Below are 121,896 nucleotides of genomic sequence, written 5' to 3'. Positions count from 1 at the left end.
GAGGTGTAGTGGTAAACTATTCTTGGCCCAGGGATCAACATTAGGTGTCTTAAATGGATTCCATCCACCTCTTCAAGGAAATTTGAACCCTGAATTTTTTGACCAGCTTAACTCAGCATCTTCTCATCCTTTGTCAGCAAGTCAGGAGTGCCGTGAAACTTCCTTCCATCTTCTCTTCCTCTGACGTTTCATCTTTCCCAGCTATCTTATTTCCCTGACCCCTCGACTTTCTAACAGGGCCCTTCTGGGCGCTCTCCTATTTCACTTCTCCAACTTCCCTCCCCCAACCCTTTCCACTCTGCAGTCCTTGACATTCAGTCGCCCTTCAAAGTCAGAAAGAACCAGCCAGGTTAGTACTGAGGATATTAGCAACCCAAAAAGGTCTCACCAACCTTGCCCCATTAGATCAGAACAATAGCTTATCCAACACCCATATTTAGGTTGTTCCGCCACAACTACTCCGGGGGATGCCTTTATTTGTGGGTGCTCCCTCCGTCCACAGCCATCGTGGGGAAGGGCACTGTAAATGTTCCCGTCACGAGTCCCGGCCATCTCTTCTTCCTCTCCGTCCCTCCCCCCAGCCCAGGCCCTCCTCCAGTCCCGCGGGTAACGCTGCAGTCGCGAGGGCGCTTCAGGGACTGGGGCTGGGCCTCCGCGCCGGGGAGAGGAGGAACCCGCGGGCTGAGGGCTGCACGGCGACCGGGCCGGGCGCCGGAAGGCGTGCGGGAGGTGGGCAGGCGGCGGGAGGGGGCGGGTACTCAGGCGAGGCCTGAGCCGCATGCCTGTAGGGCTGGCGGAAGACGCGGGCGGAAAGCGGCTGGCCGAGAGGGCGGGGCGCCGGGGGGCGGGGCCGCGCTCGCCGGGGGCGGAGCTCCGGCGGCGGTCACGTGACGGGCCCGGAGGCAGCGGCGGCGGCAGCGGCCGCGGCGTCTTTAGCGGCTCCCAGTGCAGGATGGTGCTGGAGGCGGCGGCGGCGGCCGTGGTGGCGGCGGTGTCGTTGGCGGCAGCGGGAGGGGGTGCTGTGGTGGCAGCGGCGGCGGCGCCCGCGGGTGGTATAAAATGGCGGATTTCGAGGAGTTGAGGGTAAGCGGGGGCGTGGGAGTGGAGAGCGGAGGCCGCGGGGGAGGGGAGGGGAGGGGAGGCGAGGCGGGGGAGCCGCAACGTCGCCGGCCGCCACCTTCTTGTTTCGCGGGGACAGGTTGGCGGAGCCCCGAGCCCCGGCCCGCGTCCCAACGGGCGCCCGGACGGGCGGGGGAGGGGAGCGAGGCGGCGGAGGAAGCCCGTGCCACCCGGTGGTGGCGGGCCTGGGGACCAGGTGAGCCGGTTGGTGGGTCCCCATACCTGGCGCGGGACGCCGGGGCCGCTCTCGGGAGGGGCTCGTGGGGACCCAACTTCCCCGTTTATTTTAAGGGGTGAGGTGGGAAGCAGGATTTGCTTTTCCACCTTCGCGAGGGGTGTACGTGTCTGGCGATTCCTAAGTCTACGGGCTACTCACTTGGTGGGAAGCTGTCTACTGAAACGTGAAGTTGCTTTTAGGAATTCTCTCTCTTCTGTGTGTGATGCTACCGCTTAGGTCTGTCACGAGAAAGGCCCCTTCCTCCCACCAGTGCTTCCTCAACATCTTGGGGAGAAGCGTGGTCTTTTGGGAACCCTACCTTCAATGATCGGCCTTAAACCTTGGTATTTTCTTAGTGCCATGGTAAGAACTCCGCAAAGTCCGTGTTGTCATGAGGTTTGTGAACTCCTTTTGCACTTGAAAATTTTCTCTCCTTAGCCTTTCGAACAAGATCATAACTTTATTGTTGTTAACCTTTGTATAGTAGAGGTTTGAAATGCGCTGTGTTGGGGTTAGAACGGAAAAGATATTTTTCCCGTGGGTGATAACCTTCAAAGCCCTCAACTGAGACAAAATTGTGATAAACGAGCCAGATTTTTTTATGGATCGCTGAATTACTGGCGGCATAAATGGGATACTTAAGGACGGAAACGCTGATTTAAAAAAAATAGTCTTTCAAAAAAGGGATGAAGAGGAACTTGAAATTAAGTTAACTGCAATCAGTTTGCACAACCATGGACGTGTTGTTAGCATTACTGTTTCCGAATAAGAATGAAGAGAAATCTGGTAAAAGATTCAGTTTGTATATTTATCATTGTTTTTTGGAGAGGGATGGGATGCGGGGGAGGCATGTTGTCTGGTTACCTGGCTGGTTTGGTGAACATCAGCAAAAGAACGTATTCATGGTTCTGATCTAAAGGTAAATTGTTTCAGTTGGAATAATGCCTGCCATTTTCTCTCTGGCTGTTTCAAAAATTATTTAATTCCCAGTAAAGAGAAAAGTATATTCATGCATTTTATGCCCTATGCTAGTTTATACAGAGAACCGTGATAGTAGGTAAAGGGTGTTCATATTGACCAGTGTAAGGGTGTTAGTGTCAGAGCCTCAGCTGTAGAGGTAATAACACCTGTAGAGCTTTTGAAACAGCCAGGCCTGAGCCTCCCCTGTGTAAATTCATGCATTAGGTTTAGGATGGGTTGAGAATACTGAAGTTTGTAGTTATTTATATCTGCAGTATTGTCTTGGGTTTTGTGTAGTAACGGATTATATAACTTTACCTCTTCGAAGATTTTTTTGTTGTTGATGAAAAGTTTTCCACGGCTTGTGTTAGACTTTTCTGTTGTTTGTCAAAGCTTAATAAAAAGTGAAGAATTTATTTATTGGTATAGGGCAGAAAGGGCAGTCAGTGCTTAGGTTGGAGTGGAATCAGGAACTGGAAAGTGGTTGGAAACCAAGATTCTCTCTTTCTTTGTCTCCCTTCCTTCCCCCGTCCCTCCTCACTCCCTCCATCCTCTGTCTCCATCCCATATCCCTCTCTCTTCCCTCCCATTTTGTTTTGTGGGTCTGCTTCATCATCTTTTTCTGTAAATCAGCTGTCTTTTCTTCTCCCTGCACTTGCTAGAAGATAGCTCCTCTGCCATAGTTCACGTTAGGAGACTAACTGGGGAGAGTTTTCAGAGGAGGGAAGGGTATGGGCTGTGCAAATGCTGAAAGAGTTATCCACCCCAGTTTTTGCCTTACCTGCTCAGTAGCATCCTCTGCACTTAAAGATGTGCTGTAGCTCTCCCCACTCCCCGTTGCAGATCGTGACGATGATGATGATGGCAGATATCCATTATAAGAAAGTGCTTATTACATGCCTGGCCCTGGTTTAAGCACTTTACATACATACTTATTTAGTTCTCACAACAATTCTGTGGAAAATTGAGGCACAGAGAGGTTGAATAACCTGACCTAGATCACACAGCTCAATACTGGAAGACCTGGGATTTTATTTATTTATTTATTTATTTCCTCGGTACGCGGGCTTCTCACTGTTGAGCCTCTCCCGTTGCGGAGCACAGGCTCCGGGCGCGCAGGCTCAGCGGCCATGGCTCACGGGCCCAGCCGCTCCGTGGCATGTGGGATCCTCCCGGACCGGGGCACGAACCCGTGTCCCCTGCATCGGCAGGCGGACTCTCAACCACTGCGCCACCAGGCAAGCCCAGACCTGGGATTTTTAACCTCGGAGGTCTAGCTTTAGAGTGAATGCTCCTTAGAGTCTAAGCTCTACGGCTCTGTTCAGTTTCCTTTGGGTCCACGTGGCGCTCCTAGCTACCATCCTGCACCTTATGAACTAAATTGAATGATAAACAATACCCTGCTTATATGATATATAATATTGTAGGGAAAACTGGACAGCTGAAGAAAAATCTAATTAGAAAGGAGGAAAAGGGGAAGAAACATCGAGGGTTTTCTAAATGGTCTCTGCTACAGAATATATTCTGAAGTAAATTGAAGGACCAGGAAAAAATCACGGGCATTGGTTTGTTGGCTAACTTCTTGGCAGTAGAAGAAATGGCCAGCGACCTGAATGCCACATATTTGGCTGCTGATAATGCCGCTGAGAGGATTCCTTTATCTTTGTCCGTTATCATTCAGGGCCACTTCCTAGAAGCCCGTAGAACCAGAGCAGGTCACTGCTGGCTAGTGCTGGCGTCTCCTGTACTGGAGGTCCGGAATTTTGGGAAAGGTCATCCTCACTGTGCTTCAGTGACTCCTGTGCCTTTGCTTTGCTCGGGGGAGGGGAGTTATTTGACGAGGGAACTCCTGTAGAACCTTAAGAGGCTGCCTGACAATTTCAGTTTTTGAGACTGTCCTGTGGGCCAGTACCAGAGATCTTGTCCAGTCACAGCAGAATATGGCATCCCCACACTTCACTGCTTTCAGTTCAAGTGACCAGTAGAATACCAGCACACCTCTCTTCATTTCTTCTGGGAGAGAGGATCAGTGAGGGTCCACTTCTGTTCTAATTATCTGTAGCCAGGAGGTTAGAGTCACATCATACAAACCTGACTCACAGGATCATCCTGATGGGTTGAGGGAAAGGAAGGGTAAGTTCTCTGTGAAGGGAAATTGTGGGCTGTATAGTCAAAGGTGATTATAATAGTGCATCAGGTATTAGAAGCTTTCAAGGTGCTAGAGAAGAAATTATTCCGTTCAGTGGTGGCTTGTTTAAAACATTTATGTTGTTAGGAGTTTGTGAATTAACTGATTATTGAATTAACCTGGGACAAGCTCATGCAGTCTGGTGGCCTAGGCCTCTGTCACTGTTGCCCTGCTTTCTTCCTCCAAAATATTCTCTAGCAGTGCCAAGCACAGTGGTGGAAGAGAGGCGGAGTAGTTGGAGTCTGAAGTCTCTCACCTCTTCTTCAACCAGGGCGGCTTTTCTACCCTTGTCTCCTCCAGTTGCATAATTTCAATACTCCTACTGGTGCAGTCCTTAAAAGGGTCCCTGCTACAGTTTAACCTGCTTAATCCACTCTTCCTTCTTCTCTCAAGTGTGGGAGTGGAGGGGGGATCTACTGTATTAAGTTTTTTTTTAAGGCTCTCTCTCCTGTACTCCTCATCCTCTTTCTCTTGTGCACTGAGAGTTTATTATCTCTGTGCTTGTCAGAGAATGAAAGTCAATGTGTGTGCAGGAATCTAGTGGAAGAGCCAGTGATAGTAACTTAATAGGTACTGGTACGCCAGACACGGAAGATCTAATAAGAGGCTTAAATAATTCTATAACAGAAGATTTTCTGCCTAGAAGGCTTGAGGGTTTGGTTCCTTACTTGCCATCCTGGTACCTTCGGGTGCTGTTGGGATACAGAGGGAGAATAGGAAGTTAATGGGGAAGAGGAGTGTTGAAGTTAGAGGTACTCATCCCTCCAAGCTGCCAACTATTGGGCAAAGGAATAGACTAATACATACGATAGATGCTAACAGAATTCACCGTGTAATTCAAAGCTGTTATTAGTGGATACAACTAAACTTCCAGGAGGACTTCATTTAAGATCACGTCTATGAAAGCACATTCAAAACCAAATATTTAATTTAAAATGAAATAGATAATTTTGTATAGCCAGTAAACCAAGATACTCTTAGCTGTGGTGACATTTTTGTGTTTGTTTGCTCCTTAGGTCTGCACCCTCCCTCTGGTAAACATGAATATCTTTTCTGATAAAGGTGGCATTTTTCTAGCAAATTCTCCAAATGTTTCTCTTTTCTCAGCATTTTTGCCTTCGTTTTTCTGGATTGGATCTTAGCTAGTCTATTAAAAAAATTTCTTTTGAGATATAATTCTCATACCATAAAATTCAGCTTTTTAAAGCGTGCAATTCTGTGGTTTTAGTCTATTCACAAAGTTATACAACCATCACCACTATTGAATTTCAGAACATTTTCATCACCCCAAAAGAAACCCATGCTCATTAGCAGTCACTCCCTATGCCCTCTTTCCCCCAGCTCTCAGCATCTGCTAATCTACTTTGTCTCTATGGATTTGCCTACTCTGGACATTTCATAGAAATAAAATCTTACATGTGCCCTTTTGTGTCTGGTTTCTCTCATTTAACATAATCTTTTCAGGTTCATTCTTGTAGATGTATCAGTACTTCATTCTTTTTTATATTCGAATAATATTCCATTGTATGGAATATACCACATTTTGTTTATCCGTTTATGAATTTATGTACATTTGGGTGATTTCTGCTTTTTGACTGGTGTGAATATTTATCTACAAGTGTATAAGTATTGTGTGGACATATGTTTTCGATTGTCTTGGATATATAACTAGGAGTGGAATTGCTGGGTCATGTGGTAACTCTGTTTAAGTTTTTGAGGAACTGCCCAACTCTTTTCCAACTGCTACACCATTTTTCATTCCCACCAGTGGTGTATAAGGATTCTGCTTTCTCCACATCCTTGTCCCTCGTGGGTGTGAAGCGATATCTCATTGCGGTTTTGGTTTGCATTTTCCTGATGACTAATGATGTTGGGCATATTTTCATGTGCTTATTGGCCATTTGTATATCTTCTTTGGAGAAATATCTATTCAGACCTTTTGCCCATTTTTTAAATTGGGTTGTTTGCTTTTTTATTACTGTTTATGTTCTTTATATATTCCAGTTAAAGTTCTTAGATATATGGTTTCAAATATTTTCTTCCTTTTTATGGACTATCTTTTCACTTTTTTGATCGTGTACTTTGAAGCACAAATGTTTTAAATTTTATGTTTTTTCTTTTGTTGCTTATGCCTTTGTTGTGAAATCTAAGAAACCATTGCCTTATCCAGTGTCAAAGATTTATTCCTGTTTTCATCTAAGAGCTTATATTTATAGTTTTAACTTTTATATTTAGATTGTTTATCCATTTTGAGGTAATTTTTGTTTATGGTGTGAAGTAGAGATACAGCTTCCTTTGCATGTGGATATCCAGTTTTTGCAGAACTATTTGTTGAAAAGACAGTCCTTTCCCCATTGAGTTTTCTTGACAGCTTGTCTGTTTTTATTCAGGAATCTGAATTTAAGAAATTCACAGTTGAATTGAAGTTGAAGTAAAAGTGATGTGGAATCAATTGGTATCATAGTCCAAACTATCCTCTATGAATGTTCATTTTGAACCCACTAGTAACATGGTCATTTCCCTAGACTTTTTGGAAAAATGGTGTGAAACGAATAAGATTTTTTTTTGTGTGACTTTGCAGAGAACAATATAAACTTAACACAGACATTCGGAGTTCTCCATTTGGTTATTCATACAAGTCAGTAAAAAAGCAGATCTAGATTATGCCACAGAAGGTATGTTTTTTTTGTTTGTTCTTTGGGGTTTTTTTGATATTAGCATTGGAGATGCATGGTTTTCAACTGTACCACCTTAGACAAATTATTTGACCTTTCCCCCCCCCATCTGAGAATGGCTTTAATAACATATTTAAAATTTCTTATTCTTTTCTTCATCTTTTTCTTTCTTTCATTCTTTATTTTTAATAAAAATGCAGAAAAATCCAAAAAGAAAAGTAAAAGTTCTTTCTTAAATCTTTATATAACTGCCTTTAATGGGGATTTTTTTCCTTAGTATTTCTTTTTCTTTTTTTTTTTTTAGGTTAATTCCAAAACTCAAAAATAAAGCATGTTTTTCTATGTCTAGATTTTTCTTTCAACTCTATAAACAGTATCTGTTGCTTGACTCTGTAGTAGATAAGAAATTTAGGTCATTTCATTTTCCACCTGCCCTAGCACTTTGATTTCTACCAGTTACATTTTTGTTCCTAATTCTGCTGTTGATTATTTTCATCTTTTTGTAACAGTTACATTTCTTTCTTGACCTATCAGTTTTAGACACTATCTCTTTAGTTCCCAATCTTAAAGAGGATTTAGCACCCATCTTTTTCCCTTTGTTTCTCCCACCCTCCACCTTTCTTCCCCATTCTAGCCTTAATTTTCTATTGATACTACGTTGTCAAGATTTATAGCATTTATATTGTGGTTTATAACTCTTCTAAACTTCTCTGTGCTTCTACAGGAAGATTCTAGAAATTGAATGCTAATAACCAGCCTTTGTTATATGTGTGCTGATATAAGTATTAGTTACTATAGAGCCAAGTAGTGTGGAGCTGTTGAGGAACTTCTGTGTTGTTAAACCTGGGCTCCTTAAAGGAGAAATATAATAAAGCCCTGCATGATTGTGGAGAGCTCATGGAAATCATTTTTAAACTTTAATATTATTGGGGTCACCAAAAGGTTCTTTCCTTTTTTCCATAAGATGGCTCTGGTAGCACTTAGTTATCTTTAACTTCCTTCGAAACAGTTGTGTTAGCTTGTATGTGACAGCTGTCATATCAGCGTGCATTTAAAAAAAGACTTATCAAAATTGGTGAATTTTTGTGTAGCCATTTTAATATTGAAGATGGAAGAAAAAAAGCAACATTTTCACCATATTATGCTTTATTATTTCAAGAAAGGTAAAAACGCAACTGAAACAAAAAAAGATTTGTGCAGTGTATGGAGAAGGTGCTGTGACTGATCGAACATGTCAAAAGTGGTTTGCGAAGTTTCATGCTGGAGATTTCTCACTGGACAATGCTCCACGGTCGGGTAGACCAGTTGAAGTTGATAGTGATCAAATCGAGACATTAATAGAGAACAGTCAATGTTATACCACGCGAGAGATAACCGACATACTTAAAATATCCAAATCAAGCACTGAAAATCATTTGCACCAGCTTGATTATGTTAATCACTTGGATGTTTGTGTTCCACATAAGTTAAGCGACAAAAACCTTCTTGACCGTATTTCTGCATGCAATTCGCAACTTAAACGTAATGAAAACGTTCTGTTTTTATTTTATTTTATTTTTTTGCGGTACGCGGGCCTCTCACTGTTGTGGCCTCTCCCGTTGTGGAGCACAGGCTCCGGACGTGCAGGCTCAGCGGCCATGGCTCACGGACCTAGCCACTCCGCGGCATGTGGGATCTTCCCGGACCCGGGCACGAACCCGTGTCCCCTGCATCGGCAGGTGGACTCTCAACCACTGTGCCTCCAGGGAAGCCCAACGTTCTGTTTTTAAAACAAATTGTGATGGGCGATGAAAAGTGGATACTGTACAATAGTGTGGAATGGAAGAGATTGTGGGGCAAGGGAGATGAACCATCACCAACCACACCAAAGGCCGGTCTTCATCCAGAGAAGGTGATGTGTATACGGTGGGATTGGAAGGGAGTCCTCTATTATGAGCTCCTTCTGGAAAACCAAACGATTAATTCCAACAAGTACTGCTCCCAGTTAGACCAACTGAAAGCAGCACTCCACCAAAAGCATCCAGAATCAGTCAACAGAAAACGCATCATCTTCCATCAGGATAGCGGCAAGACCGTGTGTTTCTTTGATGACCAGGCAAAAAAACTGTTACAGCTTGGCTGGGAGGTTCTGATTCATCCGCCGTATTCACCAGACATTGCACCTTCGGATTTCCATTTATTTAGGTCTTTACAAAATTCTCTTAACGGAAAAAATTTCAGTTCCCTGGAAGACTGTAAAAGGCATCTGGAACAGTTCTTTGCTTAAAAAGATAAAAAGTTTTGGGAAGATGGAATTATGAAGTTGCCTGAAGAATGGCAGAAGGTAGTGGAACAAAAGGGTGAATACGTTGTTCAATAAAGTGCTTGGTGGGACTTCCCTGGTGGCACAGTGGTTAAGAATCCGCCTGCCAAGGCAGGGGACATGGGTTCGAGCCCTGGTCTGGGATGATCCCACATGCCACAGAGCAGCTAAGCCCCGTGTGCCACAACTGCTGAGCCTGAGCTCTAGAGCCTGCAAACCACAACTGCTGAGCCCTGGTGCCATATCTACTGAAGCCCGCGTGCCTACAGCCCACGCACCGCAACTAAGAGTAGCCCCCACCGCTTGCCGCAACTGGAGGAAGCCCGTGTGTGGCAACGAAGACCCAATGCAGGCAAAAAGAAAGAAAGAAAGAAAGAGAGAGAGAGAGAGGGAGAGAGGAGGGGGGGGGAGAGAGAGAGAGAGAGAGAGAGAGAAAGAAAGAAACAAAGGAAGAAAGTGCTGGTGAAAATGAAAAATGTGTCTTTTATTTTTACTTAAAACCTGAAGGCAGTTTTTGGCAACCCAGTACAATGTGTTTTCATCTTGTAGCCATTGAACTTTTCTTGAAGATGGGCTTTCTGGAGCTCTCAACCTTTTTTTGTAATTTGGGCAGCTTGCTTTCTGGATCTTGCTATACATCTGTCATCCTGAGATTACATTGCACTCCTGGGTTAGGTGTGTTATTTGGATCTCATGTCTTTCTCTTTTTTAGACTTCTTTTTGATTTTACTGGAATATAATCTTGAGTAGTTTTTTTAAAATTTTATTGAAGTATAGTTGACTTACAAGGTTGTGTTAACTTCTGCTATACAGCAAAGTGACTCAATTATACGTATATATTCTTTTTCATGTTCTTTTCCATTCTGGTTTGTCACCGGGTATTGAGTATAGTTCCCTGAGTTATGCAGTAGGACCTTGTTTATCCATCCTATATATACTAGTTGGTATCTGCTAATCCCAAACTCCCAGTCCTTTCCTCCCCCCACCCCCTCTTGAGTAGTTGTTTTAGAAAGGATATGCTGGTGATAAACTTTCTAATTTCTTGAATGTTTGAAAATGGCTTGCATTTGTTCCTGATTGAAAGTTTAGATACAGAATTATAAGTTGGTAATACAGTTTTTCCTTTTGAATGTTGAAAGCTTTGCTTTAGGAATTTAAAACACTCAATATTGCTGATAGAGATCCATTGCAAATCTGATGGTTATCTTTTGTGGTAATCTTATTTACAGTCTCGATGGTGATCTTATCTTTGGTGTTGTGAAATGTGTCTAGTTGTGGGCCTTTTTCATTCCTTCTGGTGGAACCTTTTCAGTTGTAAGGCTCTTCAGGTCTGGGGAATTATCTTCTATTTTTTTTCCTATTTTCTCTGAGGCTCTTGACAGGTGAATATCGGATTTCCAAGATTGACATTTTATTTGTTTACATTCTGGAAGGTTTCCTTAGAACTCTTCCATAGAATTTATTTTAGTAATTATATTTTTGATTTATAAGAGTTTTATCCTCTTTTTCTTTATTTCTTCCCTTTTTTTTAAAAATAGCAACCTGTCCTTGAACTCTCTTAGGATACTAATTCCTTCAAAAAGTTCTCTTGAGTCATTTCTCAGAATTGGTAATGGTTAATAGTGGTTTATGTATTTGGGTATATCATGCTAATTTAAAAATTTTAAATATTTAAATTAGTTAATAGGTACAAAAGGTTGTTTATAACAGGTAAGATGTAGGTAAATAAACATGCATGTGCTCACCACCCAAGTTAAGAAATAGTTCATTAGGTCAGCAGGGTGCCCTTCCCTGATCACATCCACATTATATAGATATATAAAATTATATATATATATATATAAATCACATTTTATATATACAAATTTTTTGTTTTTGTGTGTTTTTAAATTTTATACAAATTGAATAAAGCTGTATATATTTGGGGTGTTTTGGTTTATCATTGTTTTTGAGTTTCCATTGTATAAATACCAATTTATCCATTCTCGTTGGAAATTTGTCTAGTTTCCTTTTTTTCCTTATCTACACTTCTGAAATCCAGAAAGCTCTGAAATGCAAAATAAATAAATAAAACTTTGTGAACAAATTTAATCTGCATTGATATGATGTTATTTGTAGTCTTTATTGATCTCATTTAATGTGAATATTTGATACAGTATGTTTCACTGTAGAAACTCTAGGAATAACATTGCATTGCTGGGACTTAAGGATATTCGCATCTTCAACAGTACTAGATAATGCCAGATTATTTTCCAAAGAGGATTGTATCAGTATTTGCTCCCTCCAGGAATAGAGAGGTTTTCATTCCTTAGCTTTCTTGCTAATACTTACTTTTCTCAGGCTTTAAAAGTTTTTGCCAGTGAGTATGAAGTATCACCTTTTAGTTTTCAATTTTTTCCTTTTACTAACGAGTTTGAGCATCTTTTACTGTGCTGATTAACATGTTCTTCCCTCTTCTGAGATTCTATTCATTTCTTTTGCCCATGATTGTACTAGGTTTTTTTTTAAAAAAATTATTTCTTACAGATTTTGTTATACAGTTGGATCTGTCTGTACTTTCTGGACTCTAGCCTCTTAGTCTAAACGCACCATCACATTGTTTTAATTACTGTAACTTTGTACAGCTTCTGTAAAAACAAACTTATATTGCTATAGGGCATACATATGTATAGAAAGAAAGTACACAGATCATGAGAGTACAGCTAGATGAATTTTCTCAATATAACCATATGCAGGTCAGGAAATAGAATATTACTGGCACCCTAGAGATTTCCCTTGAGTCCTCTCCCAGTGACTAACCTCTTCCTTCTTAAAGATACCTACTGGCCAGACTTTAACATCTTAGACTAGTTTTGCCTATTTTTTTTTAAGTGTAAAATATTATATTTCATTAGACTGAAGGTGCTGACAATTTAAAATGCATCCTGATTTGAGAGATTAAACTGAAAAAATGACCAACAGCAACTGTGAGATGCCATTAATTGTAAGACACAGTCCTATCTCAGAGATATTAGAATATAGAAAAAATGCACATCTTAAACTTGATGAAATATCATGTTATATTCAATTTAGAGAAAGTCTTATAAATATGTTTTTTGTTTACACTTTGCAAAAAAATCATCTGGAAATACAGATAGGAGTAAAAAAGAAATAAGTACACATATGTAATTACCTTTAGTGTTTCTTTCTGATTTGATATATGTGTATATTGTGAAATGATTACCACAGTAAGTCTAGTTAACATCCATCACCACACATATATACTTTTTTTTTCTTATAATGAAAACTTTAAAAATCTACTCTCTTAGCAACTTTCAGACATACAGTATTGTTAACTATAGTCACTATGAGGTACATTACATCCCCAGGGCTTACTTATCTTATAACTGGAAGTTTGAGCCTTTTGACCATCTTCACTCATTTTGTCCACCCCCAACCTCTGGCAACTGCCAATCTCTATGGTATCAATTTATCTATGAGTTGGTTTTTTTTTTTTTTTCCAGATTCCACATGTAAGTGATATCATATAGTATTTGTCTTTCTCTGACTTACTTTACTTAGCAGAATGTCTTTTTTCGTGGCTGAATAATGTTCCACTGTATACCTATACCACAATTTCTTTATCCATTCATCCATTGATGGACACTTAGGTGGTTTCCATGTCTTGGCTCTTGTAAATAATTCTACATTGAACATGGGGGTGCAGATATCTTTTTGAGACAGTGATTTCATTTCCTACTCTTACTATACTGATGTCTATCTTCCTAGGCATTTTTCTACTAGAACATTTTTCATTGTAATATTTTTAATATCAACGGTAGCTTAAAAGATAATTAACACGTGATTTCAATTCTGAAGGCAGAAACATAGTAATAATTCCAAATAAGACCACTAGACTCACGTCCCTAAAATTATAAGATTTGTACATGATCAAACTTATTCTATATGCCCCATTTTCTCTTGTTAGAAGAGTTTATATAGAAAAGCAAACAGATATAAACGTGTACCTTTCTCACTAAATTTTAAGCACTAACAATCATTATTAATCTGATTTTATTCAGGTTTATTTAGAAAACTTTTGAACCCTACTCAGATATTTTCTTCCTATCAGAGTTGTATTTGAAGATTCAGTACATCTTGGTTTCAGATGCTCCTGCAGGTAGCTTTTCTCTAGCCTTTTAGGACATGTCTTTAATTGCCAGCTCATGACGTGCCACAAAGGAGTTAACCGTCTCAGCATTTCAAGTTAGTTATTCAAGCCCTCCCTCTGGATGTCTTGCATATTCCCTTGTGAAAGAATGAAGGAAAGAAAAACAATATATTTTTTAAAGTCTCTCTAGACCTTGTGATAATCTTGATCCAATCCAAGGTTTGCTTGGTTGGTAGCTTAATAAAGTCTGCTGTTGATGTCCTTAGTATTCTTTCAGCTCACTCCCAAACCTGCTTCTCCTTTTTAAAGAATCCTCTTTAAAGAGTACATTTTTTAGGGAATTCCCTGGTGGTCCAGTGGTTGGGACTCCACGCTTTCACTGCCGAGGGCCTGGGTTCAACCTCTGGTCAGGGAGCTGGGATCCCACAAGCTTTCGTGCTTCTTTCCGGCGTTGTCTGCATCTTTTCCCTCCGGCGACCCTCTCCCCACCAGACCAAGCAGCGCCGGGTTCCAAGGGAAACACCTAGCCTATTTTTGAACCTTATATAAATGGAACTATATTATGTGTATATTTTTTGTGTCTCACCTCTTCCTCTCAATTTTGTTTGTGAGATTCATCCTTATTGTTGTATGTAATTGTAGTTTTTTGTTCATTCCCTTCCAATAGCAAAATAATAGAGTTCTAGTTGCTCCTTGTCCTTTCTCATCCACCCTTTTAATTTTAGACATTTTGGTGGATGTTTAATGGTTTTAATTTGAGTTCCCCTAATGAGAAATGGTGTTAAGCCCCTTTTAATATACTTACTGGCCATTTGGATGTCTTTTGTGAGGTGGCTTGCTAAGTCTTTTGTCCATTTTTTGTTTTTTACATCTTTATTGGAGTATAATTGCTTTACAATGGTGTGTTAGTTTCTGCTTTATAGCAAAGTGAGTCAGTTATACATACACATATGTTCCCATATCTCTTCCCTCTTGTGTCTCCCTTCCTCCCACCCTCCCTATCCCACCCCTCTAGGTGGTCACAAAGCACAGAGCTGATCTCCAAGTGCTATGCGGCTGCTTCCCACTAGCTATCTATTTTACGTTTGGTAGTGTATATATGTCCATGCCACTCTCTCACTTTGTCACAGCTTACCCTTCCCCCTCCCCATATCCTCAAGTCCATTCTCTAGTAGGTCTGTGTCTTTATTCCTGTCTTACCCCTAGGTTCTTCATGACATTTTTTTCCTTAAATTCCACATAGATGTGTTAGCATATGGTATTTGTCTTTCTCTTTCTGACTTACTTCACTCTGTACGGCAGACTCTAGGTCCATCCACCTCATTACAAATAGCTCAATTTCGTTTCTTTTTATGGCTGAGTAATATTCCATTGTATATATGTTGTCCATTTTTATATTGGGTCTTTTTCATACTGATTTGTAGGAGTTTATTATATATCACAGATACCAGGACTTGCAGGTTATATTTTGCAAATATCTTCTGGTTTTCCCAGCCCTATAAGTCTATTCAAAGTTCTGCTGGATTTCTTAACTTATCAATTGCCCTTTTTCCATTGGCAGTTATCTCCAGGGGAAAAGAGGCATCAAATGTTAGACTCCATTTTCTAGGCTTCCCTTCTTTCCACAGTCTTGGCCTCCCAGGTTCTTGCTGCCTTTTGTAGTGCTTCTTGTCTTCAAACAGATGTTTTTTATATTATGTTCAGTTTTTAAAGTTTTCATAGGGAGGGTTGCTGTGAAACCGTCTAGTCAGTCATAGAGGGACACAGAAGTAGGCCAGGTCCTCCTGCCTTGTACTTCTTCAAGGAATTTCTTGCTGGTTTGCTCCTCCATAAAATTTTAGTATTGTTTTTTAAAGTTATATAGATACACACATGCAACCTGTTGGGATTTTGATGGGAAATGCATTGGATTTGTAAACCAGTTTGGAGGGAACTACAAGCATTTTGTTATTACGTTTCTTAACCATGAACATTGTAGTGTCCATTTATTTAGGTCTTTTACAGTCACTTTCAATAAAGTTTTATAATTTTCTTCAACTAAACTTTTGCAAGTATTTTGTTAGATTTATTTCTAGGTACCTTATTTTTGTGTCAAATCATTAATGGTACCTTTTAAAATTATATTTTCTACCTTGCTAGTGTATAGAAGTACAATTTGACTTCATATAACAACCTTGCTATCCTTCTAATTGTGATAAATTGTGTATAGAATTCTTGAGGATTTTCTGTGTGGACAGATCTGTCTGTGAATAATGACCTCTTTGTTTCCTCCTTTCCAATTCTTATGCTTTTTTTTTTCTTTCTTTTTCTTGTCTTAATGTGCTGGCTAGGATCTCCAGTACAATGTTGAATAGAAGCGGTGATGGGGGCATCCTGATCTTGTTCCTGATTTTAAAGGGAATGCTATCAGAGTTTCACAGTTAAGTATGCTGCTTGCTGTAGGTTTATTGTAGATAATCTTTTCAGGTTAAGGGTGTTCCTTTCTGTTATTAGCTTTTTAATTAAAAAGAAAAAGAATGGATTTTGAAGTTTATCAAAAGCTTTTTCTGCATCTTTTTAAAGGATCATGTTTTTCTTCTGTAACCTGTTAACATGATGAAATACATTGATTGATTTTCTAATATTTAAACCAACCTTGTGTTCCAAGTATAAAGTCAGCCCTGGTCTGTCCCTTTTTTCCATTATTGGACTCAGTTTGAATATAGTTAATGTAGGATTTTTGTTTCTAATAATGAGTAATATTGACCTATAATTTAAAAGATATATATACTTTTCCTCTTTCTTCTGGAGGAGTTTATGTAAGATTAGAATAATTTGTTTCTTGAGTGTTTGGTAGAACCCCCTTGTAGAATTGTTACTGTTTTCTTTGTGGGACACATCTTAATCACTGATTCAATTGCTTTGGTTATATGATTGCTCATATTTTCAATTTTCAAACTGGTTTTGGTAGGTTATACTTTTATAGAAAGTTGTCCATTTCATTCACGTTCTTGAATTTATGGCATTAAATTGTTAGTCTCTTATTTTGTAGTTACTGTCCTTTTTATCTTTTTTTTTTTAAATGCTACCCTTTTCTTGATGAGTTTTAAAAGCTAAAAGTGCCAATTTTAAAAAGCTTTTCAAAGAATCAAATTTTTGTCCTTTTTATGCTCTTTAATGTATCCTCCCCCTACTTAATTTCTGCTTGCTTTCTTTTATACTTCCTTTGGGTTTATTTCTATTTTCTAATTTCTTAAGTTGGACACCTTGCTTATTAACTTTTAGCACTTTGACAGGCTTAAATGATCATGAATTTCTATGTATTTGCTTTCCCTGCATCACACAAGGGATGAATTCTTTAATTTATGAGATACTTAAAAGTTGTATTTCCAAACATATGGGTGATCCTTTAGTTAATTTGGTTATTGATTTGTAATTGTGTTGTGGTTAGGCAGCATGATCTGTATGATACAGTCCTTTGAAATCTGTTGTGACTGTGGTCAGTTTTTTGAATTTGAAGAGAATGTGTATTTTCTATTTGTTGGTGCAAAGTTTTATATATGTCCAGTAGTTAGGCTTGTTAATTCTGTTGTTCAAATCTTATATCTTTGTTTTTTAGAGAGCAGGTGTATGTTACTCTTTTACTAGAATTATTTTTTCAGTTTCCTTGTAGTTTCTTTCAATTTTTAAAATACATTTTAAAATTGTTATTAGTACATGAAAATTTAAATTTATCATATATTGCTGTTGAATTGAAACTTTTACTCTGTGTAGTGACTCCTTATGTCTAGTAATGCTTTTTGTATTATATACTACTGTTTGATATTAACATACCTATTATTATTACTATTTTTTTTGGTCAGCTAGTTTTGCCTGATTTTTTAAATTCCCCCTTCCCCTACATTTTTGTGTTCTTTTATTTTAATCTCTTGTGAATGTCATGCTATTGAATTAAGAAATTAATCTGCTGTAATAGTGTTGGTCTTTGTAATTTTAAATTAAACTTTTTATTAAAATAATTGTCAATTCACTGACAGTTTTAAGAAGTAATACAGAGACATCTGTGTACTCTTTACCCAGTTTCCCCCATTGATAATGTCTTGCAAAACTGTAATACAATATCACAACCAGGGTATTGATACTGACACAATATACAGGCCATTTCCATCACCACAAGGATCCCTCATATTATTATTTTTATAGCCACACCCATTTCCTTTCCATCCCCTTAATCTCTGGGACCCACTCATTTGTTCTTCATTTCTATGATTTTGTCTTTTCAAGAATGTTATATAAATGGGCTCATACAGTTTGTCACCTTTTGGATTCAGTTTTTTTCACTCAGCATAATTCTCTAGAAATTCATCCATGTTGTTAAATGTATTGGTAGGTCATCCTTTTTTACTGTGAGTAGTAGTCCATGGTATGGATTTGTTTAACCATATACCTGTTGAAAGACATCTGAGTTGTTTACAGATTTTGGCTGTTATGAATAAAAGTGCTATGAAGATTTGTGCATAGGGTTTTTTTTTTTTTTTTGACATAAGTTTTCATTTCTCTGGGATAAATGCCAGGAGTGCAGTTGCTGGGTTGTATGATTATTGTGCATATAGTTTTTTAAGAACTTGCCAAACTGTTTTCCAGAGTGGCTGTACCATTTTACATCCCTACCAGCAATGTATGGAGTGATCCAGTTTTTCTGCATCCTTGCCAGCATTTGGTGTTACCACTGTTTTTGATTTTAGCCATTCTGGTATGTACCTAGTGATATCTTAGTAAGGTTTTTTTTTTTTTTTTTTTTGCGGTACGCGGGCCTCTCACTGTTGTGGCCTCTCCCGTTGCTGAGCACAGGCTCCGGACGCGCAGGCTCAGCGGCCATGGCTCACGGGCCCAGCCGCTCCACAGCATGTGGGATCTTCCCGGACCGGGGCACGAACCCGTGTCCCCTGCATCGGCAGGCGGACTCTCAACCACTGCGCCACCAGGGAAGCCCTTTCTGAGAATTTTTATCATGAGTGGGCATTGAATTTGTCAAATGCTTTTTTCTTCATTGCTGTATATATAAAAGATTATGTATATATAATCATGTCATTTTCTTTTTTAGTTGTTAATATGGTTTACTTCATTGATTTCAAACATTGACCCAACCTTGTATCCCTGGAATAAACACTTCACTTGGTCTTGTTGTTAATTCTTTTTATATTGCTGAATTCTATTTGCTAATACTTTAAATATTTTAGCATCTGTGTTTGTGAAGGATGTTGGTTTGTAGTTTTATTGTTTGAACTGTCTTTGGTTTTGGTATCAGGATAATACTAGCATCATAAAATGAATTTGGAAGTCTTCTCTCATATTCTATTTTCCAGAAGAAATTATGTAGAATTGGTGTTAATTCTTATTTAAATGTTGGGTAGAATTCTCCAATAAAGTGATCTGGGTGTGTGGTAATTTCTTTTTTTTTTTTTTTTGGAGTTTTAAAATTAAGAATTAAATTTCCTGAATAGCTAGAGGGGGTATTCAAATTATGCTTCACATTTTTTTAAAAAGATTTTATTTATTTACTTATTTATTTTTTACTATGTCATCTTATTTATTTATTTATTTAGCCTATGTTGGGTCTTCGTTTCTGTGCATGGGCTTTCTAGGGTTGCGGCAAGTGGGGGCCACTCTTCATCGCGGTGCGTGGGCCTCTCATTATCGCAGCCTCTCTTGTTGCGGAGCACAGGCTCCAGACGCGCAGGCTCAGTAGTTGTGGCTCACGGGCCTAGTTGCTCCGTGGCATGTGGGATCTTCCCTGACCAGGGCTCGAACCCGTGTCCCCTGCATTGGCAGGCAGATTCTCAACCACTGCGCCACCAGGGAAGCCCTATGCTTCATATTGAGTAAGTTTTGGTGGTTTGTGTTTTTCAAGGAATCGATCCATTTCAACCATGTTGCCAAATTCATGTGTGGAGAGTTGTTCTTAGTATTCCCATATTATCTTTTTGATGCTGTGGTTTCTGTAATGATATCCCCTAATCTTGCTATTTTAATTGGGAAGTTTATTTCATTGTTTTTTGTTGGGATTATTGATATATTTGCATTTATTTCTACCCCTTCATTTTGAGCATCTTGCTTTTGCTGGGGTTTGTCTCCCTATCTGTTTTCTTGCTGTCTTTTGGGTTGTTCATTTTCCTTCCCTCTTTTTCATGTTTTCCCCATTTTACTAGTTGTGAAATTAGTACTTTTTTTTTTTTGCTTTCTCACAGACTCTTGAAGTTTTCTTGAATTTTCTCTTGAGACTTTAATATATGTATGTAAATCTAAAATTACTTTCTTTTCCTTCCTTGCCTGTAGAATACTTTAAACTGCTTACCACTCTTCATGCATGCCATTTTGCCCAGCACTTCTGTTCTACCTTTTCTTAGCCTCACAAATTTGATATTATAATTTTATCCAGTTAATTATCTCCCTCCCCAGGTTTGTCATTTTCTTTGCTCATCATTCTGCTATCTGAATACTCATTCCTTTAGATTACTCTGGTTCAACAGTGATGGGCTTTTACTTTCCCTTCAATGTGTTAGGTATGCTTTCCTCCTCAGGATTTTTGCACCTGCTGTGTCCTGTGCCTTGGAATGCTTTTCCTCTGATATACATTGGGTGCTTCATTACTTTTTCAGTTACTTACTCAGTTACCTTATCAGGGAGCTCTACTTTCTTTAAAATTGCAAATCCTCTATCTCTTCCCTTCACTTCCCTTTCCTCCTCTATTTTTGTCCATTGTGTTCATCATCACATGTCATATTATGTATTTTATTTAATTCTTTGTTGTAAGTTTGATCTGTCAAAATTCACTGGAATTTTATTATATTTATAACTTAAGTTGGGGAGAATTGACATCTTTTCAGCATTTACTACTTTTGCCTAGTAACATAATATATTCCTTAATTTATTCAAGGTTTTTTAAAAACTGTACTGTCAGGTTTTTTTTAATGTAGGTCTTGCAGATTTTTAAAATTTATACCTTTGCATTTCATATCCTTATGTTACCTAGATTCATTTTAAAAAATACTGTTTTCCCTGATGAGTCATTTGAAAACCTATTTGATGTACAGATAATTCAAAAAATTTTGTTGACTGATTATTATTGGGTCTGATTTTTCAGTGGATTTTCTTTTATTTCCAATATAAAAAGTTCTATCATTTGTAAATTGTTAGTGTTACTTTTAAGTTTTTTACTGTCTAGGTTCTTTGGAATTCTTTTAAATGACAAAATATAATGTGTATTTTATAGGTCTTTATGATCCAGTGTTTCATCTTTAAGTATATTTGTTATTGATTTCTGATAGGTATCCTTTATCATGTTAAGAATTCCTTTCTATTCCTGTTTATTGAGAGGCTTTGTCAGGAAGGGATATAATCAAATGCTTTTCTAGCATTTATCCACATAATCATATGGCTTTTTTGTGAACCAATAAATCTTTTTGTATTGTTTTCATTCTTTATCAATTTTCAGAATACTAATGAGTTGGTTTCCCAATATTTTCTAAAGGAGATCAGTGAGTTGTTTTTTTAAGTATCATTATGTGCAAATGATATTTAATATATTTGATGTGTTTGAATCTGATGGCAGTTATTAGTCTTTTTGCTGCTCAAATTGGCTTGTCTTGGGCTACTGGGTTGTTTTCTGTGTCCTTCTGACAAGATTCCAGTAGTCTTTGATAATTTCTTTGCTTTCTGGATAGGATGTTGTAGGCTTATCTTGTGCATTTTCTACCCCAGACTTGCCAGTTTCTCAAGGAGCCTGGGTTCTTTTTGTGGGAAATGGTATTTAGACCACAATCTTTTTATCCTAGCTTTAAACAAACTGACATTTTTTGTTTAGTTAAATCTAATATACTTTCAGATTAATAGTGAAGTTGGGAAGATAGTGCAGTGCCATATACCCCACAACCAGTTTCCCATTCAAGCAAACTTTTTACTATGGAAACATTCTAACTTACAAAGGTAGAGAATTCCCCGTGTACCCAATACCCAACAGTTATCACCTCTGGTCTTTTTTTCATGTATGTCCTCACCTACTCCCCACGAATGATTTTAGAGGAAATTCCATATATTTTATATAAGTTTTATTCATAAATATTTCAGTATGTGACTATAAGGACAGAAATTATCTTAACCAAGTAATTTACTAAATTTATGTTAAACCATTTTTATTTTCGTAGATTAAACTTTATTTGGGTACTTTGAGGGCTTTTGTGTCTGTACTCATAGGAAACATTGATGTGTTACAAAAAGACTCATTATCATCTATCTTGGGAAATGAGAAAGAATAGGTGGTATACTAGGCGTTTCGTCAGGCTTTTGCCTAAACTTTTGGTTGGATGAGTGGATTCCCCTGCTGAAGTTTGAAAAACAATAATTTGCATATTTTAAAAACTTGTGTTTTGTGTTCAACCATTTTTTCCATGTTTGTCTTCTATCTTGTATTTGATTTTCTGACTCTTACTTATGCTCTTGAACAGTTTAAGGAGCAGAATTCCATCTTTTCCTTGAAGAGTTAGTAGAATTTATTTACAAAGCTATCTTGTCTGAACAGATACTTTTGGAAGTGGAGGGGGACAAAGATAATATACTTTTTCTTAAATCAGATTGAGTAATTTATATTTTTCTAGGAAATAACTTACATCTATATCTTTAAGTTATTAGAATATAACAGCATGTGCTGTTCTCTTTGTTTAAAGAAATTTGCTTAGTATTTGTGGTCTTTATGTTTCTTTTCTCATTCTCAGGACCGTATTCATTTTCTTACCCTTTTTTTGGCCTGACTTTACAGACTTCTTGCATTTTGCTTTCTAAGTCATGTTTTTTTGCTTTTATCCTTTAATTCTTCACTCTTTTTGAGGGTGTGTGTTTGTTGTTACTTTTTTGCTTCTCGAATTGACTACTCGATTTATTTTAAATCTTGTATAAAATGGAAGCATTTAGGGAGATGGTCTCCCAAGCTTTGGCTAATTTTATAGGTTTTTAAAATGTGGTTTTTTTATTGTTTCTTTTAATAGATGATTTCCAATTTTGATTTTTTTAAGCTGAGTAGTTATTTTTATCAGTGCGTTGTGAGGAAGAGATCCACATCAAGTATCTCAAGTAAAAAGGGATTTAATTATAGGGACTACATGATTTCACAAGAGTACAGGGCCAGGAACTGGGGCCTCCTGTGACTTCTGGAATTGCAGTATCTTTCTAACTGGCCACATAGTTTTTCTTATGGCGTCAGCTCAAACATGCCTTTGATGTATTGATTATGTACCTGATTTTTTTCTTTTTTCAATCCATTCTTACTTAAAAGTGAAGGTGTAGATTATTTTAATATTGTAGTTGGGATAGGCGATATTAATAATGTGATTTGTCAGTTTCCCTCAGGAGCTCCTCTCCCCCATATTATACATCATAGCAGGTGGAGGATTTACAAAGCTGTATTGTTCTTTACCATGACTTTTTATTTTAATGGATCTTTATTAGAGTATAATTGCTTCACGGTATAAATACTGTGTTAGTTTCTGTTGTACACCAAAGTGAATCAGCCACATGCATACATATGTCTCCATATCCCCTCCCTCTTGAGCCTCCCTCCCACCCTCCCTATCCCACCCCTCTAGGTTATCACAAAGCATCAAGCTGATCTCCCTGTGCTATGCTGCTGCTTCCCACTAGCTAATTACTTTGCATTCAGTAGTGTATATATGTCGATGCTACTCTCACTTCGCCCCAGCTTCCCCCTCCCACCCTGTGTCTTCAAGTCCATTCTCTATGTCTACATCTTTCTTCCTGCCCTGCAATTAGGTTCATCAGTACCTTTTTTTTTTTAAGATTCCATATATATGTGTTAGCCGACCCACTAGAGCTTCCCCAAATTCTGTGCTATTTTTGACAATTTTATAGCACCTTCAAGTGGCCTTCACTCCTATATGTAATGTTTCAGTTATATAAAGTCCCAGCTTTAAAATTTTTTAATAATTTTGTGCTATTTAAATTTGACAAAGAAAAAGATTGATTTAAATTTCTAGTCTTAATTTATTTAGCTTTTCTTTAGAAATCAGATTGCTTATGTATCTTTTTAAAAATCAGTTATGCCGGGCCTCCCTGGTGGCGCAGTGGTTGAGAGTCCGCCTGCCGATGCAGGGGATACGGGTTCGTGCCCCGGTCTGGGAGGATCCCATATGCCGTGGAGCGGCTGGGCCCGTGAGCCATGGCCGCTGGGCCTGCGCATCCGGAGCCTGTGCTCCGCAACGGGGGAGGCCACAACAGTGAGAGGCCCGCATACCGCAAAAAGAAAAAAAAAAAAAAAAAAAAATCAGTTATGCCAACATAGTTCTCTGTAGTTCATGAATTTCCTTAAAGTCAGTCAGCAAACATTTATTGAGGAATTTCTCTGTATAGAGCACATAGCAGTTGTAACTGAGGTATTAGAGGGCAGAGTTTGGGAGGCAGCAGGATGAACTGGATAAAATCCAGTTGAAAAAAATTAGACTAGAAATGTAGACATCAGAGATTGGTGGAAAGTAACAGCTGAAATCCATTCTTGGTAGTATTCATAGCAGGCTCACCTTAGCTGGTGGCTGCTGAAATTGGTTGAAGACAGAGTTTTAAAAAAAAAAAAAAAAAAAAAAAAAGGCATCACTTTAAGGAGAAGTGGGATCCAGCAAAGTTTGCCGAGAGAAACATATTCATAGAATTTGACTTAGTAATCTCCTTAGAGAATATCAGAGAATATCTTAATAGTGAATGCTAAATAAAGGAGAGGTTTTTTGTTGTTGTTGTTTTAAAATAGAAATGGATGACCAGAAAGATAGTGTGACTTTGCCAAAGTCCTAAGTCTTGATGCCAGGACTTGACCTTCAACTAGTGATTGCTGGTGTGAAGTTTTCCACAGGGTACCATTGACTCTCAACACCATCATCTTTGAGCACGTGCCTGGCAATACTTTATTTTGGCAACGTTTTGCAGTGCAAAGACTGTCCTGTCTCCTGTTGTTTCCTTTGCCCTTCCCTAAACTGGGGGATTTCTGTTTTGCTTCAGAATCCTGTGATTCTTCATTCATAGTTGTAAGCCTTTCTTTCTTTCTTCCTTTTCATTCGTATGTTTACAATAGCTATTAGAGCAATTACTTCAGCATTCTTTGCCAAATAAAGTTACCATTGGAAATAAGTATTATGAGACCTCCCAGAAATTCCTTTTTGAGAGTCAAGCTTTAGGGTGCCTTGTACTCTATTTTGTCATTTCTGTAAAACAAGTTTCCTTAAAGTGAAGAATACCTGAAAATAAGTGTCAGGAGAGAAGCAGTGTATTCTGAGTTAGTTTGATTTCTTTAGAAAGAATCACAGATAGCGTGATTGTTGTTAGCGTTCTCCATGATTTAATGTTATTTATGCTACTGTAATATAAGCAGATTTCAATTGAAGTGTTTTTTTAGGATTGAGGACTTTGGGAAAGATGCATTGCATTTCTTGCTTGGGAGGAAACTTCCAAAAGCTATCATAGTCCTTATTATGCATGAAACCTCGACTGTTACTGGTGTGCCATGAGATAGGCCAAAAATTTTCTTGTTTTCCATCTTTGTTGTTCATAGCATAAGGGGTAAGATAAAGTCTTCCTTTTACACACGGGGGAAATGAAGCGAGTTAAAGTATAACGATCGTGGTATTTGTGATATATGTTGCTATTAGAGTATGATTTAGAGCCGTACTGTCCAGTGTGGTAGCTACTAGCCACATGTGGCTCCCTAAGCACTTGAAGTGGTGTTAGTCCGAATTGAGATGTGCTCCAAGTGTGAAATACATACTGGATATTGAAGACCTAGTATGAAAAAGATCTCATTGACACTTAAAAAATGACTTTTTTTGTTTTTTGTGGTACGCGGGCCTCTCACTGCTGTGGCCTCTCCCGTTGCGGAGTACAGGCTCCGGACGCGCAGGCTCAACGGCCATGGCTCACGGGCCCAGCCGCTCTGCGGCATGTGGGATCCTCCCGGACCGGGGCACGAACCCATGTCCCCTGCATTGGCAGGCAGATTCTCAACCACTGCGCCACCAGGGAAGCCCCCCAAATGACTATTTTTAAACCACAAAAACTGATTTCATCTTGAAATAATACTTTTTGATATATTGGGTTAAATAAAGCATATTATCAAAATTAATTTAAAATTTATTTTAATGTGGCTACTAGAAAATTTAGAATTATATATGTGGTTCCTATTTCTATTGGACAGCACTGATCAAGAGTATAAAATGGTTGCTAGGATTATAACTTAGTATTCTCTGACTTGTACAATATGAAATTTGGAGACATAGTATATGAAGTAGAATTATGATACAGCATGTACATGCAGATTACTTTGATATATTGAAATTTGTTTGCATTTTGGAAAACTAGCAAGTATTGCCAACAATTATTTTAAAAACCAGAGTTATAGCAGTTGTTCCTGGGCTGTCAATGAGACTTAAAAGTGCAGAACGGAGGAATTATGAATCACTGCCAACTGTAGGTATGGCCACTGCATACTCACCAGGTTGAGAAGGAATCCCAGGCAGCTGCAGAGTGTGCAGCACTGAGGAGGAGGGCTGGGGAAAGTTTCCTTAAGGTCGGTTTCTGAAAGGGCTTTTGCTCAGCTCCAGGTCTTACTCCTCTTTCTGGCCAGATGGTGCATGTGTGGTACGGATAAATCTGACCCAAGTGTGGTTTTACCCCTAAGTTCAGAATTGGCTGAAAATGACTTAAGGTGGGTTTATGAGGCAGTAAGTGGTTAGAATTTACTAGGTTTTGTTCAATTAAATAGAAGGTTCCTGTGAAACAGGAACTACTTATAATCTTCATTTTACACCCAAGAACAAGTAGGTAGAGTGGCAAGGAGGGTATCTTGCCTTTTAAGATTTATGACCACTCATATCCTTCCTCTTCAAAGCGATTTTTCACATTGGATACTTAGCTGAGAATTTCAATCATTTTAGAAGTTTGACTGCTAAATAAGATGTATATGGTTTTTAGCTTTAATATTTAAAAATATTCTTATTTTCTTATGTTGTGTGTTCCTTAATATTTGAGCTGGGGTGAAAAAATTCATTGGATCTTGTATTACAGTTCTGTCTTGATTTTGTAGATTTCTTGCTTAATCTCAGAAGTTTTACAGGTACGTTGTTGCAGAAACCTAAATTTTTTTGGTTAATTGGTGATAATACTGTAACGGACATTACATTGTGTATTGGTAGGGCTTAGTTTTGAAGAGGAACATTTTCATTGGTTTAGATTTCATAGTGATAAAGCAAATATGGGTTTACACTTGGGCATAATCAGATAATGAAGTGGTTAGCAGAAACCAGTAGACCATAGATTACCAAAATTGAGTACAACAAAGCATAATTAACACTATAACTTGACTGTAATTGGTGGGGGAGGGGTGGTGGCTATAGAAACAATAACAGTTCTAAGTGATATGTGAAAATGCTGGTTACTAGCACATGCCAGTTGATAGAAAAATCAGATTTTACAGTAGATTTTAGATAGGATTTTTATATGCTTGAGGCTGCCTATTGGCTTATATCCTTTTTTTTTTCTTTCCTTTTAGAATATGGTTTCTAGTTTTAGGGTTTCTGAACTCCAAGTGTTACTAGGCTTTGCCGGAAGGAATAAAAGTGGACGCAAGCATGACCTCCTGATGAGGGCGTTGCATTTATTGAAGAGCGGCTGCAGCCCTGCGGTTCAGATTAAAATCCGAGAATTGTATAGACGCCGATACCCACGGACTCTTGAAGGCCTTTCTGATTTATCCACAATCAAATCATCAGTTTTCAGTTTGGATGGTAGCTCCTCACCTGTAGAACCTGACTTGTCTGTGGCTGGAATCCACTCGTTGCCTTCCACTTCAGTTACACCTCACTCGCCGTCCTCTCCTGTTGGTTCTGTGCTGCTTCAAGATACTAAACCCACGTTTGAGATGCAGCAGCCATCTCCCCCAATCCCTCCTGTTCATCCTGATGTGCAGTTAAAAAACTTACCCTTTTATGATGTCCTTGATGTTCTCATCAAGCCCACGAGTTTAGGTAAGTGTTAGAGAAATCTGTTTCTTCTGGACAAGAGAGTAAGTAAAGCAAGAGGCCGTCAACTGTTCATTAATGATTTGCTGTTAATATTATAAAACTGAGGCATTAAAATACCAAGTGTTTAAATGTACAAATAAAAAGAAATATTGGCAACCATGACAGAAATCTAGTATAAAACTCTTCATTTGTCAGACTTTCTTCTTATAGCTTAGAACTCAAATTGCTTCTGTGTGTATACGAAAAGACACAAATCTCATTTATTGCCGTGGTTCCACCTTTTGATGCTTTTGATATTTTTACAGAGACTTAGTTTCTGTTTAACATAGCTTTTTAAACTGTTTTCCTAAGGAATAAATCTTTTATACTTAATTTTTTCCTAACGTGGCAGAGTTTGACACACGTTTTTTAGCTTTTTGTTTAATAACCGTTGACTGCTTAGAAAATGTAATAAATTTTATATTATTAAACGTTGATACATGTGACTTTAACAAATTTATACCTAGGTTCATGACTTCTGTGCCGTAATGGCATAATTTCTTACTGGCTAATGAAATTATTTACAGAGGTATTTGAATTTATTGATAAAATAAATTGTTTGGGAAATAGCATTTCATAGTTAGTCCGGGAGGTCATTTTCCTTTCCATCCTAGGAAGAACCCTTTTTGTCTCAAGTCATTTGAAAACTCTCTTAAATATATCAGTGTGCTTTTTTAGTTTTGTATAGGACTATACTTGTACATCTTGGTTGAACTAGAAGGAAATTTTGAGGGGCAGGGCTGGTTAATGGGCTCAGTATGGCCTGATGGTGGCAGGCCAAGGTGGACTTTTCCCAGGCCCTTTCTCCTTGCTTTGTTTTTGTTTAACAAAACTGAGCCAGGGAGGTAGAGTAACGCGTTTTATCCCTTCATTACATTCATCCTGAAATAAGGATTCTGTGTTTGTTCGCATTTGTGCAAAGTCCTTTGAGTAGAATTATTACATCAAAGAGTAAGAACTCTTGATAACATATTACTAAATTAGTTTCCAGAATAGCTGTGCCAGTTTAAATTCCACAAAGTGAGAGAATGTCTCTCGTTGCACTTTTTACTTCCTGCCTTTATTGATCTTTGCAATTTCGGTAGATGAAAACTTGTATCTTGTTTAGATTTTTCATTTTTAAAATTAATAACAGGAACAAACATTTAAAATGTTTATTACCCAGCTGTGTTTCTTTTATGATTTTACTTTCATTTTTAACTTTTTTTTAACCAGGTTCATTTATCTGCTTAAAATGTTTCCATAATTTATTTTTTTATTTCTCCTTTTTTCATGGTTTTTGGTTCACACCAATGTACATAGAGTGTCATGGCTCATTCACATGTTTCTTAGGAATTATTGCAAATTTATTTCTTTGTGTTTTGAGAAAGATTCAGATGAGTAATGTGCTTAGGTGACCCTACCTCATGGAACTCCTCAGGAATATGGCTAAGGCAGGACTGAGCATAAGAGGCCATGTGGGGTCCTGGTTACAGGGGAAGGTGTTTCACAGCCGGATCGAATGCCTGGAAGGAAGATGACTGGAGATGGAGAGAAGATGCAGCAGCATGTCTTCCCTGCTCCTAGCGTCAGCGGTGTGCCAAGAAGCGAGCTCTTAAGAGGCTTTGTGCCTTGCTTTCCATACTTTCCTTTGTTCAGAAACAGAAATAGGAATTTTCTTACTTTTCTGTATTCTTCAGAGTTTCTCTTTCATTAACCTCAATTAAAGGAAGGTAATAGGCTTTTTATAAATTTACTAAAATAAAATTTTTGTATCTCATGTGGCTTAGATAAAATAATGCCAGAGGCATTTTTTGTTGAAGAGTGGGTAAGAAGAAAACCTGCCTTTTGCTCATAGCTTACATTAGAATGTAAGAAATACATAAAACCTCAGAGCTTATAAAACAACTTTTTGCTCCTGAGCTAAAAAATTGTTGACTCATGTATTTTTCAGGAGTTCTGCCTATCATTGTTTCTATAAACTTTATAAACAGATTTTTGTTTTAAAACGAGGCTTAAACATTTCCTTATCCTGCCTTCCCTAAAAAGAAAAAGAAAAAAGAATTTTCTTAATGTATATAGTCTTATTATTTCAGGTTGATAAAACAGTGATCTAAAAAAAGGCTGTTTTAGACTTTGAAGTAGAAAGTTAAAAAAATCGGCATAATACCATATAGTCTGCCAAATAAAAGTGGAAAAATTTAATCATTTCCAGTAACGACCTTCATATGAAAATTTTTAGTGTCATGATGTCTAAAGCAATGCAGTGACATTTAGAAATTGCCTTAAGTTTTAATGATTTGGTTATATAATGTTGAAAATACTTGTAAAAATAAAAATTTGGGGTAAATCCATTTATTTGGAACACTGTTATGGAGAAACCTATTTACATTCGGGAACTGAGAATTAGCCTCAGGAATTGAAAGAGATAACAAATCCGTATTTCAAAGCACATATTCTTTACATCTGTGGGCCAGTCTGTGTATTCTCGATTTAATATATAGTCGATTAGATGATTTCTAAGCCATCAACATCCTGTTGAGCAGGAATTAATTAACAACATGGGAAAGATTGGAAGAGCCCTGGTAGAAAAAAACCAACAAAATCAAAAAATGTCGTTCCAAAACCTCTTGGGAATATTGAAACCAATAGTCCTTTAGTATTGAGGGAATCGCTGTTACAGCAAGGCGCATGTATTGATGCCAAATAAAACACCCAAACAACCACGATGAGTATATTCTATTTAAGAAGATACATTATTACATAGTTTTGCAGTTTGGTTTTATTAAAATTGTTTAAATAAAATTATTTTAGCATTTAAAATGACAAACTGTGGCATCTAGAAAGCATGAGTGTACACAATAATGCTAAGTGAGGTTCTCTATAGCTGAGGTTTTACTGTAACAGATGCATAATCCCCTAATCTGAAAACAGGCTAACAAAATCTCTCTTCTCTTCCCTTAAATAGCTCTTCTAATTTGCTCTCACAGGCAGTATTTTTGTCTTTTTTTTCAGTTTTCTGTTTTCTTCTCTTCTTTTTTTTTAAGATTTCTTTTGATGATGAAACCCTTTCTCTTTAAAAAGTTTGTCTATATTCAGTCTGTACAAAAGAATACATAAAAAACATTGTTATAAAGAATATCCATGAATGAACACCTGTGAAACCACTGCACAGTTTTTAAGAAAGGAGCATTGCCAGTATCTTTGAAGCCATTTCCTTGCCTTTTCCTTTTTGAGTTAAATCGCTCTTCTGGATTTTGTGTTTCTCTCTTTTGCTTGTTTTACCATATGTGTATAAAAAATGTAATGTTTAATTGGTTTTTGAAATTTATATGATGGTATACTGTGTATATATTCTTCTGTGACTAGCTCTTTTTGTTCGCTCTGTTTATAAACATCTACATGTCGATATGTCTAACTGTTTAGTATTTTGTGAAATACCGTCAAAGTATTATGAGTCTTTGATTCCTTAAAATTTCTTCATTGTGCTTTTCAGATTACAAAAGTAATTTATGCTAGTAATTGAAAATTCAAACATAGAAGTATAGCAAAAAGGGAAAGTCGCTCATAACCTCATTTATTACTCAGCTTGAGTCATATCAAGAATTAACTGTTTCTCTGCGTGTTATGTCATCTTTTTTCTCTTCCCCTTCATTAAACAAGGCTCTTCTAACCACAGAGCCACTGTTCCACTTTTCTGGTGGAGGTAGTAGGCATTATTCTACTTGTACCACTGTGAAAAGTGCCCTCTGGAGTTCTGCGCCTTGACAGTCTTTCTTAACTGTATTTCTTAGAAATATGTTGTACATCTGTAGATTATAGTAGGTCTGTTATCTTGTAGATGTACCATAACTGAACCAATATTCTGTTGATGTACATTTTCAGTTGTTTTCAGTTTTTATTATTTATTCAGAAGTATTTTAGTGTATAACATGTCTTGGGCACTATTCTTGCAGTCTTAGAAACATTGCTGCTGTGAGCATTTTTGCATATGTGTTTCTGAATACTTGCGTTGCATATTCATGAAATGTAAATGCCTAGATGTGAATATTTTGGGTCAAAGAGTATGATTATTTAATATTTTGATATTGAACTTTTGTAGAGAAATTTTGGTTGCTTCAGAAGCATCGTAGCAATTTATACTCCCAATAATGTATGAATGTATTATTTTCCCTACACCTCATCAGCATTGTGTTGTTGGTCTTTTCATCTTTGTAATCTGATAGGTGACAAATTAATGAGCATCAACATCTTTTCTTATTCTTAAATTTCTGAATATTAGGAAATACTCATTAAGCCTCTGGGTGCAGTTAAACAGGTTTAAAGTGATATGCACATTAATGTAAAGCCATTAAAATACAATCTCACTTCTAAAGAATTTGGATAATTTCGTTTCTGTTAACTCAGTTAACAAGTATATAATGAGGATTTAATTTGGATATGGTCATGTAGCCTAATTGTGGAGAAGTCAGAAGTATGGAGTGGGCTTTAGGAATTTTGCTGTTTAGTTGGAGAGAGACTATTACCATGAGAGAAAAGTAGCAAGCAGTTATATGCTTGTATGACGAAGCCCTATAACTTGTGAACCTAAAGCTCAAATATTGTATTGGCCTAATGAATGAAGAAGTTAATCAAGACTTTTTGGAGTAGGAGTGACACTTGAGGGAGCTTTGAAGGATGAATGTGCCTGCTTTGAATTGATGGAGTGTATAGGGGAGTAGGCGTCAGGAAGGATGAGAACTGTGAGTAGTCACAGGAGTAGAAATAAAAATGACACAGTTGTGAGACCTGACAGTGAATAGAGCAGGACTTCGGGAGACACTGGAAATGTAGATTTGTTAGGAAAGAGTTGAGGCCATTGTTATGGAGGTTCTCATAGATAAAGGAGTTTAGACATGGTTCATTCACAGATAAGTTCTGCTTAGCATTTTTCAGCAGAGGAATGGTGATGAAAAAGTGGTGCTAAGGATTACCAGCTCTGCACTTGGGTTCTGATGAGGGACTGGCAGAGAGGCAGGGTTGCTTCTTCATTTGTACAAAGTAATAATAGGTTTTGAGTAGGATGGTGGTAGTGAAAATAGAGAGGAGGCAGCCAATCAGAAAATTAAAAAACAAAACAAAACAGGACTTAATGACTAACTGGATATAGGGGATGAAGACGGAGAACTGAGGTAAAGGAAATGAATGATTTCTGTGATTGAACAATTGGCAACAGTTCTCCTCTTTTCATAATTCTGAATTAAAGCCACTGTTTTACAGGAGCGTGAAACCTCAGTACTCTGCCCTCCCCAAATGATCTTTGCAGCTGTGGTATAGGGAGAAAAGTATTTTAGTATTAAACATCACTGATGATTATTAATATAGTGATTGTTTCTATATAGATAAAATTCTTCCAGGTGATTCAAGTTTTCTATATTCTATTTAAATCTCATAAAATTAGAAAACTTTTGCTGTGTATAGGAGGATTATCATTTTAAAATGTTCTCATAAAGCAGTGTTTAATAATAACTGTAAACAATTGATTATTGAAATATAGATGCGTATTCAGTCAAGTGTTCATTGAAAGCATTCATTGTTTTAATGAGTACTAGAACATCATTGAATCTGTTAAAGTTCTTTGAGAAGAAAATACACTTCCGTTTTTAATAATACACTTCTGAAGGATGACTTCATTAGATAATCTTTTTTAACTAGCTAATCATCTGTATGCCGATAATTATTTTGTGTCTTAATAAGTCTCCCAACTTAGAAGTTTTAAAATTTAAATTTTTCTCTTATATGAATGCTCTGTGTAATTGAATATAAAGTATTGAAAACAAAACACAACAACAAAAGAAACAAAACAAACAAGAACAGAAGAGACCTGAATCTTGGATAGAATTCTCCTGGGGGGTGTTTTTGACTTCCTCAGTCTTTTCATTAGATGATACTGTAGTCAAGGATGAAATGTAATTTTGAAGGTTGTGTTATATTTTGATTAAAATTAGTATGTTAGAATAAAGAATGATAAATGTTTAACATTGAACCTGCTTTAGAGTGACTTTACTTTCATGAGTCCAAGATGAATGTAGCTTAGTACTTTATATTGGTGTATTTTAACCATAAAAGTTTCAGAATTCGGCAGACTCTTTATCAGAAGTGCCTGGTTATTGCAAATTCTTCTGTTATTGGATTTGTTATTGGAATATTATCTATCTTTCTTTTTTCTTCCCCAGTTCAAAGCAGTATTCAACGGTTTCAAGAGAAGTTTTTTATTTTTGCTCTGACACCTCAACAAGTTAGAGAGATATGCATATCCAGGTAAGAGGAGTTTGGAATATATTCTCCAGGATGTTGGTGTATTAGTCTGCTAGGCCTGCCGTAACAAAGTACCACAGACTGGGTGGCTTAAACAACAGAAATTTGTCTTCTCACATTTCAGGAGGCTTGAAGTCCAAGACTAAGGTGTTGACAGATTTGGTTTCTACTGAGGCCTCCCTCCTTGGCTCGCAGATGTCTTCCTTCTTGCTGTGTGTACTCACATGGCCTTTCCTCTGTGTGCCTGTGTATTCCTGGTGTCTCTTCTTCTTCTTATAAGGACACCAGTCCTAGTGGATTAAGGCCTCACCCTTATGACTTCATTTAATCTTAGTGACCTCTTTAAAGTCCCCAATTCCACAGACAGTCACATTGGGGGTTAGGGCTTCAGCATATGAATTTTGGGGGAACACAGTTCAGTCCATAACAGTTGGGCCATTTCTCCTTAAGTAAGCATAGTATATTTTGACTAAGTTTAGCCAAATATTTAATAAATACTTTGTTAGAAAAAAAATTTAACTTTTGAATAAAACCCCTTTGAATTACTTTTTGTCACATTTGGCAGTAACTTTTTATTTTTTTAATTTTTTAAATTAATTATTTATTTGCGGTACACGGACCTCTCACTGTTGTGGCCTCTCCCGTTGCGGAGCACAGGCTCCGGCTGCACAGGCTCAGCGGCCATGGCTCACGGGCCTAGCTGCTCCGTGGCATATGGGATCTTCCCGGACCGGGGCACGAACCCGTGTCCCCTGCATCGGCAGGCGGACTGGCAGTAACTCTTTTTTTTAATTAAACTTTTATTCTAAATATAGCAACATAAAGAATTTGTGGTAACAGAACAAAGATAGAGTGACCATAAACTTCATCATCCAAACGTAGGCATTTTTAGAGTGAAAATGGATATTATTAATAATTTTTTCTGGGATAAGAACATAAACTGGGACCATTCTGAGCTATATGGTCACCTAGACCAAAAAATTAGCAGAAATCGGAAAACAATTATGAAAAATACTCTTAGCTTTTCCATTTCAAAAAATAGGTAAACTTAAACACATTTATAAAGAGCAAATGAACTAGGAGATAGGAGGAAAGAAAAGGAAATCTGTAGTATATACTTTCCCAGTTAAAAATAGTCATACTTGGTGTTAATATTATATTATTTATAAGACTTTAGAAAGATTTAGCATAAGAAAACTGAGACTGAGACTCCCGGAGGTCACATGATTTTCTGGGATTGTAGAGTTAAAAGTTGGAACAAAGAGTTGAGCAAATTAGAGGTTTTTTGCATCCTTTCAGCTCTTCATTAGAACACTCACCTTTGAGATGTTAATAGGAGTTTTTAAAAGTAAAGATTCTGCAGTTAAGTTTTGGAAATTCTGTATTCAACGTAGGTACATAGTTCTTAAAGCCAGATTTTTCAGAGTCTTTAATATGTTAATGTGTATTGTCAAGTCTCCCAGGATGGTGGATCCAAATTTATGGGCCTCTCTCTTTTAAATATCCTGACATCTTGAAGATGCACTGTTGTTATGTGGAAGAGTATGGGACACACACAGCTTTAGATTCTTTCATTAATCACATCACCGCTCTCAACAAAGTCTCAGAATGATTTTATAACTTGACCTGGTAAAATTTGAGCTCCCAAAAAGTAGCGCTTAGATAGTCTGGCTCTCCCACAAAAGGGAAAAAGACAAAGTGTTGAAAAATAAGATTAAAAAAAAAAAAAGACAGTACTAAGGATTAGTCCAAAAGACCCAATATCCAAATATCCAAATAATAGGAGTTTTAAGAAAAGTAGAGAAAATTTAGAGGAGGAAATTATCAAAGAAGTAAAATGAATGTAGCTTGATGCAGTTCATGTCCACCAGGGGCAAGACATTGCAGGCAGTTTTTATAAATTGGAAGTACTTTCAATCTTGGGGATAGTAATAAACCAACTAAAAAATTAATAGTATAAATGAAAAATTATATTTTATATCCAAGCCATATCATTATTATTAAGTTTCATGTGTTATTCATTGATGATTCCTTGCTTGAGAACATTTACTAAGTGTTTATTAGGTACAAAACACTGTATTATGTGACATGCCTCTTTTCTACAAGTTGCTTGCAGTCTCGTTAGTGAACTAGCTCATATACATAAAATGATTGTTGGCATTGCAAGAGCCAGTATGGAAAGAGCCAATTCAGTAATGACAAGTAAGAGCTGATTTATAGGAGAAGATTACTATTAACATTGGTGGTCTGGGAAAGCTTCTTTAGGGTGTTGGATGGGCCTTTGAAGGAAGGAGATTATTTACTCAGCATGGAATTGTGAATAATATGTACCATTTGCCTTAAAAAGGTATGTGTGTGTAATTTGCCTAGTGCATAAAGTATGTCTGGACAAATATGATAAGCTGCCTCTGGAGGAGGGAATCAGGTGGCCGGGGTCGGAATTGGGGGAGTCTCTTCACTTTATATCCTTTTTTGTATCTTTTTGAAGTTTAAACTCTATGAATGTATTAACTAGTCAAAAAAAATGAATGACTAAAATTTAAATTATTTTCAATTAAAAATTTTAATCATGTTCTGGAGATGGATGGTGGTGATGGTATAATGTGAGTGTACTTAAAGCCATAGAACTATACACTTTAAGATGTTTAACATGATAAATTTTATCTTACGAATATTTAACCACAATAAAAATTAAAAAAAAAATTAACCATAAAAGTAAGGCTATTTGTGATCCTACCAGCAAAGAAGACAAAACACGTATACACATGTGCATGCAAACTCCAACCTTTTCAGAGTTGGGTAATCAAATAGTAAAAAATCTCCTTCTTCCTAAGAAGCAGAAATAACAGTTTGGTACCCATTACCTAGGTTTAATAATTATCAACATTTTGGAATCTGTATGTGACCACTCCTCAACTTTTTTTCCTGAAATTTTTTTTTTTTTTTTTTTGCGGTACACGGGCCTCTCACTGTTGTGGCGTCTCCCGTTGCGGAGCGCAGGGTCAGCGGCCATGGCTCACGGGCCCAGCCGCTCCGTGGCATGTGGGATGTTCCCGGACCAGGGCACGAACCCGTGTCCCCTGCATTGCCAGGCGGAATCTCAACCACTGCGCCACCAGGGAAGCCCTTTCCTGAAATATTTTAAAGGAAATTGCAGACATCGTATAATTTCACCCAGAAATACCTCAAGATACAGCTCTAATTTTTAATGTAATCACACTAAAAAATTAATAATTCTTTAATATAAAAGTGTCTACCCTATATTGAAATTTTCTCAGTTCTTCAGTATTCAGACATGTATTATTTTGACTTTTATGTCTCCCAAGATATAAAAAAACTTTTTACTTTGAAGTAATCTTAGGTTTGTAGAAAAGATGTGAAAGTAGTAGATAATACTCTTCAGCCAGTTCCTTTAATATTACCATGTTGCATAATTGTAAGTGCAATTATCAAAACCAAGAAATTAACCTTGGTGTAATACTATTAACTAAACTACAGTCTTTATTCAGGTTTCATCAGTTTTTCTGCTAATTAATTTCTGTTCCTGGATCCAATCCAAGATCCCAAATCACATTTAATAGTTGTGTCATTAGTCTCTTTCAGTCTGTGATGGTTTCTTAGTGTTTTCTTCTCTTTCTTAACTTTTGATATTTTTGTGGAGTATTGATCAGGTATTTTGAGAACGTTCCTCAGTTTGGGTTTGTCTTATGTTTTCTCATGATTAGATTGAGATTATGCATTTTTAGCAAGAGTACCTCAAGTTATATGCCCTTCTCAGTGTATCATAACAGTGCTCCATAATATTGATACATCTTATATTTGGTGATGTTAATTTTGATCACTTGGGTAAAGTACTGTTCACCAGACTTCTGCACTGTAAAGTTGCTGTTTTTTTCCTTTATTAATAATAAATATCTTGGGGGAGATATTTTGAGACTAGGCACATATTCTGTTTATCTTCAAATTTTTCCCACCGATTTAGCGTTCACTCGTGGATCTTGCCTTCAGTAATTACTTCATCATAAATACTCTTGTGCTCCAATGATGTGATTTTTCTGTTGTTATTATTCTTTTTCACATTGGAATTATTCTTTTGTAAGGAAGAGCTGTCCCTTGCCCCCCATTTATTTATTCAATTACTTGCTTGTATCTGTGTGGGCCCTGGAGTACTCTGGGTTGTAATCCAGTGCTATATAATTCATATTGTTGCTCAAACTTTTCTACCTTTGGCTATTGGCCATTCTTTCAGGTTGGCTCCTATGCCCTTTTGATATGTCTCCATGCATTTCTGAGGACTACTTTACTGCTCCAGGCTCATCTTTTATTTTCTCTGCCCCAGTTCTGGAAAGATAACTTCTCCAAGGAGCTCTGGTTCCGCTCTTGCAGTACTTCCTACCACTTTCTTTGGAAAAAAGTGGTTCATTTGACTCTGTTAGCATATTACACATTCTGGATTTGGATAACTGTGCTTCTTGTGGTATCATTTGACTTCTATCCCTATGGTTCTCAAATTTTGCTGCATATTAGAATCAACTGGGGAGCCTTTAAGACTCCAGATACCCAGATTTCATTCATACCAATTAAATTAGAATCTCTGAGGATGGAACCCAAACAGCAGTAGTTTTTAAAGCTCCCCAGGTGTTTCCAGTGTGCAAATTTAAAAACTACTGCTGGGCATCCAGCTCCTCCCCTTTGCCTGTAATGGTGATAAGGTCTAAACCAGAGGCGTGAATACATTCAGGTTTGGGTTGTTGTTTTTTTTCTATTACATCTTATAACGATTGATCAGTGAGTTCAGCTCTGTTCTTGGCTATAGCACCGCTCCTTCCATTGGGTACCATTGCCTCTGTAATCATGCTCTCTCAGTTTCTTACACTGACATCTCTTGCATGTTCCCAAAATCAGTGTGTGATTCTCTTCTCACTGCCCTGTGATAGTATCCGTGAATGTGCTTTTTTTTTTATTAACTGGCTTCAAAGAGATTTTTGCTTAGTATATATTTCAGTCTATTGCCTATTTCATTAATGGCATGGGATCTGCCTGGACAGGCCTCTTTGTATTATCCCATACATCATCTGCCACATCCCCTCAGTTTGCTACACTCTGTTGATCCTTCTTTTATGTCTCTTTCAAGATTTAAAACTTGAATTAACTCTACCTTTGAGGGCGTTAGCATGGTCTTTAGAATAGTATCAATTGGAATGTGAATTCTGGCTCAATCACTTAAGTCTGTATGCCCCTAGGTAAGTTCCTGAAGCCTATTGAGTCTTATTTACCCAGTGTGTAAAATTGGAAAAATAATCACCACCTCACTCAGTGGTTGGGGGTTGAATGCCACAGCTGGCTCTACCTCTGCTCATCCTGGTGAGTAGCATCACCATCTATCTAGTTACACCATTCCAAAACCTGGGTACCATCCTAGGTCCCCTTATCCTACCTTTCTGTATCTAGGCAGTCATTGAGTCCTATCAGTTTTTATCCCTAAATATCATTCAGTGATATTTATGTTTAAATAACTTTCAAGCCCTCATCTTTTGCCTATACAGTTGTAATGACCTCCTAACTCTCCCAACTGACCAAGTCATCTTTCTAAAGCCTATTCAGTTTTTTCTTTCTTGTGCTCAAAAACCCTGTAGTTTTTTCTTTCTTGTTTTTTCTTTCTTGTGCTTAAAAGCCTTATGAAGTCCATACTCCACTGCTTGACAGTTCTCTTCAACATCCTACTCTACTCGTCTTCTTTTTTTTAAATTTAATTTTTTAAATTGAAGTATAGTTGATTTACAGTATTGCATCAGTTTTGGGGGAGGTGCAGCTATGTTATTCAGATATATATGTATCTTTTTTAGATTCTTTTCCATTATAGGTTGTTACAAGATATTGAATATAGTTCCATGTGCTATACTGTAAATCCTTGTTATTTATTTTATATATATGGTGGTATCTTTCAATCCCACACTCTTAATTTATCCCTACCCCTAGCCCCATTTCCCTTTTGGTAACCATAAGTCTGTTTTCTATGTCTGTGAGTTTGTTTTCTGTTTTGTAAATAAGTTCATTTGTGGTTTTTTTTTTTAGATTCCGCATATAAGTGGTATATAATATTTGTCTTTCTGTGTCTGACTTACTTTACTTAGTATGATAATCTCTTGGTCCACCCATGTTGCTGCAAATGACAATATTTTATTCTTTTTTATGGCTGAGTAATATTCCACAGTGTGTGTTTGTGTGTGTGTGTGTGTGTGTGTGTGTGTGTGTGTGTCTATGTGTATGTGTATCTTCTTTATCCATTCATCTGTTGATGGACACTTAGGTTGCTTCCATGTCTTGACTATTGTAGTGCTGCTGTGAACGTTGGGGTGCACGTATCTTTTTGAATTAAGAGTGTTTGTCTTTTCTGGATATATGCCTGGGAGTGGGATTGCTGAGTCATATGGTAACTCTAGTTTTTTAGGGAACTTCCACACTGTACTCCATAGTGGCTGCACCAATTTGCATTCCCACCAACAGTGTAGGAGGGTTCCTTTTCCTCCACATCTTCTCCAGCATTTATTATTTGTAGACTTTTTGATGATAGCCCTTCTGACTCATGTGAGGTGATACCTCATTGTAGTTTTGATTTACATTTCTCTGATAATTAACAATGTTGTTGGCCATCTGCATTTCCTTTTTGGAAAAATGTCTGTTCTGTTCATTTTTTAATCAGGTTTTTTTCTTGATGTTGAGTTGTATGAGCTGTTTATAAATGTTGGATATTGATTCCTTATCAGTCATATCATCTGCAAATATTTTCTGCCATTCAGTACATTGTCTTTTTGTTTTGTGGATGGTTTACTTTGCTTTGTAAAAGATTTTATATTTGATTAGGTCCCATTTGTTTATTTTTCCTTCCTTTTCCACGTTAAGGAAGTTTTCAGCTGTTATGTCTTCAAATATGTTCTCAGGCCCTTTCTCTTTCTCTTCTCCTTTTGGGGGCCCCTGTAATGTGAATTATTAGTGCTTTTTGATGTCCCAGAGGTCTCTTAAACTATCCTCATTTGTTTTCGTTCTTTTTTGTTTTTTCTGTTCAGTGGCAGTGGTTTCTGCTACTGTCTTCCAGCCCACTGATCCATTCCTCTGTATCATTTAGTCTGTTGTTGATTCCTTCTCGTATATTTTTCATTTCAGTTATTATATTCTTCATCTCTGGTTGTTCGTTATATTTTCTAACTCTGTTAAAAACTTCTAACTTCTCACCCTGTGCATCCATTCTTCTCCCACATTCTTTGATCATCTTGTGATCATTACTCTTTCTCGGGTAGATTGCCTATCTCTGCTTCACTTAGTTTTTCTTCTGGAGTTTTATCTCGTTCCTTCATCTGGAAAATGTTCCTCTGCCACCTCATTTTATCTCAGTTGCTCTTTGTATTTTTATGTATGTGGGAGGTTAGTTTTGTTTCTCGACTTCGGAGAAGTGGCCTCTGTAGGATCTACTACACTTTTTTTTTTTTTTTTGGTGGTATGTGGGCCTCTCACTGCTGTGGCCTCTCCCACTGCGGAGCACAGGCTCCGGACGCACAGGCCAAGCAGCCATGGCTCACGGGCCCAGCTGCTCCGCGGCATGTGGGATCCTCCCGGGCCGGGGCACGAACCCGCATCCCCTGCATCGGCAGGCGGACCCCCAACCACTGTGCCACCAGGGAAGCCCTACTAAACTTTTTTTAATCATCTCATCTCCTGTCACTCTTCTTTAGCAGCCTATACTCTAGCTAGACTTTCATAGCTGTGCATCTTTGCATATCCTCTTCCTCCCTACTCTGCTTGGCAAACCTGAGTCATGTTTTGTTTTGTTTGTTTTCTTTGCGGTACATGGGCCTCTCACTGTTGTGGCCTCTCCCGTTGGGGAGCACAGGCTCCGGACGCGCAGGCTCAGCGGCCATGGCTCACGGGCCTAGCCGCTCCGCGGCTTGTGGCATCTTCCCGGACCGGGGCACGAACCCGTGTCCCCTGCATTGGCAGGCAGACTCTCAACCGCTGCGCCACCAGGGAAGCCCCCTGAGTCATGTTTTAAGGGCCAGTTCAAGTCTTCCCTCTTCTGTGATGCCTTTTCACATTTCCCCAACTTCATCATTTGTCTCTCTGTGTACTACTCTCATGAACTTATTTTCTATTAGAGCATTTATTTGACTACTTGGTTTCACTAAGAAGTTTGTAAATTCAACATCTCTTACTCATTTTTATATTCTCAGAGCCTGTCATAGTGCCTGGCATATAGTAAATGCCTTTATATCTGATAAATGAGTTCAACATGTGAAAGTTCCTAGAGCAGTGACTGGCAGAAAATGAATGTCAGAAGATGCTTAGCCATTACTCGTCACGTTTGTGAAGATCTGTAACACATTGCACTTCCCAGTTTATGTTAATTTCCCTTACTGGAATAAAGTACAAATCCTTAGTGAACCATTCAAAACCCTTTATAACATTCTCCTATTTATCTTTCTAGGTTCGTCTTTTCTCTTTTTAAAAATTCCGCTCCCAACCTCACAAGTTTCTGCCATGTATCTCTGGTTGATACTCACCTTTCCTTCTATTGAGAATCACCCTACTAGTGAAGCCACTGTTACTGATGGAAGTGTGTCTCTCTACATGGAAATAGAACCACTGCTGTACAAACCCTGTTTTCTAATTTGTTTGGACTGATTGTGGTAACTGCCTTGAACTTTCAAGACAAAATTGAATTTCCCTCTTTTCTGTAACACTTATTTTTCATAATGTACTATAACACCACATATTATTTTAGTTGTATATATTTGTTACTTACTAGCATATGAGACCTTTGAGAGCAAATACTATGTCTTATTTATCTTTGATGCTCCAGCACCCAGACTTTGCAGTGTTTCTTGATTTTAATGAGCAGAATGATATGAGTTACTCTCAAGAGGTCAGTGTTGTCTAGGATATTTTGAATAGGCATTTGAGAAATGTGGAAGCTACTACTGGCAAGAGAAACAGTTTACAATAATAGCAGCCAGCTGCTCACACTTGTTGAGCACTTCTTATATCCAGGCACTTCACATGTAGTATTAACACGTTTGTCACAACAACTTCATGAAGTAGATGCAGTAATTTTCAGTCTTTAACAGATGTAACTGAGGCACAGAAAGGTTAGGTAATTTGCCCAGGGTCATACAGTTTGGGACTATAGAACTCAGGCTGGTCACTACTGTGCTTTACTGCCTTCCAGTGAACATAGAGAATTGGAAGCAGTAAGAAGCAAGTTGGAACAAGATGGAGGGCTATATGTACTCTCAAGACAGGACTAATCTCTAATGATCTTCTCTCTGACACAGTCCAGGATTTATGATAATGGCTAAGGAGAAGATTTCTTAAACTGTAAAGTGAATACATGTCACTTTTGGAATCTTTCTAAAATTCAGATCTAATTCTGTAGTTTTGGAATGGAGCCTGAGATTCTGCATTTCTAACTAAGAAGCTCCCAAGCAGTTACAATGCTCTTCACTGTGGACTCCATTTTGAGTGGCAAGTGTTTAGGAGGTTCCATCCCAGAGATATTTCACATGGGACTCTGTTAGGTTCTCATCTAGAAATTCTAGGAGATTCTGTTTCCTTATTCGGGTACATAGTTATGAAGTTGCTGTGGTATAGAGGTTTTGAGACTCTAGACACCAGTTCTGTCTCCTAGTTCTTTATTAGAATCACCTGAGTAGTTGTAAAAACGACTAATGCTCAGACTGTGTTTCAGAACCAATAAGAATATCTGATGAGTGGGTCTGTATATTAAAACAAAATTTGCAAGTGATTAGAATGCTCAGCCAAGGCTTCAGAACCACTGTAAGTAAACAAATTAATTTATTAATCTCTTTTAGAACCATGCTCCTTTTCCTGTTAACCAAGTCTGTTGTCTGTTGAAATAAAAATTTATTGTGCAAGTTCCCATGAATTGAAAATACTTTAAAATTGCCATAAAGACAAGACTAAATGTTAAGCAAATGAGGGCTTTCATCACTACAGTGTTTTAATTAAGCCTTGTGCTATTGGTAAGGTAGTGTTCATTTTTTAAGGACTAAGAGTAAAAATACCAATAATGCTTTTTTCTGTTGAGAATGTTTCTGTGAATTCTAGTTGTGTTTTCTTAACCCAATTTTTTTCTCTTTCCAACAGGGATTTTTTGCCAGGTGGTAGGAGAGATTATACAGTCCAAGTTCAGTTGAGGTGAGTTTGAAATTTTCTAGTTACTTTAATTTTATACTTGTAACTATATGTATATAGTCCTGAATTTGTAAATACATAAGCGTGTTTGAGTACATTATTTAAGAGTATTTCTTTTTTTCCTTTAATGCAGACTTTGCCTGGCAGAGACGAGTTGTCCTCAAGAAGATAACTATCCCAATAGTCTCTGTATAAAAGTAAATGGGAAGCTGTTTCCTTTGCCTGTAAGTTGCTTTTTATTCACAGACTTTTGTATGTAAGTTTATTATAAATACTAACAAGGCCTAGAAATAGTGATCACTTAGTACCAATGAACAGTCCCAGCATTAAATACTGTTTTCCACTAAAGAGATTCATGGCTCCTTGGGGAAGTGGCTGATTCCAGGTTTGGGGGAGATGGAAAAGATGAGCTTGAAGCATCTTGTGCCAGGAAGCGAGGAAGCTGTGAAAGACTCTTAAGATCATATCAAATGGCATAGTAGCAGGGCAGGACCTGCATATCTAGGGCAGCATGTTGTAGTGGATGTCTGAATGAGCTGGGCCTCAGCCATGGATAAGATGATGAAAGTTAGAGGCTGCTGAGAGCAACTGGACATGGAGATTAAGAATTCTGAGCTTGAGCCTTGATGGTGCACACACTTGGGGGATGGATGCAGTGGTATTTGATTGACAACCTATTGTTTAAGCAGTGAAGTAGTATATGGGCTTCAGCACCTGGGAGATAAACACACACATTCTCTCTTTCAGTGTGTATAGCCTGTTTCTGACCTGTTAGACAGCTCCAGACTCTTCAAATCCTGTTAGTCAAATCTTAATATAACAGTTTATTGTTGAACTGGACTATGTATCTGTCTCCACTGAGGTTTGGACTAAGTTACTAATTTGGTACAGCTGTGTGGAAGTAAAGCCTTAATCACAATAGTAGTAGAGCATGGCCTGTTTTTCAAGCCCTACAGAGTGGATATGTATCTTAACTGAAGAAGTGCTGTGAGAACAGTGATTCCACCATTATGTTAAGCTGCCATTTCAGCAAAGCAGATACCATGTGACTGTTGAGATAGAGATGGGGCAGCTGTTTAGCATCCCTGCTGGGCACAAGTCTTGTCTCTGGAATAAGTATATGCGCAACAACTGTGAGCAGGCTGTACCAGGACCAAGTGGTTGTAGTTGAAGCCCAAAGTGAAGATGGCCCATGGCCAAGGCCGACCCTGCCAGTCAAAGATGTGACTTCTTGGTTGTCACGAGTCTGATTTCTCTCATACGTAGCCTGTGGATTTAGAGACCTGAGAAATAACGTGTTTCATGCATTTTATAGGGCTTGAGCAATACTGCACCACTGCCTACTCTTTTTGAAAGATGTCTGTGAGGCTGAAATCATGAGAGAGAGTTTTCTGGGGATGAAAGGGGAAATTTCAGAGGCTGAGCAGATATGGTGGGGAGGAATGCTTACATGGCCTTGTGCATGTTCAAACCCCGGTTGGACATTTTGTCTCTTGGATTTCTGACTATAAGCAACAACAGATCTCAGGAGCTGTCTTTTATCTGGATGGATCATATAATGATCTAAACCAAGGGAAGAAGCAGCCTTACTTGGAGCTGAAGGATGCCACTGGGCGGCCAGATGTGTAGCAAAGGAAACCTGGGATTTTGGAATGATAGCACATTTTCCATTGCTTTTCATATCCAATTTTCTTTGTCCACGATGGGCTAAGATTTCTTTTGACCTTTGACTTTTACTGCTATTTAACTCTCATTCTCCTTGAAGAAATATCTAATTATGATGATCTTCTTGGTGTCTATAGACCCACCTTGAAGATCTATCCAGTATTATATGTGCCAGTGCTGGGGGGTCATGTCTGAAATGTGTGAGGCTCTACCTAAACTCTGGCATTGCTTCAGAAAATATGATAGTGACAGATGTGTATACACACGTTCCACACAATTTTCCAGGTGCACCAGTATTTTTGCTATAATATTTTCATCCATGAGATCTGCAGCACCACTATGGATAGCTCTGAATTTGTCATTCTTCCAGGACTTTTGAGAGAGAAGAAATCAGACAGTTGAGCACTTCCTCTGGGACATTGTTACTCAGTCACTGCTGTTTTCTTACCAAAAGCACTAACTAACCGTTGAGCACTTATACTAAGCTGTTTGTGAACACATCAGCTACTGCGTGAAACACCCTTTGTCTGATGAGTCTTGCACTCACCTCTGGAGCCAGAGTCCTGCAGTGGCTCCAGGAGCACTTGTGAGGGAGGAGAAGAAAGGTGAGCATTAGGACAAAGGATTTCAAAACAGATTTCACAAACAGAAGGCAATGGGGTGATGGTGGGGGCAAGGGTGAGCTTGCCTAACCCTAATAGGACCACCCCAAAGACTAGATGCCAGTCTTTCCCAGGTTTTTCGTCTTCAGCCCTGTGAACGCCTATGGAACAGTTGACATAAATTGACATGCAACTGATGAAAAACTGCTGAGACCTCCCCTTGATCCACAATTGCTGTTGTTTGGGGTAATGTAATACGGAGCCTTTACTAGCATGAAGCAGATTTATGAGAATCATGTGAGTGTACTGCTGCCTGAGAAGAAGAAGTGAGCTCTTCACCACCATGGAGATCTTCAGGGACTTTGTTCTAATTGTAAGAAGCATCAACAGGCCACAAAGAAGTTCGACATGTGTCCTTGCCCATGATCCTGGTTTATCATACAACAGATCCTGGAGGAGTAAGTCATGGGATTTCCCACTAGAGCTCTGAATAAATTCGAATTTGTGTCTGGGAACAAGTGTCTATGTGTATGACCTTATTGCAGTATGTAGTCATTATGGATCCACGATGAACAAAGAGTAAACTGAATGGGAACTGGTGTTACCTTGATAATAGCAATGTGTCCCTGGATTCTTAAGGGTCAAATAGTGATGAAAGCAGTTTATGTGCTGTTTTACCCATATCAACATGCTGAGTTTTATAAGACATCTTTATCCCTTGATTTTTCCAGTCCCTTGATACAGGGATGACAGTAAGCAGTTCATAGCAGGACTTGTAGAACGATAAGTGCGGAGTGGACAGACACAAGTGAAACTGCCTCTGAGAATCTTCCCCACACCTCCACCTTTGACTCAAGCAGTGTGAGCATACACACTGACAGCCAGATGAGAAAATTACACGGTTTTAAGGGCAGAAGAGAAAAATTCTTTGCTTGGAGAGTTATTTTGAGAGGCTGAATTATTTTTCCTTTTAAACGGATTTTGAGAAATTTATGTAAACCTGTGGACCTGTAAGGTTGGGGTGTGGAGGTGGGTTGACATGGGGTGGTATTTCTTGGAAAGATTCCAAAGAGTGGAGCGAATGTGTGCTTACAGTTCAGCTGACAAAGATCTCCTAAGTATTTCCTCTCGGTGCAGCGGGAGGCTTATTAGTACTAGTGCCGTCATCTCAATGTATTCTCTTTCTGAGTTTGTGGATTTCTTTTTGCTGATATATTATTTTTTTCCTGCATATATTAGTTACACCGATGGTCTGCCTCACAGCAAATCTGGCCTGAAGTAAATCAATATTTTTTCTTTTGAAACACACACACACACACACCAATTTGAAGAGATCCCCTTGGCCTAAGATGGGATAATATTGGCATCTAAAAAAATAATACTTCAGTGGACTCAAAATTATCAAATATATAAATGAGTTTATAATTATGCTAAAATAAACCATTGGAGGTTACATCAACTCATTACTCTTAAAAACTGGTTAAGGGAGAGAATCATTGATTTCAGAGTAACCAAATGTTGATGTGGTCAAGTTCTTTATGGAAAAAGATTTCAACTAATATAAGCAAAAGGAAGACTGGATTTAAAAACTTTTTTTGTAATCCGTAATCATATAATGGATCTAGGTAACCATCATCAATGGATATTAAAACCATTAGGTCAAAGCTGGATGCGGAACTTTATAGTGGAAGGATCAGGCCTACATCAGCTGAACTGATCAACTTTTACATTTCTGAAAATGGGGCAGACAGACATTCTGTGCCTCATGATGTGGTACAATAGGAAGAACATAACATTCCTTATGTAGTTTTTGTGCCTGAAAATTTGAACCTGAATTTGGTCAAACCTGTACAACTAATTACCAGCTTAAAACATGGGAGTATCACACTTTCATACTGTGAGGAAGCAGTCTGTCTAATACAGAAGAAGAGGTCATTCTTCAGGTCAGAAGCCCTGGGGTCTCCAATGACAGCACTGGAAAAGGAGTAGAATTGGAGGCAGCGGGTGGGAGAGAATAAAAATTATTCTTTAATATAGAATAAAGGAGACTTCAGAAACAACACTGTGAGGGTCAAGTTTGGATTGCGATTCAAACTGTAAAGGACATCATATATACCAAACTATGTATGGATAAAGTAATGTGTCTGCGATACCTTATATAATAATCTGAGATGGGGGTAAAGACTGCTTATAAGTAAATTATTGAATTGGATGATAGGTATATGGGAATTTGTTATACTTTTTTCCCTATTTTTGTATAGGTTTGAAACTTTCAGTAATAAAAAGATAAAAGACATCTCTGAAGCGGTTGAGAAATTGGAATATAAAGATATTAGACAGTTTTTTGTTTGTTTGTTTGTTTGTTTTGTGGTATGCTGGCCTCTCACTGCTGTGGCCTCTCCCGTTGCGGAGCACAGGCTCCAGACGCGCAGGCTCAGCAGCCATGGCTCACGGGCCCAGCCGCTCCGCGGCATGTGGGATCTTCACAGACCGGGGCAGGAACCCGTGTCCCCTGCATCGGCAGGCGGACTCTCAACCACTGCGCCACCAGGGAAGCCCTAGACAGTTTTTTTAAGTTATGATTAAATTAAGGTCATGATACTGTTTTTTTTTAAGGTCTTTTAAAGATGCATATAAAAGTATGGGTCAAATGGCATGTCTAGAACTTGCATTTAAATACTCGGGCAAAAATAAATGTGTATATGTGTGGGGTATGTATTTTGGGAGGGGGGTATGTATTTTGGGGTGGGCTCGGGTTGGGCCAGAGGCAAATGAAACAAGATTGGCAACATGTTGGTTATTGAAGTGGTTTGGTGGGTACTTTACTGTTCTTTCTACTCTTGTGTATGTTTGAAAATTTTTATAATACAAAGTAAAATAGTAAATATGTTGGTAGTATTATAGTAGTAATGGTAATTAGAAAATTAGGGGGAAAATGTTAAAGGAGCAACACTCATCTTTTGTCAGAATTACAAGTAGATGGGATGTTGTCAGAGCATGTAACAGAAAAGTTTCTTTAGGTATATCTTTTATTGAAATGTTAGGTTGAGACTGATGAAAAAATCTTTCAATGGCTCTCCAGCAGCCTTTATTTAGAAAGCTTTAGATTTACTCCAAAGGTCTCCTGTCAGATGAACTTAATTGTATTTTTGCTTTAGATATGGAAAATTGTTAGAAATATGTGAAGGCTCAGCTTTTAGGGTTGACCCTTGAACAACATGGGTTTGAACTGCTCGGGTCCAAATACTGCATATTCAGAGGGCTGACTGTAAGTTATACTTGGATTTTCAACTGTGTGGAGGGTGAGTGCCCCAGACCCCGCATTGTGTAAGGGTCAACGGTATATCCTGTTCTCAATAATCAGGTGACTGATGGTTGACTGGAGGTGATACTGTTGGTCAGAGGGAGAATATAAGTATACAGATAACTCAGAATTACCAATGAAATTAAACTAGTCATGTGGGTAGAGAATAGATTTAAAATATTTCGGTGAATAATACTAGTACTGTATTTGGTTTTGAATTTGCTAACACCTCATTCTTATGTGCTCATTTATTCTCTTCCCCTCTATTGCTCTCTTCTGTCAAATTAACTAACAACATTGTTGCTGGGTGTCTCAAATTCCAATTTACAGAGTTTATTGTCTAACTAGTTCATGAGTTTTTATCATTTTGGCACACCCTGTGCCATTATTTTTATTTGGTTAACGTACTAGTGGACATACCAGAAGACAGAATTGTCTTTCAAGCCCAAAACAGGCAAAACAAAGGTTTCATTCACAATTACCCAGATATTGGTGTTGATATTCCTTGTGTGTGTTGCTCGTTGAACCAATTCCTAGTCTTGATAAGAGGACTTTCTTATGAGTTTGCTTCTTTGTTTTATTTCACTTGAACAACTTTAGATGGGCATAATCCTCCTCTACACACACACGCGCACACACAATTTCCCTTTTCCATAGTGTAATGAAAGTTATTTACGTTCTTCTCTTTGTCTTCTATTCCTCTGCTCAGATAGTTCTCAATGATTTTCAAAGTCTTGTTGTAAGTTATAGATTACAAGTTATCATGGGAATTCACACTTAATAATTACTATCCTACATCCTACAAGGCAGCGAAAGGTGTTCCCTAGTGTGATAGACTGTTTTCCTAGGCTCTGCTGTGTGATACCACCAAAACTGTATCTCATAGTTACCAAGGTGCATATTTTTGACATCTTTAAAATCTAGAGGTGTCTTAACAGTTTCTGATGATCAGGTGGCAGCTGTAATGTATTGTTGTTGCCCGCACTTGTACAACCCTGATGTTATTATTCCCATGGCATGACTGGTTAACTCCCCTTCATCGGTTTTTCTGTCAACAAATGACTTGAGAACATTTCGAGGAAGGTTCGTGAATCCTGGCTGTTATTTGAAATTTTTGTTCTCTTGATATCCAGGGCGTGTCAACATTAACACTTGCAGTTAGTCTAAGGGTGTCAGTGACTTGTGAGGAAATCTGAGAGATATTTGTGGAGTAGAATATAATTTTAAGAAGTATTTTTATCTTGAGCTCTTGGGGGCATATAGGAGAGTATCATGTGGAAAACATGCATTGATGACAGTGAAAAAAATGATTCAAAAGATTCTTCTGTATATCCTAAAGGAATATGTTAGCCAGTTCATTTTGCTTATGTTTTCTTGATATGTTTGCAGGAAAAAAAGTACATTAGGTTGTATCATTAACTTACTGTTTTTTCCTTCTCAGTGGTACATAAATTGCATCATTGGCATCTTAGATTCAATGAAATATGGTGTGTGCTTTTTAATACGTAGATGTTTTCGCAGTTAAGAAATTTTAATTTTCTAAAAACTATATTGGTTTTGAAAACCAGAAACTGAAAAGTCCTGTGGTAATTGAGAATTGGATGTACTGTGAAATCAAAAGTGAGACTGTTTACTATTTAAAACAAATACTTAATGAGTAGAAAAAAATAGAAAAATATGTAAGTAGCGATTTTATTATAGCCATCAAGCTAATTCAATGTCAAATGAAATATTGGTTATTCTTTTTTGTTAACGTGACCTGGTTTTAAAGATGGCAATCTCTGTTCTACTCGGAGAGAAGACAGTGGAGAGCTTTTATATCACTCAGAAGATTTTAATAATTCCTTTGAAATTCACCGATTTTCTTTTTTTTTTTAATTTCCAGAGTTCGTTTTCCCTCTCTCACCCCTAGTATTTGAATGAATGAGAGCTCCTAAGATGAATCAGTGTAAAGAGATGCAACTTTATTGTTTAAAAAAAGGAAAAAAATTCATATGTCAATATGGCAAGATCTCAGCATCTTTAATTTTAATGGAACATGGATTTTTTTGTATTTTTCTGTATTTGTGAAATATTTTGTAACATTTTTAAAAGGTCATTTTCCTCTTTTGGATTGGTGACCTTAGGGTGAGGACTATGTGATTTCCAGGATAAAATAAAAGTAATTAAGTGTGACTGAAATTAGGCAAGATACTGTACTCGTCTTGGAGAAAATGTTTGCTCCTCTACAGAGAATTTAATATTGTTTTTCTTTCTTGGTTATAGGGCTATGCACCACCACCTAAAAATGGGATTGAACAGAAGCGCCCTGGACGCCCTTTGAATATTACATCTTTAGTTAGATTATCCTCAGCTGTGCCAAACCAGATTTCCATTTCTTGGGCATCAGAAATTGGAAAGGTAAAGATTCTTTTCTCTGGGTAGCATGAAAGTGTTCCCACTAGGTGTTGATTTACTTTGTTTTTTCTTAGGCTACTAGCTCCAGCTCATTCAGTTTTCTGTTTGTAACCCCAAAAAGCAGTAATTTTCAGTTCAGGGTAGAGATGTAGAGATTTTCAAGGTTAAAACTTTAAGGTTTCCTGAGTATCATCTCTTTATTTTCTTAGAAGGGAAATAAGTATCATTACAGTATTTCTTAAGTTAATGGTTAATCACAATTGTGTTTATGTGTGTTTAAGTAGTATTTTAAGAAACTGGGAATTTGGGGTAATGTTATATATCTTTGAAGAGGAACAAAGAAAGCTTTCTCAGGCTTTGAAGAAGATTAACATTTGGTTAAATGTACTCATGTTGTGATTAGAAATAATCTGTTCCAGCCTTTATATGAACAGCTGATACTTCAAATAACATGTGGGCATCCATATGAAAATATTTACTTAGACTTATATTATTTCCTCTGTATTTTTAGGTTGATGAACCTGGGTTTCTGCTGATGCTTAGTCTCAAAATGCATTTTGTCAATTATGAGATACTGATTAATACAACAAGGGATTTCCGTTTTAGAACTGCTTGTTTATATAACTGAAATAATAGAATGGCAAGAGATTTCAGTTAACTTCTGAACATCAACTTTAATGTTGCTGTTTCATAGAAATAAAGGATAGTATTCCTATTTGTGGATGGAGAAGTTGAGTCATGTTTGTAGCCAGAATTATTTGGTTTTATCACCAAGGTAATTGCAGAGCTGGATATAAAGAATATTTTTGTATTGACTGTACAGACATTAGGATCTCTTTAATGATTGTTCTCTTGAGCTCTCATTTCTGAATTTTTACTCTAACTTTTTTATCATAAGACACTGATCCCTAATATTTTTTATTTGTGTGAACTGAATGTACAGTGGTAAAGCACTGGATAAGGATTTGGGAAATCTTGGCTTAGTCCCAAGTTGGCAAATTGTTTGATTTTGGCCAAATTGCTTAATTCCCTGAGGACTGCTTATTATAAAGAATAAATAAAATCTCGAGAATGGGTGTTATATGCAAATATAAGGGACATTGTTAACTGAGCAAGTATTAATGCTTTAAAGCTTAGTGAGAGGAATTTGAACAGAAGTTAGTATATCTTTTTGAAATGATTATGAATTTACAGATTTTTTTGAGTAAAAGATTGCAGACATCGAAGGCCTGACAGGTGTGGGGGTTTTTTGGCCACATAATGGGAATAATATTCTTTCCTTGTAATTATAATGATTAATTGACTTAAATTTTCACACTATAGTGGGTATTCAGAAATTTGAAAGGACTGTTACAGGACATTAAAAATGATATTTAAAGTATTTGGTTTGGCAACTATTAAAAGTATTTTGTTTATTATAGAATTGATTGAATGAATGAATGTAATGAAAGTAGGTTTTTAGCATTTAGGTAAAATTGTATATCATCTCTTCATAGCTTTATAAATAGCTAATGAAAGTTCCTTTGTGCCAGATCTAAGAGAGTATGGGATTGGATGCTATTATTTTCTGGCCTTGTCTTTTTTATTTTTATAGTTTCTTCATGTGTCTTATATACTGTAGTAGCTTCCCCTTCCCTAGTAAAATGCCCGTTTGGGAACAGGAATTAATTGTCAAATTTTTTCTCAAAAGAAAGCTGATTTTGGGTTCATATGAGTGATTTGCCTAAGGCCATGTAGCAAGTGTCTGCCAGAATTAGAACTGTGGAACTCTGGATGTGAAGTGTTAATTTAGACCACAGGTGTTTGAACTTTGTTTTTGCAGTGGAACGTATTTTTCAATGAATATATTATGAGAGCCCCATTGCATAAAAACAGAAAATTCTAGTTAAAAGTGGGCATGGGAGAATGCATTCTCATTTATACCATGGTGACCCCTAAAGCACCAGTTTTGCTAAGTTAGAAACACAGTTTGAAAACCACTGATCTGAGCCATTTTATCTTTCACATAGATGTTTTAAAGTTATAAGTGATTGAGAAATATCTCAATCACTGAGATGATGAAGCGTTCATCTTCCCTAAAGTAGCTGAGTTGATTTTGTTCCCTTCCCAGTCATTGACCGTCTTGTGGAAGTTATTTTGAATGTTATTTTTAGAAACCAGAGCTTCTTAGACAAGTGTTTTATGTAAATAGACTATTATCTCTCATCTTTAATACAGATTATCTTTCTTTGTAGAATTACTCCATGTCTGTATATCTTGTACGACAGCTCACATCAGCCATGTTATTACAGAGATTAAAAATGAAAGGTATTAGAAACCCTGATCATTCCAGAGCACTAAGTAAGTAATGTTTGTAAGACTGAGCATATGAGATGCTTTAAATGGAAATTTAAAAAGCTTCACATATACATCCGTACAGGAACAATTTGGGAACAATTATTAGAAACCTAAAATGAATTATGAATTAAAAACACTCTAAGAATGGAGCCCTATGAATTGAAAAGCCCTTCTCTTAGAAACCACTCCCAAGAGGATTAATTTTAAATCTCAACTAATCTGATTTTTCACCTTTTCATAAGAAGTTATTTAGGTAAATATCAGGTTGATGGCAGTTTTGATGCCTACGTTGACCTGAGAATAGGAATGCAAGTCTTCAAAACCTGCGGTGTGTAGTGTGATGTACATTTAAAAACTTCTAAGTAAAAAAGGTCTTTTTGCAAAAGAAATGTTGATATCCATCAACAATAATATTTGCCTTCTGAGATGTTTTATTTTGTACTTTGCTTTCATACTGTATAATAATAGGTAGAGAAAAAAAAGTCTTAACCCAAAGTGTAAGTAATTCAGTTCAGTAATTGAAGTTAATGGAGCAGGACATTTTTTTGGGGGGAAAGAGAATGTTTTTCTCCCAGTTACCTCCCATATCACTGAATGAACCAGAAAGGAGGAGAGGATCTCTAGGTTGAAAAGGGAACCAAGTAGGTTGAAATGGTATTTTGTTTCTTATACTCAAGCCATTTCTCATTTCAGACAGTACAGTATTGATCTTCCTGCCTAGAGCTGAAAGCCACGGAAGCTCTTCCATAGTTTTTTTTTTACCCCACTCAGGTTCCACTGTCTCTACTTCCAGTCCTGTTCTCCCTATCGTGGTGTTGAGAATTAGGCATCTGAAGGTGGTGTATGTCTTCATTAGCTTGTATAGACAATAACTTGTATACATTACGTGATGATTAAGATCACAGACATTCCCACATCCATAGTAGTTTTCAATAGTTAAAGGAAGTATAAGAATATTTTACCTTTTCTGTTTACAGATTTAACAATTGTTGGAAATTACCAGTACTCCCAAATTAAAACAGTCATGAATGTGTTTTAGAAAAGCACTGAAGCTCAGAGGATAGCTGCCTTCCAAGTTCCTTTCCTAGTTGTTGTATTGTTCTTAAGTCTTAAACAGCTTTCTGCTTTGAAACTCTTCCTCACCTGCAATTTTACTTTTAAAAAGAAATTTTAAAAATTCAATTAAACGTGTCATCTAGAGTTTGTAAGTTTGTAATTCTTTAACCTAATAACTGGAAGTATGGTTAATACTTAACATTTTGTTTTGTTTTTGTAGTTTCTTGATCTATTTGAAGTGTTTGGGAAACTATATAAGATGATATATATATTTCTATAATTCTGTTCATATGTCACAATTAATTTTTTAAACTGTGTTTTTATTATTGATTTTCCCTCCTAAAGTTAAAGAAAAACTTACTGCGGATCCTGATAGTGAAATTGCTACCACTAGCCTTCGGGTGTCCTTGATGTGCCCTGTAAGTAAAGCAACAAAACATTCTGGGGCATCTTACTTTTTATAAGTTACTAATTTTCCTATAAAAGTAAGTATGTGAATGAATGGTATATTATAGAATTTTGAACTTTTTTCGTTTTCCCATTCCGGGATCTTCATGGTTAAGCATTATAATTCCAAAGAATGCAAACGTTCTTCAGGCAATGACTAAGCAAGAAGAGGTGTAAAGGGATATTGCATCAAAGAGGGAAGAGAGTTTTAGGTTCAGAATAATCTGTCACTGTTAATTATCGATAATCCACAGCTAATACTGAACATATCTAGAGAGTTGGCTGCTTTTATCAGAATATAAACGGTATTGAAAAATAGCAGTAAAGTTATTAGGACCTAATAAATGCTAATTGATAGGCGAGATCAGGAAGAGTGGATGAAGGCTTCTATAAAATCACTACTCTTGGAAGGGACCCTTTCCAGATGAGAGGAACTTTATGAGAAAAGTATGGAATTAGGAATTTATAATATAGTTGCTGGGGGGAGGCATTTGGTGACCAGCTACCATTGTGAGAAACATACAGTTTTTTAAATGGAAAGAGAATTGTCAGAGAAGGGAATAATTTGTTGAGTTCCTATTGTGTGCTCCTTATATTGTCTTATTAGCAAGCCTGTATGGAAGTGTTCCCATTTTGCAGATGAGGAACCTGAGACTGAAAGGAGTTGGCTAACCCAAATCACACAGTTAGTTTGTAGTAGAACAAGGATTTAAATTTTGGTCTTCTGACATTATTCCAGTTCTCCTATAAGACAATGTACCATATTGCCACATGGGGCCAAAAATATAAATATCCTGATTATAAGTCTCTACCTCTCTATTTGGGAAAGCAGATATCTTTCTTTCTAAAGCTTTATTATCTATTATCATTAACTTTAAGTTACCTTTATTGGGAAGGGATAGACTTAACATGAAATTGGGATTGCTTCGAAATTGGAAACGTGTGTTTATGAAACACAGAGAAGGTCTGCAGGAGGACATTAATGCCCTGAGGTGGTGGCAGGGGCCCTAGAGGGGCTTGGGACCTCCTCTACTCACAAGCTGGTCATGAGTTCATTTGAGTTCATTTCTTCACAATACCTTTTCCTCCTTCTTATGTTAAGATTGATATTAAATTGGAACACATGAAATTGCCATTTTGATGGTCAAAAACAGTTTGGATATTGGAAGTTTCTTATGATTTAACTCTAGTATATTCAGCAAATGTTCATTGCCAGCTGTATTCTATTGCCAGCTGTATTCTAAGCACAACCACTATTTGGGAAGGGAACTCACGTCACCTTTTTGTTTTAGTATGTCCAGGAAGAAAGTGCTCCTACACAATTTACGTAAGGAGTTGTACAGTTTGCACAGTTCCATTTTCTGTAAGTCTTACTGTCTTGGAACTGGTTTTTAAATTTTTTTCCACTTTTTCCTTCAAACACTGTGCTGTTCTACATGACAACAACCAAAACAAAACAATAACCAAACTATTGGATTCTTGGACATTCAAAATAGTGAGAGTGGTATATTGGCATGGTTAGGATTTCTTCTATATAAGAATAGGGAATAGTTCCTTTCACATGTGTCAATTTTAATAAAACTGACAGTTTTAAGAAAATTAACATTTCAATTATTTGAAGAAATGAAGTAACAAGATTCTGTTTTAAGTTCATTAAATGTTTTCTTTCTCTGCTTACAAGTGAAAACAGATCTGTTTCTGAGACTATCTTTTGAGCTTTCCTCAGTATTCATCCTACCTGATTTTTTCAGAGCACTTTCTAAGAAAAGAGTGAATGGTACTCTTCCAACTATACTAGTGTTAACCTAACGTTGGGTTGCTAACTATAGGATGTGATCTATGTTATCAGAAAACCAAACAGGTGTTTTGATCAAATTTAACAGATAGATGACAGAAGTTAGATGATGAAAGTAGTTTTAGAGGTAGAGATAATACTAGTATCAGTTGAAGATAGCAGAATGGAGGGGGTATAGCCAGCTGACTGTGGAAATAACACAGGATCTGGGGTGGTGATGAGAAATGGTGAAGAAAAAAGGATCATAGGCGTTTGGAAGGATAAGTGGTGAACCATGGGTTAATTAGGCAAAAATGAGAGAAAATGATAGCTTAAGGTTGTGGGAGAAATGTTCTATTTCACAATATGGTTTGTAAAGTGATTTGAAGTAGACATGAATCTGGATAGTGAGAGCACAGTTCAAAACCTCTGTCCTTAGGACCTAAGGAAGGTCATTTTACAACACCTGTTAAAGAGGGATCTGATTGAGTGTGTATAATTAAATTTTTGAACACAGTATCTGAATTTTACATAGGAGTTCCATCTTAGTGATATTAGCTAGTGATTTTTGGACTGTCCTGCAGAGGTGGGCTAGGTGGGTGCCCCAGGATAGAAAAGAAAAATAGGTTTGATTTTATGTCCTGTTTGATTCTGACTCAAGTTTTTTTTTAAAAAGGTACCGCTTCTACAAATAGTTTGGAACCACTGATTTGAGCCATTTTTGCTTATACCTACTCTTTCTTTAGACAGATACTAATTAGTCTATAATGAAGTAAAAATCAATTTAGATACTACCTGCTTAATATTTGATTAATAAAAAAGCTGCATTACAGTGTTAGATACCATTTTATTCATAAAATCAATACATTTCAAAACAGTGCCGTCATCTGACTAAATAGAATTCAGCACATTCAAATCTTTTTTTATTAACATTCCGTAATCAGTATTAGGAAATCGGTCAGATTTTGCCAGTTAGTAATAAATGCTTTTTTAACTTGGGAAATGTTCATTAGCTCTTGGAAGACACTAGAGTAGCATTAAATTTAGGATCAGCAACTTTTGTAGTCCTGAATGTTTTTGTTTCTTTATGCTATGGAAATTCTAAGGCAGTTACAGGAGAGATGAGAATGGCGTAGAAGAGGAAGAAAAAGAAAAAAGCAGCAGATTGTAGATTGTGGCCCAAGGGTACCTGGGGATCCCTGAGACTCTTGGAAGAAGTCCAGAAAGTCAAAACTATTTTTATAATAATACTAGGACACAGTTTGTCCCTTTCTTGCTCTCATTCTCTCATGAGTAGACAGTGATATTTGATAGGGGTTACCTGACAGGGGCTGCTGTCATTGCTCTGATGGCTGATGGAATCTGTACTTGTGTATTCTTGTGTTTTAAAAATGTCTCTTAATTTCTAATACAATAAACATTGGTAAATACAACTTACATACATATAAGCTCTTGGAGGTTCTCAATTTTGAAGAGTGTAAAGGGATTCTGAAGCCAAAAGTTTGAGAACTGGTTGCCTAAAAAAACCATAGTAGGTTGAGTTAGATAGAGCATTATTTTAAAGAAACAAATCCAAAAAATTGACAAATAATACCTACTTTATTATACAGTTGTTCAAATAAACAAAAGAGAAAATTTTAAATTGCTAAAACCTATTCAGAAGTAACATTTTAAATAATATGATATCTTTCTTTCTAGATTTAACTCTGTTTATAATCATGTGTATGTTTATTGGAAAAAACTATATTGTGCTGTATATACTGTTCAGTGGTTTACTGTTTTTAAATTAATGGTATATCTTAAATATATTAATATGTCTAGATCTAATTTTAACCACTCTAGGTATTTTGTTGAATTGGTATGGTACAGCTTATTTTTTTTCAACCGTTTTTAGTGATTATTTGGGTTGTTTCCAAACATGGATTATGTAAAAAAACAATGATGGAAAATTCCTAAATAAAACACTAGCCAGTAGAATCCAGTACTCTTTTTCAAGGATAATATGTGATAACAAAGGGATGCCTCTTAGGAATGCAAGTATAGTTTTATATTAGAAAATCTGTTGAAATTATCTATAATAATAATTGAAAAAGAAAAAATAATCCTCTGATCATCTCATTAGGTGCTAAATAGATATTTAGTCAACATCCATTCCTATAGAACAAAAACTCTTAGCAAAGTAGGAAAAGGTAGATAAGTAAAACCAAAAACTACCACCATGTATAATGTAAAACTAGGAATGTCTTTATGAAAGTGAAAAACATTTGGATTTGTGTTATAGCTCTAGCAACTGCATCTTAGTGATTGTATTGTTTTTAGCCTCTTGTAGCCTCAGCATCTTCATTTCAGAAGTAGAAATATAGATACTAGTCCTTTTGGAGTCATGGGGTTATTATGAGAATTATATGAAATTTACATAAAAGTCTTTAGCATGCTGTAAGGTTCTACATTACTTAAGGGATAATTCGTTATTAAAGGAAGGGAAAATATAGAGGCAAATATCATAGAAGAGAAATTACCTCACATTCTTTTCTCACTTTTTTTCCACCTTAAATAAATTGTGCTACGTACTTGCATGAATCACTATAACTTCCAAAATCTCTTTTAGAATCCTAGACACTTAGAGGTACTATGGACTCTGGAGTTAGAGCATCTGTGTTCAAATATTGACTCTGCCACTTTCTAACTTTGTAATGTTAGTCAATTTAGTTAGCTTCTTTTTGCCTATTTCCTCATTATAAAATGGGGATGATAATATATATCAACTGTTTAGTGTAGTTGTTAGGTTAAAATGTAAAGTATCACGAAGATTAAAGTATTCAACGTGATACCTTACATGTAGGTACAACTGTATAAGCATTAGTTACTGCTATAATGATGAGTTGGATAATTATTTTCTTTTTAAATTATAAAATAACCAATGTTCATTTTAGCAGAAAGAAACTACAGATAAACCAAAAGAAAAAAAAAAAGGAACATTCTAAAAATCCTACCCCTCAGGCAGAGTTAACAGTGTTATAGTTTAGCTGTGACTTCTTCTAGACTTTATAGTACAAATAAAGAAGTCTTTCCTTCTTCCTTTTCTTTCTCTTTGCCCCTTACCCACTCTCTCCATTCATTCTATCATCTGGCTGACAAATACTGAGCATAGGCTGCATGCTTGGTACTGTGTTGTGACACTTGGATTACACTGGTGAACAGTGACATAGACCTTGTGGGGCTTAGAGTGTAATGGGAGAAACAGATTTTCTATCAGAATAAGAAAGCTGGTTATAAACTGAGATCTTTTCTGTAAAGGGAGTATACAGGGAGATTCAAAAGGCTCTACAGAAAAACTTGATCTGATCTAATCTGGATGCTATATATGTCTTGATGTTGGTATTCCTCTACCAATTGGAATAAGAATTGAACAGAGTACTAGGTTATATGAGTATGTTGAAACATCAACATATGCGCTTATACAAAAGTGAAGAAAAGTATATAAAAATGTATTTGCAATTCATATCACATACAGGAGGCTGATTAATACAGGTAACCAAAGATAAATAACCAAGTGGAAAATGAGAAAAGGTTATGAATAGACAGTTCTTGGAAACACAAATGACCCTTAGAAGTAAAAAAAAAAAAGCAGCCGCAGTTCAACTTCACTTATAATAAGAGAAGTGTATTCCAAAACTACAATGGGGTACTTTTCACCTATCAGGTTGGCAGAGGTCAAAGGATTCAATAGTGCTATATTGACAAGGTCGAGGGGAACCAAGCACATTAATACATGTATATGCGTAAATCAGTAGGTAACCTCTGTAGAAGATAGTTTGTCATTGTGACAAAAATCACACATACACTTTTTCTTTGACTTAAAAAGTTTGCTTTTAGGAATTTATCCCATAGCTATTTATTGCAGCATTATTTGTAGTGATGAGATTGGAGACAGTTTAAATGTAAGTACAGAATTGTGTGAATTTCATGCCACCATATCTGGGAAAATGTTTTTTAAAATACACATTTGATTATGCATAGAACATCTGTGAAAGGACATGCAAGAGATGGATAACAGTGGTTCTCTCTAAATAGGGGAAGAGATGAGAAAGAGACATGTTTTCATTGTATATATATCTTTTCCTACCTGTGAATTTACAAGTTTTACCTACTTTCAAAAAGTGAGATAGTCTTTTAAAAATTATAGGTCCTTTAGTGAATACAAATAAAATATATAGCAATCTTGATGGAAATAAATTCTGGTTTTAGTTTCTTTTTCATTTTGTTAGTCTCGTATGACTTCTTCACATTTTTATGACTTTTGAGGCTTTGTTCTCTTTTCTGAAATGATTTCCCATGTTGTCTTCCCTGTCCTATAGTTAGGAAAAATGAGACTGACAATCCCATGCCGTGCAGTGACTTGTACACATCTACAGTGCTTTGACGCTGCCCTTTATCTGCAAATGAATGAGAAGAAGCCCACCTGGATTTGTCCTGTGTGTGACAAAAAAGCTGCCTATGAAAGTCTAATTTTAGACGGGTAAGTATATCCCAACATAATACTTAATTATACTTAATCTTATTTCTAAATTGTAGTTAGTGGCCCTTTTATCTTTATAATATTATTTGTGTTGGGGACAAGAGGGTGAGTAGTTTGCTTTTCTTTTTGCTTTTCATGATCATATTTAATTGTCCATAGGAAAGGGTAAAATCCACTTAGTGATGTCATTTTGCTTACCTAGAACTTCTTGAAGAGCAACCAGGTCTGTGTAAAACCGCAGAGCAAGTGATAGGGTAGCTAGAGTTGTGTTTCGCAGCTGTTAAGTTTAAAACTAGAATTCACTTCCAGGTTTTTCTGACTCTGGAGCCCAAACTTTTTTAAGCATTATCTTTCATGTCATATTGCGTATGTCAGAATTAAGGAAAATGATATAAACTAATTATTGGTAAATGAGGTACCCTTCTTTTCCTGTAACACTGTTTAAAAAAAATTTCATATATCATCCATGCACCCCTATTAACATTTAGGAAATACAGTTAATGAAAAGATTAAAATAAAATCATCAACATCCCACCCTATGGTGATGATTTTGTTATTGATGTATTAAAAAGATTGAAATCACTCTTTGCATAATGATGTGTATATACATCATGATTTTCACTCTACAGAGTGAAAAATATCCTAGATCTTTAAAGATACTTCGGCATTTTTTCAGTTTGAAAAGAGTATTACTGTAGAAAGGAATGAGACAATGAAGAGTGATGGGACTTTTTTCTCTGTAAACTTTTACTTTTTAACTTACTTTGAAATAATCTCAGATTTAGCAAGAAGTTGCACAGTAGCATAATGTGTTAGTTGTTAACATTCTGCCATATTTGTTTTGTCACATTCCCTCTTAATGTGTAGGTATTTTTGGTGTGTGTATGTGTGTATATAGAGAGAAAGAGATAACTATTTTCAGAAACCTTTTGAACCATTTGAGAATTAAGTTGCATATGTCATGTCCCTTTGTCCATTAATATTTTAGGGTGTGTTTCCTAAATACTTGATGTTCTATTGTGGGTACACTACTAATCATTTAAGCGTTTTGTTTGTTTGTTTGTTTTCTTTCCTATTGGGTTGGCCAAAAAGTTCCATAAGATCTTACGGAAAAACCCAAACAAACTTTTTGGCCAACCCAATATTATTGCCTATGTCGTTGCCACTCTATTTTACCTTGTGATATGAACATTTTTGAAGCTTTTGTTTGCTCGTTTATGTCTATGGGTTTTTCCTTAAGCTCTCAGAAATTGAAATGCTGAATAAAAGAGAATATATAATTTTAAGACTTTTACTATTTATTACCAAGATGCCTCCCAGGAGGAGTAAACAGTTTTACTCGCCTAGTTGTCGTTTCACTCTCCTGCCAGTAGTGTATTGGAATCCCACTTCTCAGTCTTCTTACCAAGCTTATCATATTAAATCTTATTTTTAAAATGCCTTTACTCGTTTCCTAGTTGAAAAGATATCTTATTGTTTTGACTTTTATTTATTGTAAGAATTATCAGTTATCAATAATTATCAATTATTATCTTCATCCATATATTGGTTATAATACTTTTTATGAATTGCCTTTAATGTTTTTTTTCCTGTGTGGTTCATCTTTTTCTTACTGACTTATAAATGCTCATTATATAGTGAGGATATTATTTTCTCTGTTTACACATGCTAAATATATTTTCCCAGTTTACCTTCTGATTGTATTGTGACATTTTTCTCATTCAGAAACTTTAAATTTTTATTCCATCAAGTCTGTCTCTTCATTTTGGTTTTCTGTCTTCAATGTGTTTTAGAAAGTCCCAGAGATTTTATATGAGCATTCACTTGTTTTTTTGTCAGGTACTTTTAAGATTTCGGTTTTTTTTCCCCTTCCATTCATGCAGTTCTTTATTCCATCATGCATTCCTTCATGAATTCATTCAATATAATACTTATTAAATACTGGCTGTTGTGTCAGATACTAGATCTAAAATGGTAAACAGAGCACTTCCAGAGTGGGAGACAGTGAAGAACTGCATATTGTGTTAAGCTCTATGAAGCTAAAGAATGGAACTATGTGAAAAAATTGGGGATAGGGGAGAAACTTCAGAGTAGTGAATAGGTGATCCCACTACTCCACCCTTCCACCTGAAGGTTGGTCAGTAATCTCACCAACACTTAATGAATAATCTCTCCCATGGGCTTAAGACACTGCCTCCATCATTTAAACCATTTTTTGTACTCAAGTGTCATTTCTGAACTGGTATTTGTGCCATTGATCAAAGTATTGGCCAGCACAAAACTATTTTAATTATTGGATTTCTGTTATTCATTAATATCTCTTAGGCCATACGTTTCAGAATTTTCTTGACTGTTTTTACAGTTTGCCATATTCACTTGAATAAAAGCATGCTTAAATTACACAAAGAAATCCTGTTTGGATTTTGATTGGAATTATGTTTTTCATATAATTAGGGAAAATACATATTTAAAGTATTACATATTCTAATGAAGGTAGCATTTTTCCTTATTTGTTTTTATCAGTTTTATCGAGGTATAAGAACTGCCCATATTTAAAGTGTACAATTTGGTACATTTTGACCCAGTATACACCTGTAATATCATTACAATAAGATAATGAATATATCTGTCCTACCTAAAGTTTTCTCATTTATCTTTCTAATCTCTTTCTTTTACTGTATCCTCAGTCAAACACTGATATGCTTTCTGTTTCTACAGGTTGTTTTGGATTTTCTAGAATTTTGTATGAATAGAATCATGAAGAGTCTGCTTCCTTTGTCTAGCTTATTTTTATTCAGTATACTTGCTTTGAGATTTGTCTGCATTGCTGCATGTACCAATAGTTTGTTCATTTTTATTCCTGAATAGCATTCCGTTGTACAGATATCCAACAGTTTATCAATTCACTTGTTTATGTGTTCCTTCTGGTTTTGGGTTCTTGCAAATAGAGCTGCTAAGAACATTCATGTCCAGGTCTTTGTGTGGACTGATGTTTTAATTTATCTGGGGTAAGTACTTATGAGTGGAATCCCTGGTCACATACTAGGTGTATGCTTAATCTTTTAATAAATTACCAAACTGTTTTCCAAAGTGGTTGTACTCTTTTATATTCCCACTAGCAATATATGAGAGTTCCAGTTGTTCCACATTCTCATCAACATTTGGTATGGTTAGTTTTTTTAATTTTAGACATTCTAGTGGTATATGGTGGTACCCCATAGTGGATTTAATTTGCATTTCCTTTATGACTGTATTGAGCATCTTCTTGTGTGTTTATTTGCCATCTGTGTGTCATCTTTGGTGAAGTGACTGCTTAAACTTTTGCCCATTTTTCAGTTGGGTTGTTTGTTTTTCATATTACTGAGTTTTGATAGTTCTTTGTATATTATGGATGTAAGTCCGTTATCAGATCTGTAGTTTGCTAATGTTTTCTGCCATTTCCTCTTTCCAGTCTCTTAATAGTGTCTTTCAAAGAGAAAAAGTTCTTAGATTAAGGCCAGCTTATCAAGGCTTTCTTTTATGTACTGTGCTTTTGATATCATATTAAGACATTTTCTCCTAACCTAAGGTCACAAAAATTTTCTCCTTGCTTGCTTTAGAAGTTCTATAGTTTAATTTTATACTTAGATCTGTTATCTACTTCAAGTTAATTTTTGTACATGGTGTGAGATAAGAAGCAAGGTTTTAGCTTCATTTTTGTTTTTGGCATACGGTCATGCAGTTGTTCTGCCACATTGGTGAAAAGATTGTATTTTCCTCATTGAATTGCCTTTGCACCTTCTTTTCAAAAATCAGTCGGCCATATATATGTGGATTTATCTCTGAACTGTATTCTGTTCCATTGATTTGTCTGTATTTATGTCAGTACTGCACTGTCTGGAAATCAGGGTAACCTGGGACTTCTAACTTCATTCTTTTTCAAAATTATTTTGACAATTATAGATCTTTTGCATTTCATTGCATATTTTAGAATCAGCTTGTCAATTAGAAAACAAATCTGGGTTTTTGATTTGTATAATGTTGAACCTATAGATAAGTTAAGGGTGAGTTCACAATATTTAGTCTTCTGATCCATGAACATGATATATATCTATTTAGTTAATTAGGTCTCAGTATGTTTGGTAGTTTTCCATATATAGGTCTTGTATGCTTTATGTCAGATTTATCCCATTGTTTCATATTTCTCATGTGGTATTGTTTTTTATATTTTTAGTTGTATTATATAGAAATATAGTTGATTTTTGTGTGTTCTATCTTGAAACCTTACTAAATGCATTTTGTAGTTAGAATAGCATTGTTATAGAACATAGGATATTCCGTATAGGCAGTAATATTTTAGGAATAAAGACAGTCTTACTTCGTCCTTTTTAATCTGGATGCCTTTTATATCTTTGTCCTGCTGTCTTGAACTGACTAGTCTGTTGACATGATGATTTGCATTGATTGACTTTCAAATATTAAACAACCTTTCATTCTGGAGATAAACCCCACTTGGTCATGATTTGTTATCTTTTATATTTATTGTTGGGTTTGTTTTGCTAAAGTTCATGAGAGATAGTGGTCTGTTGTTTTCTTGTTTTGTCTTTGTCTGTTTTTAGTATCAGAGTAATGCTGGCCTTATATAGGGAGCGGGAAGTGGTGGTACCATGAATCCTCAAATATTTGGTAGCATTTCCTAGTGAAGACATTTGGGCCTAGAATTTTCTTTGTGGTAAAGTTTTTACAAATGTCTTTTTTTTTTTTTTTCAAATTTATTTATTTATTTACATTTATCTTTGGCTGTGTTGGGTCTTCGTTTCTGTGTGAGGGCTCTCTCTAGTTGTGGCAAGCAGGGGCCACTCTTCATTGCGGTGCGCGGGCCTCTCACTATCGCGGCCTCCCTTATTGCGGAGCATAGGCTCCAGACGCGCAGGCTCAGTAGTTGTGGCTCACGGGCCTAGTTGCTCCATGGCATGTGGGATCTTCCCAGACCAGGGCTCGAACCTGTGTCCCCTGCATTGGCAGGCAGATTCTCAACCACTGTGACACCAGAGAAGCCCTACAAATGTCTTTAATAGACACAGTGCTCTTTGGGTTATCTGTTTCTTTCTGAGTGAGCCTAAGTCTGACTAGAAGTTTGTCAATTTTATTGATCTTAAAGTACCTACTTTTGGTTTCATTGATTTTTCTCTATTTTATTTTATTTTTTCCTATTTCATTTGTTTCTGTTTTTTGTTATTTTCCTTTTCTGGTTACTTTCACTTTAATTTGCTCTTTTTCTAGTTTCATTTAAGTAGAAGCTGAGGTTATTGATTTGCCTCCTTTTGTAATATAGGAAGATGGTACTGCTTTAACTACCTTCCACAGATTGTATTATATTTTCATTTCCATTCAGTTCAAAATAATTTCTGATTATTTTAATGTTATCTTTGTCTCATGGGTTGTTTTGTTTAGTTTCCAGGTATTTTTCTGAAGATATTTCAAATTTAATTTCATTTTGATCATAGAACATAATTTGTATGCTGAGTTATTTTAAATTTATTGAGACTTCTTCTGTGTCCATATTTCTACTTCCTTTCCCCACCCCTATAATCCTTTTTTCTTGATAGTAAGCTTATAAATGATTTTTCGTACAAGAATTTTTATGTTTGGTTTATGTGTTATGTTGGGGGTTGTTGTTTTTTTTTTTGGCTGCGTTGGGTCTTTGTTGTGGCATGTGAGATCTTTTTTTTTTTTTTTTTGCGGCGCATGGGCTCTTCACTGCAGTGCATGGGCTTCTCTCTAGTTGTGGAGTGCACGTTTTCTGTCTCTAGTCGTGGTGCGCGGGCTCCAGGGTACATGGACTCTGTAGTTGGTGGCACGTGGGCTCTCTTGTTGAGGTGTGCATTTGCAGTAGTTGTGGTGCACAGGCCTAGTTGCCCCGCAGCATGTGGCTCTTAGCTCCCCAACCAGGGATGGAACCCGTGTCCCCCGTACCGGAAGGCGGACTTACCACCACTGGACCACCAGGGAAGTCCCTGAGGGTGGTTTCTTTACTGCCAATCCCAGCAAGAAGGCTCCAGGTGTCTATTTCTGTTTAATCACTGATTTTTAAGATGATATTCAGTAAGTCACTTAACTCTTTTGTTGCCCATTAAACAGCTAAAGCCTAGGGCCAAAACAAACAAAAAGCATTACTTTTGTCTCCAAGGTAAAATTTGTTACTTTATTTCACCTTTGAACAGAGCCATTTGATTACATTTCTGTACTTCTTACTTGGTTTATAGGCTTTTTATGGAAATTCTCAATGACTGTTCTGATGTGGATGAGATCAAATTCCAAGAAGATGGTTCTTGGTGCCCAATGAGACCGAAGAAAGAAGCTATGAAAGTATCCAGCCAACCATGTACAAAAATAGAAAGTATGTGCAGAATGGCAGCAGAGAGCAAAGCAATGAGACTTGTGTGATGTTATCATTAGCGTTAACTTTGGCCTTTAGAGCTACCATTTGGAGCTCAGTTTGTTCACTTTATCTTTTGATCATCTATTACATATGTAATTTCTCCCAAATGATTTTTATCCGTAAGAAGTATGCTAAAGTTTATACCACATTATAATCAGTTTTTTCATAGTATATTTTTCATATATAAAGTAAATAAAACAATCACCTAAATCATTTTATTATTTTTTTATTGAAGTATAGTTGCTCTACAATATTATAGAAGTTATAGGTGTACAATGTAGTGACTCACAATTTTTAAAGGTTATACTCCATTTATAGTTATTGTAAAATATTGGCTATATTCCCCGTGTTGTACAACACATCCTATAGCTAATAGTTTGTATCTCCTGCTTCCCCACCCCTGTAATAATGCCCCTCCCCTCTTCCCTCTCCCCACTTGTCACCACTAGTTTGTTCTCTGTATCTGTGAGTCTGCTTCTTTTTTGTATTATAGTCATTAGTTTGTTATATTTTTAAGATTCCACATATAAGTCATATCATATAGTATTTGTCTTCCTCTTTCTGACTTATTTCACTTAGCATAATGCTCTCCAAGTCCATGCATGTTGCTGCAAGTGGCAAAATTTTGTTCTTTTTTATGGCTGAGTAATATTCCATTGTATATATTAATACATATATATACCACATTGTCTTTATCCATTCATCTGTTGACACTTAGGTTGCTTCCATATCTTGGCAGTTGTAAATAATGCTGCTGTGAACATTGGGGGTGCATGTATCTTTTCGAATTAGTGTTTTTGGTTTTCTTTGGATATATACCCAGGAGTGGAATTGCTGGGTCATATATGGTAGTTATATTTTTAATGTTTTAAGAAACTGCCATATTGTTTTCCACTGTGGCTGCACCAATTTACATTCCTACCAACAGTGCACAAGAGTTTCCTTTTTTCCACATCCTCTCCAACATTTGTTACTTGTGTTCTTTAAAATCATTTTAATATATATGGTGCTTGTTACAACATGAAAAATTATAAATGACATTTCTGTGGACACTTATTTGGAACTTTTCATTTAAAATTTTTTTTTAATTATTTATTTATTTATTTATTTATTTTGCACACTGTGCAGCATGTGGGATCTTAGTTCCCTGACCAGGGATCGAACCCATGTCCCCTGCATTGGGAGCATGGAGTCTTAACCACTGGACTGCCAGGGAGGTCCCTCAGAATTATTTTTAGAGCACCTGTTGGAGGAACCCCAGATGGAGGTGTGGTTAGAGAGGCTGTATCATCCATTAATGGAGGGTGGGGGAAGATGGTCATAGGTTAGTTGGTAAAGAAGTGAACTAATTGTTTCCATTGCCTTGTGGGAAGAAATTTGACTATTGCCTTGGTTACCTAGGAATTATACTCAACCTTCAACTCCCTGTGCTGTCTACACTGAGTGGGGAAAATAAAGGCTGTTTGAGAAATTGAAACTGATAGGTGAACTTAGTTTCTTTTATCTGACATAGTCAACTCACTGCATTTGAGTTTTGTGCTGACTATATTTAACATTCTAATAATGTAATGAATAATAGGCGTTCAGAGTAAGAAGAGAGGAAAAAGTAAAGGATTTATGTCAATATTAATCATTCTCCTGTGATTGTTACTGAACCTATGGGTGGAATGATCAGGGTTTTCCTCATCCTTGAGAAAAATAGTGATTTAGTTAATTAGTTGCTGCTGCTTTTCCATTATTAAGTAGCATGCATTTTCTACTAAATAGATTGTAATAGAATGGTGATTCAACTCACCACTCTTTGAAATGGTGAGTTAACATATCATGTGAGACTATTGTAGTGGGCAGAAAGGAGAACCTAAGTAGATAGCTGGTAAGAAAAACTTTAGATGTCTGAGTAACTTAAGTGAGCTGTTTGGGTTTTTTTCCGCTTATCAAGGTGAAAATTTTATCAAGTTCTTGCTTATGGTGTAGAGCTTATATATTCTTTGATATGAGCACCACTGCTTTGCTAGATTAGAAGTATGATTCTGACTTAACCCTACCACATGTCTGTGAGAGTACACAGCCAGTAAAGCAACATACTCTTGTCCATGGCCAGAGACCAGCCCCTTAACTCTGGATGTCTGTGTATAACACGAGTCCTCACCTAGGGAGATAGCATGAGGAGCAGGATCTGTGCAAATCTGTTGGCAGTACTGGGGAGATAACGCGGAGTGTGCCATCTGAAAGAGGCTTTCGATCTTCTCACAAGGCATAGCGCTCACCCTGTCTCCCTAGGTAAGCAGTCATTTTATAGACAGATGACTGGAGTTAGAGAGTTGGTCTCTGTCCGGACAGAGTATGGGCTTTATTGGCTGTGTATTCTCCAGGATGTGCTGCACTGTTAAAACTCTTATGGTTAGAGCTCGTGTTGCATCTTTGACTTTTTTTCCCCTCTGTTCCCTACTTGCAGCTGCAGGTATCCTCAGTAAGCCTTGTTCAGTGACTGTAGCCAATGAGACAAACAAGAAGAAAGTGGATGTCATTGACCTAACAATAGAAAGCTCTTCTGATGAAGAGGAAGACCCTCCTGCCAAAAGGAAATGCATCTTTATGTCAGAAACACAAAGCAGCCCAACCAAAGGGTTTGTTAATTTATAGTTCACTATTGTTTATTACACTTGGAACTAACTGTTCTTGGGATAAGTTTGTAAATGTCTCTTTGAGAGTTGCATAACCATATAGGGCTATTTTAATTTGCCTTTTGTTCAGTTGAAATATTTTCAAGTGAGCATGTTGTTTATAGGAAAGCAAATTTTGATGAAGAATATATTCCCATCTTTGGGAAGTGAGAGTTGAAATCTTCTCATGTCTAAATATTTATTTCAGATTTATACTTTTTGTTATTTTCTTGAATCTATTTGGAAGGAGTAAATTTGGCATCACAGACCAACATGAGGAAGCCGAGTGTGTGGAATTGGGAATCTGACAAGTGTGGATTCCAATTTTGACACCATTGCTTACTCATTCTGTGATCTTGGGTGAAATATTTAACTTGTTTGAGCCTCCTTTTCCTGTTCTGTAAAATGGGGTTAAATAATGCCTACCTCATAAGACTAAATTCAGGTTTCAATAAGGTAATGAAAGAGCTCAGCCTCAGTGTCAGCCACATGATCATTGTCTCAGTAAAATTGATTGCCTTCCCTTCTCACCCTCTCCAGGGCAAAATATGGGCTAGTAAATGCAGTCTAGCATTTATTTATGAGTCATCTGGCAGAAGCTGTTGCTGACATATAGTGAGTGACAGGTTTGAGTATTTAGCAATAGGTGCTTCTTAGAGACTTTGGAACCTACAGGAAAGTAGCAGCGGGTTCTCTTGACATCCATGAACATATTGTTTCAAACTTGGGTATGCCAGCCTTATCTTTTGGCCTCTCATAGCACTTCTTTTCTCTAGTGGCTTTATTGGGGTATAATTTATATACCATAAAATTTTCCCATCTTAAGTATTCAATTGCACAGTTCAGTGATTTTAGTAAATTCATAGAGTTGTATAGTCATCATCACAATTCAGTTGTAGAATATTCTCAACAGCCAGTAAACGTCTCTCATGTTCATTTGTAGTTAATCCTGATGCACACCCCAAATCTAGGCAACCATTGATCTTCTTTTTATCTCTATAAATTTGCCTTTTCTAGACATTTTATACAAGTGGAGTTATATTCTCGGTGCACTTTTGAAACATTCTTTTTTTATAGTTACTTTTGAAACCAGGAGAATTAAACTTTTTGTGCTGCTTTCTTCACTGTTAAAATGCTTATATTTCCAGATGTGATTTACACATCACAGTAAGGGTGTTTTTTTATTTGTTTGTTTGTTTTTTTAGTGGAACAGAAAATGAAGTATTTCAAGTGGGATTTTTTTGGGGGGGATGCTGATCATTTATTGTTCCTTTCAGACAATTTGCTTGGCACTTCTAGAATTTAAATAATAAAAAATGAAAATGTAATTTTGAAATGTTTACTGAAGTGGAGAATCATGGGAATGAATACTTAGATGTGGTATTTCCAGATTTTACTCTCTAATGAAACCCTTTAGAATATGCTGGAAAAACATAGGTTGCACAGTATTATAGTTAGATGGGTTCCTGCCAGGTTGAAGGGTTGTGCATAGTGATATGGACTCGTGAGTTACTGTGATCGTAGAGGGTGTCTCTGGTGGCTCGCCATAAGGGTCTACCCTTTATGTGTCCTTTAGCACATTTTTACCAATACTTGATGAGGACTCAGAACTGGAGGAGTGGCACGTACATTGGGTGACAATCTGAAATGACTTCAACATGCAGAGGAATCAGGATAGTTCACACCTGCAGTCAGCTACTGTAGAGATAGATGTAAGTCTCCTCATCGAGGTTAAAAAGAAAATAAAAACTAGCATTGTGAGTATAAGGTAGGAATTTTTGACTAAACCAGCAACACATGAAAATTTTGGTTTAAAATGTCTGTAAATTGCAGCTTCCCAGCTCATTCCACAAAGTTGACATAACTCTTAATACCCTAACTAGACTTACACATTAACAGCCAAAAGAGAAGAACCATTATGAAACAGGCTCACATTAGGAAGTTCAGTGAAAATTCTGAATTCAGTCTTAGTAAATTATTTAATAATATATTAAAATGGCATCCATTACCACCAAGTCGGGTTTATCTAAGAATGCTTTATTATTAGGAAATACATTGATAAAATGGATCTTGTCATAGGATAACAAGTCAGCCCTCTATATCCATGGATTCAGGCAACCAGGGATCATCACAAATACTTGGGGAAAAATTTTTTTTAAGTTCCAAAAAGCAAAATTTGCTCTTTGCTGTCAGCAACTATTTACATAGCATTTACATTGTATTAGGTATTATAAGGTAATCTAGAGATGATTTAAAGTATATGGGATGATATGCAAGTACACCATTTTATATAAGGGATTTGAGCATCCATGGGTTTTGGTATCTGTAGGGGGTGGGAGAGTCCTTGGAACCAATCCCCTGTAGATACCAAGGGATGACTGTATATAGTCATATTAATAGATGGTGGCATTCCATAAATTAATGGCCATTCCTGATAGAAACTCTTTGAAATGTCAGAATTCACTTAATGGTTTGAAGGGTTCACCACTTGAGCTGATTTGTTCTTAGACTGCATTAATAAACGAAGCAGTGTCCAGGATACATACGCATGCCAGTTTTGTTCCATTTTAGGCTAGAAAACTTTCATTTAGACCATTTTAGTCAGGGCTGTCATCAAGAAGGGTATTAATGAGAGCAGCCAGAGGAGGGAAACAGGATGTGAATAGTGGAAACATAGCCTGATGGATGAATGGGTCTAAGGATTGAAGCTGTTAAGCCAGGAGAAAAGAATATGTTATAGTTATCTTGTAGTTCTTGAACGGGAGTCATTGATGAACTGGGTTAAGTTTATTCTTTGTTACAACATTTGGCAGATCTAAGTCCAATGGAGGAAAGATACATGGAAAAACTTCCCGTTGGAGTTTTCTGAACACTAAGAAAGTTTAAGTTTTGTGCTAAAATCACATTTTCTGTGTTAAGGAAGAGTGGATGCCACCTGTCCAGGTGTCACAGTGGAGACTCATGCTATGGTTATATCATCTCTGTAATCCCTTCCAACTCTTACATTTTTATCTCCTGGTTTTTGTTCCTGGTCATTCTGTTCATATCCTCTCTTTTGTGTCAGCATCTAGAAATTTTCTCTGAGGTGTAAGTTTATCATAGGACTTCTTGGTCAATGATAGTAAGCAAATGGGAAATAGAGGAAAAACAGGAAAACTTTAAGTTACAGTCTAAAATTCAGGTGAGCAGTTATTTTTTAAGAGGTATTGTTTTTGAAAAAAATTATTCTTATAAACAATTTTTCAAAGCATCAAGAAATAAAAAGCATTCTGTTAACACTTTGATGGTAATTCTTCTAGCCTCTTTCCCTGCATAGCCTGTCAGAAGAAATTGGCACCTTAATCTAAGACTTTTAGAAAACCTCTGCTATTTTTCTAAATTAAAAGATAATTTTAAATATTGTGTCCCTACCCCATGCCTGGGAAATTGAATGACTGCTTTGTCATCAATGAGGAGGTATTCTAAAGACAGGAAACAAAGATTAGAAATAGATTAAGAATCATTAGCAAAATTGAATCTTTTAAAATATTTTTATGATCATAAAGTGGGAGCACCCAGTGAATTTCAGGTTTATGGATAAAAATTCAAGTTATTGAATTTTCAGACATGTAAGTTGGGGCCAAGTATGATGAATTCAGTGATCTAGTACACAGTCTAGAATACTAATATTTGCTGTCTAGCAGCATGCCAGCAGTTTACCTTTGTGCTGTGATATTAGGGATACAGCTATAAAAATTTATATATGTGCACATACATATTGTACACATAAAGCCTGTGTGTGTATTTGCCAATCCTGTGAGGAGGGAGTAACAAATATTAAAAGTTTTAAAAAATGTTTTTATTATTTTATAGCATCACATACCCACAATTCCACCAGACATAGCCATTTACATTTCTCCATGGTTCCTGTTATTCCGTATCTATAAGTACATCTTTTTTTGCATAGGCATCAGAATCATTTACCTTTCTGAATGTGGTCTTTGTGAAGATTCTGATTAAAACAAAAACCTTTCTACCAGTAGGTAATTTGATAATCCTAACAAATGACAAATTTCACCCATTCTATATAAAGTTGAATTTGTATTAATGGTTACAAAGTTCAGGTAATAGGAATTAACCTACACTAAATAGTTTGATGTTTGCTGAGATTTTAGATGTTGATTTAATAATTTGTACTGTCAGTGGATTGTGACATTTTCATGTGTTGTGACAGCATTTTGTATTGGAGAAACAAGGAATAGTTATTTAATCACTCAAAGTTTCATGTTATGAGAACAGAAGATATGCAGTGGTTAAGAGTTACTGTGGTTAAAAAAAGAATAAAAAAAAAAAGTTACTGTGGTGACATGTGCATTGGGACATTGACCTTACTCCTTTACAGATGGAAATAAAGGGGCCAGGGTAGGGAAATGAGTTTTATTGTTGTTTTCTATAAGTCTGATCCAGGTTGAAAGGTCAGTTCAGGATCAAGACAAAAGACAATCTCCAATGTGAGATATCAAAGGAAGAGAAGAGGGAGCAAGAGGAAGGCAGCCATTGTCTTTTTCTTGTAAACTTGAAATTTTTCTTTTCATTTCTTTCAGTGTCAGAGAAAAAGTGACAGATTAAATGTACCTTTAAGTAGGAACTTTTTAAAATAAATGAAATCATATGTATGTGTGTATATTGTATGTGTGTGTATATATATATGCACACACATACATATATATGTATATATACACACACACATATATATAGGTCTTCTTCAAAAGCTTGCATCTTAAAAAATATATATATGATTAAGATATATTAATACTGTGAAACAACCGTAATAATCAGAGCCACTTTTTAAACCCCCTCCTTAGTACTAACATATACCAGTGTCTCCATTCATTCATTCATTCATTCATTCATTTATGGCTGTGTTGGGTGTTGGTTGCTGCACGCAGGCTTTCTCTAGTTGTGGGGGCTACTCATTGTGGTGGCTTCTCTTGTTGCGGAGCATGGGCTCTAGGCACACGGGCTTCAGTAGTTGTGGCTCACGGGCTCTAGAACGCAGGCTCAGTAGTTGTGGTGCATGAGCTTAGTTGCTCCGCAGCATGTGGGATCTTCCCGGACCAGGGCTTGAACCCGTGTCCTTTGCATTGGCAGGCGGATTCTTAACCACTGTGCCACCAGGGAAGTCCCTGTCTTTTTCCTTATCCCCATCTCCCATCCCCCAATTTCTGATACACATTCCTGTGTGGGAGGTAGGATCATTTGTAATTTGAAAACACTTTTGGTGATTTTCTGTTCTACTTTCATCCTTGTAGAGGACCAGTGTCTTCAAACCTCCAGAAAAAGATGTGCTTTAATATAACATATGTACTTGAGCTCATCTCAGGTTTTCTCTTTCGCCCTCTGGAGTCTACCTTTGTGGTTTTAGGTTGACAGGTAACACTGGAGGCCAAGAAACCTTCTGATTCTAACAGAGGCAGGTTGCTCTTTTTGTCCATCTTCATCTACATCTGGAAAATGTGTTTTGAAACATGAGGCTTATGTTACCGTCTCAAGCATGTTATATTTCCTTTGCCTCCCAAATGGATCAGTTTAAGATTCCTGAACTCTGACCTATGTTTTTTATTTGCTTTTCGCCAGCACAGCCATGTGTGTCCTCTCAAGATGGCTTCATTTTCCTCCTTTCCAACAACATCTGTATTTTTGACAAATAGTACAGAATAACAGCTAGACAAGAGCCTCATGTTATAATGCAGACTGGTTTTAGAGGGACTCCGGTGTCTAAATAGGTGGTGATTATTTAAGTGGTTTGAGATTTTTAATAGAGATTATGAAATAGTTTTGTCAGTTGTTTAGAGTATGAAGAATGTCATGCAAATATGTCATCATTTCTTATTACCAGTATTTAATAATCTGAGCAATAACAGGAAGTTTCAACCAAGGGAAAGGACGTCTAGAGGTCCTACTTGTCCTGTCAGTCTAACTTTGATGGTTGTACTGTTTCTGTCAGTTGTACTTCATCTTTGTAGTGGTCCCTTCCAGCTACAGAGCTCTGTGTCTCTCTCATTAAGCTCACGGTAGTTTACTGGCAGCGCTTTGGAATGCTGACCTTAATGTCCTAATGACCTAATGTCCCTGTGTCCCCGTCCCCCACCCTCCTTTTTTTTTTTTTTTTTTTAGTTTAGTAAAGTTTTACTTTTCAAAATGTACAGTGGTGGGACCTGTTTATGCATCTTTACTGGCAGCTGGGGCATCTCCACCTTTGGTGTTTCTGGTATAAATTATTTGAACTCTGTGCTTTGAAACCGGTTTAATGGGTCCTTTACTAAGCAGCTCCTGAAGGGCTGCCCTGGCCAGGGAACTGTGAATCTTCAGTCTCTCGGAGACAACAGCTGGGGTTTTAAGCTTATAGTCAGGAACTTCCTTACAGAGTTTGTCTTATGTGGCTTTGTCAAACAAGACTAGGTTATTGAGCTTGTCCCACATTTTGCCTTTGGTCTTTGTCTTTCTTGGCTGACTTTCCGGCATCTATCTTTTTCTTGTCATCCTTGTGTGGCATCGCAGAGCTCGGAGAGCAGGTGCTACCACTGCAGCCTCACTAAGATGCTGGACAAAAAGGTGGCCACCATCAGCCAGAGAGTCTGTAACATTGCTTAGTTTCTTGTATATATATGTCGAGATGTTTTCTTGAGAACTTCTAATTGTTTACCCTGGACTAAGATAAAATGAAGGTTAAGTAGGAAGAAGGCAAAATCATCTCTCTTTTTTCCTGAACTTTTTCAAAAATATGTTTAACTATACTGCTTCTTAAAATTATAAAGTTATTATATATATAGTGTGTATACATACATGTATAAATACCAGTAATAAAGTATATCTTAAGTGTATTTAATTTGTGTTTTTCATAGCATGAACAGCGAATTTCAAAGTTATAAGCCCTCTTAGAAGAGTAGATGGTATCATGGCAGCCAGTATTTTTATTTCTGGATATTATGTCTTAAATCCTGAGTAGTTGTCTTATTCTAATTTCTGATTGCTGCCTGTTGTTATCAGGCTGGCTGGCTTTAGGACTGGCTCTCATGGCTTGGGTGATTCCCAGATAAGATCACTAATAATTAATACAATTCACGTTAGAATGGAAGAAATCATGCTTGAGCTATAGTAAGTAGCTTCACTCATAAAGGTACCCTGATTTTAATCAAATCTTAGGAGTCTTCTATTTTATTTCTAAATTTCTTTATATATAAAATTACTAATATTCACATACATGTTACACATACATTAATAAAATCATTATGTAGAGTATATTCCTGTTTATGGATCAAAGTTTTATGTATTGCTCCAGCACTATCCATGATGTTTTAATGCCACCTTGCTCTTATGTCACAGCTGCTGTTGAGAGCCAACATATGTTCATGTTAAAGTGAAGACTGTTATGAAAGAGGAGAGTGAGTGGAGTACTGTGTAGTGAGTAGCTGCCATATAGTTGTTTGGAAACTTAGTGAACTTACGACTGACAATGCCCAGTGGTACAGCCCTTCTCTCCTGTGAACTAACAGCCAGATTGTTTGTAATTTCCCATGCTATTTAAAACAGGGTTCTCATGTATCAGCCATCTTCTGTAAGGGTGCCCAGTGTGACTTCGGTTGATCCTGCTGCTATTCCGCCTTCATTAACAGACTACTCAGTACCATTCCACCACACGCCAATATCAAGCATGTCATCAGATTTGCCAGGTATGTGAAGAGGTGTTTTGTTTTTTTATCAAGTTTTACCATTTATTTTTTATCTTAATCTGTGGAGCAAATATAATTTAAATATCTTAAATAGAAATGTTAAGGATATTGCTAAGGAAAGGCTTCCTGTAAAGGTAGTATCTGTTTTAAATATATCACATTCAGTTCCTATCATTTTAACTATAGAGCAATCTGTAGATTTTGATGAGAGGAAATACAGTACAAAAATTTTACAGAATTTATTCTTCCTCATAGAGAATTTGTACTCGGAGACTCTTTCTTCATTTATCATGGAAGCTTCACAGGTTAGGGAGAGTGTTTTCTCATACTTTTTTTAGTAGCCCATCACTTCTTGGTATCCCATCACAACTTCAGAATATACTGGTGTACTGTGAGGTCAGTGTTGCCTACCAGCTTTACCCTGTAAAAATAGGATCTACCTGCTGTTTCCCTAGAGCTCTGCTTAATATTGAGGGATATCTTTTATATGTATGTTAACTCAACAGTTAAAAGCTTCAAGGCTGCTTGAATTACCTTAGTACCAAGATGTATGCAACCAAGGCCATATTATAAAATTAAAGCTTTTTCCTCCCTCCCTCTTTTTCTCTGCCTACATAGCCATTGTTTTTGCAGACAGTTTTTGGTCGATCAAATTTGAGCAAGTTAGTACCGGTGACTCTTAAAATCATGACTTCCCTTCTCTTTGAAGGGCCCTTTTAGTGGAATACAGTCACCTCCTCCTGTTATTAATTTTCTGGATTTAGGAAATTAATTTTGACCTATGATTTATTCTTCTTGCCCCTCTTAGTAAGGTCTTTATTTTAAGCACAATGTATATTCTGTTGGGCAAAGTTTGTGTTGTTGAAAAAGTTGATAGTTGTGTACTCTGCCCCAGTGTAATTTTGTCACTTGAAATTTGTTCAGCATTTATTCAGTTTGAATAAAATTTAATGGAAAAGAGTAGACTAAAAATAGTATCCATCAAAAAAAATGTTAGGTACCTTTTGCTTCTTAAATGTGTTTACTCCACATGTACTTTGGGAATTGGTATTTTAAAAAATTGTTTGTAAACCCAGCTAGCACCAATTATAGAGTATTTGTTGATACAAAGCTTGATGCTGAGTTACAGGTGAGGTTTCATGGTCCTAAGAAAGATGGAAAGTCAGAGAGTCTTAATTCCTTACTGCCATGTTTTGCTTTAACTGTGGCTAGTTTCAAATGAAGTTGAAGAGTGTCCACATGTCATCTTACAAACAAGCATTCCAGAAGGATTTGTTTCCTAAAGACCTTGAATTAAAAATCCTGAAAAAAGATAATGAACGTTCTCTGTCTTTACTAAGTGACTGGCTATTTAACAATAGAATAGGTACAATGTACAAATCACTTGCCCTGTTAGTTTTTGAATTATGTGAGTTTGGATGAATTTTTAATTTCAGGGAATTTATATTATTTCAAAATTTGGGCATAAAGTCAGCCTATTTACTTCATAAAATGTACAGATTTGGGAAAAACAGTAAAATATGTTAACTGTGTATTTCATACATAAATGCATTTCAAGCTGACATTAAGGAACTAAGACTAATATCCAGGGCTGATATTTAGCCAATATAAGCCAATATAGTCATACCGATTATTAAAATGTTGAAAGGCTTTCTTATCAGTTGATAAACAGAATAGAATAGGAACTGTTGTACTTTAGAAGAGTTACCAGTTTACCGTCATCTATGAATTATGTAGCAGTTACTACATCTAAATAGTTTAGTTTTTACTTTAGTTTTACTGTTAATATGCTCTTTTGTAATTAGTAATTACTTTGGGGCTTTTTTGTGCATAATTTTTATGTAATTAGTCATACTGTACAGTTTTGATATTTATAAGTTTAATAATTTATAATAAAATATTAAATAGAACACCAAGAATGGAGAGATGACAAACTTTTAATACATTTCTTAACATTCCTTTTAAACGTCATAAACATGAATCTTCTGAATCTGCAGGAGAACAAAGAAGAAATGATATTAATAATGAACTGCAGCTTGGAACATCTTCTGATACTGTGCAACAGTGAATGCAAAATAAAACATAATTTGTATTTATGGAATGGAAAACAGCTTGATTATTTCATGAAAAAATATGACTGCCTTATTATTGCTAGTGCCATATTTGTCAGGTGGGAATAGTGCTCAAAAGTTGTATCATTAAAATTTGAAAGTGCTAAACATTTACATATTTAATCATGTAGGAGTTATGTTTTGTTAAAGTTCATGGCTCAAGTAAGGAGAATGTGTTGTTATTAATAAGACATATAGAGTCAGTTTCACATGAAGAAGCATTTAAAATCTAAAACAACAATTTTATCAGTATTGACAAAAGCATTTAGAATGTACCATCAGAATTTTTAACACTACCTGCTTTTTAGTTAAAGATAATTGAGCATTTTCAACTGTGGAATACTTAGGAGGGCCTACAAATACGTCAGTACAGCATATCATTGCAGTTCAAACTTATGGTGAAATAAGAAAACAGCATTTTACTAAACAAAATAAGGCAATAACATTTGATCACTGTTCATGAAACTTCATCTATTTCATGTAAGAGTTTTAATAGTCTGTACTTACAAAGTAGAATTGCAAGACATTGTTGATAATCTTTTTTAATAGGAGGAATAACATCTGAAATACTATATCGAACTTCAGTGTTACTGTTTGAGAAAAATGGTTTCAGTGAGAAATATTTACATTAAAAACATTATTGAATTTTGTGTAGACAGCATCTGTGTAATGCTAGGGAGACAATGGGTTTCAACCAAAATTTCAGAAAAATTTCTAGACATTTTATTATGGCATTGTATAAGTTACTATATTCAGTTATCCCTGGATGAGGTGTCAAAAGATACAGGTCAAACAAATCTCTTAAAATGTTTTATCAATAGACTATATATCTACTAGCACACATGAAATAATCATCAAAGAGAATTGCAGTACTTCTGAAGAGATGGGAATTGAAATAATGAAAAATATGGAGACACTTGGCACCTCCTCGATGGGCAGTCTCCAGTGCTAGAACTGCAAAAACAGCTTGAAAATTATATCAAGCCTGTGTATTTATTTAAACTGAAGTTATGAAATGGGAATAAGCTTTAGAAAATGAGCATTTTGAGTGATTTGGCTTCAGTACACAATATTCCAACAGAAATAACAATACTTTCTGTAGCTTTATAAAGAAATTTTGTTATTCAAATGGACTGAGTGATTCAACAAACATTAAAAGTAATTGAATATTTGAAATTAAATAAGCTTTTAAAAGCAGAAATTACTATATAAATAATGTTATATACCATTTGGAGCAAAACAAAATTAATAAAATTAAGCCAATTAAATGATATGCAAATAAGCTCTTTTTGTGACGTAGTCCATAATAGAAATGTCGAATGTATAAAACTCTCAGAAGGTATTATAAGGGCTAGACAAATTGTGAATTACCGTTCAGCTGACGCAGAGAGAGGATTTACTGGACAGTATCATTAGTGTGAAGAGAAACTCTTTGCTTATTGAGATATGTCACCTACTTAGTATCAATTTAATGGGAAACTCCTTGGAAAAGTTTGTTGTGATTCCAGTATTGGCTCAAACCTTGCTGTATCATATAGCTAGTGATAGGCATATGAAATGAAAAATATCAGCAGTTTTCAAAAATGCTTTAGAAATTAAATGACTTCTTTCAAATGATTGGTGCTATAGCTTGTATTACTCGATAAGTATTTTTATCATACCCTTATTTAGAGATTATCAGGGAATAAATATACTTTAACTTTTTTTTTTTTTTTTTTTTTTTTTGCGGTACGCGGGCCTCTCACTGTTGTGGCCTCTCCCTTTGCGGAGCACAGGCTCCGGACGCGCAGGCTCAGCGGCCATGGCTCACGGGCCCAGCCGCTCCGCGGCATGTGGGATCCTCCTGGACCGGGGCACGAACCCGCGTCCCCTGCATCGGCAGGCGGACTCTCAACCACTGCGCCACCAGGGAAGCCCTACTTTAACATTTTGATTTATAAATTTTTCATACTGGTTATTAAATATTTTAAATATCATTTCCCACTAATATCCTCTCTTTAGAGTAACAGTCTAGTATTAGAGTACACTCTGTATGATTATTATACTTGAGATGACATTGAATACCAGCATATAAAAATTCATAGAACGAATAGAAATTGGCCTGTCTTAGTAACCTACACCTAGTATGATTTTTATTTTTTTTTAATGTTTTGAAATTTAGTCAAACAGAGGTCTATGGGGACTGACCTTGAAGTTTATTGCTAGATTTTTCAGACCTGAAATTTTTTATTATTTATTGTTATAACTTTAATATTTCAAAATGGTATTACTGGGCAACGTTCTACCACAGTTCTATTTCAAAAGCATAATTGGAGAATCCCAAAGCTTTGGTTTAGAAAACTGCATTAGCTTATAACTCAGCAAACCTTGGTAAGATTTAGCTTGTTAGTGAGCAGCAGTTAGCAAGTGCTTGCTTTGTGCAGCACGTTGAACTGTGTACTGCTACTCTTGTTGTGGGAACAGGGGAACAGAACTGTCCATGAAATAGACATTTATCTGCCTAAGAAGTGATATTTTAGATGAAGCTCAGTGTGGTGTATTTCTAAAAAATAAATGTGAAGTACCTTAAGAGTCTTAAGTATGTTTTTTTAATGGTCCGAATCCAGATCGTCATCTTTTCATTTTATTGCTTCTCATTCTGCTAAGTGATAAAGGGGGAAAGTTTGCTTTGACTAGTCCTATTTATCTGAAAAATTTTGGACTGCCCCCTTTAAGTCTCTGGGAGGCGGTTTTTCTAGTTGTTTTGTTAGGAAATATGTTCATTTTGGGGTTTTATCCACATAAACATCCTGAAATATCCTGATCGTGGTATAGACCTTCCCTATGGCAGAATGGTAAGACCTTAACCCAAATGTTTTATGACTTAAGATAAATAAAAAATGATTTAGGGAAATAATTCTTGTCTCCAACATATGAGACAACTATTAACAGAACATTTTTGTTTTAGGTTTGGATTTTCTTTCCCTTATTCCAGTTGATCCCCAGGTATGTATCCTGAATTTAAGCAACTAATTTGTATTTGATTGTTGGTTGTGTCATACTAACGAAAAATGACCAGTTGCATAAAATCAGGACAGTCAACTCTCAGTTACTTAAATTGATGGAAAGGAAGTACTATATAAATATTTCAACATTTTACTTGGAGGGATGAAGTTGCTAGTTCTCAGTTTATGATATTTTGGCCTTTAATACTGGAATTTTAAATTATATTTTATTTAGTTTAATATAATCAGTTGGCATTTCTTACGAGCATTTGAGTGATTAAAATGAGGGGAAGCAGTGCTACATGACTGGAAGTTAAAACCTTATAGAGATAAGTTGTAAAACACTTGCTCTATACATAGAAAATAGCTGAAGCTGATTAAACAGACTGAATCATTAGCTTGATTCTTCCTTGTTTTTAAAGGCAATCAGATTCAGACTTTGGAGATGCCCTAATCTAAAATTACTATAAACCAGTAATTCCTGTTTTCTTTGTCAGGGATAAGAAACTCTAGTATCCCAGCGTCCCAACATGAAAACCTTTCAGTGAGCATGGACTCACTCCACTGATAAGGCTTCTAGCAGAGGTAGAGCAGAGGAGGAAAAGGCATGGGAAACGCTGAAGGGAAAAGCAAAACAGAGAAAGAGACTTTGAGAGAAGTGTTGAGAGTAGGGAGGGATAGAGGACGAACCATGCACCACTGCTTCGTAGGCTGCTCAGAGTCAGCTAACCACAGGTCTTGTGTCAGCTTCCTGGTTCAGTATTCTGTATTTGATCACATAAACAGCACTGGAAATTGGGGCCCAAGGGAACAGGCACAGAATGAGGAGTTTCTTTTTCTCACCCTGAGTTGACTTTGTTACAGCAGTAGATTCTATAGCAAAATATCTGTTTTTTTAGGAAATAGATTCTTCAGGCTTAAAGTATTACTGTTTTTAATGTGAATCATTCCTTTTTAAAAAATGATCTTGGAACCTAGAGGATTTTGATTTTATAGGGCTATTTAGCATGCTTGGTGTCAGGCTAACTTGTTGCTAAGCCAAATGAAGGGTGAGGTGGTGCTTTCAGTTTTCCTTGAATCCTTAGATTTGTTCTACTTTACCTCCACATTGCCCCCTGAATCCCTGTTATCCTTATGCAGATGTGTTCAAATTACACATAAAGGCTACAGAGTTAGATTGGCTGCAACCTGAGTATTGTAAGATTTCAAGATGTAGAGGCTATTGATAGCAGGACTGTAGTATCTAGCATTCATTATACAAATGAAGAAGAGTACCTTTTTACTCCTAGGTGGTCAAAAACTGCCTCAGAGGTAGTAGAAATAAAACGTTAACTTTCTGGGCTTTTTCCAGATTCTTGGCTCAATTTTAGTGGAAAATTAGAAATTGCTTTTAAAGAAGTTTAATACCTGACAATGCAACTCTCTGTAGAGGTTCTTAGAAGCTCTTTAAGAACTCCCCTTGAATGTCTTTGTGCCTGGCATTCATTTTGTTAAGGAACCAAGACAGTTGTCCATCCTAAAGATTAAGTTACTTTTTTAAAAGTCACCCTGAATTTTAGTTGTTGCCCTTCCACTGACTGGCAGCCTTAAACCTGGGGCCGTTGTTCCCATTTTGTGGTCTTTTTGAAGATCATGTAGTCTAAACAACTTCAGTTTTAAATTTCTGTTTTTAATATCTCTGATGATAGGCTGAATAATATATAGAATTGATAATATTGATCAGATATCCTTACTGATCTTCTTTCATACAGTCAATGTAAACACAGACTTAGGACCTCTCCTCTTGTAATGTATACTGGACCTCACTTACCTCACTCAAGTCAGTGCGGTTGTCTCTCACATAAAATATTCTATGGTGATAATAAAGCTTTTAGCTCTTGTCTCTCTCTGTTCTCCAGGTCAATATTAGAGTACTAAACTCAGGTTGGATTAGTTTGGGAATCGGCAACTAAGATGTTAAAGAAACCAGAAATTTGAACAGTTGGAAGGGGGTGTCAAGCAAGCATCTCAAAGGAAACTAGATCAGATTAGATTTCCTTTAAGATTTATTCCAAAATTTTGTGAGTACCTGAGATAACTGTCTTTCTGAGCATCCCGTGGTAGTTAGCTACCATGTAGTCTCTATATTAGAATGTATGCTATCTTCTAATTACACAGGTACTGTTATATGTATGTACAAAGGGGTCAGATGCTGCCTTCCCGCTGATCAGTCTTAACATTATTCCTTAAGGGTCTGATTAATACTAAATTTTGAGAGAATTATTGAATTTTGCATTAGCATTTTTCTTAACACCATTAAAATTAAGTTTATTAGCCTTTTACAGTGTGTTTTAAATCTGGTATAAATACATTTAGTGAGCAAATTCTTTTTGAGATTAAGTATGAGTCATAATTTTGGGGCCAGTATTTAGTATTAAATAACTTTAGTTATTGTTGACATTTTTGTACTACTACATATTTGGTCACAACTTCTGTAAGTTTTGAGACAATCAGGAATATGCTGCACTCACAAAATAATGTAAAATGTTAAAATTCATGCCACCTTCCATCCAAAGATGTGAAGTTTTGAGAAGTTTTTAAGTCCCACTGAGATTTAAATATGTGGCTATCACTTGTGCATATCTAACAATTTCTAGTCTCTGTATTTAAAATCAATGTAGCCTCTTCCTCATCGACATCATTGTTTGTTTCAAGCAGTACTGTCCTCCTATGTTTTTGGATAGTCTCACCTCACCCTTAACAGCAAGCAGTACGTCTGTCACCACCACCAGCCCCCATGAAAGCAGTACTCATGTTAGTTCATCCAGCAGCAGGAGTGAGACAGGGGTCATAACCAGCAGTGGAAGTAACATTCCTGACATCATCTCATTGGACTAAAGGAGGACTCACTCGATTCTAGGAATCATTCATTAAAACTGCTGTTTCTTGGATCTCTGATCCGTGGAAGCTATTTTTTTGGTAACGATTACTTTGATATTTATTGAAGTGTCAAATGAATCCTTTTGCCTTCTGAGAGATGAACACAGATGACTGCAGCAAGAACCACATGACATGCAAGGATTTTTCTTATTCATGCTGTACTCTGAGCATCAGATACATTCAGCTGTAACTGCATCTTCTTGAGAGATGGATTTCAATTTCATATGTTACTGGTTGGATTCTACAAATCAGTTAAAATTTTTTTTGTTGTAATAAACAGCAATAAAGTTATGTAAATATTCAAGTAAACTTTTTTCTAATTAAAAAAAGACGTAATCAATGATTCTGAAATGACAAGTTTTGTTTAATCTGATGTGAAGGAAAAAATATATGGAAAGAAGTTACGTTTGCCGAATGAGTCCTTTCCATGGAGATTTGTTCTATTTCGTTGAAGTAATGAAGTCTTGATAAGTGGCCAAAGCTTGGGTTCCACTTTTCTTCCTGCAGTTCCACTTTTCTCCCTGATTCCATCAAAGAAAAATGGCCTTTGTATTAAGCATTTTCCCCTGGTTGTTGTTTACACTTTGGTATTGTGTGCTGATGAATGCAGAGTGAAGTTCTGGGATTTGGCTGTTCTTTATTAGTGATTATGTTGAAGAAACCCTATGCAGAGTCTACCCTGACGTAATGTGTGTTACTTTGGTAATCGTACATTCTTATTCTAGAGGTTTCTATAAATTGGGGGCTTACCTTCTCAAAAAAAATTCTCTGCAGCCGTCAAATGAAATGTTTTTAGATTAAGGTGTGGGCTGGAATGTTTGTTAGAATTTTGTTCACACTGTCTAGAAATATTGAGAGGTTGGAGGCAGTGGAAGAACAGATTTAGGGGCGGTGGGAATAACAAAGTTTAATTTCTTCCTAAGAACTTCTTTTGCTCGTTTATTTATTATAGGATAATTACATTATCCTCTATTACATTATAGGATAATGTACAGATCTGTGTTGAAACTTTTCAGTTTAGTAACACTGACAAAATATGTTTTAGATCTCATTTTTCTCATAGCAGTGATTCTCAAACTTAAAGAACAAACAGTAGCAAGGGGATGGGGATGGCATCAGATTTCCCTTTCCTTTTTTTAAAAGGAAATCTTTCCTGAAGCCACAAAAGACAAAACAGAATTAGAAATGTTTGAATATAAGAAACGTTTGAAGAGGAGAGGATGGGCCTGAAACCCACTTTGAAAACCACTCTCTTACTGTGTGTTTGGTTTTAAAATCTCTCAGAAAACTGTTTTACCCTTAGAGAAACATTTTTATCCAAATTTTATACTTTCCTTTGCTTTCATTTGGCTGCAAAATTTTGAGTTCTGAAGGACTTAATACTTCCCTAATATTTAGCTTTCTCTCCCTAAGCTGTATCTACTTTAAAAATAAACCTGTGTTAAAAATGATTAATCTAACTGATTTCTCAAGCCGAAGTGCCCAGATGAAGAGTCCACCAATTTCATTTAGGATAGGGAACAATCTGGGTTGGTGCAACTCCAGGGAGCTGACTTGTCACTGCTTGGTTTTTCACACCCTCCCAAGTTCTCATGCCCCCCCACCCCCCGTGCTCTTTTTGTACTCATTTAATTTCATGTGATTTTCTACATCGTCCCTTCTTTGGCTGCATTATCCCCTTAATGTATTATCCCTTTTGGAGAGTTATAAGCATGGAAAACGAACCTGAATCTTCTTGCAGTAGTTGCATCATAGTTGCCAGTTTTACCTTCTTAGTCCACGGTTACCGTCCTTTGGTCCAGATACAGAATTTCTTCCTAGTAAAATTTTATGTTGCTGCTCTAAATATGGATGCAAGTTCTGTTAACTCTGTAATCAGATAGAAAAAAATAACCTGATTTGTGTGGTATAATTTGTTAATAAAGAAATGCTGTATATTTGTTACCATTTTGTTACCCTTTAGATGCTCAGAGACCCTCCCCTCCCCAATTTAACCAACAGAGTTTTATCAGGTAAATGAAAAGAATTAATAGAAATTAGTGTATTTACCTGGTTCTTGTAAATGATACCTCTGTGCTTTTATAGTTGTGCTTTGTTTCCTTTTCACTGTTTTATGTGAACAGTTTTATGTTCATTTTTGGTGCTTTACACTGAATTACATAAATTTTTAATTTATCTCATACAGGCGACTAACATTTTTTAAAATATACTTTTAAGTTTATAATCTTAAAATTAAGACTTGTGTGTATGTATATTTGAAGGTGAGTACTTTTCTTCATGCTTTTGGCCCTGTGACCACAGCATGCTTATTAAGCCACTGTCCTTTTTTTAGAATGGTCACTAAATATTTTTTACTGCGGCTCTGATTTTGTAGCAGTTTCTTTTACTAGTCCAGATATCTGCTCAACCAAGTATAATTCAGTCTCAGAGGAGGTCATCTATAGCTGTTGCTTAGATGTCAGCCAACCAGTGATTATGTTTAAGGAAAGGAACTGCAGTTATTAGTCTCTTACAAACATTTAGCCAACCTGTATTTTTATCTTTATTCACATAGAAACGTTAAAGGATTTCCTTGCTTTGGTAACTCGTGACAATGTAATGGGTGCTGAATGTAGCTTCACGCCTAAGGTCTGCCTACATTCACTTACTTTCTGACCCTTAGGTGAGCCGCTTTAGGATTCTGTTTCCATTTCTGCCCAGAAGGTATAAATTCTTGGCATCTGTCATGGAATAATTATAAAGGCCAAACAAAACAGTAGAATCAGGAAAGCTAGAATGAAAATATCATGATTTGGTGAAAGAGTGTGAGTATAAATAAGGAGATCCATAACTCTTGGTATAAAACAAGTTTCCCTAGGGTAGAAACTTCGAAGAATTTGAAGAAAGGTAAGATGTTGGATTTTAGATGAATGGTATTCAACAGAGACTATTCTGACTTTGGATTCTGACCTTTGAACCATTCTGCCTTCAGACGAGTCTTGGACATCCGTCATTTAGTAACCGAGTTGTCTGCTTTTCTTCTGCCAAAAAAGTATTTATTGTTAACATTTTGTCTTTTTAAGTAAACTTGAATTTTATAAAGCATTAGTTCTCAGCTTTGTCTTTCATTTCTCTCTAGCCCCCAATGGGTGTAAAAAAAAAAAAAGTCCCTCCCCCCCACCGCCCCCAAGTAAACGCTTTTATTTTCCTAATCTTTTTCATCTTGGAAAATGTAGAGCAGTATGCCATTTAAACTTGGGTCTGACGTTGTATTTTGTGACCCTGGATCTGTGTCTTGTGGGAGCATGGAGTTGTCATTTAGGTTGGTGATTGATGTCTGAACCTGATTCACCATCTTTTCTGCTGCGGTTCTACACTAATACGGTGAAACTTGTGGAAAGAATTTAATACTTCCTCTGCTTTTTTAAGAATGACTGGTTTGTAAGCCCCCACTTTTTTGTTAAGAAACACGCTCCAATTCCTAGGAGAAACAGATTAGGCTAAATATAAATGCCCATTCTTTAATGCTTGCCTGACTCAATAATGGTTTTTTTCTGTTTATGTTTAGTAATACATGCTTATTGCGGGAAATCTAGACAATACAGAAAAGGCGAAAAGGGCACTTTAATATTTTTGCATATTTCTTGCCAGTCTTTTAGCTACTTGTCTGCAATTTTACATAGTTTCATTCATTCTCACTATAATTTGTGCCTTGATTTTTTTCTCAGTCTACAGGCATTATTCCATGTCATTAAAAACTATGCTGTATGGATGTGCCATGCTTCCTGTTACCTTTCCCTGTTGGACATTTTAGGTTGCATCTCATGATGCAGTGTTACAGTTCATGTCTTTGTGCATAAATGATTTCCTTAGAATAAATTCCTAGAGGTGAATTTCTGAGTCAAGGATGTAAATACTTTGTAGTTTTTGATTCATATCATTTTTCCAAGTGGTTTTACTAAGTTATACTGTAACCATTTGGTATGAGAAGAACTGTCTAACCATATTTTCCAAGAATATGTGCTATTTAACTCTATGCAGACATCTGCATTAAGAACCTCCACCTTCTGACCCTGGTGAGCTGGGGAAACTGATTTGGAGATAATGGGCAGAGACTTTGCTGGGATGTCTCAATTTCAAATATATGTATCTGATATGTTCCAGAAACACCTACATAAGGATATCCAAATGATTTTATACATAGTTTTACTTGCACTATGAAGTAGCCCATTGTTACACTACATTTTCTGTTTTTAGTTAGAAAATCTTGCCTTTTCTTAAATCTTTTGTGCCTGGGGCCAGCCTTTAGTAGCCAGCTCTTTTTTTCCTCTTCCTGTAGGCTCCATTTTGGCCTTTCTGAGCTCCCCAAAGCCAGTAGGATCTTCTGAGCCAAAGGCAGTCCAAACCTAACTGGAAGAGTGGTAAGGCTGAAACAACAACAAAAGCAGAGCTAAGCTTTGCTTTTTCACTTTGTCTTTTTGTGTTTTCAGTCCCATATTGGTGTTCTCAGGGCCGCTCTGGGGAAAGAAAAACAGATTGCTATCTTCGGATGCTCAAGGTATTATTTTCTTGATTGGCATACCACATTTCCCAGGCTGCTTTTTCTTTTTGAATGGATTTTAAGGCTGCTTTTATGTTCTCAAAGCTCAACTCTTTTTATGTGAAGAAGAGTGTTGTTGTGTTATAAAATATCCCTCTTATTTTGGCCTTCATCAAACTATTCAACAAATATTCAACGTGTTTTGTAAGTGTATGTGGGGTAGAGTAGTATAAAAGATCTGGTCCCATACTTCAGAAGGCTTATAATCAAGTTTTCAAAACTCAGGAATTCTTACCTACTAACAGACATTCTAAGAACCTTACAAAAATGTCACATTCCTTACCATGGTCCTTCAGAGGAAAGTAGTATTGTCTCTGTTTTGCAAAGGAAGAAACATAAATTTCGCAGTGGACTTGGCAGTCTGAAACAGACGTACCTCAAAAGCCTTCTGACTAAACTGAAGTGACACTAATTAGGTAGGCTCTTTGGGAGACTGATACGGTAATCTACGGTAATCTAGACATAAAGTTACGAGAACTGATTTCAGGTGCTGGCCACAGGAATAAGTAAGGCGGGGATGCTGGAGCCATTTCAAAGGAAGACTCAAGATTCAGTGTCTGAGTGGTTACAGGAGTAAGGGCTGAGTCCATTTCTCAAGCCTGGGTAATCAGGATAATGGTGATATTACAAGACAGGAGGCAGTTAGAATGGACGTTAGTCATTTAGGGGAGACAGTGGTGAGTTTGATGGGAGGGGTGAGATTTCAGAAAGGAAGTGTCCAAGAAGCTTATCAGTTCTGCAGTCTTAAGTCTTAAGAAGTGCAAACTTCCCTTGCCCTCCGTTTTCACCTTCACTTGTCTCCCTTCTATATGTATTCTAGTCACTCCCAATTGCCTACCCTCCCTCTCTCCTCCCTAATCCAGGCTTGGCTGCATGTTGTTCTTTTGATTTTTCTCTTCACTGCCTTGCCATAACCAGTTTGGCTGTCACCTGAAGGCCTGCCCTAGCCTGCAGCTCTCACCAGTGGGGGCTGTGTCCACATTCCATGTATCTCAGGAGATGGTGGTTGCTGCTCTTCCTCTCTATGGTAATTTCTAAATAATTTCTCCCAAAGCTTCTGACAAAAATCTGCCCCTTTTGCAGCCTATGCCAAGAAGTTATACTATCAGTTACCTCTACACTTGCCACTGATCACTCCTTTGATTTCCTGAAGGCCTCACTTCCTAACTCACAGCACAGTTTGCCATCTCTGATTCTTTCGTATTCTCAGTATCTTCAGTGTTCTGGTGGATGATCCATCCAACACCCTGGCCAGTGAGATTTTTGGTTACCTCACCTTCAACATTTTCTTCCATTGAAACTCCCTACCACTGTTTAACCCTTTCTGTTTCCTTTGTACTTCTTGTCCAACTTAGACTCCTTCATTATCACAGCCTTCAACACGTCCTCAGACCCAGTAGAATATACAGATAAGTGAAGAGGGAGATTACAGTGCAGCGGTAAAAGGGACAGGGTGCTATAGGAGCACACAGATAAAGAGAGGACTAAAAATGTCCAGAATAGCTAGAAATTTGCTAAGTAATATTCAGTATGTAAGATATCATGAAAAGCCTTGTAAAATAGCAAGAATTCATTGAAGAGTTTTCATGATCATTCACAGTAATGAGCGTTTCTTGAGTTTGATATGATTATCTCCATTCTACAAATGTGGAAACAGATTCTGAGAGGGTAAGTGACTTGCCTAAGGTCGTGTAGCTCGTAAGCGGGGAGCCAGGCTTCATACCCAGTTTTTAACTACCTTCTCGGAGAGGCCTGCCTTGACCATTCTATCTAAAAAGGAGGTGTTTCCTAACTATTCTAATCTTACCACTGTTTATATCCTATATGGCAGATAACACAACCTGTGTTTATTTTATGTATTAGTTTACTGTGTATTGTCTGTTTCCCTTGCTAGATTGTAAGCTCCATGAGGGCAGGGGTGATATCTTATTTCACTTGCATCCCAGAGCCTAACATGGTGTGGCGCATAGTAGGTGCTCAATAAATATTTGTGAATGAAGAAGTGGTGGATCGTCATTTGTATTTGACTTACGCTGACTGTGGAAATCACTTGATACCTGAGCAGCAGGCATTCACAAGGGAGGGAAACGAGGAGGCAAATGGATGAAAGATGCTGGGAATTTCAGGGGAAGTCAGCAAACTGACCTAATAGACTCTGAAATCTCAGGGGCAAGGGGGATTGGTAGGGCAATGCACAGTGGGGACAGTAATGTGCGAGTAAGTGCTTTATTAAACCTGAAGGCCTAAGTGACCCCTCGTAGACTCAGCCTACTGTATATGTAAGGCTGGAGAAATTCTCCATGTAACCTGTATTTTGTACTAAGGACCGAGTCGTCTGGGTCAGCTCTACTGCTCTGAGTTATGCAGTACAACTGTAGGTGTAAACATTCTAATTTATCATCTTTAGTCTCTCAAGGCTAACAACTTCACCTAAGTCATTATTGGACTCTAGTTGGTAACTGGAACAAGAATCAGTTAATTTGATGTCTCTGAAGTCATGCCCACATGACATTGGACCAGCTACAGGCTTGTCCTATAACATATGGGTAGTACTGAAACCATGGTAGTGTAAGAGCTCATCCAAAGAAGTTAATGAGTGAGGAAAGAAGAGAACTAGACAAGGAACACAAGAAGGGGATTGAGAAGGAGCAGCTGAGATACCACAGAGGCCAAAAGAAAGTATTTCCGGGTGTTTAGTGAAGTTAAAAGCTCTCATACAATATAAAAATAGAGTACCCATTTAGAAAAAAAATTTAATTTCAGAAACACCATATTGGATTGAATCTAAGGCATCTTTACATATACCAAGAAAAATCTAAACTAGCCCATTGCTTTCAATCATACTGGTCATAAGAGGTAGTCTATTAAAATGTGGGGGAGGATGAATATGCATATTAGAATTTAGGAATTATGGCAATCTGTGTCTTCCTTTTTCAGTGTATTGGTGAGGGTAAAGCTAGGTTGCAGTGGGATGAGGACTGCAAAGTAATGAAGCGAGCAAGTGCAGATAACTCAAAAATTGGCTGTGACGAAGGGTGAAGCTGTAGCAATAGAATTACATGTGGTTGAGGGATTATTTTTGAAGGTGGGAGAAACTTGCATCTCATATTTAAATGCTAATTAGGGTAGTGGGGTAGAATCAGAGAGGGGGAGATGGAAATGCAGGTGTGCAGGAGGAGTTGGCCAAGATCATTGGTACACCTAGGTTTCTGAGGAGGGAAGCTGGCATCCATATCACAGGCAGATGAAGGAATGGGTATGGACACAGGCATGTGTGTCATTTGGGTAGCAGGGGGTTTAAAGTTCTCACCTAATGGTTTTGCTCTCACATCTTTGAGAACCGAGTGATGTGGCCAGTTCCAGAAGTGGGGAGGGGCTGAGGATGGAGGTAGGTACAAAGACAACAGAGATGGTTTGAAATGGTGGTCCTAGAGAATGGGAAAGAGAATGGACTAGAAAAGAACAGCAGTGAGTTGGACACCATGGACTTACAGTGGCATCCGTCTGGAGGACTATTCTTCAACACTGCTCATTGGTAAAGCCTATTCAGAGTTGAGTTTTTGTCAAGTGGGTGCAACAGAAGAAAGAATATTTTGAGCATGCTGGCAAGTAGCTGACATGATGGAATCTGAGTTGCCATCACACTCCTGAAATGATTCTTGCTGATGTCAAAATGTGCACATAATTGCTAAGTTCCATGGACTTGACTTTTACTAACTTCAACATTTGCATTTGACCCAGTCCCTTCCATTCCTTGATTTTTGTGACCACACAATTCTTTTTCTGTCTCCTTCAGGAACTCTTTTTCTTCTCTCTGCCCTGGAAATGTAAATGTAGATGTAACCTTGCTTGGTTAGCTGCCTTTCCCCAGCCACCTGACCCACACTGTTAGGCACACTCGTCTACTCGGCTAGAATGTAAGTTCCACGAGCGGTAGGATTTTGTTTCTTTTGTTAACCATACTATTGCAAGTGTCTAGAATAGCTTTTACTTTCAACCCATGTCATTATATTTGAAATGAGTTTCTTGTAAACAGCATATTTTGATTTTTTGGTAGCAGCTTGATTGAGGTATAATTCACATACTGTTTTAGTTTGCTAGGGCTGCTGTAATTTCCACAAACTGCGAATGACTTAAACTTAACAGAAATGTATTTTATCGCCATCTGGAGGCTACCAAGTCTGAAATCAAGGTTCAGCAGTGTTGGCTTCTTGGACAGGCTTTGAGCGAAGTCTGTTCTAGGCTTCTCATTTTGGCTTGTAGAGGAACATCTTCACCCTGTGTTTCTTCACAACGTTTTCCCTCCATACATGTCTGTCTCTGTGTCCAAATTTCCCCTTTATAATAAGGATACTAGTCATATTGGATTAGGGCCCACCTTGATGACCTCATTTTAGCTTGATCACCTCTAAAGACCCTTTCTCCAAATAGGTCCACATTCTGAGCTACTAGGGGTTAGGACTCCAACATATTTTTTTTTGGTATGGTACACAATTCAACCCATAACACATGCAGTTCTCTTGTTCAAAGTGTACAATTCACTGGTTTCTAGTATATTCACAGAATTGTGCAACTATTACCATAATCAATTTTAGAACGTTATCCTTATGCCCCACAAGAAACTCCATACCCATTAGCAATCACACACCCCTAATTTCCCCATCCTCACACCCTTCAGCACTAGGCAACCACTAATCTACTTTCTGTATATGTATTTGCCTATTCTGGATATTTAAGATAAGCTGAATCATATAATATGTGGCCTTTTGTGACGAGCTCATTTCAGTTAGCCTAATGTTTTCAGGGTTCATCCACATAGCATATGTCAGTACTTCATTCCTTTTTCTGACCAAGTAATATTCCATTGTATGGATGTACCACACTTTTGTTTATCCATCCTCCAGTTGATAGACATTTGGGTGGTTTCAACATTTTGGCTCTTAGGAATAAGGTTGCTATGAACATTTGTGTACAAGTATATGTATGGACATATGCTTTCCTTTCTCTTGGGTTTTTTTATTGTATTTTTCAATCTTAAAATTTCTGTTTGGTTCTTCTTTTTCTTCACTGAGACTTATTTTTCCAATTGTTTCGGAATCTTTGTAATTGCTTATTAAAGCATTTTTATGATAGCTGCTTTAAAATCCTTTTCAGATCTGATTTTAACTCAATGTCATCTCAATGCAATCTGTTGATTTTTAATTGAATCTTGGACATTTGAGGTGTTATGAGACGAATTTATTTAAGTCTTCTGTTTTATCAGGCTTCTTCTGGCTTTGCACTGGTGAGAGAAGGGGAGTGTCTCAATACTTCTAGATGTAGGTGTAAGTCCAGATTCCCTCCTTGGCCTCCATTGACACCCCAGGGTGTAGGAGCACCTCCTTACTGCCGGGCAGAGATGGGAGTACTGGCTCCTTGCTAAGCAGGAGCCATCCTGGTTAGGAGGGATAGGTTTGCCTTGTTACTGCTCCCCACATGGCCTTCACTGACACCAAGGGGAGATGGTTGGGCTCCTTCCTGCCAGGCAGTGGTCAGAGTTCTGACTCTCCACTAGGCCTCCTCTGATACTACACAGCACAAAGGTGGAGCAGGTGTGGCTGGAAGTCCAGGTACCCCACATATTCTCCACTGACAGTGGGGTTAGGATGAGGCTTGATAATGCCTGGCAGGTAATGCAATCTCATTCAGCCTTCTCTGACCTCACCCCCCTGTCCAACCAGAGGGGAGGGGTACCTTGTTACTGCTTGGCGAGGAAAGAAGTCTAGACTTTTCACTCGGCCTTTGCTGATGGGTAGGAATGGGGCTTGAAATTTTTCCTGTGGTGTTTGACTGTAATGATTAATGTCTAAAATATTATCGAAAACACAATACCCTAAGGTTTCAAGGTGTTTTGTTTTCTCAATTAAAAGGCCATATAACAAGTGTTGGCTAATAGAAATCTCTAAGGAAAGAGTTCTGCAAATTGCTAGAAGTGTTTTTAAGAAGCGTATCGGGTAAAGAATTAACAGTGGTTAATCTCGAACAAGCTGTGTATTCAGTTAGTCTGTTGTTCATATGGTATTTCATTGTTTTTTGCAAAGTTCTTTAAATTTCAATGAACCCTTTGTTGGTCACAGATTCTGAATAGTTAACCTGCCTGTGGTTTTGTCATCCCCTTCTTGCTGGCAGCCATGGCAGAAGGTGAATGATATCAGAGAAGGATTTCCTGGGTGGGGAGAGCAGGAGAGAACAGCTTTTCTGAATATAAAAGTAATACACATTCATTGTAAATGAGTGATTATTGATGTAGGTGGGCTAATATGTACCATATTTTTTTCCTGTTTTCTATTTGTTGCCCATGTTCTTTGTTTTTCTTTCCTCTCCTCTTTTTCTGCCTTCTCTAGTTTTAATTGAGCATTTTATATTATTCCATTTTTTTCTTGTCAGCATATCAATTTATATTGACAATTTTTCTTTCTTTCTTTCTTTCTTTCTTTCTTTCTTTCTTTCTTTCTTTCTTTCTTTCTTTCTTTCTTTTTTTTAGTGTTTGCCCTTGAGTTTGCAATATACATTTACAACTAATCCATGTTCTGCTTCAAATAACACTGTACGGGTAATGTAAGTATCTTACAACAGAGTATTCCCAACTCCTCCCTCCATCTCTTATGATATTGCTGTCATTCAATTAATTTATCTATAGCTGTAATCACTGAATGTTTTGTTGCTGTTATTATTTTTTAACAAACTGTTAAAATAAGAATAAGGAAAATAAAAGATTTTATTTTACCTTCATTTACTCTTTCTTTGATGTTCTTCCTTTCTTCATGTATATCTGAGTTCCTGACCTATATTCCTGAAAATTTTCTTTTAACATTTCTTGCTATGTAGGTCTACTGTCAGCTAATTCCTTTTGTTTTTGTTTGTCTGAAACAATTTTTATTTCTCCTTCATTTTTGAAGGACAATTTTGCTAGATACTGAATTCTAGGTTGGTGGATTTTTTTCCCTAACACTTTAAATAATTCACTACTCTCTCTTATTGCTTACATGGTTTCTGAAAAGAAACCCAATGTAATTCTTATCCTGACTCCTCTATAGGAGGATTTCTTTCTTTTTTTTTTTTTTTTTTGCGGTATGCGGGCCTCTCACTGTTGTGGCCTCTCCCGTTGCGGAGCACAGGCTCCGGATGCGCAGGCCCAGCGGCCATGGCTCACGGGCCCAGCCGCTCCGCGGCATGTGGTATCTTCCCGGACTGGGGCACGAACCCGTGTCCCCTGCATCGGCAGGCGGACTCTCAACCACTGTGCCACCAGGGAAGACCAAGGAGGATTTCTTTTTCCTTTGGTTTGTTTCAAGAATTTCTCTTAATCTTTTCTTCTTTTCTTTTCTTTCTTTTTTTTTTTGCAGTACGCAGGCCTCTCACTGTTGTGGCTGCTCCTGTTGCGGAGCACAGGCTCCGGACGTGCAGGCTCAGTGGCCATGGCTCATGGGCCCAGCCGCTCCGGGGCATATGGGATCTTCCCGGACCGGGGCACAAACCCGCGTCCCCTGCATCGGCAGGTGGACTCAACCACTGCACCACCAGGAAAGCCCTCTCTTCATCTTTTACTTTCTGCAGTTTGAATATGACATGCCTAGGTGTAGATCTTTTTTTATTATTTATCTTGTTCTCAGAAATTTCTGAATCTGTTGTCTGGTGTCTGCCATTAATTTTAGGAAATTCTCTGTGATTACTATTTCAAATATATCTTTTCCAGATGTATGCCCAGGAGTGGGATTGCTGGATCATGTGATGACTCTGTTTTTAGTGTTTTAAGGAAACTCCATACTGTTTTCCATAATGGCTGCACTAATTTACATCCCTACCAACAGTGTGGGAGTGTTCCCTTTTCTTCGCCCTCTGGTATTCCCATTATGTGTATGTCATAACTTTTGTAACTGTCCCACAGTTCTTGAATGTTTTATCCTTTTTTTTTTCTTTTTCTCTTTGTACTTCAGTTTTGGAGGTTTTTATTGACATTTCTTCAAGTTGACTAATTCTTTCCTCAGCCATATCCAGTCTGTTGATGAGTCCGTCACAAAGGCATAGTTCATTTCTGTGATAGTGTTTTTTTATTTCTAGCATTTCTTTTTGATTCTTTCTTAGAGTTTCCATCTTTGTTGTTATATTACCTATCTGTTCCTTCATGTTGTCTACTTTTTTCATTAGACCCTCTACCGTATTAAGCATAGTTGTTTTAAATCCCAGTCTGACAATTTCAACATCTCTTCCATATGTAGGTCTGGTTCTGATGCTTGTTCTATCTCTTCAAATTGTGTGGGGGTTTTTTGGTAAATTTTTTTAATCATTTTTTGAAATATTCATTATTAACATTTTATTCAGACTTAGGTACCTTTTGGTACGCGGGCCTCTCACTGCTGTGGCCTCTCCCGTTGTGGAGCACAGGCTCTGGATGCGCAGGCCCAGTGGCCATGGCTCACGGGCCCAGCCACTCCATGGCATGTGGGATCCTCCCGGACCAGGGCATGAACCCATGTCCCCTGCATCGGCAGGCGGACTCCCAACCACTGCGCCACCAGGGAAGCCCCTTTTTGGTAAATTTTTAATTGAAGTATAGTTGATTTACAATATTGTGTTACTTTCAGGTGTATAGCAAAGTAATTCGGTTATACATATATATGTATATATATTTGTTATTTTAAAAATTCTTTTCCATTATAGTTTGTTACAAAATATTTAATATAGTTACCTGTGCTATACAGTAAATCCGTGTTGTTTATCTATTTTATATATGGTAGTGTGCATCGGTTAATCCCATACTCCCAATTTATCCCTACCCCCACCTTCCCCTTTGGTAACCATAAGTTTGTTTTCTTTGTCTATGAGTCTGCTTCTGTTTCATAAATAAGTTCATTTGTACTATATTTTTTAGATTCCACATATAAGTGATATCACATAATATTTGTCTTTGTCTGAATTACTTCACTTATTATGGTAATCTCTGTGTCCATCCATGTTGCTGCAAGTGGCATTATTTCATTCTTTTTTGTGGTTGAATAATAGTCCTTTATCCATTCATCTGTTGATGGACACTTAGGTTGCTTCCATGTCTTGGCTATTGTAAATAGTGCTGCTATGAACATTGGGGTGCACGTATATTTTCAAATTAGAGCTTTTGTCTTTTCCGTATATATACCCAGGAGTGGGATTGCTGAATCATATGATAACTCTATTTTTAGTTTTTTAAGGAAACTCCATACTATTTTCCATAATGGCTGCACTAATTTACATTCCCACCAACAGTGTGGGAGTGTTCCCTTTTCTCCACACCCTCTCCAACATTTATTATTTGTAGACTTTTTGATGATAGCCATTCTGACCAGAGTGAGTTGATACCTCATTGTAGTTTTGATTTTCATTTCTCTGATAATTAGCAGTGTTGAGCATTTTTTCATGTGTCTGTTGGCCATCTGTATGTCTTTGAAGAAATGTCTGTTTAGGTCTTCTGCCCATTTATTGCTTGGATTTTTTTTGTTTGTTTGTTATTGAGTTGTATGAGCTGTTGTATATTTTGGAAATTAAGCCCTCATTGATCATATTGTTTGCAAATATTTTCTTCCAGTCCGTAGGTTGTCTTTTCATTTTGTTTATGGTTTCCTTTGCTGTGCAAAATCTTCTGGGTTTGATTAGATCCCATTTGTTTATTTTTGCTTTTATTTATATTGCCTTGGGAGACTGACCTAAGAAAACATTGGTACGATTTATGTCAGGCAGTGTTTTTCCTGTGTTCTCTTCTAGGAGTTTTATTCATGTCTTATATTTAAGTCTTTAAGCTATTTTAAGTTTATTTTTGTGTATGGTGTGAGAGAGTGTTCTAGCTTCATTGATTTACATGCAGCTGCCAGCTTTCCCAATACCACTTGGTAAAGAGACTGTCTTTTCTCCATCATATATCCTTGCCCCCTTTGTTGAAGATTAATTGACTATAGGTGGGTGGGTTTATTTCTGGGCTATCTATTCTGTTCTGCTGATCTGTCTATTTTTGTGCCAATACCACATTGTTTTGATTACTGTAGCTTTGTAGTATTGTCTGAAGTCTGGGAGGGTTATGCCTCCAGTTTTGTTCTTTTTCCTCAGGATTGCTGTGACAATTATGGGTCTTTTATGGTTCTGTGTGAATTTTAGGATTATTCTAGTTCTGTGAAAAATGTCATGGGTAATTTGATAGGGATCACATTAACTCTCTGGATTGCTTTGGATAGTATAGCCATTTTAACTATATTAGCTCTTCCAATCCAAGAGCATGGGATATCTTTCCATTTCCTTGAATCATCTTTGATTTCTTTTATCATTGTTTTATAGTTCTCAGTGTGTAAGTCTTTCACCTTGTTGGTTAGGTGTATTCCTAGGTTGTTTTTGTTTGTTTGTTTTGTTTTTTGATGCAATTTTAAATGGGATTGTTTTTGTTGTTGTTTTGGGTTTTTTTTAGTTTCTCTTATATTTTCTTATTAGTGTAAAGAAATGCAACAGATTTCTGTATGTTAATCGTATATCCTGCTACCTTGCTAAATTCATGTATCAGTTCTAATAGTTCTTGTGTGGAGTCTTTAGGGTTTTCTATATAGAGTATCATGTCATCTGCATATAATGACAACTTTACCTCTTCCCTTCTGATTTGGATACCTTTTATTTCTTTTTCTTGTCTAATTGCTGGGGGTAGGACTTCCAATACTATGTTGAATAGAAGTGGTGAGAGTGGGTACCCTTGTCTTGTTCCAGAATTTAGCAGGAAGGCTTTCAGCTCTTCACCATTGAGTACTGTGGGTATGCTGGCTGTGGGTTTGTCATAAATAGCTTTTATTATGTTGAGGTATGTTGGGAATTCCCTGGCAGTCCAGTGGTTAGGACTCAGTGCTTTCATTGCTGGGGCTCGGGTTCAGTCCCTGGTCCAAGAACTAAGATCCTGCAAGCTGCATGGCCAAAAACAGAGAGAGAGAGGAGAGAGAGATATGTTCCCTCTCTACCCACTTTGGCAAGAATTTTTATCATGAATGGATGTTGAATTTTATCAAATGCTTTTCTTGCATCTATTGAGACAATCATGTAGATTTTGTCTTTTCTTTTGTTGTGGTGGTGTCTCACATTGATTTGTATATGTTGAACCATCCTTGTGACCCTGGAATGAATCCAACTTGATCATGGTGTGTGATTGTTTTATGTGCTGTTGGATTCAGTTTGCTAATATTTTGTTGAGGATTTTTGCATCTATATTCATCAAAGATATTGGCCTGTAATTTTCTTTTTTGGTAGTGTCTTTGTCTGGTTTTGTTAGTATTCCCTGCTCTTCAATCTTTTGGAAGAGTTTAAGAAGGATAGGATAAGATCTTCTTGGTATGTTTGCTAGAATTCACCAGTGAAGCCATCCAGTCTGGACTTTTGTTTGCAGGGAGGTTTTTTTCTTTCTTTTTTTAAAATTTTATTGGAGTATAGTTGATTTACAATGTTCTGTTAGTTTCAGGTGTACAGCAAAGTGATTCATTTATACATATACATATATTCATTCTTTTTCAGATTCTTTTCTCATATAGGTTATGACAGAATATTGGGTAGAGTTCCCTGTGTTATACAGTAGGTCCTTGTTGGTTATCTATCTTATATATAGTAGTGTGTGTATGTTAATCTCAAGCTCCTGATTTATCCCCACCCCCCACTTTTTTTTTTTATTACAGATTCTATTCATATCTAGTGATTGGTCTGTTCAAATTATCTGTTTTTTCCTAATTCAATTTTGGCAGGCTGTACATTTCTAGAAACTTGTCCATTTCTTCTACATTGTACACTTTGTTGGCATGTAACTGTTCATAATATTTTCTTATGGTATTTTGTATTTCTGCAGTGTCAGTGTTATTTCTTATTTTTCATTTCTTATTTTGTTTATTTGGGTCCTCCCTCTTTTCTTCTTGAAGAGTCTGGCCAGAGGTTTGTTGATTTTGTTTAGCCTTTCAAAAAAACAGCTCTTGGTTTTATTGATTTTTTTTCTATTTTTTAATCTCTAGTTTATTTATTTTCTCTGATCTTTATTATTTCCTTCCTTCTGCTACCTTTAGGTTTTATTTGGTTTTTTCTAATTCTTTTAGGTGGTAGGTTAGGTTAATTGGGATTTTTCTTTTTGAGGAAGGCCTGTATCATTATGAACTTCCCTCTTAGAACTGCTTTTGCTGCATCCCATATATTTTGTATGGTTGTGTTTTCATTATTGTTTGTCTTGAGGTATTTTTTAATTTTCTCTTTGATTTCATCATTGACCCATTGGTTTTTTCAGCAGCATGTTTTTTAGTCTCCATGTAATCATTTTTTCCTCATTTCTCTTTCTGTGGTTGAGTGTGCATTGTAATTCTTGTTGTAAGCCAGACATGATCTACTGGGTAGAAGGAACCCAGTTCTCATTCCTGTGAAGATTTCTGTTCTTGGGCTTCTACTATTTTTAGGTGGTGATTCTCTGTATCTGCTTGTCCCTCTTCAATTTTGAGGGCAGTGCTTTGCACTGTGATGTTAGTTTTCTGCTGGACCTAAGAAGAATTGTTGGTTTTCAGCTTGCTCAGCTTTTTTCTTATTGTTAGGGTAGAGTGACAACATCTGAGCTCCTTTCATGCAGGACTGACTGAACTCTCTCCAGCTTTTGAAGGAGACTGTTGGCCACCTTCTATGGCCTGCTCTTGCCACTACTCCCACTTTTGCCCTGTGGCATAGAAATCTCTTGAGGAAGAAAGATGAGACAATCATAGGTATCATCTGGTTGATTTTCCCATCTCTCTGGCATTGCTTGCCTTCATTGCCAAACATGTCCAGTGTCTTGAGAACTATTATTTCGTATATTTTGTTTTTTTCATTATTTCAGGTAGAGGAGTAAATATGATTGCTGTTATTCCATCTTGGCCTGAGGCCAAAGCAACAGGTTTTATTTTTAATAATAATATTTAATGCCAGTGTTCCTCCCAAACACTCTCTATTTACAGCTTTATTTTTTGAACATGTCTAATACTTTAAGTGAATAAGGTGAGAATTAAAGGAAGCACCACTTTCTCTACCCAGTGGAACTGTGTCTAAACCAAATTTGGCAACATTTATCTTTGGTTATCCCAGCTTCCCTGTTCTAAACTCTTTTCCTCATTGATTGTACCTCTTTTTGTCCAGGGTTTAAGAGCCCACAAGCCTTTTCTCCCATATGCTCTTACCTCCAATTCAGTCTTTTTCTTTTATGTCATCAGATGGTAGCTCAACTCAGAGCATCCCCACCCATGTCTTAAGTTAAAGAAATAAAACTCTAGCAGTATGATTAGGTCCTGGAAAGCATTTTACTTTAGTGGGGGAAGAGGTGCCAGTAATAGCATTCTAACTTAAAAATGCTATAGGGTTGTATTTTCCACATGATGATTTCATCTGAACCTTGTAGTCTCTTTGTATTGTAGGTTGGACAGGTGGTGTTTGATGACCTTTGCATCACTAAAGCAATGTGAGTTACCTCTGAGCAGCACAGTAGTCCAGGAGGTAGAAAGGAAAGTGAGCTATAAGAAACCCTGAATTGTATTTTACAGTTGACTATTGAACAACACAGGTTTGTACTGCACAGGCCCACTTATATGTGGAATTTTTTTTTTTTTTTTTTTTTTTTTTGCGATATGCGGGCCCCTCACTGTTGTGGCCTCTCCCGTTGCGGAGCACAGGCTCCGGACGTGCAGGCTCAGCGGCCATGGCTCACGGACCCAGCTGCTCCGCGGCATGTGGGATCTTCCCGGACCGGGGCACGAACCCGTGTCCCCTGCATCGGCAGGCGGACTCTCAACCACTGCGCCACCAGGGAAGCCCCTTTTTTTTCTTCTTTTTTTTTTTTTTTTACTAAATACATACTACAGTACTACATGATGGTTGAATCTTTGGATGTAGAACCTAGGATATGGAGGGCCAACTGTAAAGTTACACATGGATTTTTGACTGGGCAGAGCGTCAGTGCCCCTAACCCTGACATTGTTCAAGGGTCAACTGTATTAGCTAACTTTGTTTCTATTTTCAGCTTGTACACTCTTCTCCATTTCCTTCTCTGCAGCTGCCTTTAAGGCAAGCTCAAGGAAAGCCTCTTTCAAGTTGCTTTACCATTATCCCCATCCTGCCATTTTTGTCCTTCAGGTCCATCTCAAAATTCACTTGCCTCTAGCAAAAAGTAGACATAACTAATGAGGAGTGAAGTACTCCTTGTACATGGTAGAAGATAATCCTGAGTATCTGGGAGAAGAGAGGAAACTGTTTTGTTAATGTACACCTTTCTGTAGCTTTTGAATTTTGAACTGTATGAATATATTACTTATTTTAAAAGACTAAGTGAAAAGAGGACTTCGGTTTTTTTTTTTTAAATGCAGAATATGAGCTAATACTGGTTTTTTGATGGTTTACATAATGATTTGGAGAAACCACATATTTTCAGAGCTGATTAGCTGTCTCTTCATTGCATTCATGTTGGGGATACAGAAGCCCAGCTTTTAATTCTCGAGGAAAACCTCGTTCTATCTCAGCAGGTTATAACACGTGTTTTCCTGCTTCTTTGTATGCCTTGTAATCTTTGTTTAGATGTCAGACATTGTAAAATTTACCTTGTCAGGTGCTGAATATATTTGTGTTCCTATGAGTAAATTGAGCATTGTTCTGAGATGCAGTTATGTTACTTGGAAACATTTGATTCTTTCACGTCTTGCTTTTATGATTTCTTAGGAGCTTCCAGAACAGTGATTTCATGGCCACATGGGGAGTCATGCTGCTATGTGTCTTCTCTAACTTGGACTGTTGTAAGTGTAGGAAGCATCTTGTGGCTTTCATCCCTGTCTCCCTATAGTTATTTCTCACAGCAACAAGTTTGTCCTCTTAAAACACAAATCAGATCATGTAACTGCTTTGCTCAAAACCCTTAATGTTTCCCTGGCTCACTCAAGGTAAATCTAATGTTTTTACCATGACCTACACGGCCCTACATCAGTGATTCTAAAACTTTAAAGTGTGATCATAGTAAAAAATATATTTTACATTATATCACAATATACACACTATATATTTTTTAAAAATAAAAGGTTCAGGAATCAGTATTTTCCCTTATGTATCTAAAAAGCGTATATGACTTCATTAACATTTAAATATGGCATGATTAATTATCTGGTAATTTCATTCAGTATATTTTCAGTTCTAGAAGTTCATTTGGGGTCTATATTTAATATCTTCCAAGTTGCTAATTGATTCTTTGAACATATGGATAAAGTTATAACAACTGTTTTACTGTCCTTACCAGCAAATTCTAACATCTAGGTCCATTCTGTTTTGGTTTTGGTTGACTGATATATCTCCCCATTGTGGATTGTGTTTTCCTGCTTCTTTGTATGCCTAGTAATCTTTGTTTAGATGCCACACATTGTAAATTTTACCTTGTCAGGTGCTGAATATTTTTGTGTTCCTATGAGTAAATTGAGCATTGTTCTGAGATGCAGTTATGTTACTTGGAAACATTTGATTCTTTCACGTCTTGCTTTTATGATTTCTTAGGAGCTTCCAGAACAGTGATTTCTCTAAGGTTAGCTATTTCCCCCTACTGAGGCAAGAACTTCCTGGTTATTGTACCTAATTTCCCTTGAATTGTGAGGTTTTACACTCTAGCTATTGGGAATGGGCACCATTCCTGGTCCTGTGTGGGTTTGACATTGTTCCCTCTAATTCTTTTGGATGTTTTCTCCCCAACCTCAGATAATTTCCTCACATGCATTTATTGATAGCCTCTGTGATGAATTCCTGAGGGAGTCCCTCTCTGTTTAACTCCTTGTCTCTATTCTCTGTCCTGCAAATTCTCACCACCTTGGTCTCTCTGGACTCTCAGCTCCATTTCCTCAACCTGGGGGATTTGATGGGCTTTGCCTGGGTTCTCTTCTGTGCTGCAGCTTGGAAACTCTCAAGGCAGTAAGCTGGGGCAATTGTAGGGCTCACCTCATTTGTTTCTGTTCTCTCAAGGATTACTGTCCTTGACTGCCTGATACCCAGTATCTTAAAAGCATTTGTTTAATGTATTTTGGGGATATTTTGATTGTTGCAGACAGAAGGATAAATCCAGTCTCTTCTTGGATGGAAGGGAAGTCACTAAATTTTTATGTTTTGGATTTCTCTCCTGGAATGTAATGATTAAAAGCTCGTGATGGAGAAATGAGATATAACACTTTCTCTAATTTTATTTAATTTAAGCCATTGTCATAAGAAACATTCACATCGCTAACAATGCTAGGAAATACAGTAATAACTTTTGAGTCTCATTTTTGACTTGAAAAATATTATCCTTGATAATATTCTTTCTGAAAAACAAACTCATCATAATTGAAACTCAGAGTAATGACATGTTTACCAACAGTGGATTATACTTCTATGCATTTAGCTTGATTAAGTGCAAACTGTGTTAATATAAATTTCAAATAATATGGCAGTGACCCGTCCATTAGGAACTGACCTTAATAAGCTAGATAATCAAATGGAACCCCATTCTACAAAAGATTAAAAGACCTGTTCCTTCCATTTCATATATTCATTACATGCTGTTCTCTATTTTTCCTGTGCTATTTGTCTCAGTTGGCTGTAGTGTTTATTGAGACACGTCTAGTTCTTGCAGAGTTCGTAGGTGTGCTCACTTAGGTATTTTCTATTCTAATATCTATTTCAGTAGATATTTCTAATATCTGTATATATTTTTGAAAATACTGATTGAGACACTTCTAGTTCTTTCAGAGTTCGTAGGTGTGCTCACTTAGGTATTTTCTATTCTAATATCTATTTCAGTAGATATTTCTAATATCTGTATATATTTTTGAAGATACTGATTGTGACTCACTACACTGATTTCCTGACACATTAAATTGAAACATCTAGTTCTTGCAAAGAGTCCATAGCTATTTTTCTATTCTATTCTGATATCCAACTATTATTTTAAAATTCTCATTGTGACCCACTTCATTGATTTCCTGACACATTAAACTGTGTCAACCAGCAGTTTGATAAGCATTGCCTGACAACACTGGCTGTTGTCCAGTTCACCAGGTTCAAACGGGCACCTATTTGAACCTAGCCAGGTTAGTAGCTCCTGATAGAACAACCAAGAATCCTGGATTTTAAAAAGTACTTAAAAAAAAAAAAAAAAAAAGCCTGGAAACATTGATTAACTAGCAAAAAATCAAGGAATTCTCAAGGAAGAAGTTGAGTAAAAGTGGGAGATCCAGAGAGTAAAGCAGAGCACTGCTGCAGCTGGCTTCAGCAGTTATTTGTTGAACCAGAGGAATTGACTTTGGCTTTCACAGGCTCTGGGGCGTGACTACAGCAAGCAAATCTCAGAGGTTCTAAATTGTCTAATATGTGATATTGTCCCCACAGAACCAGAGCCCAAAGGGCTGTGCCCTTAGTATAAAGATGACATAGAAAATAATCCCACTCTATGAGGGAACCACAAGGAATCTTAGCTTTAGCTAAGGAGAGAAATTACTGCTAAACATTGGGAACCACAAGGCTTCACAGTCTTGTGGCTTGAATGCACAGTATTAAATGTTTTGACAAAAACTTCAACCTAAGAATTCAGTGTCCCTCCAGAACGGTAGTGCCCCATGGTGCCTGGCAGATGTAAATGCAAATTCACTCTGGAAGAACCTACATTCACCCCAGAAAAAACTTCCAAGGCAACTGAGCTGCTTGGAGTAAAACAGAAATCTTCAGTTTACGATGATCAAGAGGAAGAAACAATGAAACAACAAAAACCTTCACGGACTTCAGATAATGAAATTATCAAAGACAGACTATAAAATGACCATCTTAGCATGTTTAATGAAGTGAAAAACAAGACTGAAAAATATATGCAAGGAATGAATTATCAAGTATATCCAACTAAATGCTAAAAGGTACCAAATAGAACTTGTAGAAGTGAAAGTGATTGAAAAATTGAAAACTATGTACAGGTTTAACCACAGATTAAACTCAGGTCTGAAAGTTAATGAACAAGGTAAATGCTTTGCAAACTTTAATGTGCATGAAAATTATGTGGGAATGATATTAAAAGGCAGATTATGATTCTGTGTGTGTAAAGTAGGGCTTGAATTTCTGCATTTCTAAAAAGCTCAGAGGTGAGCAGGATCCTCCAGATTCAAGGAGGAATAGCAAGAAATTTCAGGCTAAGTCAGAAGTCATCTAAAATGCAGCTCAGAAGTGTAGTGAGATGGAAAATATAAAGAAGTTGTTATGAGTCATGAATGATAGAGTGAGAAGGTCTAATATGTTTCTAGTTGGAGTCCCCGAAGAAAGGAAGAGAAAGAATGGGAAAGAGACAATATTCAAAGAGATCATGGCTGAGAATTTTTCAAAACCAATGAAAGATATCATGCCACAGATTCAGGAAGGTAATAAATTCCAAACAGAAATAAGAAATTTACACCTTGACATATCAGAGTAAGACTTTAGAACACCAAAATAAAGAGGAAACTATTAAAATCAAAGAGAAAATAGATATCTTCAAAGGTTTGACAGTTAAACCAATAGATGATCTCTCATTAGCAAAAATGCAAGCCAAAAATGGACACTTCAGTGTACACTGGAAGAAAAATAATCTAGAACTCAGTACCAAGTGGAACTCTTTCAAGTATGAGAGTAAAATATATTTTCACTTGAAAACAGAAATTTGCCCTAATAAACCTTCACTAGAAGATGATATAAATCAGATAGGATAGAAGGAAGAAATCCCACATGGAAGAGCTCAGATGTGAGACAAAGGCCACAGAAAGTGACTGATTAGCAGATGTTGACTAGATAACAATTCATTGTGGGATTTTAAAAAGGGAAAAAAGATAGAATTAAAATCATAAGAGGGACTTCCCTGGTGGTCCAGTGGGTAAGACTCCACGCTCCCAATGCAGGGGGCCTGGGTTCGATCCCTGGTTGGGGAACTAGATCCTGTATGCATGCCATGATGAAAATTCCCCATGCCACAACGAAGATCCTGTGTGCTGCAACTAAGACCTGGCATAGCCAAAATAAATAAACAAATATTTTTTAAAAATCATATGAGTGGCATATGACTGGGGAGGAACCTAAATGCCCATCAACAGATGAATGGATAAAGAAGTTGTGGTACATATATACAATGGAATATTACTCAGCCATAAAAAGGAATGAAATTGGGTCATTTGTTGAGACGTGGATGGATCTAGAGACTGTCATACAGAGTGAAGTAAGTCAGAAAGAGAAAAACAAATATCGTATATTAGCGCATGTATGTGGAACCTAGAAAAATGGTACAGATGAACCGGTTTACAGGGCAGAAGTTGAGACACAGATGTAGAGAACAAATGTATGGACACCACGGGGGGAAAGCCGCGGTGGGTGGGGATGGTGGTGTGCTGAATTGGGTTATTGGGATTGACATGTATACACTGATGTGTATGAAATCGATGACTAATAAGAACCTGCTATATAAAAAAATAACAAAATTAAAAAAAAAATCATATGAGTGTCATATGAGTAGGGAGGAAGTGATGAATAGGCTTTTTATTGGCAAAGAAGAGGGTAAGATATTAATCTGCTTTAGATTACATGTTGTCATTGTTGGAATAACTGCCAAAAAAAAAAAAAAAAATGGAGACAGAGTGAACAGCTTCCAAACTGGTAGGGGGATAAATGGGATGTAAAAACATAATTCAAATGATAGAAATGGACGATCGAAGTAGAAACATCAAAATTGTGGGATAAATGGAAAGCAAAAAATAGTTGATATAAGTCCATATATCTCAAAAATTACATTGTGAAAATGGACTAAGTGCTTCAGGTATATTACAAAGATGGTCAGATATCAAATAATATGCTGTTTACAAAAGACATTTGAAACACAAGAGTGCAAAAATGCTAAACTTAAGATCAAATTCTGGGCTTCCCTGGTGGCGCAGTGGTTGAGAGTCCGCCTGCTGATGCAGGGGACATGGGTTTGTGCCCCAGTCCGGGAAGATCCCACATGCCGCAGAGCGGCTGGGCCCATGAGCCATGGCCGCTGAGCCTGCGTGTCCGGAGCCTGTGCTCCGCAACGGGAGAGGCCCGCGTACTGCAAAAATAAAGAAAAAAAAGATCAAATTCTAACCCAGGGAATTTTGAGGTAGTTGTATTAATATCAAACAAAATGGCCACAAAATTATTAGATAAAACAATTTAAAAGTTATATGCACCTAGTAACATAGCCAAAATATATATTGCAGAAAATGTAAGAACTGCAGGGAGAATAAAAAAAAAAATCCAGTCATTACAGGAAATAGTAACACACCTGTCTTTGTAAGGGATAGAGCAAACATTAAAAAAATTAGAAACCTACAGAATTAAGCATTAACAAACATGATTTAATGAATATATATAGAATACTATATCAAACAATATATCAAAAGAATATACTTTTTTTAAGCATAGATGGGACATTTCATAAAGATTTCAAAAAGTTAAAATACAGAAGTATGTCCTGTAACCACAGTGCAGTTAAGCTAGAAATCAGTGCAAAAAATTACATGTCTCGAAATTAAGCATAAATAATTCATGGGTTTAAGAAGAAATTGTATGACTCTATATACAAAACAGAAACAGACAGACATAGAAAACAAACTTATGGTTACCAAAGGGGAGAGGGAGGGGAGGAGGGACAAATTAGGAATATGGGATTAACAGATACAAACTATTATATATAAAATAGATAAGCAACAAGGATTTACTGTATAGCACAGGGAATTATACCCAATATCTTGTAATTTATTACAAGATAATTACAATATCTTGTAATAACCTATAATGAAATATAAACTGAAAAACAACTAAATCACTGTGCTGCACACTCAAAACTAGCACAGCATTGTAAATCAGCTATACTTCAATTAAAAAAAAGTTTTATTAGAGATTAGAAAGTATTTAGAATTGAATGACAGTAAAAACACAATATATATAAACTTTTGGGATATATCTAGAGTAGTACTTAGGGGGACGTTTGTAGCCTCAAATATGTATATTAGAAAAGCTAGGCTGAAAATTGATGAGGCAAACATCCATATTAAGTTAGAAAAAGACTGGCATTATAAGTCAAAAAAATAGAAGGAAAAAATAAGAGTAGAAATAAATACAACAGAAGAATGCAATAGAGAGATCAATATGTTTTCACCCCACTCCCCACAGCCTTCCTCCCCTTGCAAACTCTAACCCTTCAGATTCCAGTTTAGCCATCCCCTCTTCTAGGGTAGTGGTTCTCTAAGTGTGCATTCTGGGAGTTTATCAAAATTGCAAATTTGTGGTTCAGACTTACTGGGGGTGAGGCACAGCAATCTGGGCCTTGATGCTCTGTATACATTAACCAGGAGCCCTCCAGGGGATTCTGATGCCTGTTTAAGAACCACTGTTCAAACCACTGCTGAAACTTGAGTTTGTATCAGAATCCCCTGGAGGGCTGATTTAGTGGAATTTCTAACAAGTTCCCATGGGATGTTAATGCTCTTCTTTTAGAGACCACTGTTTTAGGGGCTTTTAAAACATGCCCAGGAGATTCTGGTTGGATTAATCTGGGTTGTGGCTTTGGTTTGGCAATCTGACAAACTTCCATGTGTTCCTAATATACAGCCACTTCTCCAAGAAAACTTCCCCAACAATCTGTGCCCTCCCAAGCTTTGAGCACATCTCTCTGGGGAGTTCTCCTAGCACCCTGTGCTTCCCTTCTCTGTAGCAATTATTTTGCAGTCCAGGATGGACAACTGTCTACTTGTCTGTCCCTCTCACCAGAAGATAAAACTCTTGTAGGCAAGGACCTTGCCTCCTTTGCTCTTCTACCCTTAATGCTTCAGTAGGCATTCTGTAAATATTGGTTGAATAATTAATACATGAAATGCCTCTGACTGTTAGTAGTACTTACCAGCTGGGTGGTGATAGTCTCCTTTGACACTCACAGAAGCACAAAGAAAGGCATGTGTTCTGGAGTTTGGGATGAGGTTTCTGGAGGGAGAAAAATCAGTAGGGGAACTGAATCAGACATTCCCTCTCACTTGGAATTGAGCAGTCTGACAGGACCCTGTCGTAATGGCTAAGAGTGTGGACTGCCTGGGCTCGAATTCTGCCTCCCTGTCTGCCATTTACTAGTGTGATCTTGGCAAAGTTACCTAAGCACTCTATATTCCAGTTTTCTCTTGTGTAAAATGAGGATAATAAAAGTACTTTCCTTTTGGGTTTGTCTTTTTTGAGAATTAAAATATATGTAAAGTTATCAGAGCAATACCTAATACTTATTAAGTACTATTATTCTACTCCCTTTTAATTTATGGAAGTGACTAAAAATTATTCGATTATTACATCTCAGGCTAGAATAAATGGCTCGCATTTGCCAAGCCTTTAATTAAACCCAAATATTATTTTTCCCCCTAAGGATGACCACAGATGCGACCAAAGTAAAAAAATTAAAGTAGTAAAGCAATGCAAGCTGATAAAATTATTAAACCAAAGGCATTAAAGTATTTGCTAACATGAACTCATATTTTTCACTCAGTTTTGGTATATTTTCTAATTGGATGTATTTTGCATATAATAAGGTTATTACATTTTTCTTACTTTGTAGCTGGTGCCAAGCTTACATTTTATTGGTCTTATTGATTTGGCAATCCACCCCCTGCCCCCAGTTTGAGGTTCTCTCTTAGGCTTAGAGGTAAACTTGCTGTGAGCTCTGTAGAGAGGTAAATGTATTAAAACAGTGCCTGTACTGGCATACTGACTTTATTAGGGATATTAAAAAACAGCCTTTTATATAACTTTTTCCCCCAAAGAGCTATATCCCATAATCCCATGAGGAATATACAGCAGAAGTCTCTCTCTCTCTCTCTCTCTCTCTCTCTCTCTCTCTCTCATTTCCGCAAAGGAAACCAAGCCACAGACTGTTCATCAAAGGTCAAACAGGACTCCAAATTGATTTCCAACCCAAGACATTTCCCATCAGGCGCGCTGTCTCTGGAAGGAGCAGTAACCATCTTACATGAGGCTTGGGAGGTAGTGGCGGGTAGTCATCAAAGGACACCGTAAATTCACTCATTTCATCCAAATCCACAAGCTCTTAACCCAGTGGTTCCCAGCCCTGCCTGCACGTCCGAGTCACCTGGGGAGCTTTCACAGATTAACCTGTGACTGGGCCCCACCACAGACCAGTTAAGTCAATTTCTGGAGAATGGGTGTCCAGCATGGACATTTTTTTAAAGCCTGGGGCAGGGGAATGGGGAGGGGAGATTCTAAGGTGCAGAACCATAGTGCCTGGAAGTAGGATAAATATCTGGAATGAACGAGCAGGAGAATGAACCCACAGGACTGTAGGAAGTTGCGGTGCACTGAGGCTCAGTCACCTGCCGTGGAGAGGGTTAATTGTTCCAGAGGCTCCTGTCTACAGGGGAGAATTCTAGCCTTGCCATTGTCAAATATAGGGGTAGCAGGAGAAATAAATATTGAAACTCTGGTTCCTTCTCCCCCTACCCCCCGACTCCCTCTTCCCCTTACACCCAGACTAGCTGTTCATCCCAGTTGGGTTCCAGCCCCCAGGCCTTTGTGCTAAGTTAGAAAGTCACCTGGCCTTGCTGGCTGCCACACACCCACCCTTCAGCCCTTTGTGAGAGTATTGCTGCAGGTTCTGCAGGCTTTGGGAAGGTCCGGTTCTCCCCACCCAGACTAAGACAGTCTTCCAAGCCTGGAGGGAGACGGTGGATTTCTAACGATGACGCAGTATCCCTCATGGCTGCTGCTGCCCGAGGGGTTGAGTGGGACTGCCAGGGTCAGCCAGTGGTGTGCCAGGAACTCTGTTCCCACTCAAGTCAAAAAAACCTACAATCCAGAGTGCCCACAGGAACCAATGATCTGTACCTTGGACCTCTCAGACCTCAGCGCCTCTTCAGTATGTGAGTGGGGGAAGCTCTCCATGTACTTGAGGCTGAATTTCCTGTCTCCTCCGAGGGTGGGGGTAGGGTGGAGGTGCAAGCAGGATTATATTTATTTAAAGGAGATAAACACAAATGCCAGAGTTTATGAACAGATCCACTCCTGTTATGCATGCCAGAAAACAGAAAGGAATTAGCCTTCGTTGAGTGTCTAATAAGAGCTAACAGTTATTGACCCCTTACTCCGTGCCAGGCACTGGTTAGCTCATGTAGTCAGCCCAGTGACCCTGTGAGGGTGGAGATGTTGAGGAGGTGAGTGGGAATTACTCGTCCAGATTCACACAGCTGCTAGGTGAGGAAAATGAGATTAGAATTCAGGCCGCCGCATTCCAGCCTCTTACTCAAATTGCTGGCTATGTCTCTTCACCTACATCTTCTCACTCAGTCCTCAAAACAAACCTTAAGGCCAGTGATGTTTCACCCATTTTACGTCAAGGAGACTGGAGCACTAGGAGGTACACTTACCCAACATCTCCCAGCTACTAAATGGTGGACCCAGGGTCTGTCAGGTGATAAATACAAATTCTTCCTAATTCTGCATGTTGCCTCTGCCAGATGCCTCACCTCATTCTGTCTCCCCTCCCTCCATGAGGGAACAGTTGATGACAGAGCCAGTCCTTGCCTGGTTCGAGCAAGGCAGACACATAAGCATCTGTAATTTAAGTAATTATACTATAATGTGATAGGTGGTAAAACAGAGTTCCATGTAAAGTGTTGTGGGCAGTGGGGATGGAGTAACTGCTCTGTCTTAGAGGAGGAAGGGCAAAGTTCTGGCAGAGAACCGAGGGAAGAAGGATATTTTCAGGTGGATCCACTCATCCAAGTGAAGATGTCACCATGGGAAAAGGCCCAAGAAGTGAGAGGACTTGTACTTAAGCAAAGGTTGATCCAGGTTTTGTAGAATTTGGAAATTATACGATTTTGGGGTCCCTCTTTAGGAAAATACAATATTAGGAATACAAGTTTAGGTATGAAAGTAAATACTCACTGAGAAAGAAACAGATCACACAGTTCAAACTTTTAAAAGCTAATGTGTTGAAAGTCCCCAAGACCACCCTCAGGCTCAGTGATAAACTAGAAGGCTTCAGAAAAGCTGTTATGCTCATGGTTATGGCTTATTACAATGAAAATGTACAGATTAACATCAACAAAGGGGAAATGCATAGAGGGTGCTTGTGTTCAGATAACCCATATTTTACTTAGGAATGGCTCCCAAATGCAAGAGTCATGATGCTGGCAATTTGGATATGCCAAAGAGAAACCATAAAGTGCTTCTTTTAAGTGAAAAGGTAAAAGCTCTTGCAATAATAAGGAAAGAAAACAAATCGTATACTAAGGTTGCTAAAATTTACTGTAAAAACGAATCTTCTACCTGTGAAATTGTGAGGAAAGGAAAAGAAATTTGTGGTAGTTTTGCTGTTGGACCCCAAACTGCACAAGTTACAGCCACAGTGCATGGTTAGTGTTCAGCTAAGATGGAAAAGGCATTAAATTTGTATAATATATTTAGAGAGAGAGACCGCATTGACATAACTGTTATTACAATGTGTTATAATTGTTCTATTTTGTAATGTTATTGTTATTAATCTCTTACTGTGCCTAATTCATAAATGAAAATTTACATAGTTATGTAGGTATAGGAGAAACCATGGTATATATAGGGTTCTGTACTATCTGCAGTGTCAGGCATCCACAGGGGATCTTGGAACATATCCTCCAATGATAAGGGGGGGACTACTGTACCCTCCCTTAGGATACCCCCTCAGAAGGGGGGACTTCTGAATAACAACAGAAATTTATTTCTCATAGTTTTGGAGGCTGGAAGTCTGAGATCAGGGTGCCAACATGGTCAGGTTCTGCTGAGGACCTGCTTCCAGGTTGCAGACTGCCGACTTCTTGTTGTGTTCTCAAGTGGTGAAAAGAGAGAGCTCTGGTCTCTTCATCCCCTAATGAAGGGCCCTAATCCCATCCATGAGGGCTCCACCCTCATGACCTTATCACCTTCCAGTACCATCACACTGGGGATTTAGGTTTCAACATATTAATTTTGGGGAGGGGAAGACACAGAAGGAGGTCTGCAAAGCTTTCTCCTTGAGGCCCCTCGTCCTGGAGTCCAAATCTTCAGATTTAGCTATGACCCAGGCTCGCTTAGGGTTGGAGGGCAAATTGGGGGATAACTGATAAAGCAACAAATCAGAAAACTTCTTTGTTACTAACAGAATGACTTCTGTAAAATATAAACCTAGATTTCTACTTCATTTAGCATATTGATAGCTTTTTACCAAAATTATTTAGTAAGCAAGATGAAAACTTATTCAGTGTATAATTGAACACTGGTTTATTTGTACTTAATGGGTAAATGAAACAAACTATGATTACTAAAGGCTACTGGTATGATAAAGCTAACTGAAAAAACACTGATATATGAACTAATGAATAAAAATAGATGTAAAGTGCTTATATTTTAAAATAAACCATAAATACAAAGTTAAATAGAAAATGTACAAAATTACAACATTTTACAAAGTGGGCTACAAAAAATATTTTTTTAAAAGATGACTCACAAGACAATATAAATATCTAAGCAGTGTTTTTAACATTAAGACACAGAAATGGAATGGATGGCCATTCACAGATTATCTCCCTGTGCTTTCTGTGGAGAGAGGGCTGTGAAGAGGGGACCAGAGGCAGTTACGACCCTCAGACTCAGGCTGGGCAGCAGAGCTGCTGCTCTCCTCATGAACCTGCTCAGCTAAGAATACCATGAGAGATGAGTGACAGCTTCTGTAATCTACAGCGGTAGAGCTATTAGAAAAAACCTGGAGGAGGTGGATCAATCCAGAATCAACGTCTGTAACAAAAGGCTTCACCCAGCTCCCAGCACAAACGTGCCACTGAACAGCAGCTAAAACGTGAGCATCCCGAGACTTTGAGAGCCTCATCAAATTCACCCTGTTGTCCCCACCCTGAGCTTCTGATGGTACTAATGGATAACATTTAGGTAGTACTGTAGTTTAAAAGCGCTTTTACTTATATTCTCTTATTTAATCAGGCATCATCAGAGAATGATTTACCAAAACTGATGGAAAGAAAGATACTCTAAAATTTAAAGAGGTCATTCTCAACCATAGCTAAACATTCAAAACACCTGGGGAGTGAAAAAAAATCTGTGATGCCCAGGCTGCACGCCAGGCCAATCAGACTTCATGGGCTAAGGAGCCAGGTGGGAGCAGTAGTCACGTGTAGAGCTGTACTTTCTGATTTAATGTGCATCTGGGCCTTGGCCTGGGTGAGGGTTGGGAAGGGCCTCTGGCCTTTGAATATGCTCTGCATCATTGCCCAGGAACAGCGGGCCCTGCAGTGGGAGGAATGTGGAGCCTGAGGCGGGAGGGCCAGAGTAGGGGCTTTGAAGAACTTTCTTGGTGAACAGAGGCTTAATGAAGCGAGAACCCAGTCTGCTGCCAGCTGCCCCAAATTATCTGAATTTAGAAAGGAACACACAATTACAGCAAGTGCTGTATCTTCTTTTAGCTCAGGCGAACCCAAAACCATGGGTAGAAGAGAAAAAATAAAAACCCCATTCAGAGCCTACCTCCTCCAAGAATTTGGGAGATTTTTCATCTGTCTCCCTGTGAAGGATCATTTCATAATTCAGAGCAGCTGTTTTTCTTTTATCTTTTTTTGTTGGTGTTGTTCATTCAGCTTTAATGGATAGAATTTCAACATCTCGAGGTGATGGGGAGGGAAGAGTATTCCAAGCAGAAAGAGACACGAGCCTCTACAGAAAGGTAATGGCTAGTTCATCCATGAGGCACTTCACATGGTCTGGTTTGTTATGGGCAAAAGGAGAATGAAAGAGGGACAGCAGAAGATAGAGTTTTGAATCCAAAGTTAGTAAATTTGGCCTTTAATCTACAAGCAACAGGGAGCCGGTGAAGATTTTCTATCATCTTAAAGATGAGTAAACCTACAGCAGCGATGTGTAAGATGGGCAGGTAGGAGAGTGATGCTAGAGGAAGGGCATCAATGAGAAAGGTATCGCATTCCCACTGTCCAGGGGGTGATAATGACAACTTTGACTAGGTGGAGGCAGTGGGTATGGAGAGTGGATGGATGCCAGAATTAATGTAGGGTAGAATTGACAGAACTTAGCAACTGACAGAAGCAAGGGAAAGAAAGAAATGGCATCAAATGTAGACACTGATGTTTCCAAGCTGGAAACTCATGAGAGTATTAACAAAAAGGGGTACCCAGCCTGGAAAGCAATTTGGGAGGGAGGAGACCAAGATATATTAGGGAATATTCAGCGTTTATAGCACCTACTGAACATCCCAGAAGAAGGGACCAAGCCTCCTGGAGGTAGCTCGATCCTGACCACTTAAGCTGGAGCAGAGCGGGGCTGTGTTTTGGCAAAAACACGTACAAAACGGACTACAGAAATCTTACCACTGAAGCTTGCCTGGGCAGGAGTGAAAGGTGTAGCACCACTGAAGGAATCCACCTTTCATCGCCTGCCCTCGCCTCACGTTCCTCACAAAGACTCCCGGCACAGGCAGCCGGAAGTAGCCTTTCCCTCCCTGCTAGGCACAGAAGTTCCAGAACTTCCGTCCCTACCCATCACTGGCTCCCAGTCAAGGGAGCTCAATATACAGTGATGCGTCTATTCCTGCACAGCCACCAGGCAGACCGAAAGCACATGGAGGGCACCATCACCTTTAGCCCGTCAACGCACCACCCTCGTAGAGCTACATGCGAGCCACCAGCGTTGGAAGAATTCTTTCTTTTATCTTATAATCCATCTTCATTGTTAATCAAGTTGCTGAATGTATTTTGGCCTATTTCTCTGCTTTCTATTCTGTCCTATTGGTAATCTATCAATTCAAGTATCACTACCACACTGTTTTAATTATTGAGGCTTTATAGTGCATTTTAATATGTGGTCAAGCTATTTCCATCTTACTGTGCTTGTTTTTCAGAGTTGGAGAATAAGGTTTAATCAAAGTCACAAGTTTATCTAGCCTAGATCTAATCTTTCATGCCAGTGGTTTGCAAATGCTTTCTCTCTTTGCCCTGGATCCCTATTCTCTTTTCTTCATCTTTGGTGATACTTTTTCTTTCAAATTAAATCTTATGAGTAGATGAAGAGGAGTGACCCCGGTGAAATGGGGGTGGGGCCTGGAGCCTATCTCTGGAAGTGCTGCCATAGAAACCTGTGGTTTTGAAGAAGGGTCTGAAAATCAATGACTTATATACTTATTATCATGCTGCATGATAATTTGCTAGAAATCACAAGCCATTCTTCTAAATAACTGCAATTGATATTTTAATATTGGCAGCACATTAAATGTTTTTCTCTTCTCATTGTATAAACACTCCAGCCTATTGACTATTAATAGTATTCTCTTACCTGATGTCTCTCTCTCACTCTCTCTCTCTCTCTCACACACACACACACACCCTCCTACATTTCTCAGAGAACAGACCCACATCTTGCCCCACATTCCCTCAAGACTAGTGTCAGGCATGGCATGATATCAGAGCAAGAGCCCCTTAAGACCTTCTTCATCTAATTATTGATGCCCCTTATTTTCTTTACAGGAGAAAAATCCTTGACATAATAAGAAACATTAGTGTGAATAAGCACTGCTCCACACAGATATGGACAGCTACCATAGCAAAAAGATGAGGAAACCATGGAGGCCACTGAGGGAGTCAAGGTCATAGGAAAGGAAGGGTAGGTATACAGAAGACTCTGGGACTTCACAATTTCGTAGTGGTCTCTTGTTGTCATTATCTTTCTATCTCCATGTGTACAGAGAGAGCTATGGGCAGATGTGAGCTGGGTCCAGAAAGATGCAGTGAAGCCTCTGATTATAGAGCCTTCATTTTTCTTTGTGGGTAAATTGGCCTGTCTGGCCATCGTTTAATTGAGCATCTACTGTATGCCAGGTGCTGTGGGGAATATAGAGATTTTTAAAAAAATGATGCTTCTCTCAAGGGAGAAACAGGCAACGATCTCACAAAGATAGAAGTGAATGACAAATTCACTAGAAGATAACATAGGTGAAAATTTAAATGACCTTGGGTACGATGATCACTTTTTACATACAACACCAAAGCCATGATCCAGAAAAGAAATAGTTGATAAGCTGGATTGTTTTTTGGTTTTTTGTTTTTAAACTTCCTCCTCACTTCCTCCCCTTTGAAGTCTA

The 121,896-nt window shown here is 37.3% G+C and overlaps 1 protein-coding gene and 1 pseudogene across 6 annotated transcripts; one reads left to right on the top strand and one right to left on the bottom strand.

Annotated features, from left to right (window-relative positions):
• Positions 1 to 899: 899 nt before the first annotated feature.
• PIAS2 (protein inhibitor of activated STAT 2) lies at positions 900 to 90,925 on the top strand. Of its 5 annotated transcripts, XM_082640859.1 has the most exons (16): positions 900 to 1,083; positions 15,942 to 16,030; positions 18,235 to 18,343; positions 27,191 to 27,665; positions 33,896 to 33,980; positions 44,136 to 44,186; positions 44,317 to 44,407; positions 52,020 to 52,154; positions 54,386 to 54,491; positions 55,890 to 55,963; positions 62,124 to 62,284; positions 68,530 to 68,663; positions 71,161 to 71,332; positions 78,941 to 79,080; positions 84,139 to 84,176; positions 86,870 to 90,925. In XM_082640859.1, the coding sequence occupies exons 4-16, from the start codon at positions 27,194 to 27,196 to the stop codon at positions 87,050 to 87,052; spliced, it is 1,842 nt and encodes a 613-aa protein (XP_082496985.1). In that variant the 5' UTR covers positions 900 to 1,083; positions 15,942 to 16,030; positions 18,235 to 18,343; positions 27,191 to 27,193; the 3' UTR covers positions 87,053 to 90,925. The 5 variants fall into 5 exon arrangements, with proteins under 5 accessions (XP_082496985.1, XP_082496983.1, XP_082496984.1 ...); XM_082640857.1 differs by lacking the exons at positions 15,942 to 16,030; positions 18,235 to 18,343 and having other exon boundaries at positions 86,870 to 90,924; XM_082640858.1 differs by lacking the exons at positions 15,942 to 16,030; positions 18,235 to 18,343 and having other exon boundaries at positions 86,873 to 90,923.
• LOC309814757 (small ribosomal subunit protein eS25-like) lies at positions 71,363 to 78,932 on the bottom strand (annotated as a pseudogene). Its single transcript has one exon. The product of its transcript is annotated as a small ribosomal subunit protein eS25-like (transcript).
• Positions 90,926 to 121,896: the final 30,971 nt, after the last annotated feature.

Source organism: Mesoplodon mirus, assembly GCF_964341445.2.
Source record: "Mesoplodon mirus genome assembly, chromosome: 13".
NCBI classification, from domain to species: Eukaryota; Metazoa; Chordata; class Mammalia; order Artiodactyla; family Ziphiidae; genus Mesoplodon; species Mesoplodon mirus.
The sequence above is the reverse complement of the archived record's forward strand: the minus strand, read 5'-3'. Positions and strand labels throughout refer to the sequence as shown.

Bases quoted from the DNA above. Each gene is read 5' to 3' on its own strand.
- PIAS2 (XM_082640857.1), top strand. From the start codon at position 1,060: ATGGCGGATTTCGAGGAGTTGAGG. The intron at 27,666-33,895 runs GTAAGTGTTAGA...TTTCTTCCCCAG, and splicing joins CATCAAGCCCACGAGTTTAG to TTCAAAGCAGTATTCAACGG. The intron at 68,664-71,160 runs GTATGTGCAGAA...CCCTACTTGCAG, and splicing joins ACCATGTACAAAAATAGAAA to CTGCAGGTATCCTCAGTAAG.